This window comes from Pleurodeles waltl, chromosome 1_1 (genome assembly GCF_031143425.1).
Source record: "Pleurodeles waltl isolate 20211129_DDA chromosome 1_1, aPleWal1.hap1.20221129, whole genome shotgun sequence".
NCBI classification, from domain to species: Eukaryota; Metazoa; Chordata; class Amphibia; order Caudata; family Salamandridae; genus Pleurodeles; species Pleurodeles waltl.
Window position 1 is genome coordinate 893,299,794 of NC_090436.1, and position 144,179 is coordinate 893,443,972.

Consider the following 144,179-nt stretch of genomic DNA (forward strand, 5'->3'; position numbering starts at 1 on the left):
GCCATCCCCAGCTGAGCCTCTGCCGTCTTGTTGCTCCAGCGGCGAATGTCCTCCCATCTTTTACAGCAGTGGGTGCTCCGTCTGTGGTAGACCCCCAGGGTCCGGACGTCCTTGGCGATGGCACGCCAAATATCTTTCTTCTGGTGGGCGCTGACCTACATGAAATGTACAGGGGAAGAAGAGAAGTCATTACCAACTGCACCGTTAAAGTGAGTGGCCCCCATCCCTACCCTTGCCATGTGGCACATGCATTCACCGTCTTTCATGCACGCAGCACTCTGCTCCCTTCCTTCTTACATCCAGCCCTCTCCACACAGGCATAGCCCATACAACATGCTCCCTGTGTACTTACCTGTTTGTCTGGAGGACCGTAGAGTAGCGTGTACTGGGGGAGGACCCATCAACGAGCTTCTCCAACTCCTCTGATGTAAAGGCAGGGGCGCTTTCTCCAGACACACGAGCCATTGTCTCTTCCATACCAGGGTCACAGCAGCACTTGCAGTGTAGGTCCTCTCCTGTCGAAGATCAGGTATCGAGTGATTGAACAGATAGAAAATGGTGGTCACGTCCGCGGCGGTGCGTACTGTCACCGCCGGCGTACATCGTCATTAGCTCCTGGGACCCATAGGGTCCAATGTTAACCAATGCAGCATTGCGCCGCCGTCTTCGACCGCCTACCGCAACGGTGTACAACGCCAGCGCAGTTACCTCACATCCCATTGTCCCACTTCAGAGGTCAGGCAGCCGCCATTTCAGGGGCCCACATGGCTTCATTTTCAAATGCGTCACACATACCTAGGCCTAGACTCAACACATATACAGGCCACCTTTTGTGTATGATTGGTGTTCTGGGTAAACTGTGGGTACGTACCTCTGAGTTGTTTGACTTTGTGCTTGCTGTTGTCCTTCATAGGCACCGTCCACTGGGACATGTGAGGAGATGGCGGCATCCTCCGGTGTACCTACCGTTGGTGGACCTGTCGACAATGGAGGAGCGACATTTGATAATCACCTACAGGCTTGACCGTGCCACAATCCAGGAACTGTGTACCCAGTTGGAGCCAGACCTGATGTCAGCAATCCGCCATCCCACAGGAATCCCCCCTCAAGTGCAGGTGCTGTCAGTGCTCCATTTCCTTGCAAATGGCTCATTTCAAACAACTGTGGCCATGGCATCAGAGATGTCCCAGCCTATGTTTTCCAACGTATTGTCCAGAGTGTTGTCTGCCCTACTGAAACACATGCAGAGCTACATCGTTTTCCCTGAGGTGGAGGATTTGCCTACAGTGAAAGGTGATTTCTATGCCCAGGGACATATCGCCAACATCATAGGTGCCATTGATGGGACACATGTGGCTTTGGTCCCCCCCACAGGAGTGAACAGGTGTACAGAAACCGGAAGAGTTATCATTCTATGAATGTACAGATGGTATGTTTGGCAGACCAGTACATCTTCCATGTGAATGGCATGTTCCCTGGGTCAGTGCATGACGCCTACATCCTGCAGCATAGCAGCATCCCTTATGTGATGGGTCAACTCCAGAGGCACCGTGTGTGGCTATTAGGTGAGCACCTGGAAGCAAGTCAGTGGGAAAGGTTGTCTGGGTCTGGGGTTATGCCACCAGGTTAGTGTGTGTCTAACAGTTGCCAATCACCATTTGCAGGTGACTCTGGTTATCCCAACCTGTCATGGCTACTGACCCCAGTGAGGAATCCCAGGACCAGGGCAGAGGAACGCTACAATGAGGCCCATGGGCAAACTAGGAGGGTGATCGAGCGGACCTTCGGCCTCCTGAAGGCCAGGTTCAGGTGCCTCCATATGACAGGTGGATCCCTATTCTACTCACCAAAGAAGGTGTGCCAGATCATCGTGGCCTGCTGTATGCTTCACAACTTGGCTTTGCGACGCCAGGTGCCTTTTCTGCAGGAGGATTGTCCAGATGGAGGTGTTATTGCAGCTGTGGAGCCTGTGGACAGTGATGAGGAGGAAGCAGAGGAAGAAGACATGCACAACAGGGACTCAGTGATCCTGCAATATTTCCAGTGAGACACAGGTAAGAATACAAACCTGCCTACTACATGTACTTTAACACTACTACCTCTCTACTGTCTGTCGTTTTCACCCAGTGTATGGTCACTGAGTTGTCACTCTCCCTTACGGTTTCACAGATTTGGGTCCCACTATGTGACATCTGCTTAGATTCCTCATGGACTAGAGCTGTGTGACATAGGTATGTTGACATTACTATTTGAAAAAACATGTTGTCACTGTAATTGCTAATACACTATTTCGAAATCACAGACAGACTCCAGATTGTTTTGTGCTTTAGGTGTGTTTATTTAAATGCTCAAATTTGGAGGGGGTAGTTAAATGGTGAGGGGTGATGGTGGAGGAGTGTCCATGGCAGAGTCCAGTCTATTAGTCTAAAAGGTGCATTGCCCATATGGGCATAGGAAGTGGAGCTGGGGTAGTTTAATTATGGACAGGGTGACAAAGTGGGACAGTAGAATGACAATCAGGGTGGTCTCATTTCTTGGCGGGGGTCTTGGCATCGTGCTCTGTCTTGTTCCTGGATCTCAGGGACCGTTTGCGGGGTGGTTCTCCCTCTGCAGGGGGTGGGCTGCTGGTGTGGTGGTCCTGTGGCGGGGCGTCCTGTCCACTAGCGACGGCAGAGGTGGTGGGCAGTTCATCGTCCATGCTAGTGTCAGGGGCCCCTTGTAGTGCCACAATGTCCCTCCTGGTGTTAAGTACTTCCTTCAGCCCCCCTATGATGGTGCCCAGGGTGGAGCTGATGGTTCTGAGTTCCTCCCTGAAGCCCATATACTGCTCCTCCTGCATGCGCTGGGTCTCCTGAAACTTGGCCAGTACCATTGCCATCGTCTCCTGGGAGTGGTGGTAGGCTCCCATGATGGAGGAGAGGGCCTCGTGGAGAGTGGGTTCCCTGGGCCTGTCCGCCCCCTGTAGCACGGCAGCCCTCCCAGTTCCCCTGTGTTCCAGTGCCTCCGTCCCCTGGACCGTGTGCCCACTACCTCTGCACCCAGGTCCCTGTTGCTGTTGGGGTGGTGGGTTATCCTGGGTTCCCTGTAGTGGTGGACACACAGCTGATTGACGTGTCCTGGGGACGGAGGTATGGGCCCGCTGGGTGGGTGCTGTGTTGGTGTTTCCAGAGGGGGGAAGGTCTGTGGTGGCCTGTGCCTGTGTGAGGGGAACCGACTGTCCAGAGGTCCCCGATGGTCCGGGCTGGTCATCTAGATCCAATTGGACAGAGGTGCTGTCATCACTGTGGGCCTCTTCTGTTGGTGGTGTGGACATGTGTGGACCCTCCTGTCTGGTGACGTTGGGTAGGGGTCCTGCAGGGGTATAAAAGGATGTTTATTAAATCTGTTTGTGTAATGGTGTGCAATGGGTGGGTGACCGTGTACCCCAGTGCTAGCATTCCTGTGTGGGAGCCTGTGTGATGATGGTTTAGGGGGGTGTATGGGTATGAGCAGTGGGCATGCTTTGGTGATGTGTGTCCATGCTTTGTTGTTGCATGCAGGGCTTTGTGTTGGGATGAGTGGTTTGTGATGTTGGGACATTTGTGAGGAGTAGGGTTGCTGGGGGTGAGGGTGGGGGTATGTGATAGCAGCATGCAGGTAGGGTGGGGGATGTAATAGTAAAGCTTTGACTTACCAGAGTCCATTCCTCCACCTACTCCTGCGAGGCCCTCAGGATGCAGAATCGCCAAGACCTGCTCCTCCCATGTTGTTAGTTGTGGGTGAGGAGGTGGGGGTCCGCTGCCAGTCCGCTGAACCGCCTGGTGGGGTCTTGAGACAACGGAACGCACCTTCCCCCGTAGGTCGTTCCACCTCTTCCTGATGTCCTCACGATTTCTTGGGTGCTGTCCCACTGCGTTGACCCTGTCCACTATTCTTCGCCATAGCTCCATCTTCCTTGCAATGGAGGTGTGCTGCACCTGTGCTCCGAATAGCTGTGGCTCTACCCGTATGATTTCCTCCACCATGATCCTGAGCTCCTCCTCCGAGAACCTGGGGTGTCTTTGCTGTGCCATGGGGTGGTGTGGGTGATGTGTGGGGTGGAGTGTGTGGTGATAAGTGTGGTGATATGTAGTGGTGTGTTGTGTGAGGTGTGTGGAAGTTGTGTAGGTGATGGTGTTGTGTGCCTGTGGATGCTGTTGTTCTTGCTGGTGGTGTTTCTCTCTGGCCTTCTCTCGATAAATTTGTCATAGGGGATTGTGGGTGATGTGGGTGTGTGTTTTATATTGTATTGGGTGTGTGGGAGTGGTGTGTGTATGTGTATCAGGTGTGTGTATTTCGAATTGTCCAATGTGGCTATGTTTTGTAAAAGTGTGTGTATTTTGAGCGCGGCGGTGTGTACCGCCAATGGAATACCGCGGTTGAAAGACCGCCACGTGGATTCATGTGTCGTGATAGTGTGGGCGTATTTCTGTTGGCGTGACGGTGGAGGTTTTGTTTTCGCAAGTTTATCACTTACCTTTGGTGTGGCGGACTTGTGTATGTGTCTGAATTTTGGCGGATTCCGAGATGTGGGTCATAATTGCTGTGGCGGAATTCCGTGGCGGTGTGTTGGTGGTCTTCTGCACGACTGCTCTTACCGCCAATGTTGTAATGACCGCCCAAGTCTTGAAGTTGATGAAGAGTCCACGAAGAACAGGAGTTCCTGCTAACCTGGATGAAGGTGCAAAAGTGGATTCTCCTGTTGGAAGAAGAAGTCAGAATTGCACCAAAGAAGGCAGCTGCCGGTTCCTGCTTGGTGCAAGAGATGTGCCACGTCGACTTGTTGGATGCAGGCTGGTTTTCGTCGTTGGATTCAGCCAACAAGCCTTGGCTCATGCAAAAGTCGCTGTTGGTGGGAAAAGACGCTACGTGGGCCCAGGAGGCACCTGGGTGTCTCAACTTAGACTGGGGAAACAGAGGTGGCTTTCAGCACTTTAGAGAGCCCTCAGAAGACCAGGTGGCACCCACAGAAGTCCCCGAACATGGGGACAAAGGAGTTGCAAAATGCAGTCATTGCAGCACTACACAAAGAGATCCCATGCCACTGGGGAACAACTCAGGGAGCTGAGCATCATAGGAAAGAGTGCTGGGAACCTGGGCTACACAGTGCATGAATAATGTCTGAAAGAAATGCACAGAAGCCCAAGGAGATGCAGAAAATGCTGTGCACAGGCGTACCGCCTGGCACGGGAAGGCAAGCCCTTATCTCCAACAACTTTGGACAGCTGGACTTTTGGACAGTCAGGATCACTTCAGTCCACCTCCTGAGGTCCAGGGATCACGCTCGTCGACAGGAGAGGAGTCCCGGAGTACTGGTTGCTGTTGCAGAGAGGTGCCTGCTGATGCAGGGAAGTGACTCCGTCACTCCACGGGAGATTCCTTTGGTCCTTCTGGTGCAGGATGAAGGCAGGCAGTCCACAGAGCATGCACAACCTGAAAACTATTGCAGTTCCTGGCTGGAGCTGAAGTTGCAGGGTCACAGTAGTCTTCTTGGATACTTTGTTGCAGATACAGTGTGCCTGGAGCAGTCTGCGGTTGATCTGACGGTCAGAAGCTGAAGCAGAGGATGCAGAGGAGTCTTGGTGGAGTCTTGCAAACCGAATCTGAGGAAACACTCACAGGAGAGCTCCTAAATAGCCCTGAGAGGGGGATTGGCTACCTAACCAGGAATGCACCTTTCAGGAGGTGTCCCTGATGTCACCTGCTGGCACTGGCTACTCAGATGCTCCCAGAGGGTCCCAAACCTTGGAATCAAAGATGGCTAATGCCAGGGACACTCTGGAGAAGCTCTGGGCACCCCCCCTGGCGTGGTGATGCACAGGGGGGTGGTCACTCCCCTTTCCTTTGTCCAGTTTCGCACCAGAGCAAGGACTGGGGGTCCCTGAACTGGTGTAGGCTGGATTATGCAAAGAAGGCACCGTTTGTGCCCTTCTAAGCATTTCCAGCGGCTGTGGGAGGATACCCCTCCCATGCCTGTAACACCTATTTCCAATTGGAGAGGGTGTAACACCCCTCTCCTAAAGATAATGCATCGTTTGGCTTTCCTGGGATTGAGCTGCTCAATCCCCAGGAGGGTAGAAACCTGTCTGTGAGGTGGTAGCAGCTGGGGCTGCAGTGGAAACCTCAGAGAGCTGGTTTGCAGTACTGGGAGACATGGTGGAGCCCCCAGGGTGTATGGTGTTGGCCCCCCCAATACCAGAAATGGATTAGGGGTACATTTACTCAATCTTAGACACCTCACACAGCCATATTCGGGGTTACCATTGTGAAGCTACATATATGTATTGACATATATGTAGTGCATGCTTATAAAGGTGTCCCTGCACTCATGAGGTCTGGGAAATTGGTCCTGGACAACGTCACACACAGTAACTTTGCACCTAGCCTTCAGTAACTGAAGGTTAGACATATAGGTGACTTATAAGTTACCTGGTGCAGTGAAAATGGCTGTGAAATAGTGTTTACACTATTTCACTCAGGCTGCAGTGGCAGTCCTGAAGGAGTGTTTGTATGTGCTCCTTATGGGTGGCAAAATAAATGCTGCTGCCCATAAGGATCTCCTGGAACCCCAATGCCCTGGGTACCTAGGTACCATGCTATGGATTTATAAGGGGGGTCCGGTGTGCCAATCTGGATTGGAATATGGAGTCACTAGATTATAGTGATCAATTTGGAAACAGAGAGAGCATAAGCACTGGAGTTCTGGTTAGCAGAACTCCAGTGACACAGTCAAGCATACTGACAACACAGTAAAACACACTGACATATAGTCCACAAACTATGAGCACTGCGGTCCTGACTAGCAGGATCCCAGTGAAACAGTAAAAACACACTGGCAAACAGGCCAAAAATGGGGGTAACCATGCTATAAGAAAGCCACCTTCCTACCCTCCCCGGCCATGATCTAGCCTACTTCAGGGTGGGGCTGCTATCAGCGTGCTTGTCGCAGTTGCCTGCGCATTTGGGCTCCTGTACGTCTGGAAGTCAAGCTTCTGTTCTGTTGTGTTTCTGCTTCTCGCCACCTTGTGCAGTTTGGTCATTGTCTTGCTGCTTGCATGATTTTATTTTTACCTCCTTCCATTGTCTGACTGCCCTGCGTCCCACGGTCGCAAGGGTTTCTTTCATTGCCCCCCTCCAGGAACCATCCGGCTCAGGGGCCTGCCATTCGCAGATGCTTAACCCATACTCAGCACAGCGGAGGCCAAGCAGCCCGGCAGCTTGCGCCCAGGGGTCTGACCAGTGTGGAGGAGGTCAGGAGGCAGGTCTCGGATGCCGTTGGTGGGCCCCGTCACCCTCGTGCTGCGCCATTGCCCTCCTCCTCTACCCAGCGGATTTCCGCAGGAGCTCAGAACAATGTTCCGTGGGGTGCCATAGAGGGATACCATTCGTTCTCTTGGCTGCGGTCTCAGCGCCTAGCATTGAAGGTTCAGGGTTCTGGTTCTGGTCCGGGTATATATGTTGCTCATCCCTGGCCCAGCATTTGTCCATGGTCCTAGGTTTGTTTCTTTTTTCTATTGAAGGGGCTTCTGGTCCTCAATTTTTGCTCCCTCGGGCAGCTTGTAGGCCAGTCTCCTTTGTTTCTTTTCAGACTGGTCCTGGTGCTGTTCCATTGTTTGTCCCTTCCCGCCTTGTCCCGTTTTTGGGGCTATAGATCAGTGGCACGTTGTCTCTGGTGGTGCAGGCTGCCCCTGTTCAGGGGTTTGAATCCAGCCATCGGCCTTTATATTAACATTCCTGGAAGAGGAGGTTCTCTTGCTTTGACCCTATGTCTGCACCCGGTGTGGTGGCTCCCGTCGCACCACAATCGAGGCGGGCCTCGGGTCACCAATTAATATGTTCTCCTCTCCGTCCTTTGCCTCAACATTGGTTTTGAACCTGTGCTTTTGGCAGCCAGTTGGTTGTTTCGTCAGTTCACCTGAGGCATGGCCTTGATTATGGTGTTTCCCCCTTTTCCAGCAACAGGCTTGCCTACCAGCTTCCAGGGGCATGTGGGGTTTCCTGTAAGGCCCCGATCGCTGTTTTGGCCATGGGCGCTCCTGTGTATGCGTGTCTGCATGAAACTAGGTCTCACCCTTGTGAGTGTGTTGCTTTGGTGCCGGGGTCCTGCCCATTTCCGTAGGATCCCTGTGGGTGCTTCCTGTTTTGTAGAGGGGGTGTGAACCCATCTTGGCTCCCTTCTGCTTGTTCAGCGAGAAGGGCGCTTTATCTGCTTCCCCCTAGAGATCTGGCTCTTGGGGTGTGTGTGGGCCTTTTGTTGGTTTTGGAGGCCTCATGGCTGGTATTTCTTGTTCCCCTATACTCCTCCAGGAACCATTTCATTTCCTTCCTCTCTCCTTTTGTGGGCCTCTTTTTCTGTCTGTTGAGCTGGCGGCCTGGTGCTTACTATTTTTCGTATTCATTGGGGCTCTTTTTAGGGGTCATTTGCCCCGTTTTTTGCCTGTGGAGTTCCTCTGTGGTGTTCCTTCCTGTTCTGTGACTGTGTTGAGGCCTCAGCATGGCCGTCTCCCTCCTGCAACAGCTGTGGGCTCCCACCTGGGCCTGTACTCCTGCCTGGCGGACTCCGAGTGGAGGCTTCCCCCGGGAGGCATTTGGGTCAGTTTCAGGACAGGCTTGAAGCACCCTCTCCCATCCAAGCAGTCTCTATCTAGATGGCTTGGTGCAGACAGTTGGTTTTCTGGGGCTTTCAGTGTTTTTCCCTGCTGGTCCCCTTTGGCTGCTTGGGCTGGTGGTGGTAGGTCCTGGAGGTCTGCCATATGCGTCTTCCCCTTCTGAGTGTGTTTTTGGTACGTTCTACAGGGTTTGGGTGGCAGGACTGGTTTTCCATGCTACCTGCCTGGCGTGTGTTTGGGCTGCTAACCTTGTGGCTCATTTTAGCTCCTTCTTTCCTGGCCTCTTGTTGCTTTTTCTTTCTCCTCTGGCTCCTTGGCGACAGGGCCGCCTGTGGGACTGAGGTGGTTGGATCTACCTCAGTCTTTTTTGGGCTTGGTTGCCTGGTGGTTCACTGGTTGGCGTCTGCTCCCTGCTTTCCCTTTGGGGCTTCTCCTTTCTGGTGGATTCCCTCCAGTGTTCCTGCAATGCAGCAGATTTTAGGTCCTGCTGTCCCATGGCTGGTTGGTTGGCCATGTGGGTATTGGTTCTTCCTCTGCTCTGGCCTGGCGTTTGCCTCTGGTACCTCTGTTCTGAAGATCTTTTCCCTGTTGGGGTGTGGGGTTGTGTCTGTGGTCCCCCTTTGGTGTGAGGGTGTCTTCTGTCTGTGGGTGCTATTTTGTTGCTCCCTTCCATTGGTTTTCTGGATGCTGCTGGCCCATTTCCAGTTCTTGGTCTAGCCTCCTTGGGCCCTGGGTATTGTTGCAGGCAGGGTGCAGGCTTCGGATGGTGGTTCTGTGTGCTGTCAGTCCATCCCTGTTATTCGGGGTGGCCCCGCCTGTCTGTTTTGTTTTCTCCCAACTTTCTCTGTTGTTGTGGCCTCGGTGCTGCCCCGTTGTAGACCTTTTGTTCTGGGGCTGTTGCGCCTTCTCTTTTTGTCACTCTTCCTGGCTCGGTTGGGTTTTGTACTTTAGGGGTGCCCTTCTGCTGTCCTGCTTTGTTCCTCTGGGTCCATGCCTTTGCAAGATTTTTGTTGGAGGGGCTTGGCTTTTGTGCCCTGCCTAATGTTTGTATGTTCCTTATTCCTGGTTCTCGTGCTGAGGGCTGGCAGTCTGTGGGCAGGTCCTGGGGGGCTGCATTTGACCATTTGGTTGGCTGTTTCTTTTTCCTTTTTGACAGGGGCTCACATGCCTTGGGGTTTGCTCTGTGTGCTCTGTGTCTGTGCTGGGTCTTCCAGTGGGCCTTTTTTGTCTTGCTCTTTTAAGCCTCTCTGCTTGCATGGGCTTTTCTGCTGGTTTTTGGGGTGCCGGTTTCCAGGTTACTGGTTCTATTGTTTCGCCTGCCTCTTCTTGGGGTCTGGGTGGTTTGTTTTTTCTGGTTCCCTCCTGTGTGGTTGCATTGGTGGTGTACCTGCCATGTCTCGCAACTGGCCTCTCCTCCCTGCAGTTCACCCTTATCTCTGGTTGTGGGGTTCCCGTGTAGTTGGGTTTATTTCAGTCCGGAGCCTGATTTGGTGTTTCTCCCCTGTCCTCCTGTTTGCTTTGCTGGTTCACTTGGTGCGTTTGTCTCCTATCAGGGGTCTCTCTTCCCTGCCCTGCTTTTCCTTTCTTTTGTCTTTCTTCTTTTGTCCCAGCTACATCCTGCTGAGGTTTTCTCGGTTCCTTGGAGTGTCCCTGTTGTGGAGTTCTCCATTGTGGTTCCTTCCGGTTGGGGTCCTTTTGGATTGTTTTGTAGTCCTGGTGGGCTGTGTCCCTGAGTTTTTGGTGGGTTCATTCTTGGCTGTTTGGTCACTGATTGGACTTCTCTTTGTTGCTTGTCTTCACCTGCCCCTGTTGGGGGTTCTGCCAGGCGTTTCCTGGTCAATGTCCTCCTCAGTGGTTTCTGGGCTGTCTGTGATTGCCCCTTGAAGTGACGCTTTTCCTTGTTTTGAGGTGGCCTCCTTCCTGGGGCTATTTTTTTCTGAAGTCCGGATTCTTGTCTTAGGTATGCTCACTAGCAACTAATGGGACGAGGGCAGGAGGAACTTGGAGGTAATGCTCTATTACTTACCAGTAATCTTTATTACTCCTGGTCCTGTTGTCCTCGTCCTATTCATTACGACACTCCCTCCCGGATGTCTGGTCTTCTTCAGTGGGCTTGGTATTTCAGGAGGAATGATGGGTTAGTACACCTTATGTACTCCCAGTGGGAGGGGGGTGGGAGGATAGGGTTCCCAGAATTCCTTGTTCTTTTTCTTCTGTCGGTGAGATAGGGTTATCTCTATAGTAATGAATGGGATGATGACAACAGGACCAGGAGCACAGCTAGAAGGAGGAAAAAACAGAAGAGAAATAAAGATAATTCTCCTCATTATGCCTCTCCTGGGGAGGAGTATCTTTTTGGTGCAATCCCAGGTTTACCAGGTTTGGTTAATCTGGAAATGCGTCAGAAATCATGGGAGTTGCAGGGGAACACCCATGCAACACCCATGGAACGCCTCCCTTGCACAGATTAAGGCAATGCAGTGATTTGCACTGCCTTGCCTTACTCCATATTTTTGAAGACATTCAAAACCACACTTCTAAAATATGACATAGTGGTTTGCGCCACACATGTACTACATTGCGTGGTGCAAGCGTGGCACAAACCACTCATAAATATGCATCCCAGCTTTTAATTTAACAAAATTATTTTTACCCTTTTGCAGCTACTGCAGTATGTCTGTGATACTGCATATTAACTCCATTTTTTCCTTCCAAATGGTCTGTTGGGTTCCAAGTATGTCAAGTAGGGTTCAGTTTAAATATTCTCCCTGAGCAACCCCCTTATAATAATGTGCAGTTGTGCATGTTTTCTTTATGTCTACTAAATTCAGAATTTGAATGGCCAGTTTGCATTTAAAATTGACTTCTTGACCTCAATGTATTCTGGCTGACAGTCCATTGAGAACACAGTATTTTCCCAAACAATCTTGGCAATAGCTGGTGCCTTTTGAGCTTTTTAAAGACAAGCTTGATTATCTCTGATGAAATACTCACTGATAACGGAGTTGTTTTGTATCCTTCTCTACTTTTCTGGGAATGAAGGCATAATAAAACCATGTGTCCTATGCTTGCAACACATCCAGTAGGTGCAGTTGTACTGAGTATGGCCTCGCAAACAATGCAGCGTTCAAGAATCCTCTGTGTACTACTAAATTTCCTCCCAGGTAGTCAAATAAAAACAACTCATAAAGTGTGTACAAAACGTGCTATCTATATTCCACAAGTTACAGTAGTCCCTGTCATGTGTCCTGTTTGTTACTGATTGACACCTTTATAGAAGATTCCTTCTTTCACAACCAATACATACCTGTCTTTTAGCATGATGTGTTTATATGTATGTTTGATAATTAAGCATCTCACATTGAGCACACACATTATTCCTGTCTCAGATATCTGTACTCGACTAAAGCATTCCTTTCTCAATGTAAGTAATTCTTTTAACTCCAGATGTGCAATGTTTCAGTATATCTCGGGATGTTATCCAGCCAGAACTGGTTTGGGGCTCTGGTACTTCATAGAGCATGTTACACACAGCTGGTACTCCTGATACTTCATCCCATTTCTCTGTAGGTAAACACCTAGTTAGATTATAAGTATTGATATTATCTTTGCAATTGTGATAAGAATAATGGAGTGAAACATCTGTGCTCATCTGCATACATCCTAGCTTTCATCAATACATAGGTTACTAGGATTTTACCAAAAAAGACTCTTGCTCTTTGGATGTATTTATGAGCCTCTATGCCCACTGAAGTGCTAAAAATACAAGTTTAGGAGTAGGATAGTCTTTCTCCAAGAAGGGAAATCCTCTTCTGGCAAAAGAGACTTGTTTCTTTCTTTCAGTTCTCCTGGATACTGCACTGAGCCTATCATCTTGACTAGCATCAATGTGGGCAATTTATCACATATACAAATGCTGGTTAATTTGTAAGTTTCATGATAAGCATATTGATTACTTATTGGCATTGAGCAGTCCATCTGAAACCAAAAGGTTTACATGTGTTATGGTTGGTAAGGTGTTACTGGCACTTAGCTTTCTTTTGGTTATCAGATGTCCTTTTGCCAAATCACTCATTGGTGTGCATATCTTGGCAAATCATAGTACGCATATCTGCTACGATCCATAAAATCTAGGAAAATTTAGAATTAACTTAATATAGTGGGTCTTGGCCAAGTCCAAAGAGCTTCAGCATTCGATGGATCAACACCTATACTTTCAAATGATATATGTTTTCCAACAAAATTCAAACTACTTCAGGAAAATTGACATGTCCATGATACTTGAGTGCAGTGCATTAAGGAATCCAAGCAGACAGATTAAGGTGTCCTTAATTTGAGGGCTCATTGAGATCTCAAAATACTCACATCTAAAGTTTAGAAGAGAAATCTACGGACTACCTGTTAAACCCAACAAGATGACATCAACTCCTGTTGCTGTGTCATAGTCAGGTGCAAGTCTGCTGTTGAGTTTGTGGTAAGCAATGCAAAAGCTCATGATTGTTTGGTGTGAGGCACATAACAATAGGGGTAGCATATGCATACCTGGTCTCCCTGATGATTCCATAAATCAATAATTATGCCAGGTGTTTGTGTTCTTCTTCCACATTAGGAGTTGCTTATTGAGGTGATCATTCTTTGAATGGTGTATCTTTAGGCAATCTGATGAAGTTTTGACACCATGGGTATGTGCAATGTCTCACTCAGCAATAAAGAATACTTCAGCTCTCCGCGCAACTTTAGCTCAAAGTTTCTCCTGCTCTGACCACATTAAATCTACTTGAGCTATTCAGGATATGACACTGAATTCTGGTATCTTGCTTCACCCTGCCAAAAGAATATTGCTCTTTTGAGCACAAGAATGCTATTAAATTTTCATCTGGGGTAGAAATGTAGCTACACCAGTATTCATGCTGGTAGGGCTTCTCTTCTGGGTGCTCCCTTTACTAGCAGTCTAGATTGATGACTTTCAGGTATGTAAACTCTTCCAAACACCATTTGTGTATGATGAGCGCAGTGGTGTGCATGGAATATAGGTTACAACAGCAAACTCAAACACCACACATTACATTTACCATGCATGCACAACAACAGCTGCACTTACCATGCTATCTGCATTCCATCTGCTTCCTAAAATATGCATCTGTTCACCTTGAAGAAAGCAGCATACTCACAAAAGGAACCTCTAGGACTAACTTTATGTAACACCATCAGCAGTCCCAAAGGTCATTGTTTAAGGTATTTCTAATAATATTGTTACTAGATAAGGCTGCCTTGGATCCCACTTTCCATAATCTAGTTGTGTCTCTTTCGGGATACCTCCAATTCACCTGAATGCTATGTTATCTGGTGGAGCAGGGCCATATGACATAAAGGCCCATATTTATACTTTTTAGTGCCGCATTTGCGCTGCTTTTTGACGAAAATATAATTTTATTTTGTAAGTTTGTGCAGTTTTTGAGTAAAAAAATTACGCAAATGCGGTGCTAAAAAAGTATAAATATGGGCCAAAGTGCCCTAAGGAGCACTGGCATTGCCCCTTATGTAATATAGATAGTGACGGGACCCAAGTAGCACTAGTGCTATCCTTAAGGGGCATTCCCTCATTTGTATTGGGGCATGGCCTCACTCAAATGAGAGGAACACTTTGCCTCTGCACCCACTCCATATTAGGGATACTGTCACAGAGGTAAAAAGGACGCCAAGAGGGGCAGTGACTGTGTAACACAAAGAGGTGGCACAAAGTGAGTGCGCACTGAGAGCAACTCCTGCAGGAGGGGAAAAGGGTCTGTTAGCGCGGGCAGCTGCAGTGGCACCATGGACCAGTTGGCAGATCCTCTCTCCCCCTTTTAAGTCCAGACAGAGTGCCGCTTGTATTGTGAAAGCAGAGCTACTGCTATAAACAGCTTTCACTAATTCACTGCCCTCAGGGCCATGGTACAAACGGGTACACTGCACTCTACCTATAATACAGCACAGAGGTTTTTGTGATAGATGTTAATGTGCAACTTTTTTCTCTTTCCCAATGAGGTCAAAGTATTTTGGTTTTGGATCTTTTGTATGTAGCTATCACTCAACAATTTGCAACTTTCTTGCAGTACAGTGTCAAGTGTTACTACCCTTTACCATAATTGGGACAAAAACCCATGGCTTTAACTTCTTCCTGTCAATATCCAGCTATTATAACCCTCTTGATTCTTTAATTCTAATATGAATATTGTGACTACAAAAAAAGTATGAGACATAATAATATAAAGTAAGCATATCTTGTGGTGCCTTTGTTAATAACAGCAATGCTTAAAATATTGTTTACGATAATACTGTAGTTTGTAATATAACTAGTTTTACTGCTGTATTTTTAATGTTTAATGTTTTGTACATTTTCATTCAAGTAATTGTTTTGTTTTATGCAATTTTTTTATTTTTTTATTATTTTAGTTTTTAACTTGCAATTGCTTTTTTGGGTGGTGGTTTATTTTGCGGGCTCAATTGGGTAGTGTATATTTTATAAGTAAAACCAATAAAATGAAAAAATATGTTTGGAGTATACATCAGTATTAATGTTGACTACCTCCTGCGTGGTTTATAGGTGGATTTTGTGGATAGAGATTTGTATAATAATAAGAAGATATTTTTTGGAGGGGTCAAATATGTATATGTTATTTCTTGTTTTGTTTTCTGAAAAGTGAAGTAAATTTTTAAAAACAACTATTTGGGTGAGTAGTTTTGGTTGCATAAATTATTATTTTTGTATGAGTACATTACATTTTTATTGGTAACTGTTTAAATTAGAACGGATTTTGGGAGATAATGCTGAATGTTAATTAAAAAAAGAAAATCCTGAGTCAACCGTGAGGACCTGGTTAACCAGTGAGAAACGTTACTGTCAATTTTACAGAATATATACCAATAACTATGCCCTGATGAAGGTGGGGGGAACCAAGAGACCACTGAAACACTGCATAACAGTTTTTTGGCACATCTTTATTATTGATATAAAATAATATTTATGATTCTGCATGAAATATTAAGGAGTGAATTTTTAAAGAGGATGTGCAACTTTTGGTCATTATGAGTGCATTTTAAATAGCTTGAATTTTAAGGATTTATTAAATAAAATAGTGTATATATTTTGAGTTAGGAAAAGTGAAATCAATATGAGATAATAGTTACAATAAAAATGTAGTATATTTTTGTTGCATACAGGAAGGACATTATCAAACACTAGGAACAGAGTCTATATCAGTTTTTGTTCACTACAAAGGGGAAACATAGGTTGTTTTGCTGTGTTTAGTAACGCACTACCCACACTTGTGCTGAGCAGGGGTGTCGAATGGTTTTAGTTATTGCTCAATGCTCACATCCTTCATATTAACTCTGGAATGAGGAGGATATTAACATCTTGTCCTCTACATTCAAGAGATAACCTTTTGGCGCATGAACTAAAAGAGTTTTTTTGTATATAAAAAAAAGGATTTTAGAATGTGAAAAAAGAGCTTCCCTCGCACTGTGAAATCATTTTTTGTCACTGTGACATGTAGCATACAGGACACTTACATCACAATGACAAAAGTGAAAGCAGAAGGTCCCCCTGTGACCTCCGGCACCTGTTCTCCGCCAGCCTTTTCACGGCGGTGGTACTGCGATGATTGCAACCTGCACCTGCCATCAGCCCGTCGGGATCACTGATCCCGGCCTAGATGGTGGTACCCTGACGGTTGGACCACCAGGGTTGTAATCTGGTGGTCAGACCGTCACAGCAGCCCTGGTCCAGACCGCCACCGTGAGTCTGGCGGTCTAGTGACCGCAAGACTTAGAATTAGGCCCTTAGTGTCTTTGGGTAAACTTTAATTGATCTACACAAATAGCCCCTTGCTGAATTCAGAATGTTGTCTAGATTCCAGAAATGTATACCTTTCTGTGTTCACCCATTGGTTTCACATCTTTCACAACTGCAAACTGTATTAAGGTTAAAACTCCCAAAATAGGAAAAATGGACTACAACTGAGGGGAAAACAAAAAAGTGCAGTAAAAACTGTTTCTTTCTGTTTGCTGCTCAAAGCTGGGGAGATGGTGATCTTAGCAAAGTGAATCTTGTTGTTGCCATGTTTACATTAAAAAGCCTAAAAATTATACTTTCTTGCACAGCGCTTTTTTCAAAGAAATAAAACCAAATAATGATATATTATGGCTACTTTCTTTGAACCCACCAGGGGAATCAAAAACCCTGTATGTCTTTAGAATTTCCAATATGTAGGAACAAATGATGCAGATTTGGACGGGAAAACGTTTCTGGAAAGATTGCCATGAACAATTAAGCATACAGTGCCCCAAACATCAACAAGGGGTTATCAGTGTGTCAGAAATAGCTTCAACAGGTAAGATGTTAAAGATTCGAGGGATATAGATAAAACCTAATTTTTAAGGATTGTGTCCAATAAGTATTCTTGAGAAAACCTGAAGGAGGATTTTCCACTTTACTCTTGCTATATTAGAAAGCATGGCTTCCTCTTCTTCTCTGGCATTGAAGAAAACTATGCTTATGGATGCTGTAGATAGCAAAGCTGAGGCATTTTTAACCTATCATATGCTAATCCAAACTTTGCATTAAGAAATGCTGTCTATATCGTCTATGCATCACAAACATGGGACTGTCAGCCCAATGTTTCTCAGATATCACCTTTGAGTCTCTGAGGTCTTCACCAACAGAAGCGGTGGTGGCAGAGTCAGGGAAAAGGCTGCTATGGTAATGCTATCCTTGCTCCATCACCTTTTTTGTTTAGGGCATAAATTATTTCGTCCATGTCTTAATTTTATTGTACAGAAGTCAGCAGAGGAAAGAAAGATCCTTCTGTCTTTCAAGGCACCATCAAGAATAAGATTGATCGTCAGAGAAAAACATTTCAAGTAACCCAGGTAGAACATCATACCTTTCAAAACCGGACCTAAGGTTGGGGGCTTGCATTGTCAGATGAGAACCAGCCACAGTCAAAGCACAGCAAATCCTAAAGACATGACTATATGGTTGGTCAGTGGATAGAAAGATCAAGAATGTTTATCATCAGTGGAGGTATCTAATAAAAGATGATTTGGTGCTATCCACCATTCAAAATTGTTACTTTATAGAGTTCACAACTCCTCCTCCCAACTGCCTCTTCAGGGTAACCCCATTTCCCAAATCAGAGATCAAGAGAAAAGCCTTGCTGCAAGGTGCCAATCTCTTGCTTGAAAAAGAGGGATAGTCCCAGTGCCTCAGTTTCAGAGAAGACATTGGACAGAGCCTTTAATCTTTCTTGTGCCAAAGCCAGATGGGAATTTCAGACTGGTCTTGAACCTAGCAGCTTTGAATTAATTAGTCCCCTGCCCATCATTCAAGATTGTGACATTGCAATCTATAATTCCCCCATAGGGGCCCACATTTAGTACTTTCATGTCACACTGCACCAGCACAGTCAGCAATATCTCATATTTGCAATGGGGATCCCACGTTACCAGTTCAGGGTGCTGGCTTTTGGTCTAGCCTCCTCACCAGGAGTCTTCATACAGGTACTGGCCTTACTGGTGTCAGTTTTGCAGTAACAAGGGTGCAAATATTCCCTTCTCTTGATAACTGGCTAATATCTGATTCTTCTTTCCTTAAGGCCAAGTCAGCCTCAAAAAGGTGTGCAGCTGTCTGGATTCTCTAAGGTTTCCTATCAACGTTTAAAAGCCTAGTCTTCAGCTGATAAATCAAAAGGTGTTTATAAGGGTTCTCTTCGATAGGGAGAAGGCACTAGTGTTTATTCATGAACTATGGCAAAAGTACCATCGGTTTGCCCAGCATCTATAACCTCTCATTTTCCTGCTCTTCATTTGCTGGACTCTGGTGCCACAGGATTATGAGAACCTGATACCCTTGTAAGACAAAGTGAAACAGGAGTTACAGTGGTGTCTGAATCCACATAACTTATAGAAGGGAATATTCATTCAGTGTCCAACACCCTCCATAGTAAAAAACTTATGTGACACATTGAGGATGGGTACCTTGCTGGATGAGGTGGAGGTGTAGAACAGCTAATGTCAGAACAAGAAAAAGCAGTCCTCCAATAGGAGAGAGCTACAGCACTACAGTCATTTGATCAGCAACTGGGAAAATCGGTCCTGATCATAACCAACATGCAGGTTACCATAAGGTATGTGAACAGGAAAGGGGGAAGAAGGAACATGGCTCTGGCAAATATTGCTCACAGCAGTTTCCTCATGGGTTAGAAACAACTTTTCTTTCCCTGAAAGTAAATTATATCCCAGAATAAAGAATATTCATGCTGACAGACTAAGGGCCTGATTTAGAGGTCAGAGTAGGGTTTGTATTCCATCAGCATAATGGAGTAAAATACTCCATCGCCTTGATGAAGTACCTGTCCTCCATGTTTAGAAATGTCTACCAGCCATGAAGCCACCTCTAGTCATTGGTAGGAACCATCATTACAGCGGTTCCTGTCAGTGTGTTAAAATTGTGAAGTCTATACCATCAAACTGGCCAGCATTCATCACATTTTAACATTTTTGTTTTTTCCCAAAGTTGGAGTTTGTTTTTGAAAGATCAAAAAATAGGGACTTCCACTCCATGACATTTGTCTCCACTGGTGTGGGGGCATTTAAGCCTTTTCACTGTCCCTCACCACCAGGTTTTACCCAGCAGTAAAGGGCAGGTAAAACTGGCCATTCAACCACCAACTCTAAATCTGTGGTTCAGTCACCAAAAATACAACAACCCCTTAATTATCTCGGTGACAGAGCTGGAATAGACTCCTTTATCAAAATTCTGAAAGAATGCCTGCATGTAAATCAGGCAGGCAGACCAAGTGTTTGGTCAAAAGGGTACTCCATCACAGTTGTGACTGAGTACTCTCGCTGCCAAACTCTAAATCAGGCCCTAAATCATAACTTATCTTCCTCAGTGGCGTTTCACCGGAAGCTTTTCAGGATATAGTGTGCCTGATGAGGATTCCTTGGTTAAATCTATTTGCATCCTCAACCAGTAACTATCTTCCGAAATTCTGCTCAGCTGCTCAGAAACAGGCAGTCACCAAGCCTTGTCAGTGGATGCTCTAGCTATCCATTGGCCAGAGAGGATTCTATATCCTTTTTCTCCTATACTGCTCCTCGTATTAGTGCTTCCAAAGATTAGGGATGACAAGGTTAGGCTAATTCTAATAGTCCTCTTCTGGGTTCATCGTTGCTGGTTTTCATCAATGATGTTGCTGTAAGCTAAGCAAACATTTCAACTTCCAATTCACCCTTATCCTCTCCAGTTTCTGGAATTATCTCAGTAGTAAATATACATCTCAGGGCATGGAAGGTCAGAGGCTTGCTTTTCAACATCTAGGGTGCTCCAGGCAAGCTTCCAAGAAATCAACATCCTTGCAGCCTCATTATAGGCACTGGAATAACTTCGAAAAGTGACGCACTTTTAAAGGTTTTCATAGCCACATCCAGTGAACCACTTAAGGTCTTGGAGTTCTTGAGAAATGGATGTTTTAAACATTTAGCTCCATCTAGCACAATGGGCAGTAATTAATATGGGCTTCAAGGAACCATGGGGTAATATAGGTAATATTTCACTGATAATTTGCATAGCGTCAAGGTTGATTAAACATTTCAAACTAAGGAAAAGAGTTGTTTCACATCCATAACCAACATGACATTTGTTTACTGTCCTAGAAGATTACAAAAAGACGGTTTGAACCCCTAGAGTCAGCTGAATTTTCATGGCTTTTGGTGAAAGTGTAATTCATAAAAGCAATAACATTGGCCACAAGATTGGGGCAACTGGGAGATCTTGGGCTCTCTTATCCTTATCTTAGATTCTTCCCAGACAGGGTAGTATGAGGAACAGTCTCCAGATTTAAACCAAAGATTAGAAAGTAATTTCACTAAAATAATTTTGCCAGTGTGTGATGAATAGTCTACGCAGTCAATTTCAGTTGGTTTAGACAATTGGGGACATATTTACAAGCCCCTACTGCCTCCTTGTGCCGCCCTAGCATCACTGTGCCACTTTGTAACCCCTTGTGCCACATTATACCAGGCAGAATGTATGCAAAGGGGGGCATTCACCTCGTTAGGAGGCCAAGAAAAATGGCGCAGTGAAATTTACAAGATTTCACTGCACCATTTTCCCCGTCATTTTTAATGCCTGCCCAAGGCAGGCGTTAAAGTGACGCTCCCATTTTTTCCAATGGGCCTCCCCAGCATTGCTGGACTAGTGCCATACGTTTAGGTTATAGTCGACCAATGTGCCACAATGGCATCAAAAATGTTAATGCTATTGTTCTAACATGCACCATGGTGCTCTGTATTGTAAAACGGTATTAGCATGGTGATGTTAGAAGGAAGCAGGTGGGGTGCAAGAAAAGTGACGCCTCATAGCTGCTGCACCACTTTAGTGTAAATATGCCCCTTAAAGAGCTTTCTTAATGTATTTGGAAAAGACCGAGGGCCTCATTACAACATTGGCAGACGGCAACCGCATTGGCGGCCACACTCCCGCGGTGCCCATTTTGACATCCCCGCTGGGCCGGCGGGCGGAAACCCTGCGGGGATGTGGGCCGCAACATGGGAGCCGGCTCCAAATGGAGCCGGCGGTGTTGCGGCCGTGCGACGGGTGCAGTTGCACCTGTCGCGCTTTTCACTATCAGAGCAGACAGTGAAAAGCCTCATGGGGCCCTGACAGGGGGCCTGGCACTGCCCATGCCAGTGGCATGGGCAGTGCAGGGGCCCCCAGGGGCCCCGCAACTCCCCGTACAGCCAGCCTTTTCCTGGCAGTTCAAACAGCCAGGAAAAGGCTGGCGGTAGGGGGACTCGTAATCCCCTGGTGGATTACAACCGCCAGGGCCATTGTGGCGGGAAACCGCCGGCCCCGGCGGTGCGACAGCGGCACTTCCGCCGCGGTCGTAATGTCCCTGGAAGCACCGCCAGCCTGTTGGCGTTGCTTCCGTCATTTCAGCCCTGGCGGTCCCGTACCGCCAGGGTTGAAATGACCCCCAAAATAATTTTTAATTTTCTGTGTTATATGGGTTAGCTAATAATGTTAAAAAAGTTAGAACAGCTACCTTAAATAAGCAGGTTCACAAGGCTGTCTGGCAGGCTTATGTTTCAGCAAGTCAGTAATTTCCAATAAAGGTGCGAGCGTGTTTCAGTAGGGGAAAATCAATCATAGAGGTTGAAGCTTGTGGAGTAATTTTGCAAGAAATATGCAGGACACCCACATGGTCCACACCAAATACTTTTGTTTCACATATTAGATTAGATTTAACCAAAATGATTCTGATAATTTTAGTTCCGAAGTTTGCTGAATGCTGTACTGAAGTAATTGTCATAAAAAGGGTTTGTTTCAATAAAATATGGGATATATAGTTATTGATATTGTTGGTGCTGGTGTTAAAGTTTTGGTATTTTCTCACCACGTTAGCACTGGGATGAGCAGCATGGACGAAGGGGTAGTCATACTATTACTTTACCAGTAATCTTCTCTCCCCTGAGCCCTAGTGCTCCTCTTTGCAGAACTTATTTCCCCTTCCATCTCTGCCCACTTAGGCATCTCCATTACAAACTTTGCTCGTTACTTGCAGGATGCCCATGACAGAGAGGAGGGCTTTTTTAGTTTAATGGTAGTTACAACAGAAGAATGACTACTAAATTGAAGCACTTTGATTGCTTGTGGAGAGGGCTGTCTTGGGTGGGGGCATCTCACTAAAGCCCATATTTATGAAAAATGGTGCTCAACTGTGATAAAGCCATCCATGTGCCTACCTGCAATCTAACGCCCGCTCTGACCTAGACGTTGCCGTTATTTAAGTCCACCTCCCACCCATGTGTAATTTCTGCACCGGGAGTTAAATATGGTGCTGGGGGTGGTTAGCGTCATGTTTAGGACAGGAACACCTACCTTGCATCTCATTGACACAAGATGGGTTTGCGCATCCTAAACATGGCGCTAACTCCAATATTTTGATCCTAGACAGGTCTAGCCTTCAAAATATAAATATGGAGTTAGGTTAGCGCTGTTTTAACGCCAAAATAAATGGCGCTAAGGCGACACTAACCATCCAGAAATATGGGCCTAAGTTAGGACTGGGATGAGATGCACTACGACTCACAATTGTCATCGCAAAAGTGATGCCTTTATGAAAACAATACAGACACTTAATTATCAAGAGTAGTGAGTAAAAAAGCAGAGGAGCAGTGTGGGGTGTCCAAAGAGAATTATTTTTTAAGTTATGTCAAAGTTAGTAATCGATTCTATGATCTTCCCTGTGTATTGGTCCTCTTGTGTGTTCTCGGTGGATTCAACCCGATTATTCTCCCAAAATGTGTCTTATGCAAGACATAAGTGAAAACAAGAATCCTATTGCGAAACTCAACCTGACTCCAGTAGTGAGGTAGTGATAGTGCACTGTTCTTTCACTTCCCACCCTTGGACTGATTTAGCAGCAGCATGGATTCCGCACAGTCTTCACCAGTGCTATTTTTATTACTAGGAGGACATTTGTCCCCTACTAATTGACCCACGGTGTCGAAACACACATCAGTTGTCCATGGTGACACCATTAAATTGCAAGCACAACATAGAGAGTACATTTTATTTATCACAATTTGGCAGTCACTGGGACTCTTATACATCCTAGTTCCTTCATCCAATCACAACCTTGTGACTTCACTTTAAGGATGATTCCCTGTTATCTCGAGATTTCTAAAGAGTTTGAAATGCTATCAACACCAAAGCACACTTATCATCGCTGGCTTAAAAGAATTTGGCATTTTCATTGATTTGTCTATGTGTGCATTTATAAACACGTATTGAAAGGTGTTGCCTATAGATAAAATGTACACCTGTTCTGTGTCATTTTTCACCTTGGGATACAACTCACATTTGTTGATTTGTCTGCCTATTGCACCTTGTATGTGACATTTGTACAATTTCCATGCAGTCTATAAATAACTACACTACACAGTTGCTTTAATTGAAGGCACCTTAAGGCTAGAATGTAATAATAGTTTTGCTACATTAATTGTATGCTTAGAATATACTTCTTTTCTTAGCTATAAAGTTTGTATGAATGAAATCCAGGTTGACCATTGTTTTGAGTATAAACTGAATACCCAGGTTCTACTGGCATAAATGGTGTTCCTGTTGTACATAGATTGTGTGTCTTTTAAGCACATATATAGTATGTGTCTTTGTAAAGCACAGTATTACCCATAAGGGTATCCTGCTGCTGAGTAGGTGTGAGTGCCTAGCTCTGCCTATGGTAGGTTGGTTATTCAAAAAGCCAGGTCTTCAGCTTCTAGCGGAATTCAAGAAGAAAGGATGAATCTCTAGTGTAGAGTGGAAGGCCCTTCCAGGCTTTACAAGAAATGTAAGAGAGTGCCTGTCCTCCTAATCTAGGTCAGTGCACAGGTGGGATGTGTGTGAGTCAGAGTCCTGCGGCATTGTTTAATTTTATTTGGTACTGCTAAAATATGCCCACCATGTTTAGGCAATAGCATTGCTTTGTTTTTCTACTTTTATTCTTTTCATTTATCTGGCATACGTTGTTGAGTTTGTTTGTGAATTTTCTTGTAGTATTGTAAGATGGGCAATGCAATAAGGAGTCAGTTGTTGATGAATATAATTTGTATTTATTTATAGAATTTATAGAGCGCACATTGCCCAAAAAAGGGCATCCTGGTGCTGTAGATCAGGTCACCTAGGAAAGGCAGATCAGATAGTAGCAGTGAATAACTAGGTTTTTGAGTTGTTTCCTAAAGAGTAAAAATGAAGGTGTCAAGCAAAAATTATGGACAAAGAGTTCCAATGAACGTATGGATGAGTTGGTTGTATTATATTATGCACACTTTGATTGATCTTGGTAGAACGAAACTTTGATTCAGGCTTCATTAACAAAGCAGGCCTCTTGTGGGTCAAACATGCTTTTTTTAACCAAGGCGCATGCAAAATGGAAGCTCTTACGCTGACTAAACGTTCTCTGACCCATTATCACATGGTCAAATCTACAAGCAATATTGATTTTTATCTCACCTTAGAAATGTCATGTTATCATAGAAGACTTTTGACCTACTTTAGAATGAGTCTGTTCCCCCAGCTTATGTTAGGATGGCACAAGACTTCTGAGTTTCCTGTACGTACTTGTGATTTAGGGCCTGGTTTGGGATTCAGCGGACGGCTTACTCTGTCACAATGGTGATGGATACCCCGTTTGCCGAAATCTGAATCCCATTGTAGCCTAAGGGAATTAGATTTCGGGGGGCTGGGAATATCCATCACCATTGTGACAGAGTAACTTGTCTGCTGAGTTCCAAATCAGGCCCTGTGTCTCTATTCCGGACACTGCATATTATTATTATTTGTCCTAAATACACTGTGACATAATTTTATCTGTATGTTTTTGCTGCTGAAGAATTTGAGTCAAGTGCGGCCAGACTTATTATATTTCCGATTCTTATCCACATCAAATGAATGCTTTCATGTATCTTGGTTCTTATCTGGTGTTTTAAATTAAAGTCTTTGAGATGCTATATTTTATCTGTGGTTTAATATTAATATATTTGCTTCTAGGTATGTCATAGTGAATTGTATGCTCCTATGTACTTTTATGATTTGCATTTGCTTAAATTGAATAAAGTGATAATTGACTTGACTTACCTTGACAAAGCCTCCAGTAGTGATGTCTTTCTTTAACCTCTCTGGCTTACATTTTCTCTAGCTGAGCATTTCCTCTGCAGATGCAGCTGGTGTTTGCATATTAAGGCCCAAATGTACTAACGCATGGCACTTTTGTGAAACAAACAAGGCACAGAGTTTTGGACTGGGATTTACTAGGGTTCGCATTGGAAAGTATTCTAATGTAATGCAAAGTTGTACTATGCACTACTTGGCACTACTTTGCATCAAGGGGGTATTGCATGGGTGGTACATGGGCATCCCAATGCAACTACCCATGGGTTTAGACACGGTAATATGTCAGTGGCGAGCCTCGCAGTTGGGTTCTGCATTGAACTCCATTGAGATGTATGCGATGCATCATCGTCGAGCCGTGCAGCGATATCCTCGGAACGAAGCTGTTTCACTGTCTGATGTCGCAGTCAGGTCGCACGTCCTAATTGAATCAGCAATGCATCAGCATTGGATAGCACTGTGTCAGTCCCAAGCAGCGCAAGGGTTGGGATAGGCCGATTTTTGCAAAGAAACAACTGCAAAATCAATTTCTAAGGCCCAGGACTGGATTGGCACCTCAGGCTCACATATGGCAGAGTCCATCAGCAGGAGCAGAGCTGCAGGCAGTCTTTGATGTTCCTGAGACTGTAAGAACAGGGGACAAGCCAGCAAGCCCTTGGAGTCACTGGCCCTTTTACGCCCAGGCAAGAAGCAGCTGGCAGTAGGCCAACATAGCAATGCAGTTGAGCAGAGTGGCAGTCCCTCCTGGCAGCACAGAAGTACTTCTTCCTGGCAGAACTTCCTTCAGATCCAAAAGTGTACTGATTTGGTGGGGTCCAAAACCTATACCCAGTTGAGCCTTTGAAGTGGGGGGAGATTTCAAAGAGAGGCCTTTGAAGTGCACACGTTGTAGGAGGCTGGACTGGCTTGTAGTGAGCACCAAGGGGTACTTGCACCTTGCACCAGGCCCAGTTATCCCTTATTAGTGTATAGGGTGTCTAGCAGCTTAGGCTGATAGATAATGGTAGTTTAGCAGAGCAGCTTAGGCTGAACTAGGAGACGTGTGAAGCTACTACAGTACCACTTAGTGTCATATGCACAATATCATAAAAAAACACAATACACAGTTATACTAAAAATAAAAGTACTTTATTTTTATGACAATATGCCAAAGTATCTTAGAGTGTACCCTCAGTGAGAGGATAGGAAATATACACAAGATATATATACACAATAGCAAAAATATGCAGTATAGTCTTAGAAAACAGTGCAAACAATGTATAGTTACAATAGGATGCAATGGGGAAACATAGGGATAGGGGCAACACAAACCATATACTCCAAAAGTGGAATGCGAACCACGAATGGACCCCAAACCTATGTGACCTTGTAGAGGGTCGCTGGGACTATTAGAAAATAGTGAGAGTTAGAAAAATAACCCTCCCCAAGACCCTGAAAAGTGAGTGCAAAATGCACTAAAGTTCCCCTAAGGACAAAGAAGTCGTGTTAGAGGAATAATGCAGGAAAGACACAAACCAACAATGCAACAACGCTGGATTTCCAATCTGGGGTACCTGTGGAACAAGGGGACCAAGTCCAAAAGTCACAAGCAAGTCGGAGATGGGCAGATGCCCAGGAAATGCCAGCTGCGGGTGCAAAGAAGCTTCTACTGGACAGAAGAAGCTGCGGTTTCTGCAGGAACGCAAAGGGCTAGAGACTTCTCCTTTGGAAGACGGATCCCTCTCGCCTTGTAGAGTCGTGCAGAAGTGTTTTCCCGCCGAAAGAATGCCAACAAGCCTTGCTAGCTGCAAATCATCCCCAGGAGGGACCAGGAGGTCGCAAATTGGACCAGGAGGTAGATGGGACGTCGAGCAAGACAAGGAGCCCTCTTAGCAGCAGGTAGCACCCGGAGAAGTGCCAGAAACAGGCACTACGAGGATGCGTGAAACGGTGCTCACCCGAAGTCGCACAAAGAAGTCCCACGTCTCCGGAGAACAACTTAGGAGGTCGTGCAATGCAGGTTAGAGTGCTGTGGACCCAGGCTGGACTGTGCACAAAGGATTTCCGCCGGAAGTGCACGGAGGCCGGAGTAGCTGCAAAAGTCGCGGTTCCCAGCAATGCAGTCTAGCGAGGTGAGGCAAGGACTTACCTCCACCAAACTTGGACTGAAGAGTCACTGGACTGTGGGAGTCACTTGGACAGAGTTGCTGGATTCGAGGGACCTCGCTCGTCGTGCTGAGAGGAGACCCAAGGGACCGGTAATGCAGCTTTTTGGTGCCTGCGGTTGCAGGGGGAAGATTCCGTCGACCCACAGGAGATTTCTTCGGAGCTTCTAGTGCAGAGAGGAGGCAGACTACCCCCACAGCATGCACCACCAGGAAAACAGTCGAGAAGGCGGCAGGATCAGCGTTACAGAGTTGCAGTAGTCGTCTTTACTACTTTGTTGCAGTGTTGCAGGCTTCCAGCGCGGTCAGCAGTCGATTCCTTGGCAGAAGGTGAAGAGAGAGATGCAGAGGAACTCGGATGAGCTCTTGCATTCGTTATCTAAAGTTTCCCCAGAGACAGAGACCCTAAATAGCCAGAAAAGAGGGTTTGGCTACTTAGGAGAGAGGATAGGCTAGCAACACCTGAAGGAGCCTATCACAAGGAGTCTCTGACGTCACCTGGTGGCACTGGCCACTCAGAGCAGTCCAGTGTGCCAGCAGCACCTCTGTTTCCAAGATGGCAGAGGTCTGGAGCACACTGGAGGAGCTTTGGACACCTCCCAGGGGAGGTGCAGGTCAGGGGAGTGGTCACTCCCCTTTCCTTTGTCCAGATTCGCGCCAGAGCAGGGCTAAGGGGTCCCCTGAACCGGTGTAGACTGGCTTATGCAGAATTGGGCACATCTGTGCCCAAGAAAGCATTTCCAGAGGCTGGGGGAGGCTACTCCTCCCCTGCCTTCACACCATTTTCAAAGGGAGAGGGTGTCACACCCTCCCTCAGAGGAAGTTCTTTGTTCTGCCATCCTGGGCCAGGCCTGGCTGGACCCCAGGACGGCAGATGCCTGTCTGAGGGGTTGGCAGCAGCAGCAGCTGCAGTGAAACCCCAGGAAGGGCAGTTTGGCAGTACCAGGGTCTGTGCTACAGACCACTGGGATCATGGGATTGTGCCAACTATGCCAGGATGGCATAGAGGGGGCAATTCCATGATCATAGACATGTTACATGGCCATATTCGGAGTTACCATTGTGAAGCTACATATAGGTAGTGACCTATATGTAGTGCACGCGTGTAATGGTGTCCCCGCACTCACAAAGTCAGAGAAATTGGCCCTGAACAATGTGGGGGCACCTTGGCTAGTGACAGGGTGCCCTCACACTAAGTAACTTTGCACCTAACCTTTACCAGGTAAAGGTTAGACTTATAGGTGACTTATAAGTTACTTAAGTGCAGTGTAAAATGGCTGTGAAATAACGTGGACGTTATTTCACTCAGGCTGCAGTGGCAGGCCTGTGTAAGAATTGTCAGAGCTCCCTATGGGTGGCAAAAGAAATGCTGCAGCCCATAGGGATCTCCTGGAACCCCAATACCCTGGGTACCTCAGTACCATATACTAGGGAATTATAAGGGTGTTCCAGTAAGCCAATGTAAATTGGTAAAAATGGTCACTAGCCTGTTAGTGACAATTTGGAAAGAAATGAGAGAGCATAACCACTGAGGTTCTGATTAGCAGAGCCTCAGTGATACAGTTAGTCACTACACAGGTAACACATTCAGGCACACTTATGAGCACTAGGGCCCTGGGTTACCAGGATCCCAGTGACACATACAACTAAAACAACATATATACAGTGAAAAATGGGGGTAACATGCCAGGCAAGATGGTACTTTCCTACACACGTACCCTGACCTTCCTTCCCTGGCTCCAGGTACTCTATGTCTTGAGGCTATCCAGACCTTTTGTTCAGGTGTAAGTGTCAGCTCCTCCCCCCATCCAGCCCAGGAAGACTCATCAGCCTGGTGCTGGGCCACCAGGATGCAAATGTCACACCCCAGCTCCCTTTCTGTCTAGAGGGAATGCACAAAGCCAAGCTGTCACCCACCCCAGATGTTTATTCAGGGACAGGCAAAGGCCCACACTGGTTAACCCTTTCGCTTCCACGCCTTTTCCCCCTCAGGTGCCAAGCCTTCTTTTGGCTGTTTGGGGCAGTTCGCGCTTAGGCCCTCATAACTTTTTGTCCACATAAGCTGCCCTCGCCAAATTTGCTTCCTTTTTTTCCAACATCCTAGGGATTCTGCAGGTACCCAGACTTTGTGGGTTTCCCTGAAGCAGACCAAGAAATTAACCAAAATACAGTGAATATATAAATACATATATATTTTTAAATGGGAACAAAGGGCTGCAGAAGAAGGCTTGTGTTTTTTTTAAAAATGACATCAACAAAGGGTTTGCAGTGCTAAAATCACCATCTTCCCACCTTTCAAGAACAGGCAGACTTGAATCAGAAAACCACATTTTTCAACACAATTTTGGCATTTTACTGGGACACAACCATTTTACTATTTTTGTGCTTTCTGCCTCCTTCCAGTTAGTGACATAAATGGGTGTGAAACCAATGCTGGATCCTGAAAAGCTAAACATTTCTGAAAAGCAGACAAAATTATAAATTCAGCAAGGGGTCATTTGCGTAGATCCTAAAAGGGTTTCCTACAGAAAATAACAGCTGAAATGAAAAAATATTGAAATTGAAGTAAAAAAAGAGCTACTTTTCACCACGTTTTACTCTGTAACTTTTTCCTGCGATGTCAGATTTTTTAAAGCAATATAACGTTATGTCTGCTGGAGCCTTCTGGTTGTGGGGATATATAGGGCTTGTAGGTTCATCAAGAACCCTAGGTACCCAGAGCCAATAAATGAGCTGCACCTTGCAGTGGGTTTTCATTCTATACCGGGTATACAGCAATTCTTTTGCTGAAATATAAAGAGTGAAAAATAGGTATCAAGAAAACCTTTGTATTTCCAAAATGGACACAAGATTAGGTGTTGAGAAGCAGTGGTTATTTACACATCTCTGAATTCCAGGGTGCCCATGCTAGCATGTGAATTACAGGGCATTTCTCAAATAGAAATCTGTTTTACACACTGTCTTACATTTGAAAGGAAAAATATAGAGAAAGACAAGGGGCAATAACACTTGTTTTGCTATCCTGTGTTCTCCCAAGTCTCCCGATAAAAATGGTACCTCACTTGTGTGGATAGGCCTGGCGTCCGTGACAGGAAATGCTCCAAAACACAACCTGGAAACATTACATTTTCCCAAAGAAAACAGCGCTGTTTTTTTCAAAGTACCTAGCTGTGGATTTTGGCCTCTAGCTCTGCCGGCACATAGGGAAACATACCAAACATTCACAATTCTGAAAACTAGACACCTCGGGGAATCCAAGAAGAGGTGACTTGTGGGGCTCTCACCAGGTTCTGTTACCCAGAATCCTTTGCAAACCTCAAAATGTGGCCAAAAAAACACCTTTCCTCTCATTTCGGTGACAGAATGTTCTGGAATCTGAAAGGAGCCACAAATTTCCTTTCACCCAGCATTCCCCCAAGTCTCCCGATAAAAAAGGTACCTCACTTGTGTGGGTAGGCCTAGTGCCCGCAACAGGAAATGCCCCAAAACACTATGTGGACACTTCAAAATTATCAAATACAAAACTAACTGTTTTTGCAGGGGGCACCTACATTTTTGGTCCTGTGCTCAGCAGACATATAGGGAAAGCTACAAAACCCAAACATTTCTGAAAACTAGACACCGAAGGAGTCCAGGGAGGTGTGACTTGCATGGATCCCTAGTGTTTTCTTACCCAGAATCTTTTCCAAACCTCAAAATTTGGCTAAAAAAACACTTTTCCCTCACATTTCGGTGACAGAAAGTTCTGGAATCTGAGAGGAGCCACAAATTTCCTTCCACCCAGCATTGCCCCAAGTCTCCCGATAAAAATGATACCTCACTTGTTTGGGTGGCCAGATGCCTGCAACAGAAAAATGCCAATAACCTGTAGAGATTGAGGGGTTAGCACAGCGAGTTGATAAGCACCTATTTTTCTTTTATACATCTTTTAGGCCGACTCTGCTTTGAGGACCCACACAATTGAGGTATCATTTTACTTGGGAGACTGAGGGGAACACTGGGTGGTAGGAAATTTGTGCCGGAGCAGTGATCCCACGAAGAAAAGGTATGAAAATATGCTTTTTTATGCACATTTTGAGGTTTGTAGAGGAGTCTGGTAAGAAAATGTTGGGGCATCCAGGCAAGCCACAAATTTTATTAACAAGAGATTTCACAAAAATGAAATGCACTGTTAATAACTGAAAGGCCAAAAAACTGAACCAATGACTCACAGCTCCTGAGCTGTAAAGCCACGACAAGGCACCAACCGCTTTACAGTCCATTAACACCTTTCATACATGACATTCAAAAGACCATTCATGCCGCTAGCCACGGGCCCAGCACATTACAAAACTTGCATCGACAGACAGCGCCACTCAAGGGCCCATCCCTTACATACGCCCTCATGCCTGATACAGCAATCACACCAGCTGATGGGAGTGTGTGGACTGGCGTTAGCCTGGCAGTGTGTTGCAGCAGCCAACAGCAAGTCAATATTTACGCCGCCGGCCAAGCGCCACCCCATGCACACCGCCAGCGAAGCACCACCCCACTCACACCGCCAGCCAAGCACCTCCCCATTCACACTGCCAGCCAAGCGCCGCCATACGCACACCACCAGTCATGCGCCACCCCACGCACACCGCCAGCCAAGCACCACCCCACGCACACCGCCATCACTTTTTTTTTAAACAACAAAGAAACCACTAATTTTAAATAAGTACAAAACTACAAACACAAAATCTCGAACTGAATACATGACAGTAATGCCAACCGTGAAACTGAAAGTATGAAAATATAAAACAGCAGTTTACGCTCACGGTATTTCCCAATAATTCTTCTGTGTGTAGTAGCTCCTGAAACAGCCACCCACACACAGCCCAGGCTTTAAAGGACAATCAGGGCAGTACATCCTAGTCTCCTTTATGATACCTCTTCGAGCACAGACTCTACATCTCTTAGCAGGAAAGCTTTTTTTGGCCGTGGGAGGAATGTGCTCAGCAAAGTGACGATCTTTCAATCTAGCCACATCCTATACCACTGCTTCTCTAGGAACTCTTGCCTGTTCCCGCACAACAAGGCTCACTATGATAGACTCCTGAAATTTCACAAATCTCATCCTTGACTCCGGGGAACTATCCTTGAACACAACAAAACATTAAAAGTTGCCAAGTGGAACAGGTGAACTGCTAATTTCTTATACTAAACATAAGACTTACGAGCAGCAGTGTAAGGTTCCAACCTCTGATCTACTCTATCAACACCACCCATGTGCTTATTGTAGTCTAAAATGCACACAGGTTTGCGCACTTCAGCAACTTGACCCCAAACAGCCACACGTGAAGTACTCTCATCATGGATGGTAGTTAGCATGTACACATCCCTCCTGTCTACAAATTTCAGAGCTAGCAGTTCATCATTCCGCAAGGCACTGCACTGTCCCTTCTCAAGTTTTCTACAGATAAGCTCTCTTGGTTAGCCTTTCTGATTAGAGCGGATTGTGCCACAAGCAACAGTGTTCACTCTAAACAACTCCTTGAACAACTGAAATCCAGTGTAGAAGTTATCTACATATAAATGGTGACCTTTGTTGAACATTCGTCTACCAAGTTCCCACACAATTTTCTCTCTAACTCCAAAGGTGGGTGGACAACCAGGGGGGTCAATACTGGAATCCCTACCAGTGTAGACCCGGAAATTATAAACATATCCTGTACTACTTTCAGACAGCATAAACAATATAATTCCATACCCTGACCTCTTGCTAGAAATTTACTGCCTAAGAACCAAACAACTCTTGAACAGGACCAAAGACTCATCTACAGATATTTCTTTGCCTGGAACATAGATCTCTGAAAACCGATCTACCAAATGATCAAGGAGAGGTCTAATCTTAAAAAGACAGTCAGAATCAGGGTGATCTCATGGCAAGGCTAAAGCATTATCTACAAAATGCAATGTCCGAAGGAGAAGCTCAGACTGGTTATGACTCATGCTTGCAGGAAATATAGCAGTTGCCATCAAGGGACTAGGAGGCCAATTTGAAGACAGTGATGGCTTTCTTATCAGCCCCATCAAAAAAGTTAAACCCAAGAACTTTTTTAACTCAGATTTGTGGGAATCCACCGGCTAGCTCTAGAGTGTGGCCTAAGTCTGGCAGCGTTGTCCCTTAAATACTGCTCTACATACAAATTAGTCAGCTCAACAATCTCTTCCAAAAATATAGCGTCCATAAACAACTCAAAGAAGTTGACAGGCAAAAAGTTTTCCGTATTAACTCGACACCCTAGAAAACCAGTAAACGAAGGCAACTGTGGCTGTTCCATGTTTGGTGCAACCCACATGTCAGATCTTCCAATGGGAAGCTGCTCCACCATTGGCACATCAGTGTCCTCCTCTAAAACATGCCCTTCATCAGCACTGAGAGTGGCTTCATCATCAGATGATGCCTTTCTGACAGAAAATTCACTCCAGAATCTTGCACTTCCTCCTCTGCCTCAGATGCAGGGTCAGTCTCATAATCATGGTCAGAAGACGGCTCAAAAAGCACACCAACAACCTGCTGAGCGGTCATCCTACGGCTAGCCATGATCCTTCCTACAAAAAGTAACTGGACAAATGCACCACAAACAACCAGCACTGTGTAAGATAAGTAACAAAGTGTAGCTTTATCACTAAGAGTTTTAAACTCAAAAACTATACCGCTCACTTGCCTGAAAAAGCTTGACTCACCAGCAACTACTCTGCACAGCCACAGCAATCACCAATGATATCCCACAAAAAAAAGCAAATTAGACATAAGACAACACAATAATCATTGTGCATAAATCTAAGGACAATTTCACACACAATCCTGCATTCAACACACCACCTACAAACATGTCATTCATGCATGGAAACAATACTCCTTTGGAAAAAAAATAATTTACTTACCTAAAACATGCAACTACACAAACTGCAGGACAACCACTGCCAAACCCGCTACAAACCACAGCAAAGGAAGCAAAAGCTTTGAACTAGAACAAAAAGGAGAAATAAACTGTTATTATCATAGATGCAAATACTTTGACAGTTGACAAACACCCCACCACCAACTATTTTTAAATTTTTACTGGTGTCTAGGGTTCTCTGCTTGGGGGCAGATGGGCCTAAAAAACAAATAGGCCAATATGCCCCCAAGGGGGGCAGAAATGCCATAGAATATATTGCCCCCTTTGGGGGGTGACCCTTGCCCAAGGGGCCACCCCCCCCACTCAAAGCACATACATGATCCCTGGTGGTAAGTGGTTTCTGCCCCCCTTGAGGGCAGATGGGCCTAAACAATATATATATATGCCCAATAGTGCTTTTTGCCCCTTGGGGGTGACCCTTTCCCAAGGGGGCACCCCCCCCAACACAGAAAAAAACAAAAGAAAGAAAACAAAAAACAATCCTTGGCGCCTTTATGGTTTCTGACCCCGTGGGGGCAGAAGGGCCTAAAAAACATAGGTCACTCTGCCCCCAAGGGGGACAGAAATGGTATAGATTATATTGCCCCCTTTGGGGGGCGACCCTTGACCAAGGGACCACCCCCCACACAAATCATGCACACACACATGATCCCTGGTGCTAAGTGGGGCAGAACTGCCCAATAGTGCTTTTTGCCCCTTGGTGCGACCCTTGCCCAAGGGCCGCCCCCAACACAAAAAAATTATATTGCACCCTTTGATGATGTCAGCGCAGGATCGCGCGCTGATGTCATGGGGGGGCGGGGTGGAAGGGGAAACGATTCGCCTTCCAACCATGACCAGGAGGGGTGGCCCTCAGGGGGAGCGCTAGCGCTTCCCCTGAGGACCAGTACACGGACGTAATGGTTACGTCCATGGCATACAAGGGGTTAAAGAAAGAAAATGCCAACTTAATAAAAGTGCCATTTTCTGACTTACAACTTAAAATCTGACTTCACCATAAGTTGGGATTTGAAATTGTGAGTACAGGGACACCTCCAACTCCAAATTTGATATTTTCCAAATTTGAAGTTACACTTAAAGGTTGCTTCAAGGTAGCCCCAATGTTAACCTCTGGGAGAGATAGGCCTTGCAGTAGTGAAGAACAAATGTAATAGGTTGTCGCTACCAGGACATGTTAAATTTAAAAGTACATGTCCAACTTTTTAAATACACTGCACACTGCCCTTGGTGCTAACCAGGACCGGGGTGACCTATATATTGTGGGTACACTTGCCAGGTCAAAATGGCAGGTTAATGTTGCCCTACGAACCTGTTCCCAGTCCATGTATTGTGGGGGCATCGCATTGGCCAACTTATACTCCTACTGCACCATGACACACCTCCTCATCATTAATGGCTGGTGGTATAATGCTCAAAGTGATCCAGCATACGCAACAGAGAGGTGAGTGATGGGGAACTTGTCTCTCTAGACTTCCTCTACAGTGGAAGAGGGCTGAGCTCCCTTACCCCAGCGACACAGGTCATCATATCTTTATGGCAGAGCTCCCTCCAGCAGATGGGGTGGTGGGGAAAACTGACATGGTTGACTCCTCTGTGGCAGAGCATACATTTTCGACACATTGCTTCCTTGGGTGGGTTTCAACAAAGGGATGACATAGGGGTATCAACACTGGGCGATGTCATGCAGGGCACTATTCTGAAATCATTGCAAGAGCTACAAGCAGACTTTCAGCTCCATTGTAGCCAATTTTACAGGTGCTTACAGTTTCGTCATGCCATTTACCCCTATATTAGCAGCCTTAGGAAGCTCCCTGATTTCAGCCCATAGGAGGGTAAGCTCGTAATGGGCGGTTTTGGCACTCATAAGATCACACAGATCTATTGGTCTTTGGTCATGAATAGCTCCACTACATTGTCCACTCTCCAGGTGGAGTGGCACAGAGATATTGACAATGTCAACATAGACTACTGGACGAGGCCTTGGGTGTCCCCACGCGAGGCAGCTATTTCCTCTCGCCACTGCCTGATTCAATTCAAATACTTACACTGGGTTTACTATACCAGGCACCGGATATGAAGTATGGGTGTTGTAGGATCTCCCCTCTGTCTTTGGTGTGGGAGGACAGCACCTTCATGCATACAGTCTGGAGCTGTTTATCATTGAAGTGCTTTTGGAGGGGGGTGGTGTCCTGTCTCGCGGAGGTGCTTTCCTGGAAGATTCCCCTAGACCCAAAACTGATCCTTCTTCAGAGTACAGAAGGACTAGGCGGGAACCGATATAAAAGACATTTATTGTTCCTTGTACTCACATTGGCAAAGCAAGATATCACCAGGCTGTGGTAGGGGCATAGAAAAGGTGAATGGATTATGGTATGGGTCTCGAGGTTGAAGTGTTTCAAGTGAGGGGCTTCCCAAAGAAACATTGGAAGATATGGCAGAGTTGGGCTGACAATAGAGAGGTGATCCTAGTCCCGCTATGTACTGTAATGGCCTAATTAGACACTGAAATACGAATGTATGTTACTTCAACATGGGAGACTCAGGGGTGACCCTATAATGTATGTGCCTGGGGATCTTAAGGAGGGCGGGCTGGACTGGGGGGGGGGCTGGGGAAAGAATGTGCAATGTTTTATGTTTGTATCTCTGTTGTTTATGGTACTCACTCTGCATTTACTCATTTTTCATGTTTGTGGGCCAGTCAGGCATTATTATTTTGCCAAAATCCAATAACATTTGTTATAAAAAATAATGGCAGGTTAAAACTGCACATTCAAGCTTTGCAGTGGCATGTCTGAGACATGCTTAAAGGGCTACTGTAGTGGGTGACACAGTCAGTGCTGCTGGCCCACTGGCAGCATTGAATTGACAGGCCCTGAGCACATATTATGCACTTTACTAGGGATTTCCCCGTAAAGTAACTATGCCAGTTGTGGATAAGTCAATATCACCATGTTTTAGAGTACAGACCACCTGTACTTTAGCAATGGTTAGCTGTGGTAAAGTGCACAGAGTTCTAATCCAATATAAACACAGGAAATAGAGAAGGCAAAAAGTTTGGGGTGACCCTGCAGAAACAGCCATTTCCAACACAACCTCCCTCCAGCCTAAAGCCAGGGTAGACTAATCAATACCTTGTTGGACTTCCCTGCTTAGGGAGATAAAACATGGACAATGGCCCACTTCAGTGGGTCAATACCAGTTCTATGCCTTTCTGAACCCAACGGGATCTCTCTGTCTATACACTTTCGAGCCACTGAACTTACCCATGGGGAAACCTTATCCTCATCTGCGGACCTCATGTGTGCAGCACCTAACTTTAACTTGGCCACAGATGCACCCTAGTAGGCAGACAGTACCACCATGGCCAACAAAGTGATGTGACCCATTCCACCCCTAGGGTCTGCCTTCTGTCCCCAACTCACGGAAAACTCTGTCCACTAAGACAACAACCAACAGAGGTCACTGACAGCTGTCAGTGTCAACAACCAGGCCCCAGGTCATCTAGGAGTGTCAGATCGCTGTGCTTTCTCAGAGCTGGGGAACAGTAACCCCAGGTGCCTTGCACCCTTTTTCCACTCTACCTCCCACCAGTTCAGGGGTGGTATCCTGAAATTGGCCACCCAGCCTAGTGTCTGCACACCAAGGCTGCACAGGAGACCAGGGTAGGCTCTCCCTCACCTTGCACTCCCTTCGGGTCCTGTACCCTCTGCTTTGTAATAGTATCCCAAGAAAACAGAACTATTAGAGTACCTGTGAAGTCTGCCTCTCCAGTTCCCCTGATAACGGGAGCGGCTCATTCCCCATAAGCCAACATCACCATGTTTTACAATGTAGAGCACCAGCACTTTAGCACTGGTTAGCAGCGGTAAAGTGTTCAGAGTCCTAAGCCAACAAAAATCGAGTCAGGAAACAGAGGAGCTGGAAGGCAAAAAGTTTGGTGTGACCCTGCAGAAAGGGCCATTTCCAACACCCTGCCTGCCCTATCTTTGAAGATCCACATATCAATTGCACCCGAGAAATGGATTTTTCTGCTTTTAAAGTGTAACCGAGTTTGATTGATTGATATCTACTGCTTCTTAACATGTATGTCCTGGTTCATCCTCAGTACAGGGTTTCAATCTCTGGAGGAAAATCATTTTTCCATTGAAAGAAATGGGGCAAAGCTTTGCTATGCTGAAAAATACTGTGCTCCTCATAAATATTCCTTCACTTTCAGAGCTGGCACCTGCGCTGAACTTTCCACAGATGACAGAGTGTTCCCTTGCTCGAGCTGACAGGAGAACAATTTCATTCTTTATTGAGTTGTGACTCCGAAGCCTCAAATAAAAGCGCAGACCAACATGGACGCCTCAGCATTCTTAATGATTCATCGTAAACTGTCTTTCTTGTATGACATTTGCAAAATTACTAAATCTATTTTGGCTTTCCACTCTTCCATCCTAAATCCAACAAAAGAAAGAGAGCGGACATGCCTATTCCCCATGATAACAAAAAATCCTTTCCTGTTTTATTTATTTCAGTGTATGTTCCTATTTTGTTATTTCCCTGATTTCGTGGTGCATTTTAAATGCACAACGGGTAATCGGTGGTAATCTGCTGCTTTTGACATTTAATTGGATAATCATCTGGGAATTCAGAAAGCCGAAAGGTACACACCTCCTAAGAATTCACCGATTGCTGAGAGTGAATAAATGAAACGCCTGTACAAATGGAAAAAAAAGGAAAATGAGAGAAAATAAAGTGCACATTTAAAATTATTTTTCCAATCAATACTTGTAACAAATTGGATTGGTATGACAAAATAGCAGGAGTAAACAAAGACATATACCTAAATGCCCCCAAAAGTAAGTGACATCTGATACCACACACCAGCAAAAAACGCACATCCGGAAAAGCACCGTATTAAAGCTTGGGGTAAAATTACTGTTGATGGTCAGTGCATTGTCTCGGACTTTAATACAACGACTAGCAAGACTACCAAAAATTACAGTCCCTGTCAACAAAAATAAGATTAGCTTGAAACTGGTCGTAAATAGTGCTTAAACCATCAAAAGCTTCATGAACAGACACTTCCTCTTTAATTAACACTTTTTACTGGGCATCCCATAATCTGGGTGGACCCTGACTGCTTCCAATCCACTAATAGAAGATTGAAGATGAGCCCAAAGTTCACCAGGTTGTCCTGTCCACCCAGAAGTTAGCCACTTTTAGGTTGAGGACGCACATAGCACCCATACGCTGCGGTAGCTTGGCAACCTATTATATCTATAATAAATAAATAAATAGAAATCCTTAAAAGGGTCTTTTACCCCAACCATTACTCATTGTTCGTTAGCATCATTATCACTCTTCTTTGCTCCCTTCAAATTCAGCAAATCGTCCCAGGCATCAGTAGCTGCGTCGTTACTGTTTATTTCTGTGGCGTGTGGGCAAAGTACAAATTGATTGTTCTTTGTTAGTGTCTGTCTGCTGTTCTCACTGTGACTGAGGTGATATTTCTGTTTTTTAATTCCTTTTTATATAGCAGGACGGACCCAACGGTATAGGAACGCTGTGCATAAGCACCAGCTACATTCCCCTAGGTCACATTCATTTTTTGGGGGGGGGGAACAGGAGTTTTTCTCTGCTCGCTGAAGTTTAAAATGTGCTTTGAGGAACAGATTTCCGGGAACTTTGTACTTGACAGCAATTGTGCAAGGACAACTCCTTGTGTGCACATTTGTTTTCGCCTCTCCTCTCCACACCACTCCACTCTATGCCATTCCATTCTACGACACCCTTCTCCACTCCACGCCATTCTACTCTACGTCACTCCACTCTATGCCACTTAACTCCACTCTATGCCACTCTAGTCTATGCCACTCCACTCAATGACGCTCTACTCTACTCTTGGACATGGCACTCTATGCAACTCTTCACTCTCTCTATTCCACTCTACGCCACAACATTGTACTCTATTCTATGCCACTCCACTCCACTTTACTCCACTCTATGCCACTTCACTCTACAACACTGCATGCCACTCCACTATGCCACACCCTTCTACACCACTCCCTTCTAACACACTATAAGCCAATCCACACTATGCTACTCCACTCTACGACACTCTGTTGAACACTATTACACCCCACTCTATATCACTACATTCTTCGCTACTTTATTCCACTATATGCCGCTCCACTCTACAACACTACTCCACTTCAGGCCACTCCACTCTAGGACACTCCACGCCACTATACACCACTTTACTACACTCTACACCACTACACTCTATGCCCACTCTATCCCACTCTAAACCATTCCACTCTATGACTCTACCCAATTCTACTATTCAATACTCCTCTCTACTGTATGTCACTTTACTCCACTGCATATACCTCCACTCTATTCTACTCCACTCTAAAACACTATACTCTACTCTACAACACTCTGCTCTACTCTACTTCACTCTACATAACTCTACTACACTCTATGCCACTCCAATCTATGCCACTCTACTCTGCACCACAACACTCTATTTCACGCTATGCCACTCCACACCATTTTACTCCACTCTGCACCACTCCACATTATTCAACTCTATGGCACTCTTTGCCACCCAACTCTGTGCCACTCCACTCTATGCCAGTCCACAACGATGCCACTCCACTCTACAACACTTTACTGCACTCTATGCCACTCCACTCTATGACACACTACTCCAAAACAGGTTATTCCACTCTACTACACTTTAAGCCAGTCCACTCTACATCATTCCACTCTACAACTCTCTACCCCACTCCACTCTATGACAAAACTCTACAACACTGTGATCCACTCTATGACACTCTACTCCGCTCTATACCCTCTACAGTACTCAATTCTTTGACATACTTTGCACCTCTGTTCTACTCCACTCTATGCCACTCTACCCCACTCCACTCTATGGTAGTCCACCCTATAGCCCTCTACTCCACTCCATGACACTTTACTTCACTCTACAACACTCTAATCAGCTCTATGGCATTCTACTCCACTCTGTGGCTCTTCACTCTATGCAACATAGCCTACGCCTCTCAACTGTAAGCCACTGGACTTTACGCCTCTCTACTACCCCCTTTGAGGTGTGGCTGTCTGATCAGTGGATTCTGATCAATGGCTTGAAAGTGCAGTTGTGGTTGTAAACCATTGAATCATTCCTTCATGACTGCCAAATAGCAGGGGTTGCCTCTCTCCTGCCTTCTCCTATTTACAGTTTGTAGTGGGATGCAAAGCCAATTTTACAAGTTGCAGAGTCTTTCCTGACTTGTAAAAGGGGTTCTTAATATTTCAACATACTCTTTGGGTTCACAAACTCTGTCATTTTGTGAATCGCAGAACTTTGACCACAAAAGTGATTTATATTTCAGATCTTAATAGAGGTGGTCTAAGGTAAAGCCCGTTGGCCTAGTAATTGTGATAAAGCAGTAATGCAGTAGTTGTTTGAGATTTTTGACGAAATGTAGGGGAAGTTACAGTCATGCTTCACTTCATGTAGAATCTTCATTAGGAAACTTGGGGCTTGATTTTTACTTTTTTAGAGCCGCATTTGCGTCATTTTTTAATGCAAAAGCGGCGGAAACTTAGAAAATTTAATTATATTTTGTAAGTTTGTGCCGCTTTTGCATTAAAAAATTATGCAAATACGGCACTAAAAAAGTATAAATCAGGCCGTTGATTTATGTGGGGAAGAGATTGGAGTCCAAAATCAGCCACAAGTGACTCACTTCCTCAAAGTGAGAAGGTGGCGCCTCTACCTCTTGTTGCTAGATGCTTCAGGGGTAATGCTCGTTTTGATGCATGCTATAATCCTGCTTTATGAAGTATTTAACTTAAGGATTGATAACATCCAGTGAGCAATTAGCTTATAGGCATTGTCCGATGGTACACCAAAAATAAAAAAAATACTTACCTATACATACCCAGGAACGGGTCCCCCATGTTGTGGTGCCCCTCTGGTGTGGGTGGTGGTGTTGCTGAGACTTGGGGTGGGCATCTGTGGGCCCATCCAGGGTGTTTGGCCATAGAAATGAGTCCACAGGTACCCTAATGCGTGGTCTGACCCAGGTGTTAAATAATGGCACTAAGCAGACTTAGCACCATTATTTGGATTTGCCTCCTCCGTGCGCATTGTTTCTATGCCAGAGGATGGTTATGGCACTAGGGGGTTAGTGTCATGTTGTGGACGGCTACCTTGCATCTAATTAGCGCAAGGTAGTTTGCCACATCCACAACCTGATGCTAACTCCAATATTTTGATGCTAGAAGGGTCAGGCATCAAAATATGAATATGGAGTTAGGTCAGCGCCGTTTTAGCATCAAAATAAATGATGCTAAAATGGTGCAACCCAAATATAAATATGGCCCTTAATTTCTTCTTCGCTTGATAGCTGGAATGAGCAGGGATTGGTAGGTGTGCCCTGGCTGAGCCTTCTTACCTAAAACTTATGAATGCTTCCACCTTTAGCAGTAGGTTACTTCCAGTGAATCATCATTTGGTACTGGAGGTGCCATATCACATAAGGCAAGTTAAAACAGGTGCACCCTATTACATTGAATGCCCTGCACCCAGTGCAGCAGCAAACTCATACTGTCCCCACGGCAGCGCATTTGAGTGAAAAACGGAGCAGCTTTGAAGCAGTTGCTCAATGTTTCACTGTGCAGGCAGCAACCTGCATGTACTTTTAAGGGGTATTAGGGTCCCCTTGCAGGGAGGTGCAATGAATGACTGCACCCACCTGCAAAGGGATGTCTGGGGGTCCATAAGACCCCCTTTCCCCCCTCCAGAGGGCTGCCACCAGGGATGCACTGCACTCCTGACAGCTTCTTTGCCTCTGTGTCTGGGTATATAATACGACGCAGGCACAAAGGCAAATGGATTCCCTCATTTGCATGGAGCCACATCGGAGAACACCCTCTTGTGATAGCGCTGGTGCCAGTATTACAGGAAGGGCTGCACAGGGGTCTGTAATACAAAAGTGCCCCGGACCACACAAAGTGTAGGCACATACCCGTTTCCCCCGGGACACTCTGTATAATAGGGCACTAGAAGTGCTACTGTAAGACATACCTCTGCCACAGTTTTAGGCTGACTGGTGTCTTAAAGACCTGGAACAGTTTATATTTTACTACCTTAGATTGTGGTAAATGATTGCTTCTCTCAGGAACTTTGAAGACGTGCTGCATTTGACTGGAAGTGAAGCAGCCTTTGTTAACATTTCTAACCTGCAAATCAAAACACAATAACATTCACAAAACAATATAGCATCACAATTAAAACATATCAGGTCACAAAATGACAAAACAGTCAAAACGTGATTTCAACACAATTTAACATTGCAATATTACAACACAAACTAGAATAACACAAACAGACACCACATCTCCACCACAACAAAATGCAACAGAAGTAAGCACAAAAATATTTTGAAACAAAACCACATCCAGAAACTTGCTTTTATAATACAGTGATAACCTGTCTTTGCTCCAAGCAATGCTTTACTTACCACACAGGACATCGAATTGCACAAATCCTAAATGTTTTGTGATGTGGCCTCAGAAGGTGTATTATACAAATTACAGGCAATTTTGACCTTGTGCTGCAGCAATTTTAATTTTTCACCATCATTTATACCAACCACATTTGAGAAAGGTACTTGCGCAGGCGCAAACACAGTACTTTGATTTCATAGGTTGTTATGAAAGTGATTATTGCACCAAATGTTCAATACAAACAGAAGAGCAAAAGTGCACTTTAAGTGCAAAAATGTACCCTTCACCATTACACTGTTTAATGGCTCTTTTTTTCTTTCAGACGTTTCAGTGTCTTCAATGAACCGCATATAAGCAATTTGTCAGATACAGGTAGTGAATGCTAGAACTGCAGGCACCAGTGTTCTGGGGTACCCCCTCTATAATAAAACAAACAGTGGATGCACTGTCCCTACTCAGTGACTGAATAAAATATAATTTCAAAAATATCATGGTGCAACAATATTTGGCCAACAATATGGTCAAGCCAAAATATTGAGGGACAGAATAAAGAAGAAAAATATATAATTTGTTAAAAATTGTAAATAATATTATTTATTATAAATTTGTTGTATTAAATATTGTATTTCATTTGTTTACTGTATTATATTACAGATAAGGGTGTTATTACAATAATAGCTTTCTTTTCTGTAGTATATTTTGTGATTATTTTTAATGTGTAATTAAAATATTTAACATTTAATTGGTAATTTAACATTTAGTAGAGGGTTGCTAGATTTGTAGCAGAATAGGGTGGGAAAATATTTAAAATAAAAAGTATTATTTTAATTTAATTTGTATATTAATTATATGTGTAATTGATAAGTAAATATGTACATCACATAATGTATTCACTTTTAAAACTAGTTAAGTTTATTTTTTAATTTTAATATTTTAATGTGCAATTTAATTTTTGTATAGTATAATTACTCATTTATAATTTAGTAGTGGGTTCCCTGGTTTTGCTTCCATCCAAGTGGTAATACTAAATATAACCTCTCTAAAGTCTTACACTTTCCCTAATTTTGCTTACGTTGGAGTGGGAATAGTAAATCTAACAGTCACAACTGTTGTTCAGATTTGAGTGATGTTAGAAATGGGGTCTTTGGTTGTCAGTCAGGTTACCCCCTGTCCAAGCAAGGACCCTCACTCTAGTCAGGGTAAGTCACACACAATCCAAATTATCCTGTGCCCACCCTCTGGTAGCTTGGCACTGAGAAGTCAGGCTTACCTTAGAAGGTAATGTGTAAAGTATTTGTGCAATAAATCATGCAATAACACAGTAAAGCACCACCAAAATACACCACACAGTTTTTAAAAAATATATATAATATTTATCTGATAAGGTGCCGGTCAAAACTATTAAAATGCAATAAGTAAATGTTGAGATATCACTGTAAAATTGATATAAAGTGTCTTACGTCTTTGAAAACCAATAAATGTCTCTTAAAAACAATAAGTCCCTTATTTATACTTTTTGGTGCCAAACTGCACTAACTCAGTTTTGCACCAAAATGTTTTGCACCGGCTTGCACCATATTTTAGCATATTTATGGAATGGTGCAAGCCGGTGCAAATGGTAGGCTAGCGTAAAAAAAATGATGTTAGGCAGGTTAGAGTCATAATAAATGACTCTAACCAGATTAGTGTCACTTTTTGACGCTAAGGGGCATATTTATACTCTGTTTGCACCGAATTAGTGTCATTTTTTTTTTACTCTAATTCAGTGCAAAACTAACTCCATATTTATACTTTGGTGTTAGACCCATCTAGCGCCAAATTTATGGAGTTAAAGTCATTTTTTGGAAGTGGAAACCTACCTTGCCTTAATGAGCTGCAAGGTAGGCGTTCCCGTGCAAAAAATTACTCTATGGCCTTAACACCAGATTTATACTCCCGTGCAAAAATGGTGCATGGGAGGGAGGAGGGGTTAAAAAATGGTGCAAAGCTTGCTTTGCCCCGTTTTTTAACTCCTGGGTCAGGGCAGGCGTTAGGGGACCTGTGGGCCTATTTCCATGGAATAAGCCCACACATGGGGCCCTCCCCAAGCCCTAGGGACACCCCCACCCACACCAGAGGAACTGCGGAGGATGGGTGACCCCATCCCTGGTAAGTACAGATAAGTACAGGTTAGTATTGCATTTTATTTTTTGAAAGTGCCATAGCGGGCCCTGAAATGCGCCCCCATACATGGCACAGGGTGCAATGGCCATGCCCAGGGGACCCTTGTGGTGGGCATGACTCCTGCCTTTTCTAAGGCAGGAGTCCAGTGGCATGGTAGGTATAGCACCATAAAATGACGCTAATTTGGTTACAGTCATTTTTTTTTTACTCTAACCTGCCTAAAGTCATTTTTTGGTGCTAAACGCCCTTCTTCTATACCACCAGCCTCATCCGACTAAAGTCATTTTTTTTTTACTCTAGCCTACCCTTTGCACCGGCTTTCACCATTCCATAAATATGGTGCCCAGCTGGTGCACAGAAATGGTGCAAGCCGGTGCTAAAATCTTTGGTGCAAAACTGAGTTAGTGCAGTTTTGCACCAAAAAGTATAAATAAGGGCCAATATTTTGTAAATTTGTGCCACTTTTGCGTAAACAAATGACGTTAATGCGGCGCAAAAAAAGTATAAATTAGGGCCTTGGTGCTAGACACCAAAGTATAAATATGGAGTAAGTTTTTCACAGAATTAGAGTAAAAGAAAGTTACGCAAAATCGGTGCAAACAGAGTATAAATTTGCCCCAGAGTATAAATATGCCCCTAAATATAGCATTAAGGCCATTGAGTCATTTTTTCGCACGGGAACGCCTACCTTGCATCTCATTAAGGCAAGGTAAGTCTCCACTTCGAAAAAATGACTTTAACTCCCTAAATTTGACACTAGACCGGACTAGCACCAAAGTATAATTATGGAGTTAGTTTTGCACCGAATTAGAGTAAAAAAATGATGCTAATTGGGTGCAAACAGAGTATAAATATGTCCCTAAATGTCTCGTGCAAGCACAAAGTACCTGGTTTGCGTTCAAAATCTCCACAAGGGACCGCAGAGGAGGCGATTAGTGGAAAACGGGAGGTATGCCTCAGTTTCGCCCCTTCGCACACTGACTTGCATTGTTATTTTCCACGCAGGGGAAGACTTTGCGTCGATTGCCGGGGCATGCGGACTTGGTTCCTCTTCAGGTTGCGGGGTTTTCTGGCGCCCCGGGGACGATGCGTGGAATCCTGGGCTTGCGGAGCGAAGTCACAAGCACTGCGTCGATCCAGTGGACGTTGCATGGAAATTTCTCCCGCACGGCAGGCGCTGCGTCGATTCCTCTCTGGAAGTCGGGCGTCGTCGTTCCAGGTCGGCTGTGCTTCGATCCAGTGGGCTGTGCGTCAAATTTCCAGTCCCAACACTGGAGCTGCATCGATCTTCTCGTTGCGAAGTCGTGCTGCGTCGTTCCGGTTCGGAGTGAGGCGATTTTCTCACTCGATGCAGGCAGTGCATCGTTTTTAGAAGGCTTTTTTCACCGCACAAGGAGTCCAGTTGCAGGAGTGAAAGGTTTTTGATCCTAAGACTTCAGGGAACAGGAGGCAAGCTCTATCCAAGCCCTTGGAGAGCACTTATCAGCACAGCCAGAGAGCAGCAAGGCAGCAGTCCTTCTCAGAAAAGCAGTCCAGGTGAGTCCTTTGGGCAGCCAGGCAGTTCCTCTTGGCAGTTCTGGTTCATGGATTCTTCACCAGCAGGTTTCTTGTCCAGAAGTTTCTATGAAGTAGAGTGTCTATCCCAAGAAGTGTCTAAAGTCTGTGATCTTGGGTGCTCTTCTTATACCCATTTTGGCCATTGAAGTAGGCTTACTTCAAAGGGAAAGCCTCACTTGTTTGTGAAATCCTGCCTTCCCCAGGCAAGGCCTCAGACACACACCAGGGGGTTGCAGACTGTATTGTGTGAGGGTAGGCACAGCCCTTTCAGGTGTGAGTGACCAGTCCCCCCTCCCTCCTAGCACAGGTGGCTCATCAGGTTATGCAGCTTACACCCAAGCCCCCTTTGTGTCACTGTCTGGAGAGAGGTGCAAACAGCCCAACTGTCAAACTAACCCAGACAGGGAATCCACAAACAGGCAGAGTCACAAAAATGGTTTTAGCAAGAAAATGCCCACTTTCGAAAAGTGGCATTTTCAAACACACAATCTCAAAACCAACTTTACTAAAAGATGTATTGTTGAATTGTGAGTTCAGAGGTCCGAAACTCCACATGTCTATCCGCTCCCAAAGGGAATTTATGCTTTAATTAAGTTTAAAGGCAGCCTCCAGGTCAACCTATGTGAGAGATAGGCCTTGCAACAGTGAAAACCGAATTTGGCAGTATTTCACTGTCAGGACATATAAAATACATTAGTATATGTCCTACCTTAACCATACACTTCACCCTGCCCATGAGGCTACCTAGGGTTTACCTTAGGGGTGTCTTATATGTAGGAAAAGGGAAGGGTTAGACCTGGCAAGTGGGGACACTTGCCAAGTCGAATTTACAGTTTAAAACTGCACACACAGACACTGCAGTGGCAGGTCTAAGACATGATTACAGGGCTACTTATGTGGGTGGCACAAACAGTGCTGCAGGCCCACTAGTAGCATTTGATTTACCTGCCCTGGGCACCTCTAGTGCACTTTACTAGGGACTTACCAGAAAATCAAATATGCCAATCATGGATAAACTAATCAACAGTACAATTTACACAGAGAGCATATGCACTTTGGCACTGGTTAGCAGTGGTGAAGTGCTCAGAGTTCTAAAGCCAACAAAAAAGGTCAGGAAAAATAGAAGGAAGGAGGCAAAATGTTTGGGGATGACCATGCAAAAGGGGCCAGGTCCAACAGGTGGGGATAGTAAATCTAACCATTCCAAAGTGCTGCACTTTTGCTATTGTTTTTTATGTTATTTTTACTATTTTTAATTTTTCTTCAGTGTTCATATTATTTATAACAAATGCATTGTAATTGTTTTTACATTTTTATTTTTCTTATTTTATGTTTTAATGTTGTTTGATATGTTTTTGTTGATATATGTTTGTTAATTTATAAGTTTAAATTAATGTTAATATTTTAATGTGCTATTTAAAAACTACTAAACATTGATTTCTATATTTAAAAGTTTATATTTACGTATGTATATTTCTATACCTAATAGATATATATATACATACATATATATGAACTCATATATTTAGTTCGCATTATTAATTAAACCTTTTTATATTAATTTCATTGTTTAAATTACCTTTCATATATCGTTATATATGTTCATTTTTGCTTTCAAATTATTATTAATATTTTTATGTAATGTCTTTTAAATTGTTTAATTGCTGTTGCATTTATTTGGAGGATGTATTTATATATTTGATTTACATTACTGATTAAACTATTTTTTATTTTATTATTTTGTATTTTAATATTTTAAATAAATTGAATATAATGCTACAGACATATATATGTATATATATATATATATATATATATATATACATACAGTAAATAGTTATAGTTAGAACCATGTTTCCATTAAAAAAGCATTTTTTGAGTTTCCTATATCTTTGCGCCGTTTGATGAATCTTTTAAAAAAAGTGATCCTAAGAATCTTGTTGTACATGGTAGGTTTCAGGGTGATCCGTCAAGTGGGGGACGAGAAAAATGCTGGGTCAAAAAAAGGTTGTTTCCAGTTGTAATTCCCATAGGGATTTTGAACACGACTACAGCCCAAACTGCTGGACGGAATTACACAAATTTAGCAGAAAGCCAGCTTTTGGTCAAGAAAGAAGCCTTTTAGTTGTTGGGTGTAAATCCGTGAAGACATTTTTGAGATATTGAAAGAAAAAGAAATACAGATATCTGGAGATGCAAAGGCTTCACAAATACTCCAGATCTCGTGCTGATATCTGGTTGGCAGCCAACACTTCAACCAGGAAGTATTAGCAGCCATTTTGGGACGAGGCTTCAGCTGATTCACACAAAGAAATGGACAAAAAAAAGAAAAGGGGCCAGGGTAGGGATACCCTGACCCCCCAGCCTTGGTCTTGGGGTTCTAAAGGGACCCCACCAGGGAAAAATAAACACGTTTTAAAAAACATTTTGTAACAAATTTGCAGCATCTTTGCAGCAACAATTGAGAAAAAAAAAACAAACGCAGTATCCCACCCTTGTTTATATTAAAGCCCCTGGCTGGGCCAGATCCCAGGTGCATGTCAATATATTTTAAAAATAAAGGAGGGGGCCCACAGTCTGGTTTTTCTGGTTTTGTGCGAGTAAATTCAGAACCTTACTATACCATCCTTGTAACCATTGTTTTTTTAATTGACATATGTGTGTGTGTGTGTGAATTTTACAATATACATACCTTTATTTCTTGATATTCTGTACCACAATATTTTTAACTCAATATTTTGGTATTTTACATACAAAGGCCCGTATTTATACTTGTTTTGCGCCACATTTGCGTCATTTTTTGACGCAAAAGCGGCCAAACGTAAAAAATATAATTGCATTTTTTTTGCGCCACTTTTGCGTCAAAAAGTGACACAAATGTGGTGCTAAAAAGTATAAATATGGTCCCAAGTATTTAAATTCAATATTTTTGTCGTCAAGATTTTTGACACAATATTCTGGTGTCGCAATATTGTTGATCTCGATATTCTGTCATACAGCCTTCACTAACCAAGACAGTCTGCAGCCACATGATTCACATTCAGAGCTTTATTCACCCCAAAAAAAAGATTAAAAAAAGAAAGTAACAAAGATATTTTTCCCAAACAACACAAATGAGAGGCAAGAAAGACAAAAAGAGTAAGCAGGTCAAAGGGAGATGAGTGAGAGAAAACTAAACCAGCTGGAGATATTACTGCAAGACACAGAGACGCAAACGCACACAAAAAGTGTCAGTGCGTATGTACTTCAAGTGAAATGTCTGCAGGTCATTGGAGACACTGTTCTATTGCATTGTTGTATTTCAATTTTGCTTCTTACCCCTATGCGGGCGCAGAGTGCTTATTAACAAGGAAAGGGCACTATGCCATTCGGTGTGTGGTTGGACGTGTGCTGCCTTTGCTTCGAGCCTATGTAGGAAGTATTTCCATGTCATGTATGATGACCACAGAGGTGCAAGATAGTGACATGGTAAAACTGAAAGATATTATTATACATCTACCATGGCACTAACATACTCAACCTCTTACCAGTGACAGTGAACACCAGAAGTATAACAATGTCAAAATGAACTGTCCATCACACAAGAAGAAATTATCTTGGAGTTCAAGAATTGTCATTCCAGTGTCTGCGACAACAGGTAACTGAAGTGGCCCACGAAGGACATTGTGGTATCGTCTCTCGAGATCAACTCTGGTTTCCTTATCTCAATGAATGAGTAGAAAGAGAGTTGAAGGCTTGACATCTACGCAACTGCCTGTCATTGAAACCACTCAACACCCCTTAAATAAGTCAGAGTTGCCAAAGCATGCACATGAAAGAATTGCTGTTGACTTTTTTGGTCCACTTGACAATAGACATCACCTGATGGTGATTGTGGATGAATACTCTCACTTTCCATTAGTTGAAGCTCTCTCGCCTATCACCCAGGAAAGAGTGATTGAGAGATTAGATGGCATTTTTAAATAGGACAATGGCCCACTTTCAATAGTTGAGAATTCAGAGACTTTGAGACTTTCTCAATCTGCTTAGTGTGAAACATCACAAGAACACACCTCTCTAGCAACAGGCTAACGGCCTTCTAGAATGTTAGAAAAAAAATGCTTTGCAGTCTGATAGAAGAGATAGTGTATGAGCTAGACATGTTTTTGTATTTTGTGGTATGCTGGCATCACTAATTAAATCTACGGGTCATTTTATTATCTTTGCAGAATGATATATGGGCATTCAAAAAATCACATGGTCGACTTTCTATACAGCTAATAGTGCATCAGACTCCTTCGGTTCAGCATTGTTGAAGCACGCCATGTAACAAAATAGTGATGTTCACCAACAGAAGGGAGAAGCAACTACGTTTTCAGGATCTAGTTCTTAACTTGAGGGTAAGCCGTACAGTAAATACCTTTCTCTCTCTGGTGGGGCATGGGGTCCATCTCTCTGCTACACAAAAGGGCACCTTCTACTAACTGAAGGTGTCTCCTCCCACTTCCTCCAAGATGTATTTTTAAAGACGTCCAGGCATGAGTGTAATGCACATTGGGAAGTGTTAAATAGACAGTTTGAGTGTCTCACAGCATACAGCTTAAACAACCTGACATTTCACCCCTCCTTATTCCCCCTTGCTGGAGTGTCAGTAATGCCGTTAGTATAGAAACATCAAGGGTTAATAATACCTGCTACACAGGACAAGGATGGCCCGGTTTTAGGCTTATCGAGGGGTGCCTTTGCTGTCATTTTCTCTTCTCTGCTCTTGATTCAATGTCTTTCCTTCCTGTTCATGTGTTTATCACACACACAAGCATTTCAGTCTCACAGTGTTTTGATCAAAGTATGTATCCTTCCACTGCTGACTCCAGGCCTCTCTCTCTCTCTCTCTCTCTCTCTCTCTCTCTCTCTCTCTCTCTCTCTTTCTCTCTCTCCCTAAATTTCTCTCTATCTCTTTGCTCCCTCTCTGCTCCTGCTCCTCCCCACCCCACTCTTTTTAGTACCTCCTGTGCTGAGCGGCGGCCCCTGAACGAGAGCGGAGGAGTGTTGTCCCGCTAAAAACATGCCCCCAGAACTATAATATAAAATGGTAATAAAGTTTATCTATTTCCATTTTATTTTTCAGCACCCCATCCTGAACTGAATGTCAGGATGGGGCTGGGCAATTGCTGCTGAATGGCAGCAGGGAGCTCAGCGCTTTAGTTTAAAGTGTGCATGTCCCTATGGCCGGCCGTCTTTGGACTGCCAGCCTGACATGCTCACTTTAACTTCCCTAACCCAGTTGTCTTAAGACAGCTGGTTACAGAAATCCCAGGCCTCTAATGCTCTTTTGAGCACTGTAAGAGGCTGCTCCCTCCAATCCTGACGCTTCCCTCATGGTGTTTAACAGCATGAGAGCAGGGCCGGGATTGGTTACTGCAGTTTTTTGGGTCATGTGTTGGAGCGTCCAGGAGAGATGGACAACGAGAGGAGAGGAGAGGATTAGCAGACGTCGTCAGGTAGGTGCCATTTAAAAAAATATATTATTATTGTACCTTCCCCCATCCCCGTTCCCCCCCACTATAAATAAAAGCCAGCCGTCACGGCTGACCCTACGACCAATGTCCTCTTGCCACACAAACTGTCTTGCTAATTTTTCGCAGCCTGTCTTCAAATTTATTTTACCATTCAATAATGGCTGAGCGTGCATCCACAATATTCTTCCATGCATGATAATCATCTTTTAACAGCTTATGTTTTATTTTAACAAATGCCATTCAAAGATGGCACCACGAATGTTTAGGGGATTTGTTTAAATATAACATATTTTCATGCATTTTGCAATATTTTAACAAATCCCATTCTCAGATTGTAATGGCTAATCCGGGTGCATTCACAACAGCTAGCAAGGATAAAAACAAGCACTGGCAAAGGCAAAAGGTTTTATGACTGACATCTGTTAGCTTTCTCAGTGTCTGGTGGTACATGATCTCTGACCAGGTTTGGAGGTGATTGATATCATTCATCAGACTGGCACTATTTATCATCGATCAGATCGAAATTACAGCATGCAATAACAACAGCATCTTTAAAATATAACTCAGCGGAATTTCGGAATGATTAAGTTTAGTGGGAAAAGGCCTCGTTAATAAAGGATGTTTGTGCAAAAAGCACAAAAATCTGCAAGTTGTACCCCATTTTAGAGCGCTCAAGTTGTGATATATGCTATGTACCACACCCAATAAATCCAAAACTAAGTGTTACAGTTAAAATGTGCAATTCCTCCTCAGCATTTGTAATTGATGGCTAAGTACATTGACTGCTCACTGGCTCATGCAGCCAGAGTTGGGGCAATAAGGTGGACAGGGACTTCATCATAGGGCAGACGAAGACTGTAGCAATAGGCTGAGTAGCTATCTTTATCTGTAGAGAGGATGGCAGGCATTAAAGGAGTTGAGGAGGGAGCCAAAAATCCTGATTTATTTTTTTATACATCATAAAGCACAGAAACCAGTGAGTAAGGCTGATAGGGTTAGGGTAATGTATGGGGCTGTATTGTCTATTGGGTGCTCTGTCCATGTATGTGATGGGGAAGTCTCATTGGGTGAACTCAAAGCAGACCTGGACAGTATGCACTGTTATGGAAAAAAGTGTTGTTCTGAGCACAAGTGCTGTCTCACATGCTTGAGACAGTGCTGCAGTGACAGATAGTCCAATCAATTACAAATGTGAGTTCAAGTGTCACTGCGAAAAGCAGTCCAGCTGATTTTGAGCAGCAGACATGTATACACCTGTGGGCGTGTGCTGTGTGCAACTGTACCGACCTTTGCATGGGTAATGGGGAGCCCTTCAACCACTGGGCCCCTCCTATAACACCACTGAGCAAGTTCTAAAAAAAGAAGTGGGGGGACTAACCAAGTTAGGCAGCATGCAAGTGATATCATGGCGCATGACATCACAATGCGTGACACCACAGAGCATGGCACATGGCACTGCAGGAAGTGGCATCACAGCCACAGCCCGTGACCTCACAGGAAGTGATACCTCACACATCTGTTTAGCAGGTCTATCATAAGTGCATTTGAACGCATTACAGTATTCAACAAATGAGATTTTGCATTGGGGATGTGCCAGTGAAAATGGCACAACCCTGACACAAAATCTAGGCCTTAACTTATACTTTTTTTTTTTAACCTTGCCACAAAGAAATTGGCAAGAACGAGACGTGGCAGTAAATCTGTCCTGCTTAATTGGTTGCAAAGTCTGCATTTTCAAATATCTTATGGGGTTAGGACACCTACTGCAGAGATCTTGATGCGCCTGGTAAGTCACCTGTGATGTAATTTGCTCTGACACCCTGCATTTGGATGAGTAGCATTATAGTACTATAAAAGAAATAAAACAAATAGTGGCATTTAAATACTGTTTTGTAAATACTAGGACAGACCACCACATCTGACATTCCTACAGTGCATGTATGTCTTATTTACAGGGACTAAACAAAGTCAAAAGCGTGCCTCTCTAAACTACCTGAGAAGTGATAAGCTGTGTGCCTTTGTTTCCCCTTCATTGCATTTAACTCTGAGGCTCCCAATAGCTCACATCCAGAACACTCCAATAAAAAGAGGAACGATGGCCTCTTAACTTAGGCATTTGTTATGGGCCCAGCTAGAATCTGATAAGCCTCCTTTCCACCTGAACGTTGCTGTTCGTAACACAAGCAGACAGCATGCAGGGGGTGCTGAATGAGTCCGGTGTCTACAAATTACACTGAGACCAGGTTAGAATAGTTTTTGGGGCCCACCCTCTTGGCAGGGTAGAGATTGTCCATCCTCTGAAAAAAGTGGGTAGATGCTGTCTACATGTGTCTGTCCTCACCTCGAGCCCTGCATAAATACCATCTGTCTTCCCCTACATGAAACACAGTCAGTGCGCGGGCCAATAGTGAGTTTGCCACTCCATCCTCTTTTGTAATAGATCGCATTCCCAATGGCATTCCCTTCATACCCAATGTAAATGAGGGAAGAGACCCTTGAGATGTCATGAGCACAAAATTAGCATCAGCATTATCCTTATTGCAGAAGCAGCCACACAAGCAGGCCAGTGTATATTGGGGACTGAGTAGTGAGGGGGCAGAAAAATTGAGCTAGTAGGAAGATATGTATATTTTTAATGTGGGAGGCTGTTCAGCAGGATGTTATTCCTGTCTACCACCTAGACAGCCTCAGCACCCATTGTTTTTGATTGTCCATCAGCACAGTTCAGAGGGAAACATCATAAACAACCTGTTGTGTACAACACGGATGTTTACCACGCTTAATCATGCTTGCCAGAACAGCAAGTTCTGTGGTTTCTGTGCCTGAACCACGCATATGTGTGGTTCAGGCACCGAAAACGTCAGAGTGGATCGGAAGAGGACGCAGTGAGGAAATTGTGGATGGGGCATGGTTGGTGGTAGTTTTTTGGCTTGGGGGTGGATTAAGGGCTTTTTTTCTGGCTATTTTTTTTTATAGGGGTGGGGTGGGGACGGTTGGGTATTTTTTGGGTGGTTTGTTTTAGGGCTTAGGGTGGGGGGTCGGGTTATTGTTTTTTTAGGGTGAGGGAGTTTGGGTATTTTTTGGGGGCTTAGGGGGGGGCGGGGTAGTTTATTTTTTAGGGGTGGGGAAGGTTTATGGAAGGGCAGGAGGAGGGAGGAGAGAAGAAGAGGAGGGATTGGGAGATGATGCGGTAAGGTAAGTGGGCTTGAGGCAGGGTTGGTGGGTAGTTTTTAGCAGTGGGTTGGATTTAGGGCTAAGGGTGGGTGGGGGTCTGGGTAGTTTACTTACTAGGGGAGTGGTTTCAGGGCTCAGGGTGGGTGGGGGTGTCGGGGTAGTTTAGTTTTTAGGTGCGGGGTAGGGGGTTGGGATAGTTTTGTTTTAGGGCTCAGGGCAGTGAGGTTTGGGCTAGTTTAGTTTTTAGGGCTTAGGGTGTGTGTGGGGTCAGGGAGGTTTAGTTATTAGGGGTGGGGGAAGGTTTGAGGACTCAGGTTGGGTGGGGGGTGCCTGGGTAGTTTTATTATTAGGGGGGGTAGTTTTGGGGCTTGGGCGAGTGGGGGGATTTGATGACAGAACCACGCATGCTGTTTCCACATATGCCTTTACTTATGCCTTTTTATAAGCATGCTTTTACAACGAAATTGGTTGTAAAGGCATGTGTGGTAAAAGCATGAGTGGAAAAGACACAGTCGTGGTTTTGACCGCATTGTTAAGGCATGCATTTTTCCTGCATGCATGGTTCTGTCATACAACCCATTTCAGATGGGATACAGTGACTGGTGAAATATTCAACATACAATTGCACCTGAGAAAACATCAGCAAAATAATGTGTTACACTGCAGGACTAAAAGTGACATAGCCAATTCCACCCATAATGACTTGACCCATGTTTTACCACTTCATTCTCCATTACATCACAGGGACTCACATTTGGGCATGAAACTCTAGGTCCTCTGCATCAATTTAAACAGGTGAGTCAGTCAGCAGCACTAAAAAGACCCAGCAGAACATCTCATCAGTGGGGCCTGCGTCAACTTTTACTTAAACCCTTCTCGACTAGACTCATTGCCACCTACTACGTAATCCTTCTTCTACTGGCACAAATGATGATGCCTCGAGCTCCCTGTGCATGTTTATTTGAACTATGTAACAAAGAGGTAACATTGCACAAGGGAACATTCCTAGTTATTCTTGATTTTGTTGAGTTCACACGGTGAAACCTGAAATGCTAGTGCTTTATTCTTTAAATTCACTCTGGCTCTTAACACTTGGTATAGTAATGATAATTTGTTTGGCATAGTCCTTGATATTAAGGACTTTCCCTTTCATAAGTAATGTAAGTAATTTGTCTTACTGTGAATAGCGGGGCTTATATATAACCGAGTGCCTAAATCTGACCTTGATTATTTTTCATGGAAGGTCGCCTAGTTATGGCCATCACATCAGTCAGAAATGTTAGCGAAATAGGGCTTGGTGTCCCCGTTAACATCATGCAATATTTCATAAGTATAAAGTGTTATCTGCTTGATTAGTGAGTGTGTTGAAGGGAGATACTTCCTACAGGAAGACAGTGTGTCCCCACTTCATCAACATGGGTCTCTTTTTACACAGGATCCATGAGCCTTTTCAGTAGTTTATGGTTTTGACTATCCATCCCAAAGCCTCTTCCATACTTTTACTGTGTCAGTCCTGAGACAGCCAATGATCTTCTCAAAGACGTCATGGTAAACAAGCTGGTTTCTGTGGCATTCGGGGGTCAGGTGTTCTTCTCCAAGTCTCAGTGGCTCTCAGAGTTCAAACCTTCTACTCCAGGTTATTACATCTGCAATATCAAACAGGCTAATTATAGCCTACACAAGCAAAGCACCATCTTCCATCAAATCCAGACGTTTACCCGTGGAACTACTCCACATTATGTAAAAGTAACTACAACTGGCAGGTTCCTTCTGACCTTATAATTACATCAAACCCTGCCGGGCACTAAGCTCTTCTCGCAAAACTGTGGTCAGCTGGTTTCAGGCTGTGTTTGTCCTGGTGGTGAATTGCTGGGAAGGCTCCTGAGAAAGCTCCAGTTGTAGTTTCACCTTTACTAAGAAGAAACTGACACATTCGTAAAGGATGTTATCCTGCCATTGCTTCAGCTAACCCTGGATTGTGAAATGACAGTTCCAGAGAGCAAAATTTGCTTAACATTCCTCGAACCACGTCTTGATTAACACTGATTTAGAGGAGTTGGGAAGAAGTGCCTGGGTGGTCTACCACAGGAACATTAAGATCTTGCAGCCTGTGAGAAAACAAATGCTATTGGCCCTGCATCATCAGGGGAGGGAAATCGCCACTTAAAACAGCAGAGCTCCCATGGTAGGATGCAGAAAACCCCAAATCAGTGTCAGGAAGGCATGTACACAAAAAAAGTGAAAACACTGATACTAGGATTTGTTGGCACCTAGACCAGCATAGAGGCTGGAGCACAGTCGTACACACACACACACACACACACACACACACACACACACAAACATGCATTTTCTTGCGTGCTCAGACATACACATACTGGGTCTGGATATTCTACACATTAGGACTGAGAAAAACTTAAATAAGGGTACTCTGGAAGAGGAAGACTGTGGGAATAGTGCATCAGAGTACAACGAGAGCTTAAAATAAGAGAAACACAACCACTGCACACCAAAGACACTGACTTACTCCCATAAGCATCAGATGGAAAGTCATATTACCCAAACCCCTTTTTGAGGTCTTCCAAAAGCACAATTTACAGCTGCCTACAACACTCATTGCAATCTACGGGTTGAGAGCAGAGGCTTAACCTACACTTCCTTCACTGTTAGGGGCCATATCACACCCCTTCACCCAATGATTTTCTGGACTCAAGGGCTTCCAGAAGAACCGCTGGCCCCAGTGATTGGAGCGCGTTGCAATGTACAGGGAATGTATAATATAACATAGCAATGGGGCGAGCTCACATAGACAGTTCAGTTCACTGTACACATAGTCAATAATCTAATTATACATATATTGGTGTGATATGTTGACATTTACGATGTGAGTTAATTTAGGTTAACAATTCCCTTGTCTATCAGATTATACCTTGCCACTGTGCTCCTTGATGCTCTCCACTAACACCTCTCCGCCCACTGAAAAAGGAGTAGCCAAATTTACAAGTGTAAGCTACTAAAAGAACAGTAGTAAATCCAGCACTGCACATGGCCAGCCACTGGTACTGCAACACCCTCCTACAGAAAATAAGGAGTTAGTTGCTTAAAATAAAACCCCAGTAAAAATAATGATAAATATTATTAAAATATTTTAAATAGTGAAAAATATAAATAAATCTAATGTGATGTTAATAATGTAAAAAAGTACACATCTTTAGTTTAATTATAACATATTTTGATAATCTTTTTTTGTATTTGAGAAACAATGTAAAAATATTTTAATACAATATAATTAAATTACTTTTGTTAAATGCTATACATTACTATTCTGAATTATTAATGTATAATAAAAAATGTTTATTATGCATTAATGATTGCATTAATTTGAGTCCCTAACTCCATTATTTTCTATTATGGGGTTGCAATACCGGTGGATGGCCATGTGTGGAGTTAGACTTCCTCCAGCTCTGTATTGTTTTGAGTTCTTTTTGGAAGTAGTAACTATAGCCATGCTGTTTGTGGACACATATGGGCTTACTCTTTTTGTGGGTGGGTTGATGCCCCTCCCTGAACTCTTCCCTTCTTCCTAAACCGCTCCTTACTCCTCCATTAACTCTTCCCATTTACTCAAAAGTAATCCCCATTTTCCATCCACTCCCCTGTGTCCCTGACACATTTACTACTCAAATGCATTCCTACATGTGGGGAGAGTCCGAAGTCAGGTGGAGATCTGTTTACATAAACACATAGGATAAGAGTAGGAGTAACCTCTGCACCTAAATTTGTGCATAGCATTTTGTGGTACGTTTTGCATTACTACAAAACGTAGAGCAAAATGCAGTTTGTGAATAGACACCTATATATGTAGTTGCCCGGAATAGTGGGATCATTTTGCAGATTGCCTTGGTGCGGTGGCTCGTGGTGTAAGTACATCTCAATGTGAAACTCCCTGCAGTGATGTATTGGTGGATAGAATTTCTGATGTGCTCAAATATAGTATCATTTGTACACAGGGTATTGTAGGGTATCAAAAGGCTGGATGCAAATGTTTTCTCGCAATTGGGTCCCTAGTCTCTATGACAAAAGCCAACATTGCAATACAGTTTGCGACTCCGTAACACTAACTTCTCTCCCTCTTCTATCCTCCTTCTCCGTTACGCCTTTTTCTTCAGTCTTCTCATCTTCTCATCCTCATTTCCTCACTATCCTGTACTGCTGTCATGTACTCTCCTGCAATTCATTTCTGCCTTTTGCCCCACATCCTGCAGCCTTCTTCCCCCTCCTGATCTTGTCCCCTATCAGTCTTCTCCCTTTTGACCTCATTCTCTCTTCCTCTCCTACAAAATAAACCCCTCACCTTATGCAAACTTCACTTCCTTCCCACCTCTCAACCTCCTTCTCTCCATGACCAACCTGAGTCATTTAACTCCTGACAATAAGAGAAGTGGACCCTAGACCATAGACAGAGGTCAAAAGCAGGATGTTGATTCAGGGAATCTGAAACATCACGCTAAGTCAGTAGACACTATTTCGTCCTCCTTCTTGGAGGAGGACCACCTACTGGGAATCATCCCTGCCTTCAGTGGAGAAGTGAGTGCAGATTCCATTGAACACACTCATCCTTTGCAAAGAGGACTCCATGTTTGATGCACACCCCGGCAAAGTCTTTTGCTTTGCTAGAACAAACTCACAAAGCAGGAATATGAATTTGCAGAACAAACTAACAATAGTCCTATGTGCAAACAGCTTTCCCTCTGCTAATGGGGGCTTTTCTATGACTTCACGACCCAGACAGTGATGTCTTGCATGGCAGCCCCAGGTAGAGAAAACAAGTGATGGTTGCCCCACATTAAATAGGGTGGGGTGACTTCCACTATGACCTTGCAATGCTGTGGTGGAGAGACCTCTGAGTCAAGAGTTTCAACTGGTGGAGCTAGCTGAGGGAACACAGGTTTGGTGAAACGGTGCATGAGTCACTTTATGAAGTCTGCACTGTTCAACTAATCTCGAAATTACCCCTTGAACTCAGAAAAAATAGCCAACTCTGAGCCATTGGTATAATAGCAAGACATGGTCTATCTTTGGTTATCAACAGCTACGTACAAGCATATGAAATTAGCACACTAAGGCCCATATTTATACTTTTTTAGCACCGCATTTACGCCACTTTTTGACGCAAAAACGGCGCAAACTTGCAAAATACACTTATATTTTGAAAGTTTGCACCGCTTTTGCATAAAATAAATAACAGAAATGCAGCGCTAAAAAAAGTATAAATGTGGGCCTAAGGATTTTATGTTAAAAAAATGTCATCAATTGGCACATTTTGCAAAGACGTTGGATAAATCAAAAGGTTTTACATGTAGTTCTCAAGGGGCCTTGGTGAAGTATCCTAATACATCATACATCATGGCTACAACTGAGGTCACCTTATGGACATCATACATCATTGCTATTTTTAATGCTGCTAAATTAGCAGCGAAAAAACAAATGAGCAAGAATCAAAACCCAAAAAATCGTGCTGAAATACTTAGTAAATGAACTGATTATATTCGCAAATGCCTGGTCATTTTTATTCAGTTCGTATCATTTCCTAATATCAGATTTTCGCTGACAGTAATGTGGAACTTAGTAGAGCACTTTATGGTTGTTATTTTTACCTACAAATGACTGCAGGAGTAGGAGGGACATGAAGTAGTGTCTAGTCTGAACTGAAGCCAGCTTATGACTCCAGTAGAGCACATGCAGGTAGAACAGGAATTTCTTTAAAGTTTTAAGATGCTGATTTGTTAGTAACTGGAACATTATAGGATTTTTCTTCAGAAAAGATGGGAGATTGATTCAGGGTGAGATTGAGATGGCTATATTCTCCTTAATGCAGCCACCTTAGCTCTATACTGTGTCATGTTTTTAGCATTTTCTAAGCATGGTATTCTTGCGCGAATACAGCATCCTTCCATGTAGCAGAAACCCTGATAGCCAGTCATCATCACTCATCAGAGCAGAATCAAGGTGAGTAAAAACAATTTTTCGATATTGTGTTTGCGTGTAGTATGATTGTGAGTGTGATGACTGTTTACATATAAGTGTAATTCTTGGCATATGCAGTGTTTTTGTGGTATGATGGTATCCATTTGTAAGGAAATGCCTCCTTGGCATGGTTACCCCCTGACTTTTTGCCTTTGCTGATGCCAAGTTATGAATTGAAAGTGTGCTGAGGCCTGCTAACCAGGCCCCAGCACCAGTGTTCTTTCCCTAAAACTGTACCTTTGTCTCCACAATTGGCACACCCTGGCATTCAGGTAAGTCCCTTGTAACTGGTACCCCTGGTACCAAGGGCCCTGATGCCAGGGAAGGTCTCTAAGGGCTGCAGCATGTCTTATGCCACCCTAGGGACCCCTCTCTCAGCATAGACACACTGCTTGCCAGCTTGTGTGTGCTGGTGGGGAGAAAATGACTCAGTCGATATGGCACTCCCCTCAGGGTGCCATGCCAACCTCACACTGCCTATGGCATAGGTAAGTCACCACTCTAGCAGGCCTTACAGCCTAAGGCAGGGTGCACTATACCACAGGTGAGGGCATAGGTGCATGAGCACGATGCCCCTACAGTGTCTAAGCAAAACCTTAGACATTGTAAGTGCAGGGTAGCCATAAGAGTATATGGTCTGGGAGTCTGTCATACACAAACTCCACAGCACCATAATGGCTGCACTGAAAACTGTGAAGTTTGGTATCAAACTTCTCAGCACAATAAATGCACACTGATGCCAGTGTGCACTTTATTGTAAAAATACACCCAGAGGGCATCTTAGAGATGCCCCCTGAAAACATACCCAACTTCCAATGTAGGCTGACTAGTTTTGCCAGCCTGCCACACACCAGACATGTTGCTGGTCACATGGGCAGAGTGCCTTTGTCACTCTGTGGCCAGGAACAAAGCCTGTACTGGGTGGAGGTGCTTCTCACCTCCCCCTGCAGGAACTGTAACACCTGGCGGTGAGCCTCAAAGGCTCACCCCCTTTGTTACAGCGCCACAGGGCATCGCAGCTAGTGAAGATGCCCGCCCCTCCGGCCACTGACCCCACTTTTGGCGGCAAGGCTGGAGGAGATAATGAGAAAAACAAGGAGGAGTCACTGGCCAGTAAGGACAACCCCTAAGGTGTCCTGAGCTGAGGTGACTCTGACTTTTAGAAATCCTCCATCTTGCAGATGGAGGATTCCCCCAATAGGATTAGGGATGTGCCCCCCTCCCCACAGGGAGGAGGCACAAAGAGGATGTAGCCACCCTCAGGGCTAGTAGCCATTGGCTACTATCCTCCCAGACCTAAACACACCCCTAAATTGAGTATTTAGGGGCCCCCAGAACCAAGGAAGATAGATTCCTGCAGCCTGAAGACGAAGAAGGACTGCTGACCTGAAGCCCTACAGAGAAGACGGAGACACCAACTGCTTTGGCCCCAGCCCTACTGGCCTGTCTAACCACTTCGAGAAAAACTGCAACAGCGACGTGTCCCCCAGGGTCCAGCGACCTCCGAAGCCTCAGAGGACTACCCTACATCTAAAAGGACCAAGAAGCTCCCGAGGACAGGGCCCTGTTCCCGAGAACTGCAACTTTGCAACAAAGACGCAATTTTTAAAGACCACACGTTTCCCGCCGGAAGCGTGAGACTTTCCACTCTGCACCCGACGCCCCCGCCTCGACCTGCGGAAAACTAACTCTACAGGAAGGACTCCCCGGCGACTCCCCTGGCGTGAGTAGCCAGTGTTGACCCCCCTGAGGCCCCACAGCGACGCCTGCAGAGGGAATACAGAGGCTCCCCTGACCGCAACTGCCTGCTTCAAGGAACCCGACGCCTGGAAAACACACTGCACCCACAGCCCCCACGACCTGAAGGAACCGAACTCCAGTGCAGAAGCGACCCCCAGGCGGCCCTCTTCCTAGCCCAGGTGGCTACCCCGAGGAGCCACCCCTTGCCTGCCTGCATCGCTGAAGAGACCTCCGGGTCTCCCCATTGAATCCTATTGCAAACCTGACGCCTGTTAACATTCTGCACCCGGACGCCCCTGCACCGCTGAGGGTGTACTTTCTGTGCCTGCTTGTGTCCCCCCCTGGTGCCCTACAAAACCCCCCTGGTCTGCACCCACAGCCCCCACGACCTGAAGGAACCGAACTCCAGTGCAGGAGCGACCCCCAGGCGGCCCTTGTCCTAGCCCAGGTGGTGGCTACCCCGAGGAGCCCCCCCTTGGCTGCCTGCATCGCTGAAGAGACCCCCGGGTCTCCCCATTGAATCCTATTGCAAACCTGACGCCTGTTAACATTCTGCACCCGGACGCCCCTGCACCGCTGAGGGTGTACTTTCTGTGCCTGCTTGTGTCCCCCCCGGTGCCCTACAAAACCCCCCTGGTCTGCCCTCCGAAGTCGCGGGTACTTACCTGCTGGCAGACTGGAACCGGGGCACCCCTATTTCTATTGAAGCCTATGTGTTTGGGCACCACTTTGACCTCTGCATCTGACCGGCCCTGAGCTGCTGGTGTGGTAACTTTGGGGTTTCCTTGAACCCCCAACGGTGGGCTACCTTGGACCCAACTTTGAACCCTGTAAGTGCTTTACTTACCTGTGAACCTAACAAATACTTACCTCCCCCAGGAACTGTTGATTTTTGCAGTGTCCATTTTTAAAATAGCTTATTGACATTTTTGCCAAAACTGTACATGCTATTGTGATGATTCAAAGTTCCTAAGGTACCTGAGTGAAATACCTTTCATTTAAAGTATTGTTTGTAAATCTTGAACCTGTGGTTCTTTAAATAAACTAAGAAAATATATTTTTCTATATAAAAACCTATTGGCCTGGAATTGTCTTTGAGTGTTTGTTCCTCATTTATTGCCTGTGTGTGTACAACAAATGCTTAACACTACCCTCTGATAAGCCTACTGCTCGACCACACTACCACAAAATAGAGCATTAGAATTATCTCTTTTTGCCACTGTCTTACCTCTAAGGGGAACTCTTGGACTCTGTGCACACTATTTCTTACTTTGAAATAGTATATGCAGAGCCAACTTCCTACATTGGTGGATCAGCGGTGGGGTACAAGACTTTGCATTTGCTGGACTACTCAGCCAATACCTGATCACACGTCTAAATTCCAACAATTGTCATTAGAAACTGATTTTTTAAATTTGAGCTATTTTTCTAAATTTTCCTGCTAGGGCCTTGTGTTAGTCCCTCTTAGCATTTCTTTTAGAGTTTAAAAGTTTTGTAAAAGTTTGGATTAAGTTCTAGAGATAGTTTTAGATTCTTAAAAAATACTCCATCTTTTAGAGAAATAATGTCTGCTGTAGAAGAGATGGTGGTGGAGCTCAACCTCACCCCTTACCTGCATCTTAGGATGTCAGAGTTAAGGTCTCTCTGCAAAATCAAAAAGATAAAAACTGGTTCAAATCCTACCAAAGTACAGCTCCAGGAGCTTTTGGCAGAGTTTGCTAAAAACAACCCCTCTGATGATGTCCTCACAGAGGGGGAAACTAGTGATGTGGAGGAATTCCCACCTTCAGTTCTAGTTAGCGAGCCCAGGGTTTCTCTAACCCTGACTCCAGAAGTGATAGTCAGATATGTTGCTTCTCTCACAGGAGAGTCCAACAACTCTGGAAGCATTGAGAGCAGTCTCAATGAAGATGACCTCCTGCTAGCCAGGATGGCCAAAAGATTGGCTTTGGAGAGACAGCTCCTAGCCATAGAAAGGGAAAGACAAGAGATGGGCTTAGCTCCCATCAATGGTGGCAGCAATTTAAATAGGGTCAGAGATACTCCTGACATGCTAAAAATCCCCAAAGGGATTGTAACTAATATGAAGATGGTGATGACATCACCAAATGGTTCACAGCTTTTGAGAGGGCTTGTGCAACCAGAAAAGTAAACAAATCTCACTGGGGTGCTCTCCTTTGGGAAATGTTCACTGGAAAGTGTATGGATAGACTCCTCACACTCTCTGGAAAAGATGCAGAATCCTATGACCTCATGAAGGCTACCCTGATTGAGGGCTTTGGATTCTCAACTGAGGAGTACAGGGTTAGGTTCAGGGGGGCTCAAAAATCCTCGAGCCAGACCTGGGTTGATTTTGTTGACTTCTCAGTCAAAACACTGGATGGTTGGATTAATGGCAGTGGTGTAAATGATTATGATGGGCTGTATAATCTGTTTATGAAAGAACATCTTTTAAGTAATTGTTTCAATGATAAACTGCATCAGCATCTGGTAGACCTAGGTCCAATTTCTCCCCAAGAATTGGGAAAGAAGGTGGACCATTGGGTCAAGACTAGGGTGACCAAGACTTACACAGGGGGTGACCAAAATAAAGGGGTCACAAGGACTCCCCAGGGGAAGAGTGTTGAGACATCCAAGGGTAAAAGTAAAGAGCCTTCGACAGGGCCCCAAAAACCTACTCAGGAGGGAGGGTCCAAAGCCTCTTCACAATCCAATTTTGGGTACAACGGTAAAATCTTTGATCCCAAAAAGGCCTGGTGTCGTAGCTGTAATCAGCAGGGACACCAAACTGGAGACAAGGCCTGTCCCAAGAAAGGTTCCACTTCTACTACTACTCCATTTAGCACTGGAATAGCCAGTCTCCAGGTGGGATTTACAGTGTGCCCAGAGCAAATCAGGGTTCACACTGAAGCTACATTAGTTTCTGAGGGTGGGGTGGACTTAGCCACACTTGCTGCCTGGCCCCCTAATATGCAAAAATACAGGCAGCAACTCTTAATTAATGGGACTAGTGTAGAAGGCCTGAGGGATACAGGTGCCAGTGTCACAATGGTGACAGAAAAACTGGTTTCCTCAGGGCAATACCTGCCTGGACAAACTTATCCAGTCACCAATGCTGACAATCAGACTAAAGTACATCCCATGGCTATGGTAACTTTAGAGTGGGGATGGGTCACTGGCCTGAAACAGGTGGTAGTCTCCTCAAATATCCCTGTAGACTGTTTGCTTGGAAAAGACCTGGAGTCCTCAGCATTGGCTGAGGTAGAACTCAAAACCCATGCAGCCATGCTGGGTATCCCTGAACTGGTGTGTGTCAAGACAAGGGCACAGTGCAAGGCTCAGGGTGAAAACGTGGTGTTGGAGCCTGGAATAATGGCCCAACCCTCCAAGAGAAAAGGAAAGAAGACTGGGGAACCAGCTTAAACACAATAAATGAAAAAGAACCTCTCTTCCCAGGAAGAATTTCTGCCCTCTGAGGGAACTGAGCCCATGGAGTTGGAGCCTTATCAGGTTGAACTCTTAGGCCCAGGGGGACCCAAAAGGGAACAGTTGTTTAAGGGGCAAGAAACCTGTCTCTCTCTTGAAGGCCTGAGGCAGCAAGCTGCTCAAGAGACCAAAGGAAAAATCACTGGAACACATAGGGTCTATTGGGAAGATGGACCGCTCTACACTGAGGCAAGAGATCCCAAACCTGGTGCCACTAGGAGAGTGGTAGTGCCTCCGGAGTTTAGGAAGTTCATTCTGACCTTAGCCCATGATATTCCACTTGCTGGGCATTTGGGACCAACCAAGACTTGGGAGAGGTTAGTCAACCATTTCTATTGGCCCAACATGTCCCAGAAAGTAAAGTAGTTTTGTGTCTCCTGTGCCACCTGTCAAGCCAGTGGTAAGACAGGTGGTCATCCAAAGGCCCCCCTCATTCCACTTCCAGTGGTGGGGGTCCCCTTTGAAAGAGTGGGTGTGGACATAGTGGGTCCACTTGAACCTCCCACAGCATCAGAGAACCAGTACATCCTAGTGGTAGTGGATCATGCCACTAGGTACCCTGAAGCAATTACCCTTAGGTCCACTACTGCCCCTGCAGTAGCCAAAGCACTCATTGGTATCTTTACCATTGTGGGATTTCCTAAGGAGGTGGTGTCTGATAGGGGTACCAACTTCATGTCAGCATACCTGAAACACATGTGGAATGAGTGTGGGGTGACTTACAAATTTGCCACATCATACCATCCACAAACCAATGGTCTTGTAGAAAGATTTAACAAGACATTGAAGGACATGATCATGGGGCTCCCTGAAAAGCTCAAAAGGAGATGGGGTGTCCTCTTGCCATGTCTGCTTTTCACCTACAGAGAGGTGCCTCAAAAGGGAGTAGGGTTTTTCCCCCTTTGAACTTCTGTTTGGCCATCCTGTCAGGGGACCACTAGCTCTTGTAAAAGAAGGCTGGGAGAGACCTCTTCATGAGCCTAAACAAGATATAGTGGACTATGTACCAGGCCTACGTTCCAGGATGGCAGAGTACATGGAAAAGGCAAGTAAAAACCTTGAGGCCAGCCAACAACTCCAGAAGATGTGGTATGACCAAAAGGCTGCTATAGTTGAGTTTCAGCCAGGGCAGAAAGTCTGGGTTCTGGAGCCTGTGGCTCCCAGGGCACTTCAGGACAGATGGAGTGGCCCTTACCCAGTGCTAGAGAGAAAGAGTCAGGTCACCTACCTGGTAGACCTAGGCACTAGCAGGACCCCCAAAAGGGTGATCCATGTGAACCGCCTCAAACTCTTTCATGACAGGGCAGATGTGAACCTGTTGATGGTTACAGATGAGGACCAGGAAGCTGAGAGTGAACCTCTCACTGATCTCCTCCCCACTGACCCTAAAGATGGCTCAGTAGATGGAGTGATCTATTCAGACACCCTCTCTGGCCAACAGCAAGCTGACTGTAGGAAAGTCTTACAACTGTTTGCTGAGCTCTTTTCCCTAACCCCTGGTCCGACACACCTGTGTGCCCATGATGTGGACACAGGAGACAGCATGCCTGTCAAAAACAAACTTTTCAGACAGTCTGACCAAGTTAAGGAAAGCATCAAAGTGCAAGTCCACATGATGCTGGAATTGGGAGTCATTGAGCACTCTGACAGCCCCTGAGCTAGCCCAGTGGTCTTAGTCCCCAAACCTCACACCAAAGATGGTAAGAGAGAGATTAGGTTTTGTGTGGACTACAGGGGAATTCATTCTGTCACTAAGACAGATGCACATCCCATTCCAAGGGCAGGTGAGATAATTGACAAACTAGGTGCTGCCAGATACTTAAGTACCTTTGACTTGACAGCAGGGTAGTGGCAAATCAAAATGGCACCCGGAGCACAAGAAAAGACAGCATTCTCCACACCTGATGGGCATTATCAGTTTACTGTAATGCCCTTTGGCTTAAAGAATGCCCCTGCCACCTTCCAAAGGTTGGTGAATCAAGTCCTTCCTGGCTTGGAGTCCTTTAGTGCAGCTCATCTTGACGATATTGCTGTCTTTAGCTCCAGCTGGCAGGGTCACCTGGTCCACCTAAAGAAGGTTTTGCAGGCCCTGCAAGCAGCAGGCCTCTCTATCAAGCCATCCAAATGTCAGATAGGGCAGGGAACTGTGGTTTACTTGGGACACCTTGTAGGTGGAGGCCAAGTTCAGCCACTCCAACCCAAGATCCAGACTATTCTGGACTGGGTAGCTCCAAAAACCCAGACTCAAGTCAGGGCATTCCTTGGCTTGACTGGGTACTATAGGAGGCTTGTGAAGGGATATGGATCCATTGTGACAGCCCTCACAGAACTCACCTCCAAGAAAATGCCCAAGAAAGTAAACTGGACTGTAGAATGCCAACAGGCCTTTGACACCCTGAAACAAGCTATGTGCACAGCACCAGTTCTAAAAGCTCCAGATTACTCCAAGCAGTTCATTGTGCAGACTGATGCCTCTGAACATGGGATAGGGGCAGTTTTGCCCCAAACAAATGATGATGGCCTTGGCCAGCCTGTTGCTTTCTTTAGCAGAAGGTTACTCCCCAGGAAGCAGAATTGGAGTGCCATTGAGAGGGAGGCCCTTGCTGTGGTTTGGTCCCTGAAGAAGCTGAGACCATACCTCTTTGGTACTTACTTTGTACTTCAAACTGACCACAGACCTCTCAGATGGCTTATGCAAATGAAAGGTGAAAATCCAAAACTGTTGAGGTGGTCCATCTCCCTACAGGGAATGGCCTTTATAGTGGAACACAGACCTGTGACTGCCCATGCCAATGCAGAGGGCCTTTCCAGGTTCTTCTACTTAAAAATTGAAGACTATCTTGAGAAAGGTTAGTCTCGTCCTCTTTCGTTTGGGGGGGGGAGTTGTGTAAGGAAATGCCTCCTTGGCATGGTTACCCCCTGATTTTGCTGATGCCAAGTTATGATTTGAAAGTGTGCTGAGGCCTGCTAACCAGGCCCCAGCACCAGTGTTCTTTCCCTAAAACTGTACCTTTGTCTCCACAATTGGCACACCCTGGCATTCAGGTAAGTCCCTTGTAACTGGTACCCCTGGTACCAAGGGCCCTGATGCCAGGGAAGGTCTCTAAGGGCTGCAGCATGTCTTATGCCACCCTAGGGACCCCTCTCTCAGCATAGACACACTGCTTGCCAGCTTGTGTGTGCTGGTGGGGAGAAAATGACTCAGTCGATATGGCACTCCCCTCAGGGTGCCATGCCAACCTCACACTGCCTATGGCATAGGTAAGTCACCCCTCTAGCAGGCCTTACAGCCTAAGGCAGGGTGCACTATACCACAGGTGAGGGCATAGGTGCATGAGCACGATGCCCCTACAGTGTCTAAGCAAAACCTTAGACATTGTAAGTGCAGGGTAGCCATAAGATTATATGGTCTGGGAGTCTGTCATACACAAACTCCACAGCACCATAATGGCTGCACTGAAAACTGTGAAGTTTGGTATCAAACTTCTCAGCACAATAAATGCACACTGATACCAGTGTGCACTTTATTGTAAAAATACACCCAGAGGGCATCTTAGAGATGCCCCCTGAAAACATACCCGACTTCCAGTGTGGGCTGACTAGTTTTGACAGCCTGCCACACACCAGACATGTTGCTGGCCACATGGGGAGAGTGCCTTTTTCACTCTGTGGCCAGAAACAAAGCCTGTACTGGGTGGAGGTGCTTCTCACCTCCCCCTGCAGGAACTGTAGCACCTGGCGGTGAGCCTCAAAGGCTCACCCCCTTTGTTACAGCACCACAGGGCATCGTAGCTAGTGGAGATGCCCGCCCCTCCGGCCACTGCCCCCACTTTTGGCGGCAAGGCTGGAGGAGATAATGAGAAAAACAAGGAGGAGTCACTGGCCAGTCAGGACAACCCCTAAGGTGTCCTGAGCAGAGGTGACTCTGACTTTTAGAAATCCTCCATCTTTCAGATGGAGGATTCCCCCAATAGGATTAGGGACATGCCCCCCTGCCCACAGGGAGGAGGCACAAAGAGGGTGTAGCCACCCTCAGGGCTAGTAGCCATTGGCTACTATCCTCCCAGACCTAAACACACCCCTAAATTGAGTATTTAGGGGCCCCCAGAACCAAGGAAGATAGATTCCTGCAACCTGAAGATGAAGAAGGACTGCTGACCTGAAGCCCTACAGAGAAGACGGAGACACCAACTGCTTTGGCCCCAGCCCTACCGGCCTGTCTCCCAACTTTGAGAAAAACTGCAACAGCGACGCGTCCCCCAGAGTCCAGCGACCTCTTAAGCTTCAGAGGACTACCCTGCATCTAAAAGGACCAAGAAGCTCCCAAGGAAAGCGGCCCTGTTCCCAAGAACTGCTACTTTGCAACAAAGAAGCAACTTTTAAAGACCACACGTTTCCCGCCGGAAGCGTGAGACTTTCCACTCTGCACCCGACGCCCCCGCCTCGACCTGTGGAAAACTAACTCTACAGGGAGGACTACCCGGTGACTGCGAGCCCGTGAGTAGCCAGAGTTGACCCCCCTGAGCCCCCACAGCGACGCCTGCAGAGGGAATCCAGAGGCTCCCCCTGACCGCGGCTGCCTCCTTCAAGGAACCCGACGCCTGGAAAACACACTGCACCCACAGCCCCCAGGACCTGAAGGAACCGAACTCCAGTGCAGGAGCGACCCCCAGGCGGCCCTTGTCCTAGCCCAGGTGGTGGCTACCCCGAGGAGCCCCCCCTTGGCTGCCTGCATCGCTGAAGAGACCCCCGGGTCTCCCCATTGAATCCTATTGCAAACCTGACGCCTGTTAACATTCTGCACCCGGACGCCCCTGCACCGCTGAGGGTGTACTTTCTGTGCCTGCTTGTGTCCCCCCCGGTGCCCTACAAAACCCCCCTGGTCTGCCCTCCGAAGTCGCGGGTACTTACCTGCTGGCAGACTGGAACCGGGGCACCCCTATTTCTATTGAAGCCTATGTGTTTTGGGCACCACTTTGACCTCTGCATCTGACCGGCCCTGAGCTGCTGGTGTGGTAACTTTGGGGTTTCCTTGAACCCCCAACAGTGGGCTACCTTGGACCCAACTTTGAACCCTGTAAGTGCTTTACTTACCTGTGAACCTAACAAATACTTACCTCCCCCAGGAACTGTTGATTTTTGCACTGTGTCCATTTTTTAAATAGCTTATTGACATTTCCGCCAAAACTGTACATGCTATTGTGATGATTCTAAGTTCCTAAGATACCTGAGTGAAATACCTTTCATTTAAAGTATTGTTTGTACATCTTGAACCTGTGGTTCTTAAAATAAACTAAGAAAATATATTTTTTTATATAAAAACCTATTTGCCTAGAATTGTCTTTGAGTGTGTGTTCCTCATTTATTGCCTGTCTGTGTACAACAAATGCTTAACACTACCCTCTGATAAGCCTACTGCTCGACCACACTACCACAAAATAGAGCATTAGAATTATCTCTTTTTGCCACTATCTTACCTCTAAGGGGAACTCTTGGACTCTGTGCACACTATTTCATACTTTGAAATAGTATATACAGAGCCAACTTCCTACACCACTCCCTAGAACAAGCATTGGCAAAGCCAAAGGTCTCGACAATGGGTGACCTACTGCCTTTGGCAATAGGGTGGGGGTGGTGAACAGGAATGTAGAGGGTGTGGTGAATGGGAGGGAAGTGGGGGTGTCTGCTGCAGTGGTGCTGAGGGTGGGGGCAGAGCGGCAATGAGACCTCACCTGTATTTGGGCCCCAAACATAGTGGCAAAGCAGGAGCAACTGCTCTCAGGTCACCTGGGTCACTGAGAAGCCACTGAAAGAGTTGTAAAGTCCGTACATGAAGGAGGGCAGGTGTAGGTGGGGATGAGATGAAACAGGGGTGGGTGGGGGTGAAGAAGAGAGGATGGGTGGATGGGTGACAGGGAAATGGAGCTACAAGGGAAAGGGATATGGCACACAGCATAATAATAACAAGCATTTGCAGTGCAACTGGTCTCGCGTTTGCTCGTGTTAGAGCTGATAGCGTTGTAAACTCCTAACCGGAATATTCACTCGTCATGAAACCTATCGGCAAAAGTGCAATAACCGGAAAAAGTGCAATTAAGTGTGTAACAGGGTCGATATTATGTAAAGCGCTCAACTTCTGCCAAGCGAGATCGCGCTGGGAAAATAGAGAAAAAGTAGTCCACGAACCGGATGGAAAACAGCGAGCCTCGTATGTTTTTCTGTACTTGGTCGATCCGCTCGAGGAGGGCTATCCACCGGAAAAGGCATGACGTATGCGTGCCGTTCCCTAATGAAATCAAGGAGATTCTAATAGGCAAGCCAACAAGCCAATGAAAGACACTGACGTGACGTGGACGGGGCTCTGAGCCCTTTTTAATTCCTAAAGCGTCTCACTCAGCAAAACGCATGCGCAAGTGCATGCGATGCAGGCTCGACCCTAACAAAAACAAGCAGAGGGCAAGAAATGAGCAGAAAGGCAAAAACAGAGGGCACAAAACAAGCAGAAAGAAACAAACAGGGCAAGAATTGAGCAGAAAGGCACAGAGTAAGAGAAATTATCTGAAAGGCATACACGGGGGCAAAAAACTAGCAAAAAGGCACAAACAGGGCAAGAAACAAGTATAAAATGACCAGAAAGGCAGAAACAGAGGGCAAGAAAGGAAAAGAAAGGCAGAAACAGAGGGCTAGAAATGAGCATAAAACGGGCAGAAATGCGGAAACAGAGAGCAAGAAATTAGCAGAAAGGGAGAAACAGAGGGCAAGAAATGAGCAGAAAAGTGCAAACAGAAGGCAGGAAATGAACGGAAAGTCAGAGAGACAGAAACAGAGGGGAAGAAACAAACAGAAAGGGACAAACAAGGCAAGAAACAAGCAGAAAGGCAGAAATAGAGGGCAAGAAACAAGCACAGAACTAGCAAAAAGGCAGAAACAGAGGGCAAATAAAGAGCAGAAAATGAGCAGAAAGACAAAAACAGGGCAAGAAACTAGCACAAAGGCAGAAACAGAGGTCAAGAAACGAGCATAAAACAAGCAGAAAGGCAGAAACAGATGGCAAGAAACTAGCAGAAAAGCACAAACAGAGGGCAAGAAATGAGCAGAAAACTAGCAGAACTGGAAAAACAGAAGGCAAGAAATGAGCAGAAAGGCACAAACAAGGCAAGAAACTATCAGAAAGCGAGCAGAGAGGCAGAAACAGAGGGCAAGAAAGAAATTGAAAAGCACAAATGGCAAGAAACAAGCAAAAAGGCACAAACAGGGCAAGAAACCAGCAGAAAGGCACAAACAGAGGTCAGGAAACGAGCAGAAAGACAGAAACAGAGCAAGAAACAAGCAAAAAGGCACAAACAGGGGGCACAAAATGAGCAGAAACGCAGCAAATTCTGTTTGACTGCACTCATTATCAGCTTCATTTTTTAGTGGTCGGTGACTGCCGCCTGGAGAAAGAAGCCGTTCCTGGGCTGATTTGCATACCCATAATGCCATGGGCTCCAATGACTGGTTTGGTGTGCTGTCTTTTTTATGTGGTTGTTTGCTGCAGCAGTGAATAGCAATAGCATGTAAGTTTGGAGTGGAGACTACAGAGTGTGTGGGCAGCAGGACTTTGTTCAGAAGGTCCATCATTTCAGAATCAGGGATTTATCTGCTGCTGTGCCCTGGCTTTCCACCGTTGACATTCTATCTGCTGTGAATTGTAGCATTTTGGCTACAATTAACCCAGTATTTGGAGAAAGCAACTCTTTCTCACTTTTCCAGCTACTCAAGTGGCTGAAATTTCCACAGCTACTGGTAGCTGCTGGAACCGCTCAGTCAGTGGATGCAGCTCAGTCTTGTGTAAAGTCAACTATCTGAAATATACAGACAGTGGTGACCATAAAGTTTGCCTATCTGCTGGTCGACAACAAAGAACACCCTGTGCAGTAGGATGGATTGACAAGTTACCTTTTAAGCACTTTAACCATAACTTTTGTCTCAAGGATGGATCAACATTAATGCCTGAGGAGCACTTCTACCTTATTTTTAAAAATGCAATGTATTTTCAACACTGAATTCTACTGTGTGCCTGCCCTGAAAATGTCAAATAGAGTGTCAAGAGCCTTTTGAACTGTCTTTGAGTAAAAGCGAGTTTAGCTGCATTAGTGAGAAATGTTGATTTACTGCACTTCCAATATTGGCTTCACTTCTTAGCAGTATGCTACTGCTAATTTGGAGAAAGAAGTAATTCCTGGGCACATTTGCATATCCATAATGCCATGAGCTGCAATTGTTGCTTTGCACTGCTTTTTTTATTTTTTTTATTGTTGAGTTCCTCCAGCACTGATATGTTTATAAGTAGAAGTGGAATGTGCAGAGTACATGGACAGTGGCTTTTGTTGTGAATGTCACTCTCGGTGTCTCAGAAGACGGCCTTATACAATGTTCAGCGGTGTACTGCTTTAGTTCATATTCTGTCTGCAGCACATTATAGCCCCTGGAGTTACCACTGGAGTTGTTCAAGGACAACATCATGCTGACTCAAGGCCTCCACAACATCTGTGGCATCCAAAAGAACCACAGGCAATAAGGCAGCAGGTGCAGGCAGCTCAGCCTCCAGGTACAATAAACTCAGCAGCTGCTGGAAGCAGCTCACTCTCCAGGTAAAATAAAATTTAGCCACTGCCAGAGGAAGCTCAGTCTCAGGGTACAATACAATTCAGCAGCCTACTTTACTTCTTTACTTGTTGCTTTGAGAAAGTCACATGAAGTGATGAAACACTTGTTGGCTGTTATTGATTTATTTGACAAAGGAAGGATTGATTCATCTGATTGAAATTGTTGATATGTAGCAACTTTGCAAGAGGATCTTGGCATTCATCAATCAATAAAGACTGTATTAGACTGAGACCTTCGTGACTTTCTTCATTCCGGTTATACTACACCGGAGTAATGTGGAGTGCTGTGGTTTCATTATGGTTTATTAGATCGTATGTGCTCTGTGAGTACATGTTTATGCCCTGGGGCAGTAGGGCATACGTAACCATTCAGCACCACCTTTGATTGCACTGAACTGTACAAAACGCTAGCACTATTGTTTGACACTCATAGAATGTGCAGTTTAATATACCATTACTTCCCTCTTTTTCATTTTGTTTGCATTTTATCATTGTAACAACAAGTGCTACAAGTCATAAACAATTGAAAAAAGCCTGGGAAAAAAATTGTCAAAAAATAGCAGAAACCAGTGAATAACAAAACTAATCTGAGTCTTCTGAGAAATCAACAACAACCAAACCCAATACCCATCTTCTTAGAAGATCAATGGCTACCCCTAGTCCACTTCCAACAACTGATCAGAAAGCAGAGGATCTTCAATGTGTTATCTGTGGTTTAGCTAGAACAAGGGCCAAAGGGATTGATGAAAGAACAAAGTACAGAGTATGTGAGCCTCAAAGGACAACCATGTTTTCATCTGCAGCTAGTTTCTTCCACGATTAAGTTTTCAGCCAAGTAGCTGATCTAAGCAGCAAAATGAACGTATTTGCAGCTGATCTATATGCCTACCCGAACTGCATGCATGCATAAATTTGAAAATATGAATGTACAGTGAGCTCCTAGCAGCAATGTAACCACCAGCCTTCAGTTAGGTTTGCACTCTTTGAAAAAGCAAATTAAGTTTTAAAGCCACTCTTGAGTGCTGGCTACTGGTTCACACTCAGTGAGATCAGAAAAATAATGGTCAACATTGATGAAACTGTATTGATCCTCAATAACGAAATTAAGACCTTTCTGGTGAGAATGTACAATGAAAGGATTTGTTTTTGTCAGTCTAACAAAAAGAATGAGCCACTTATGGTGTTCTCAGCTGAATTGACTCCTGAAGTTCTTGCTGCCAAAACAACATGACAGGATGCAGTAAAATCAGCAAGAACCATTTTAAGATATTTCCCAAAAGATTTCGATTTTGGACTTAATGACAAATTTTGTGATGCCTCAGAGCTCTGCAAATAATGGGAGTCAACAAGAATGCCTGATGTTGTCTTAACATTTTTACATCATTGTTTAATTTCAGCAAAGCAAAACTGCAACAAACTAAAGTTATTGAGTTCTAAACAGAAGCCAGCAACATTGAGTATGGCTTTGAAGATATAATCGAAGAAGTGGAAGACAATCCCACGAACCGACAGGCTAAGGGTGTGAAAATACACTGTCTTTTCCAAAACATGTTTATGAATTACATCACGGCAAAAAGAAAACTCCACCACACATGATGACTGCACATGCAATCTATGCCAAGTGTAAAAGTAGAGAGCTAATCGCTTCAATTAATATGATTGGTATATCAACGAGTTGTAATGACATAGTATAGAGCAGGAACTTGTTAGCAGCTCATGCTGTAAAATCTTGTGATTCTGACATTACACCATTTCCAAGTCACTTTACCCACAAAGGATTTGCAATTGCTGCTCTTGATAATTTTGATTTTGAAGACAGGTCTTCTTAGTCTGGAACATCCAGCACACATGATACTGCCATGGTGCTTTTTCAAGACTGTACCAATAAAGTAGCTGCTGGAAAACAAGCTCTAGGCATATACAAGCAAAGTTGCAAACTTATAACCCAACTTCCTTCCTAACATGTGCAAAATCACTAAAAGTCGTCATCACCTCCCAGTCTACCAGAAAGTTTCAAAGGGGCTGAGGACATGGATCTTCTTCTACCTGATGCTGCGGTCCGCAAAGCTGAATTAACTGAATTTATCATATTGCTTATTTGGTGCGGACTGAACAATAAAGGAAAGCCAGTTCCTCCATGAGCTGGAATTCGTGCTCTGATCTCCCAGGCTACCATTACATTGAAGAAAGTTGGGTTTTTACCAGTAAAACCACCTCCAGTCACAAAATACACAACAGTGTACACAGTTCTAAAAAGATTTCCAAAATGAGTGTGATCAGCTTGAAGACCAGCCTACCCTGCCAATTTCTGCAATGAAGGTGCTTTCTCTATTATAGCTGACATTTCTATAAGCAATCCAGTACAATTTGGTGACCTTTAGTCATTAATGGGCATTTTTCACATGACAAAAGTTGCTTTGCAGCGTGCAGGAAATTATCTGAGTGGATGTGGCATAGACAATGCACTTATTGAGGGTGAAATCTTTGGAAGCAAAACTGTCCAGACAATATTAAGCTGAACTCATTTTTTTTGTTTGTTACAAGGTATGCTCATTACAAATTAAGCTATAGAAACATTGCATTGGAAAGCTTTCTCGAATAAGAATGACAAATTAGGCTTTGCATATCTTATCTCAGAGATTAACAAGGCACTTGGTATCCTTCATTCAAAAGACATAATGCAAAGCCAGGTAATGTTCAATGCACTCAGTTCAAAATCAGAAAACCTGAAAAACAAGTTTATACAGTTTGTCAAAGAATGTGAAGAAAAATCAGAGCTTTGTAAATACTGGGGGAATGTTTTACAAATGATGGCTCTAGTGGAAGACTTGGTACATGCTGATCGGGGAAGGTGATTGGGAGCTACATATGAAGACTGTGGAGTCACTGATTACTATGTTACACAAATTCCATTGCATAAACTACCTGAGATGTGGGTCCTGTTATTTGGAAAGAGTGAAGAAACTAGAGGTGGAAAAACCATACCTCTACAGAAAAGTCATCCAAATACATTTTGTGGTGAAAGACAGAGAGGGAAGATTCAATGCTGAGGCTCCAGATATGAAACTAGAACAGACGATCCAGTGATCACAGAAAGGCTCCCAGGGAATTGTTGGTCAGACATGTAAAAGTGAATATGTTGCTCAGTGGCAACTAGTTTACCATGAAGTCCTTTCTTTTTGCAATGTTTTCAGAGAGATGACAAATTCAAAATTAATAGACCAACATGTAACTGTTTTTCACCATGAACTTGTGGGAAAGAGAGGGAAACGTTTTAATAAACATGTGGACAGCCATCTTCATTTCATGCAGAAGCAAGGAAACCCCTTTGAAATGATCGAGCCTGTGTGAATTCACAACTTCGTGACCAAACAATATGTGGATAGCAACATAAAGACACATCTATTAAATGTCCTAGAATATGAATTGAAAGTATACACAGAACTAAAGCAGGAGAAATTTGTATTGAAAGAAAAAAAGATGTTTAACGTAATCACGAAAGCTAAACATCCATGTTTTAATTGCCATAGTAATAGTTTTGTCCAAAAAGACACTAAAAAAACAGGTTACCAAAAAACTACTTTCCCAAGCACATAGAGAGATGGATATAGCAAAAGAAAGGGGCAAATGTATCAAGGATATTCTGTCACATGGAGATACTGCAACCAAACCAGTGAAGTACAAACTGAAAAAAAAAATTCACCTGAAGAATTTCAATTCGAAAAGGTGTCCTCACTGAAAACTGCTGTTGTTGTGGACTGTATGTCACAATTGTGAATGGTCAAGATTTCATCCATGCAAAACTTTGCATGTCTACAGATATCAAAGACTGGTTTAGACTGGTCTACAGATATCAAAGTCAGTTTGCACCTTGCAAGAAATGCACATTGTCTTTGACAGTTATCTTGAACTATTTGTCCAAGAATGTCAGAGTATCAGACGAATGTCTGCAATTGGAAAAATTTACCTTGCCTGCATCAAAGATTTGACACCTGTATCTGTGCAACTTTGTAAATTCTGCTCATCAACATCGAACAAGATGAACTTGGAGATGTTAACTCACCAACGCATTGCTGATGCTAATTATTGCAAGTGGAATGATTGTCAATGAGGAGTTGGTGCCTGCAGAGATATTCAAAATGTACTGGTCATATTGTTCAAGAACTTAACAGCAAATTTGAGGAAGCTGACCCTCGTATTGTGCCACATGTTGAGTGGGCTGTTTGAAATGGTTCCAATCGAGTCATTGTAATGTCAAATGACACAGATGTTATTATTGTGCTACTTAGAATTGTTGCAATTTCCATACATTAAGGATTGTCAGAGCTATGGATATGTTATGAAACAGGCAAGAAAATGCACTTAAATCTGCTTCATATTCTGTACAAGAACCTTGACCCAGAGACGTCCAGTGTTCTTATCATGGCACATATTCTTATGGGTGATAACACTGTGAGCAAAACTGGAACAAAGCTTGGAGCTTTAACTGCTGTATCTGTGAAGTTTCTAAAAGGATTTGCTGAGACAGAAGAAGAATGTGACTTTAAAGATGAAAATAAATACCTTGTGTGTGTGTGTGGAAAATGAGTTCTGAATATCACACATTTGACAATCTTCAGTACAGTGAGTTCAAGAGATCAATCCTGCTAAGTGACCTTCAACCAAGATCATATTCTGTGTGTGGACCCATTAAAAGAGCATCCTACTTGATTAGAAGATGTGTAAATGTTTTGGATCATGCATATGTCAAGAAACGTCCATGTGAATTTGGTTGGAAAGATTTATATGGGATGCTAAACCCTACAAAATTTCTAAAGCCTCTACCCACAGAACTTACACATACACGTACTTGAAAAACCTGTGCCACAAAAAGATGTCCCTGTCAACATGCTCTTCTCAAATGTTCAAACCTCTGCAAATGTAATATGAGCAATTGCTAAAACAAATAAATAAAAGTGAACAATGAAAATGTGTCTAAAACAGGAGTGATAAACATTACTCCTTTTCATATTCAGATCATAAACTTTTTTGGTGTATACATAAAAGGATTAAACACGTTATTATTTGTTTAATTTCGTAATATGCTTTTCTTCCTCTATTATAACCACCACTTTGGAAATGGGAGAAAGGTTACTCTGAGGAGTTATTTACTGTCTCTATAAAACTACTTGACCCTCAAAACCTATGTTTTGACACCAAAATAAAGTATATAGGTCTCATGGTTCCTAAAATATTATATCATTACTGCAACACACCTGCCATTTTTCAAAATGTCATCCAGTAAAAATCAGCCGGGATCAGCAATGTCTACCCAAGCTAAATTACTTCTTTAGTGATCCAAAAACACAAATCAAAAATGAAAATGTTTGGACAACAATTGTTTTACAGAGGTTTATCAGGGGGTCGGGATTATCAGTACTTAGTCCATGAAAAACAAGCAAAAAAAACAACTTCTAGCAACTAGGAGTGACAATGAAGCCAACATATGGTATACAGTGGGCAGGCTCAGAAGCCACAGCACATGAGCGTCTCAGGTGAGACCTAAAAACAGAACTGCCTTCTTTATTAACGACGAGCCAGCTAACACACTAGCTAATTCCCTAGATGGCTCCAGATGCTGATCTGCCTTGTATTGCTTTCCCCTGCAGGATATACTTGCAAACTTTGAAATAGGTTATCATCCTATGAAAGGCCTACTTCAGTATGATGCCTCAGTGGCCCACAAGAACAGCTGACATGGCTGGTTGTGGGAAAAGGAGGAAAAGTGCATGATGCTATGCCACCCGTGGGCTTCAAAGCACTGAAGTGAGCCATCTTTAACCTGTATTGCCTATTTATCAAGATATGCCACAAACTGAAATATTTCATTGGAACTAAACTAACATATACATTCCCATATTTTATCAGTTTGAAAGAATGGAAAGGCTGCTCCTGCTTGCTCTGATACAATATATATCCGGACTTAAGAGCTTTAAGCTATCTTGCGCATTAAAAGACAGACAGAGAGGCCAAAGATAGAGGGCCCCTCCTAAAATGTACCTCACCCGAGGGAAATGACATGAGCTTTCCCAATGAGATGAGCTTAGAAACCCCCGTGACAGGCCTTGCTCTCGTTCTAAAAATGGGCTAAACGACTTGAACATTTATCACGATATATATGGAAGAGCAAAATTGTTTTCGTTGTAGACAAAAAAGGTCAGCCGATACGCATTGTGTGACCTTGCGCACGCAAGAAGAAATGAGGGTCTGGCAAATGAGCGAGACATCAGCGTATTTCTCAATAATACAAACCGCTCTTCTAAGCAGTAATTCAAATCCTAGAATGAGTTACCTGTTGTCTTTACAAAGACAGTTAGTAAAAACACAAATAAAGTTGTTCCCCAAAGAGGCTTAGCTAGCAACAATAAAAACATCTGCTCATAAGCCGCGGGTGAGGTCTCTGCAGGGGTTTGTTGACAAATGACAACACTTGCAGGTAATTCATCATTTCCATGGGAAAAGCAGATATTTATAGCAGGCAGACAAGTGATGAGCGAGGGGGCGGCGGCAGCGGGCAGGTCTGTCCCCAGCGCCCCATTCGCTCCCAGGTCTACAACCTAACATGAGTGCAGAGGGCGAGGCAGGCTCCCCTCGATCCATTAAGTGGGATCTAATTGCGGCTGCTCGGTCTGTTAGCAGATGTGGTTTCCAGATAACAACAGCCCAGAGACAGAGCTGCTTGATTAATGCCTCCAGCTGTCACATGCCCCATTATCTGCGCATTTGCATAACTTAATGGTTTAGGACAGGGGAGAGAGGATGCTTAATTTAATGTTTAGCAGGCCCTTGATAGCTGAATAATTTAGGAACTGTCAGGGGAGGTCAGTCCTACAATGATTCTGCGAGACAGCTATGATTTCTGCATATCGTTAAAATTCTTACTCAGGGTGATAATAAAAGGAGGGGAATGGCCGTGCCTGAGAGAAAAGGCTGCGCGGTATTTCTGCTAACTGTGTCCTCCCTTAGGGGTGAGAGTCTGCCTTGTGACTGGCGCACCGCGACTAAAAGAGGTTAAAACCCATATCACTGTAATAAGAGATGAGGCTGGGGTGCATTTTAAATCCTATTCTAACAGCCCTGGTGCAGCAGGACCTCCCAGTTTCATGACATAATAACGAACATTATTAGACTGTTTCTGTACGATGTCTGACGAAGCACTGGCGCATGCAGGGTTAACCTAAAAGCACACAAAGCACTCTCTGGCTGTAATTTACTAAAATGCTTCACTGCCCTGAAAATCAGCAGTGCTGTGTGGCACAAAGGGTAAAAATGTGCAGCGCCGAAATAAAATGACAGCTGTGTGCTGCTCATGTCCTGATTGGCGCTTGCACAAGAAAAGTAGGACCAGATTTACTAATGTTTTAAGCTGGGTTTCTATCACTTTTATGAAGCAATCCTGGCTCATAGTGTTAGGTTGTGATTTATTACTTTGAGTCAAAGGGGCATTCCATGCAATCAACCATGGTTTTTTATGTTAATCCCTGCTTACAAATATTTGTATACAGCAGTAACGGCTGCTGCCAGGAAGGGAGGGTGGAGTTTTGGCGTGGGTAGCAAGGGGTGGGGGGAACCAATAATAAAAAAATAAAAACGTACCTGTCGTCTTGATGCTCCACAGATCCCACCTCTCACGCCGCCTCGATGCTTCTTGTTTTCTTCCTCCCCTCCACACCCAATCCTGATGCTTTTCTCATGCTGGTACCAGCATGAGAGAAGTGCTAGGATTGGCCTGAGCAGGCAGAAATGCCACTCAGGGAGGGAGTGGGAGCCTTAGAGTTCTAAGTGCACATGCCAGTTTGTCCGGTCCCGGATGGACGGCCAAACTGACATGCACAGTTAGAAGCACACATCACACTCCTCCTCCCTGGGGACGTGGAGTGGCTGGCCCCACCCCGCCCTCACTAAGCAGAAGAATAATACTTTTATTATCACTTTATTTTTCTGCTTTCAGCATCAGTGGGATGCTCCTTCACCATAGCTGAGTGTCCACCCCTGGTATACAGGTTTTTGCACCAAAATCATACACCTCCTAGAGGCAGGCGTTTCGAGGAGAAGCGTTTTAATTTCTCCCCGTTTTTTCCAACTTTGCATAGCTGATGCATTGTACAGCACACATACAGAGTGGGAGAATCCTTAAAGCATAGTCATTGTACAAGAAGGAGTCCGATGGGACATCTGAAGAATAACTGCTGGTTTTCAACATGGGATCAATTTTAGACTTGAACACGTGTGGCAGTTGATATGTGACACTGCTGTGTACAGGATACGACCAGAAACAACCATGGTGCACTTCACACACCCTTGCATTTGAAAACAAGCGTTGCTCTGTGACTCAAAAATAAAAAAAAGCATTGCTCTTGGCTCATAACTTACAATATTATAATGTTTATGATGGAATACAGAGTTACATAGAATCACATAAGGCTGTATGCTGATAAAAGGTGCAATAGGTATAACACAGGTGTTCATCAGGGAATGTGGTAGTATGCCTCGTACTATTCAGTGCTGGGGTCATGACAGTTGCCCCTCCCAAAGGCTGTCTTACCAGCCGAGGTTCAGTGGGATTCAGTGTATAAAAACACCGGATCAGACGAGGGGCATAGACAAAGGAGGCCAGTTCCTATGAGTGTTTAGAACCTTTCTTGTCAATTAAAAAATACAGTGTCCCATCAATGCATTTTGCGTCTAGGATACATTGCACTTCATATTCTTGATGATCTTCTACTAATACTGGAGGAGGAGGTACATCACTATGGTGGTCATTACAACCCCGGCGGTCGGTGTTAAAGTGGCAGTAAAACCGCAAACAGGCCGGCGGCAAAAAAAATGTAATCACGACTGTGGTGGAAACCGCCAACAAAGACAGCCAGTTTAACACTCAGACCGCCACGGCGGTACAAACAAACAGCTTGGCGGTCACCGCCAACAGACAGGCGGAGGACAATGTACCGCCCACAGAATCACAACCTACCAATCCGCCACCTTTTCCGGGGTGGATTCACTGCGGACAAAAACATGGCGAAAACAGGACTTCAAAGGGGAAACGCTCACCTCTACACACCCCACGAGGAATCCGGATGCCATGGAACCCGAGTTCCAGATTCTGCCAGCCCTTATCTTCTTGCTCCTCTACCAGGAGCACGAACGCCGGCGGCGAAGATAACAGTGAGTACTGCACCTACGACACAGGGGAGGGGGGAGGGAAAAAACAGGGACACACACAGGCAATACGCAACACCCCCACCCCAGCCTCACCCACGACAACACACACACTAATACAGCATGATACATTACAGTTACACCCCCCAGCCCCCCCGGAAGAATGCAAAGACCAAAGAAAATGAGTGTAACCATTGTAATATATTAAAATCCAGTACGCAAAAATATATATATATATGCACTATAAACAAAATGTACACCAAGAATAGTAGTCCAGGTAGTGCTCCATTGAAGTCCGTGGAACTCTGGGCCCACGCGGTATGGGCGAGGCCCACACTCAATCCCCGAGCATGACGGAGAGAACACTGCAGGGGCATCAGATAGCAATAAAACAGGCACCTCAGGGGAAAGGGAAAGGGGGGGCACCTCAGCCGGTTGAGTGCACGACGCCAAATCCACGAGGGGGTCTCATGCCCACTGTGCGATCCTGGGGAGTGCAAAGCCACAGTCTCTCAAGTCTCTACAATGTGTGGTTTGCCCACTGTTCAATCTTGGGGAGTGCAAAGCCACAGTCTCTCAAGTCTCTACAGTGGGTGGTTTGCCCACTGTTCCATCCTGGGGAGTGCAAAGCCACAGTCTCTCAAGCGTCTACAGTGGGTGGTTTGCCCACTGTTCAATCCTGGGGAGTGCAAAGCCAGTCTCTCAAGTCTCTACAGTGGGTGGTTTGCCCACTGTTCCATCCTGGGGAGTGCAAAGCCACAGTCTCTCAAGTCTCTACAGTGGGTGGTTTGCCCACTGTTCAATCCTGGGGAGTGCAAAGCCACAGTCTCTCAAGTGGATGCCTTTCTCCACTGGTTCTGGAGGGGGCTTTGTGCCCAGAGTGCTTCATCCTGCCAAGGACAGAGGTAGTGGATGTGATACTCCACTGGTTCTGGAGGGGGCTTTGTGCCCAGAGTGCTTCATCCTGCCAAGGTCAGAGGTAGTGGATGTGAAACTCCACTGGTTCTGGATGGGGCTTTGTGCCCAGAGTGCTTCATCCTGCCAAGGACAGAGGTAGTGGATGTGATACTCCACTGGTTCTGGAGGGGGCTTTGTGCCCAGAGTGCTTCATCCTGTCAAGGACAGAGGTAGTGGATGTGATACTCCACTGGTTCTGGAGGGGGCATGCGCCCAGAGTGCTTCATCCTGCTTGTGACGGACTCAGTAGCGTCAGTGCCCTTGGCGCTCATGGGCCAGCGGTGCTTGTTGCGGCGGTGCCCTGTTCAGCGGTGCTTGTGGCGGCGGTGCCCTGTTCAGTGGTGCTTGTGGCGGCGGTGCCCTGTTCAGCGGTGCTTGTGGTGGCGGGGTCCTTTGCAGTGACTCAGCTGCTGGCGGTCCTGTCTGGCCCAGCGGGGCTGGTGCTGGCGGTCCTGTCTGGCCCAGCGAGGCTGGTGCTGGCGGTCCTTCATGGCCCAGCGGGGCTGGTGCTGGCGGTCCTGTCTGGCCCAGCGGGGCTGGTGCTGGCAGTGGCCTCCTGGGCAGCGGGGATGATGGCGGTCGCCTCCTGGGAAGCTGGGCTGGTGCTGGCGGTGGCCTCCTGGGCAGCAGGGCTGGTGGCAGTGGCCTCCTGGGCAGCGGGGATGATGGCGGTCTTCTCCGCTGTGCTGCTCTTCCCAGACTTGCTGACTTTCTTGTGGCCCTTCCCCACCTTGGAAGGTGTCGCAGCTGACTTCACACTCCCACCTGTACCCCTGGGAGCGGCTTTGGTGGCTGGAGTCTTCCCCCTCTCCCGCCGGGCACTGGCCAACTTTTGATGCTTCACAGGTGGGGGACTGTCCGTGCTGTGGCTCCGTGCCACACTGGCTGCCCTGGTGGCCGGTGCACTCCAGATTCCGGTGACTACAGGCACCACTGGTCCCGGAGATGTTGTGGCTGAGGTGCTAGGTTGGGACCTGGAGAGTCGGGCCCTAGGAGATGGACGGGATGGGGGAGGTGAGGGAAAGAGGTCAAGGTTGGACAGGAAAAGTTTCTTGGGAACACTGGGACGGGTAGCTGGAGGGGGTTTGGGAGTGGAGGAAGAGGTTGTGGTTGTAGGAGGTGTTCGTTTGGTGACTTTGGGTGAAGGTGCATGCGCTGGAGGCTGTCGTGAGGTGGATGGCTGTTGGGTGGGTGTGTGCCTGTGTTTGTGTATCTTGGGAGGTGGCGTCACAGACACACTGAGAGAGGACACAGGACGTGTGAATGGCAGTGGGGGTGGTGACTGCACGTGATCGGGATGTGGTGGTGGGTGTGCTGGTGATGGAAGTAGTGGCTGTAGATGTAGTGCATGCAGGTGTGAGTGTAGACGAGACTGGGAGGGAGGAGGGAGACGAGGAGGAGGGGGACACAGTGGAGGCAGTGGATGTTGGTGTGTCTGCATGTGTGTGATGCTTGCGTGAGTGCCTGTGGGATGTGGGGTGCTTATGTTTGCCAGAGCTTCCCTTGTGTGTTGACGTGTGTGCATGCTGATCTGAAGGTGTGCTTGGGATAGGCTGAGGTACAGGGGATTGGGTCTGGGTGGAGGAAGTTGGAGGGGGGAGGCTAGAGACAGGGACAATGGCTGTCATCAGTGCTGAGACCAGAGTCTGAAAAGCTCGCTGAAGGGACGCCTGACCAGAATGAATGCCCTCCAGGAATGCATTTGTTTGTTGCAACTGCCTTTCTACACCCTGGATGGCATTCAAAATGGTAGACTGCCCAACAGTGAGGGACCTGAGGAGGTCAATGGCCTCCTCACTGAGGGCAGCAGGGCTGATTGGGGCAGGGCCTGGGGTGCCTGGGGCGAAGGTGATGCCCACCCTCCTGGGTGAGCGGGCACTGGGCAAAGGCTGAGGGGCTGCTGGGAGGGCGGTGCAAGTAGGGGGGGTGTGGCTGTACCTGTAGATGCGGGGGCACAGATGTTGCCGCCATCACAAGGGAGCTCCCATCAGAGGACGAGTCCATGTCACTGGTGTCAGCTCCTGTCCCCGCCATGGAGCTCCCCTCGCCCTCCGTCCCACTGGTGAACTCCGAGTCCGTAGTGTTGCCCTCCAGCGCCATGTGGGATGCAGCTCACTCCTACTCCGGTGCCACTGCTCCTCCGCCTGATGATGCTAATGCACACAAGAACAGGGAGACCACAAAAAGGGGGGGGGACAGAAGAAAGACATGTTGAGTGCATGCATCACCGCTACAGTTGGCGGACACGACAGACACAGAAGCCCCCTGCACTACGCTGCGCACTTGGGCTCCACTGTTCAATGCCTGGGACATGGCCTACAAGGCTATGGCCGACATCTGCACACATGGATGACACAGGGGCCTGACTAGGTGTACTTGGCACTGTACACTTGTGGGGTGGGGTGCCACAGGGTCTGCCAGAACAAGGGGACCTAACTAGCACACTTGCCCTGGCCTAGGGCAACCTACAGCCCACCTCCCCCACCCAGACACCTCCACTGCGCAAATTCAGCAGAATGAGAGTGTACTCACCCCCATGTGGCTGCTGTGATGCCCTCAAGCGCCCATCCAACTCCGGGTACGCCACCGCCAGGATCCTGAACATCTGGGGAGTCATGGTGCGGTGGGCACCCCTCCCACGTTGGGAGGCCATCCCCAGCTGGGCCTCCGCCGTCTTCTTTCTCCAGCGGCGAATGTCCTCCCATCTCTTACGGCCCTGGGTGCTCCGTCTGTGGTAGACCCCCAGGATCCGGACGTCCTTGGCGATGGCACGCCAAATATATTTTTTCTGGTGGGCGCTGACCTACATGAATTGTACAGGGGGAAAAGAAAAGTTATTACCAAATGGACCGTCACAGTAATTGGCCCCCATCCCTACCCTTGCCATGATGCACATGCATTCACCGTCGTTTCATGCACGCCTCAATCCCCCCCCCATCTTTCATCCACCCCACTCCACACAGGCATAGCCCATACAGCATGCTCCCAGTGTACTTACCTGTTTGTCTGGAGGACTGTAGAGTAGCTTGTATTGGGGGAGGACCCCATCCACGAGTTTCTCCAACTCCTCCGATGTGAAGGCAGGGGACGTTTCCCCAGACGCACGAGCCATTGTCTCTTCCAGACCGAGGTCACAGCAGCACTTGCAGTGTAGGTCCACTCCTGTCGAAGATCAGGTATCGAGTGATTGCACAGATAGAAAATGGCGGTCACATCCGCGGCGGTGTGTACCGTCACCGCCGGCGTACATCGTCATTGGCTCCTGGGACCCATAGGGTCCAATGTTAACCAATGCAGAATTGCGCTGCGGTCTTCGACCGCCTACAGTGACGGTGTACAACGCCAGCGCAGTTACCTCACATCCCATTGTTCCACTTTACAGGTCAGGCAGCCGCCATTTCAGGGGCCCACATGGCTTAATTTTTCACTGCGTCACACATACCTAGGCCTTGCCTCAACACTCATACAGGCCAAATTTCGGATTATGATTCGTGTTCTGTGTAAGCTGTGGGTACGTACCTCTGAGTTAGTTGACTCTGTGCTCGCTGTTGTCCTTCATAGGCACCGTCCGCTGGGACATGTGAGGAGATCGGCATCCTCCAGTGTACAGACCGCTGGTGGACCTGTCGGCAATGGAGGAAAGACATGTGATCATCACCTACAGGCTTGATCGTGCCACAATCCTGGAACTGTGTGCCTAGCTGGAGCCAGACCTGATGTCCGCTATCTGCCATCCCACAGGAATCCCCCCTCATGCGCAGGTGCTGTCAGTACTCCATTTCCTAGCAAGTGGGTCTTTTCAAACTACAGTGGCCATAGCATCAGGGATGTCCCAGCCTATGTTTTCCAATGTTTTGTCCAGAGTGTTGTCTGCCCTGCTGAAACACATGCGGAGCTACATCGTTTTCCCTCAGATGGAGGATTTGCCTACAGTGAAAGGTGACTTCTATGCCCTGGGACATATCCCCAACATCATAGGTGCCATTGATGGGACACATGTGGCTTTGGTACCCCCCGTAGGAGTGAACAGGTGTACAGAAACCGGAAGAGTTATAATTCCATGAATGTGCAGATGGTGTGTTTGGCAGACCAGTACATCTCCCATGTGAATGCCAAATTCCCTGGCTCAGTGCTTGACGCTTACATCCTGTGGAATAGCAGCATCCCTTATGTGATGGGTCAACTCCAGAGGCACCATATGTGGCTATTAGGTGAGCACCTGGAAGCAAGTCAGTGGGAATGATTGTCTGGGTCTGGGGATATCCCTACAGATTAGTGTGTGTCTAACAGTTGTCCCTCGCCATTTGCAGGTGACTCTGGTTACCGCAACCTGTCATGGCTAATGGCTACTGACCCCAGTGAGCAATCCCAGGACAAGGGCAGAGGAACGCTATAATGAGGCTCCTGGCCGAACTCAGCGGATATTAGAGTGGACCTCCGGCCTCCTGAAGGCCAGGTTCAGGTGCCTCATATGACAGGTGGATCCCTATTCTACTCACCAAAGTAGGTGTGCCAGATCATCGTGGCCTGCTGTATGCTTCACAACTTAGCTTTGCGACGACAGGTGCCTTTTCTGCAGGAGGATGGTCCAGATGGCGGTGTTGTTGCAGCTGTGGACAGTGAAGACGAGGAAGCAGAAGAAGAGGACATTGACAACAGGAACTCGGTGATCCTGCAATATTTCCAGTGAGACACAGGTAAGAAGATAAACCTGCCTACTACATGTACTTTAACACTCCTACCTCTCTACTGTCTGTCGTTTTCACCCAGTGTATGGTCACTGAGTTGTCACTTTTCCTCACGATTTCACAGATGTGGGTCCCACAGTGTGACATCTGCTTTGTTTCCTCATGCACTAAAGCTGTGTGGCATAGGTATGTTGACATTACATTTGAAAGAGCTTTTTGTCACTGTAATTGCTAATACACTATTTCAAAATCACATACTGACTCCAGATTGTTTTGTGCTTCAAGGGTGTTTATTTAAGTGCTCAATATTGGAGGGGGTTGTAAAATGGTGAGGGGTGATGGTGGAGGAATGTCCATGGCAGAGTCCAGTCTATTAGTCTCACAGGTGCATTGCCCAAATGGGCATAGGAAGTGGAGCTGGGGCAGTTTGAGGATGGACAGGATGACAAAGTGGGACAGAAGGATGACATTCAGGGTGGTCTCATTTCTTGGCGGGGGTCTTGGCACCGTTCTCTGTCTTTGTCCTGGATCTCAGGGACCGTTTGCGGGGTGGTTCTCCCTCTGCAGGGGGTGGGGTGCTGGTGTGGTGGCCCTGTGGCGGTGCCTCCTGTCCACTAGCGCCGGCGGAGGTGGTGGGCAGTCCATCGTCCAGGCTAGTGTCAGGGGCCCCTTGTTGTGCCACAGTGTCCCTCCTGGTGTTGAGTACTTCCTTCAGCACCCCTATGATGGTGCCCAGGGTGGAATTGATGGATCTGAGTTCCTCCCTGAAGCCCAAATACTATTCCTCCTGGAGGCGCTGGGTCTCCTGAAACTTGGCCAGTACCGTTGCCATCGTCTCCTGGGAGTGGTGGTAGGCTCCCATGATGGAGGAGAGGGCCTCGTGGAGAGTGGGTTCCCTTGGCCTGTCGTCCCCCTGTCGCACAGCAGCCTTCCCAGTTCCTCTGTGTTCCTGGGCCTCCGTCCCCTCGACCGTATGTCTGCTACCACTGCCCCCAGGTCCCTGTTGTTGTGGGGGTGGTGGGTTAGCCTTGGTTCCCTGTAGTGGTGGACACACTGCTGAGTGACGTGTCCTGGGGACAGAGGTATGGGCCCGCTGGGTGGGTGCTGTGCTGGTGTTTCCAGAGGGGGGAAGCTCTGTAGTGGCCTGTGACTGTGTCAGGGGAACCGACTGTCCCAAGGTCCCCGATGGGCCGGGCTGGTCATCTAGATCCAGTTGGACAGAGCTGCTGTCATCACTGTGGGCCTCTTCTGTTGGTGGTGTGGACATGTGTGGACCCTCCTGTCCGGTGATGTTGGGTAGGGGTCCTGCAGGGATATAAAAGGATGTTTATTACATCTGTGTGTGCCAGGGTGTGCAATAGGTGGATGACCGTGTACCCCAGTGCTTGCATTCCTGTGTGGGACCTTGTGCGATGGTGGTTTAGGGGGGTGTATGGGTATGTGCAGTGGCCATGCTTTGGTGATGGGTGTCCATGCTTTGTTGATGCATGCAGGGCTTGGTGTTAGGATGTGTGGTTTGTGATGTTGGGACATTTGTGAGGAGTTGGAGTGATGGGGGTGAGGGTGAGGGTGAGGGTGGGGGTATGTGATGGCATGCAGGTAGGGTGGGAGATGTAATAATTAGGATTTGACTTACCAGAGTCCATTCCTCCATCTACTCTTGCGAGGCCCTCATGATGCAGAATCGCCAAGACCTGCTCCTCCCATGTTGTTAGTTGTGGGGGAGGAGGTGGGGGTCCGCCGCCAGTCCGCTGAACCGCAAGATGGTGTCTTGAGACCACGGAACACACCTTCCCCCGTAGGTCTTTCCACCTCTTCCTGATGACATCCCTATTTCTTGGGTGCTGTCCCACTGCGTTAACCCTGTCCACTATTCTGCGCCATAGCTCCATCTTCCTAGCTATGGAGGTGTGCTGCACCTGTGATCCGAATAGCTGTGGCTCTACCCGGACGATTTCCTCCACCATGACCCTGAGCTCCTCCTCAGAGAACCTAGGGTGTCTTTGCCGTGCCATGGGGTGGTGTGGGTGATGTGTGGGGTGGTGTGTGTAGTGATAAGTGGGGTGGTATTTAGTGGTGTGTTGTGTCAGGTGCATGGAAGTTATGTGAGTGATAGTATTGTGTGCCTGTGGATGCTTGGTAGTTGTTTGTAGTGTCTCTCTCTGGCCTTCTCTCGGTAATTGTGGTCGTAGGGGTTTGTGGGTGATGTGGGTGTGTGTTTTATATTGTAATGGGTGTGTGGGAGTGGTGTGTGTATGTGTATCAGGTGTGTGTAATTTGAATTGTCCAATGTGGCTGTGTTTTGTAAACGTGTGTGTGTTTTGAGCGCGGCGGTGTGTACTGCCAATGGAATACCGTGGTTGAAAGACCGCCGCGTGGATTCGTGTGTCGGGATAGTGTGGGCATATTTCTGTTGGCGTGACGGTGGAGGTTTTGTTTTTGCCAGTTTATCACTGACCTTTGGTGTGGCGGACTTGTGTGGGTGTCTGAATTTTGGCAGATTCCGAGCTGTGGGTCATAATAGCTGTGGCGGATTTCCGCGGCCGCGGCGGTGTGTTGGCGGTCTTCTGCACGGCGGTAAGCGGCATTTACTGCCAATGTTGTAATGACCGCCTATGTGTGTGTGGGTGATATGGTTTGATGAGTGGGACGTGGAATACTGGGTATATGATATACTCAACAGCTAAGTATAAGCGTACAGTGACAGGGATCATGTTATCTCTAATAGGGAAAAGGCCTATGAATCTTGGTTGTAATTTCTTTGGGCCATCAAGCTTGATGCTCTGAGTGGATAACCACACCATGTCTCCCTTCTTATCAATAGGTTTGGGAGTCCTATGGTTATCAGCTTGTGTTTTCATGGTTAACTTGGCTTGTGCTAAACACTTTCTGGTTTGTTCTTATTTGTCTTCTAATGTCTGTGTTCGTTCTGAGACTGGGGGCATTAGATCAGGCGTGTCAGGTAATATTGCTGGGAGTGTTTGTGGGTGCTAACCAGTGAGAATATAAAAAGGGGAACATCCCAAGGCATTGTGGACACTGTTATTGTATGTGAATTCTCCTAATGGGAAGCCTGGTCCCACTGATTGGTAAGGGTGGATGTTAAACACCTAAGGTTCTCTTCTAAGGATTGGTTGACCCGTTCTGTCTGACCATCTGTTTGGGGATGATATGCGGAGGAAAGGGCAAGCTCATTTCCTAATGTGGTACATAAGCTTTTACATAACTTTGACGTGAATTGTACTCGACAGGTCTGATACAATCTTAGTCTGAAGCCCATGCAATTTGACAATCTGTTGTAAGAATATATTACTTAATTCCACAGCTGTGGGTTGTTTTCTGAGGGGAATGAAATTGCCCATTTTAAAAAGCACACCAATCATGACCAGAATTGTGATATATTTATTGGATTCTGGTAGATCTGTGACAAAATCCAAACTGATCATATTCCAAGGTATTGGTGGGATAGGCAGTGGTTGTAAAAGACCCGAGGGTGCTAGGTGCTGAGTTTTGCTACGAGCACACACAGGACAAGAATTAATGTACGTCTGAACATCTTTTGGGATGTTTTCCCACCAAAAATTCCTTAAACAACTCACTAGGGTTTTCTGGATGCCAGAATGACCTGCTGATGTCAAGTTGTGGTGCCATTCTGTAACCTGTTGTCTTAGGTTACCCTGTGGTATAAACATCTTAGTGTCATGAAAAAGATAGCCTTCTGTTATGCTATGCTTTGGGTTTAATACTCAATCTTGAGTCTTGACTGTCAGTAGTGTCTTTTTAACATCAGTCAGGAAGGTGCCAGCCACCGTTACTGCTACAATCTTCTCAGAAGGTATGATGCTAGGAAGTGTAGAAGAGTTCCCCTTGTCTGATACCTGCCCTAACCTAGACAAAATTTTCAATTGTAGTTGTTTTAATCCTGAGTGATAAGTAATAAGGAAGTCAGCATCACTGGAAAAGTGTAGGCAATGCCTTTGACAGGGGGTCACAGCTTTTACTGAAGTGAAGAACTGTAACTTTTAATGATCTGTGAAAATTGTGATGGTATGTTTTGCCCCCAGAAAATGGTGAGGCCATTCTGTGAAGACTGCTTTTATGGCCAATAACCACCTCTCTGCTACCATAAAATTGTGTTCAGTAGGGAGTACTTTTTGTGAATAATACGCTAAGGGGTGCAGGTGACCAGTCCTTGGATCCTTCTGAGATAATACCCACCCAACAGCTATTTGTGAGGCATCCGCTTCCACAAAATGTGTCTGATCAGGGCCTGGATGTGACAGAATAGGTGCTACTGTGAACTTGTGCTTTAAGGTTTTTTCACTATATAACACAGTGAGTGCACTGTTCCAACATGTGAGGGTTATATTTTACCTCTCACACTGGCACACGCTCATTCAGAAGCAGTAGCCCTCGTGCATCATTATCGGGCTCTGGTCCACATCAGACTGGCACTGCAATGTCTAACGGGGTCCTACAAAGGACCAACAAGCCAAAACAAAGTTTTTGTGTATTTCAGCACCAACAACAGTCTTGGGTTGCTAAGAAGCAACTGGAGAGAATGAAGTAAAATAAAATTGGCTCGGGTACCTCCTCAATGTGAGCAATTGTTTAATGAAAAAGAGGGCCCGGTCAAGATTAAAAACACAAAAGGAATGTGAGGGAAAAATGATGGTTCTAGACTTTCTATAATCATAGGAAAAAGTATAGTAACTTCTGCTTCTAGAATCAAGTCAACATGTTTCGCGCCTTCAAATTGTCAAAAAAAGATCTAATGGCGCTTCATCAGGACTAAGAATTAATCTAACTCCAGGGTATCACATTAATGTATACAATATGGTCAAATTCTACCTTAGTAAGGAGCAAAAATGTGTTTTACTCACTACGGTTCTGTGCATATTAGTACAAGGACTATGGGTGACCATAGTACAGGAAGGGACTACATCCGCAGGGGCATGTGACCACCATCAGTCTTGATATTCGAGCGTTATCAATTTCGAAACGCTTACATCCTGGAACCGCCAGCATTCTCGAACTGCCGTTTCTTCACTACCCAGCCTTTACCAATCCACCCATGGTTTGCTCCCATCTTTCATATCTTAAAACCTTCAGGAGACAAATACTCTTTGCTCTTCATATTTGTCAGATTTTTTTGACAGCGTGGCAGGGGCATCATGTTGTGCTGGGAAGGTGCTTTCGTACATATCAACATTTGCAAACACTCAATGGGGAAATTGTAAATTAGAAAGAGGGATATGTTTATTGTCAATTGACTTCGACGAAAATGAGTGATATTTTAGATTTTTTTTTATAAAATAAGTAAGGAAATATGAACTTCAGAAATAATAAGTAGGTCCCTTCTTTTGGCTTCTTCTGTGCATTCCCTGCCCAGAGAAGATATATTTCCTAGCCAAATGTCTATATATTATGTGTTATCACTTTTAGAACATCAAGCAACAATGTACAGACCTTCATTTGTAAGGCAAGGACCTACTGTTGGGCCAGCCATATTGGTGTTAACTTACAAAGCTAACAAGAGTGAAAGGTAACGACATTAATTTAGAGCAGTAATAACAAAGCTCTCTCTGGGTAATAGGCTAAAAATTAGGTTTGCCTGTGTCCAGAAAAGGAAGACCTTAGGTTTACACTTGAAGGAGAAAATGGCAGAGACAAGTCGAAAGTTAAGAGGGAGAGAGTTTCGCAGGGAGGCACCTAGAATCCTAATTCGGCTACTTCCTAGGGAGATTTTGGGTGACCAAACATACATTTCTTGTGGGGGCATTAGTGTGTGGTGGAGGCATACCTCCAAAATTGTGATCATGATTAAATGACAGTTTTGCCCTCCTCTGATCTTCAAACGCTTGTCGTGCAGCACCAGAGTGCCACCTAAACACCACTACGCCTGATTATTCTAGTACAGCAACTGCTATGGTCATAAGGGCTTGCATCCAGAAGAATTTATGGGCCTTTGGGACTTTTTCCTTCTGTTGCTCTTTGGCAGTAGATTCCTTACGACATCCTGCAATGCTGGTAAAGAAAATGTTGTCTCAGGAAGTGGCCACCATTATTTAAAAAGAGGTAAAAACGAACCCCCTTACCCAACTCACCACAGGTAAACTATGGCATTACCCAAGTCCCCAGGTAGGTAGGATTCCTAGCTTTCCCCTTTTCCTGTGATTCTGTGAGTGCATCGTGGCCTGGGGACCACGGAGAGTCCCATGCACAGGCTCAGAATTGTGTCTGACTAGTTATGTCTGGACTAAATGCCCAAGTTCTCACAAGTGGCCCATGGGGCTGTCTGGGGGAGCAGCATATCAGCCTGAAGAAAAACCAGCGCCATGGTCGTAGCGTGGTGATTGGGCAGCCACTGTGCAGTTAGCACCCAACATTGAAAAAAACTAAATCCAATGGGGAGGAAACTTGTGCAGGTCGAAATGCCTTCACCCAGCTGTAAATCAGGGCCTAAACAGTCATTTACAATCGGCATGTAGCCCACCTGCTGGCCAGATAGGGGAATATGATGGATTTGCCCACCACATGGCAGCCTTCCGCCATAATTTCTTTTTGCCAAGCCTCTGGCCACCCGCTAATGTAAAAAGTGTTTTGATTAACATGGAAGGATCATTTTCACTGTAATCTTAATGCCAGGTTGGCTGCTAAATCACGGAGACCTTCCTGGTGTTTCTTTCTGTTTCACAGAAACAATTTTCCATAGTTGAGTTTTCCGTCAGTGAACCAAAAAATAAATAAATGTCCCTGACACAATATACCCAATGGACTCCTTGTGCTTGGGCATATTGTTGTCTATTTGATCCCGATTATGGTGGCCCAAGCAAGGCAATCAACGGGGGAAAATCTACCCTACTTAGAAAGGACCTTCAGACAAACACTCCTACACGCCTACCATTTCATATACTGTGGCAAATGGGCCACGCATCAAAAATTTCAGACAGCAGAGGCAGCTTAGGTTCTGCTCTCCGAAACCTGCAGGTCGCCTACCTCTGAATGAGTTGTAGGCTGGGGCGGACGATTTCCTGCTCCTCCGAACCCTAAATAACCCAGTTACTGACTTTAGTGTGCAACATTTGGTATGCTTTTCAGATTTCACACAGTGTGAATTTTTCAGACACATTCGCTAGGTAAGACTTGTATTTTTACTTGCAGTTACTACACTTGGTATGTCATCAATCGCCGGTGGGGAAAAAAAAACATATTTTACATGAAAGTGGATAATTTAGCACCTGGCAGGGATTAGTCAGCCTATTTCAATGAGTTTTATGTTTTAATACAACATATTTCATGCATCAGATGTGCATCTCCTTTGTCCTGGCCATACCATCTGGCCTCTTCTAAAGAGAAAGTTGGAATCACAATAACAGGAATCATCAGATTTACAACTAGGTTTGGGGCCAGCGTCCTTCAATATACTTCATGTGTAATCCAACCGAAGAGGAATCAGTCATACTGTGCGGAGCTGAACTGTGAGCAACCCAGTATATCCTCAAGCACTAGGAGCATCCCAACCCCGGTGCTATGGAAAAGGCTTCACCTTGTACCTCAGGCCTTTCTGTTTGTCTCTCTGTGTCCACGAAGGCTGGTCAAGCCATGAGAGAACTTGAACGTGAGAGAACGTGAACAAAATGCAAGTAAGAGTGAGCTCTGCTGTACAGCTAAACGTAGCTTGCCGGCTTCAGAGCATCTGTTGGAAGCCTAATGGTATGAACACATGCAGTCTCTGAGTTTAGCCGCCAAGAACATTTGATTTAAAGAAAGGTCAGAACCTAAGACGTCCAAACGATTCATTTATGTCAAGAAGAAATGATTTAACAAACGTGTTCGTAAAAAAAATAAACTGGATCTGGCGAGCATGACGAAGTCCAGAGAAGCTTTGCACAGAAAGGATTATATGCTTCAGTGCTCTCTGTAGCAAAACATTTTAAGAACATGGCAAAGTGTGGTTTTAGACAGCTACTCTGGTGGAGATGCGGCGTCTTTTTGTTTTGGATAGACCAGATCTCCTGCCACTCAATAACTAGGCAAAAAAGGATCTAGCAATGCAAACACCTGCACTGGTCACAGAGATGTGATGACTGTGAATACTAGTGGGCCGTAATTTGCAACCCTCCTCATTATTATTAATGAAGTATGCCAAATTGTAACTCACTAGGTATCTGTAATTTATTAACTAACGTATTAGGTTGATTTTCAAAATACCGCACTGGTCGCAAAAATACTAATCACAAACTTTGACCAGTATTTTGCAACCAATACTACGTACATCTGGCCCTTAATCACTTGCATAGGGCAATATTGGTATTTTTTCTGCCTTATCTTGTCAATGCAATTCAAGACTGTTTGCAGATTTTTTTGCAAGATCGCTGACATAAAGGTTGAAAAGAAGTGGACCTAGGAGACAATCCTGCATGGCCCCTTTAAATGTTTGTAATTTTCTCATCAATTGCCTCTGGCCCCATATCTCATTGAAGCTGAAGTGCTCAGATAAATATTTTGAGGTAGAGATCGACTGGGTGGTGGTTGAGTCCAGGTGATTTTAGTTCAAGTTCAGCACACTGCTTATGTCTATTAGTTAGCTGGAAAACTGACTACTAATCCACATACCTTGGTGTGAGATGGGTCAAGACAAACACTTGGTCAATGATTGGAAGGCCCGGACGAAAGCCCCCTGACAGGGAGATAGTAGCTACTCAGCATTGATCCAGTTTTGAACATTCCACAGGATTATTTTGGCAAAAAAGGTTTGCTTCAACATCTGTTTGGCTGAAGAATCAATAGGACCTGATATCTCCAGGTTTCCTTTTGTTGTAAACTGACTAATTAAAGAATCAAATTAGGAGCATTCGCATAGTGGGCGAACATGGTCTGAAGAAAGTCTTTGAGGTGTTTGAATAGTATATTTGGTAGGAGGTTAGGAATTGGAGTCTTATCATTAACCAGATGTCAATGGCTTTGCAATGTTTTGCGATGTGATCTAGCCTACAACTGTGCCTTTTCTTTTCTCTTCCGTTGTTCTCATGCTGTTACTCTCATGCTGTTACCTTGCATTCCTGGGAACTCTTGTTAGCCATACCCATGTTGTCATCCAAATTATATCATTCACAATTCTGGCCTTTACTGAGAAGTGCACCTACCTCTTAAAATACATTCTGTTGTAGATCTGAGAAATTCTAAAGAGTTCTTCTGAATCTTTTTTAAACGTAAAAGCAACTCAGGTATTTGGTCTCACCTTTGTCACTTGGGTTGATTCACTGCAAGGCTGCTGCTGCACATCTGCCTAAAACTTATTGATCCACATAAAAATGCATGTCCACCTTCTCTGCATACAGGTCCAGATTCAACGGAGTTTGCATGCAGAGATAAGCGCCAGACCAGTAGCGCAAAAGCTGCCCTCCCTTTCCTTGGCTGGAGCTATTTAAGTACATTGAAGTGGCAGCGGACCCCCTGTTTCTGTATTCATGAGCTCCCACAGGATATGAACCAGCTCATGTCAGCAGGTCCTCCCTTCAACAAGGTGTGTCAAGAAATGCATTTCCCTGTCGCCCTTCGGATTCATACTGCTGTTATATTTATACTCCAAATGTAGGAATATAGGTTATATCCTGTACATCAACCCACATGCATGGGAAGCAGTGGCGGCTGCCCCAAATCTCAAGTGGGGTGGTGGATGGAGGACGGGGATTAGGGAAACAGTAATAAAAAAATGTACCTGTCCTGCCACCAATGCTGCCAGCCGCCTCGCTCCTCTTCTCTCCTATTCCTGATGGTGTCCCAGCAGTCCCTGGGACACCAGCACAGGCTCACCACGCAAACTTGGTGCTGTTCTCATGCTATACCTAGCATGAGAGCAGTGCCAGAATTGATCTGAGCAGCTTGGTCTTCCGCTCAGGCAGTGCATTTGAGTCTGTGCTAGTTCTCCAACCTGGCTGTGCAACACAACTAGGTTGGAGAAACCTGAGTGTGCATGTCTGTTTGGCCAGCCTAAGATGGTCGGCCAAACTGACATGCGCACTTTTAAGTGCACATCAGTGACTCCACTCCTCCTACCACCTCCCATGGTCCAACCCCGCCCCTCCCTGCACACACTGGCTCAGCCAGCAGCTAAAATATAAAACAGTTATAAAATATTGTTTTATTTTTCATCTGCTGGCTCTGATCCAGAAAGGACGATGCTCCTCCGCCATTGCAGAGGAGCTGCCACTGATGTGATTAGTGATGTATTCACTTGCAGTACTGCTAAGTTAATACATGCTTTATTTGCCGCTAGGAATTCCAGCAGGCTGATACTGGTATGTTCACTTTGAAGTATGGAAAATAGTAGGGGTGGTACAATGCACGCAAATAGTTGTGTATACAATGATGCAAAGTAGAAATATGAAATCTTATGGGCCACAGGAGGCACATCACACGCTTATTTGTCGTTGTCATGAAATGTGTTACCACAGGGTGGTTGTTAATAAAGTGGAAAGTCTTATAGCCACACAGTCTGTGCTTTGATATCCGGTGCACAGCTCTATAGACATATGGACAAGTAGTCATTGCTCGTAGTGCCTTTCAAACCACTCTAACCATTTGATCATTCAGTGTTGGCAAACTCACTCTTGCAACCCAATTGCAACTTTTAACTTCCTATTGGTGACTGGCTCAATTCTTGGAAGTCCTTTTACAACAAAAACGTTATCAGTAACCACCATGATTCAATGAAAAATTGTGCTTTTTGGGACACCAGAAATGTACATTTTGAGAAAATTCCGACATTTGAACAGTGCTTTAAATGGGCTGGTATTGCCCAGTACTGAGTACCTGCACTTCTTTACTTTGAAAGGCACAGTACCTGCACTTCGCAGCTCTGCGGAAATCCGTTTAATGGGAGAGTACTGGTACTGGTACTTCTGAGGAGCAAACTGATACTCTAAATAGGGAGGACTGGTAGGATAGACCTATCTGACTACGGAGTTTCTACACTCATATGCTTACTATTAAAATGCAGTTTTGTGAATACTGAAAATGCTTCAATTTACCCAAGCATGTTGTAAGTTTACGTTTGTGATTCAGGCTCTGTGGTTTTTTTTCCTCTCTTGCACTCAGTAAATATCTGATTTGGAAAAATAAGTGCATATCCCCAAAAATATGTGCAGATCCCAAAAATATGTGCAAACATTCATTACTAAATTGATATATTCACAAATAAAAGTACTTGAATATAGTGTGATTTTATTAGATGTGCTTACTGAGGTTCTCTGTATGATTAGGGTCAGTGGTCCTGAGTGGGCCACCCTAAAAAGGTGATGTACATCCATAAATATGCAGGGATATGTGTATTCTTAAATCTCTTGCAAATATTTTCCTACTCTGAAAATGGTTAGAGATGTATTCCCGTCAAGTGTAAGAGTAAATGCAATTTCAGGTTGGGAAATGGATGAGTACCCCCCAAAAAATATTGGAATTTATGTAAAGGGATTTTCTCAAGGAGAAACATAATTTCCCAACGGAAAGACGTTTACAGTTCACCTAAACTACCCTTTTACTCATCCATAAATATACATTTGCAACATTTCCAAATGAGTACACTTTTGAATATGTGTTCTCTGCATTCTAAGAAAGACACACACTTTTTCCACATGATGAACTATCCCTCCTGGAGCAAATGTCCACCTTTCTACTTGAATCGGTCACAGAAATCCCACCATGCTGGTGATAATCTAATTTTCACCTAGGAGTGCAAACACTTTTGAAAATTACGGTCCCTCTGTTTGAGGCGTAGCATACAACGGTGACTGTGTGTTTGAATCACAGCCCTCATCATACTGATGTCGAAAAAGATCCGATGAACTATGCTCCATTTGTCCTGACATAAATTTCATTGTAATATTCCCTTGCTAAGATCCTGACTTTTAGATCCATTACAGAATACATTTTTGTAGCCACTTCATATTGTTAATTTTCATGTATTACAGTTTCTGAATCTGACCTAGGATTTGCTTAAACTGAAGACTGATATGTGGTCGGACACAGTTTACCAGGGAGAGCAAATGACATGATCTGTCTCCTTCCCCATTGACACTGCAGTCTGCTGCTGTAGAAGAGTATGAGTTAGTCTTGTGGGAAGGTGAAGAATGAGAAGGTGTATCATGCGAACAGGGGGCCTCATTTACAAGAGGCGTGCGCTGCCGGAGCAACACTTTTTATGAGGCTCCGGTGGCACAGGCCTCTTAATCATGTCTATGAAGCGACGCAAACCACGGTGTGTGGTGTTGCATGGCTTCATAGATATGGATTAAGGCAAGGCAGCACAAAGAACTGCCTTGCCTCACTCTACGTCAGGCAATCATTCCATGGGTGTTGCAGTGGGTTTTCCCATGCAACACCCATGGGTTTTGACACATTTTTAGATTTACAAGGATCAGTAAACCTGCAAATAGGCACCTCCATGGGGAGGCGTAACAAGGAGAAATAACTTATTTTCTCCCCGTTTTTCCTCTTTCTATGTTCACTGCATTGTGCAGCACACATAGAAAGAGAAAAACACCTCCATTTATTTTTTTTGTGCAGGAAGGTCACCCTTCCTGCACAAAAACAATTGTGCCAGCAACGCGGAAACTCTTGCACAATGGTGCAGGGTGCCTGCGTTAGCACTAGACACCAATCGGTGCACAGGCAGAAGAGACAGGATGTGCCATATGTCATGAATACACAACTTTCCTTTTGACACAGGGCAGCACAGTAAGAAGCCTTGTGGCACAGCCCTGAACCAAAAAATTGTAAATGAGGCCCAGGATGTCAGTCTGGTGCCAAAGTGAAAGTATTTTGTGTCAACAGTTTGTGTGCAATATTTGGGCTTCCCACAACAGGTATTCCTGGGACACACACTGTATCTCCACTTAAAAAAAACAGAAAGTTGTGTGTTTCTTGACTTTCTTCATCCCTCTCTGGTTAATATGCTGTTCTGATGTATCTCCTTTTACTAATATGTAGATATTCATAATGCAACAACTTAAGCTACAACAATATGAAAGCTGGGAGTAGGACCCTTTTGCAGAGCAGACTGCATTGGTCGAGGTAATCTGTATCCTCAAAGAGAAGTGCTGGTAAAAGAAGTCCGAATATGAAGTTTGCATTGCAATTGCTGATCTTAGAAGGCATATACAACCACAAACTGCATAGTAGGTCCTTCTGTCAAAGAAGGTCCTTCTGTCTGTCATTTGTGTTGCATTTTTCATGAAAGCCTGTGTGTGAAATATTTCCTTTGTGAGCAAATGAGACAACCATCACATATTATGCTAGCATGATAGCACATTTAAGCAAATAACATTGAAGAGCAGTTACTCAGTGGCACTTTGTCTTTAGGATGAGTAAGGCACCTAAACAGCAAGCAAATAGTAAATACAAATGCCACAAATAAGCATTTAAGATGTATCATCATACTAAATACATCAAAGAATACAAAGTTGCAGTTGAATTATATACTATACCTCATGCCACATTTCCAGTCTAACATAAAGATTACGTGAAGCCCAACATCCAAACATGAGTACACGTAGGACAATGCAACCTGCAACCATCCACGAAATGCCATGGCCTTGATGGACAGCCTAACCGAGTAACAGCAAACCATGAAAAACACATGAAAGTCGATATCTGGAGGCCACTACCTCTATGTACTTCTTATTGCACTTCAGTTAAAGAATTGTTGACTTGAGGCCTTCCAGACAGCTAAAGCAGTAAGTAGCGAAATATAAAAAGGGAGGGCAACAGGCAGGAAAGCAGTCATAAAGCAAAACATGAAAAGACAATACAGGAAATATGGAAGTACAGGGATGTTTCTGGATTAGAAATGCCAGCCTTCTCACCCATCCTCCAAATATCTATATATTTTTGTGGTGTTCTTTAAAATTACCTCAAATGTTGGAAGTAGCTAGACCAAGCACTGACATTTTGCCTTGCTTTCCTGTTTTGCTTACTTGGACTTAAAAAATAGAATATATTGCAGTTTGATTTGGTTCAGAATGTTGACTTGTATGACTTAATAATGACAACCGCACTGGTACTTGAATTTCAATTCACAGCAAGTCTCTAAAAGGAATCAATGTGAAATATTTGAATTACTTAAGAGAAATTAGCAAGATAAATAGGTATGGGGTCTCAGCCTAGGAAGGGGCATCTGGATTCAGGAATGGACAGGAGTAATCTGAATCTGACAATTGCAGCAGAGCATATTTAAACATACAATTTCTAAAGCAAAGCACATTTGCTAATGGCTGCCAGCATGGACTCGGAACAGGTGCACCACTGGCATGCCAGAGGCACTCCGTAGGCAAGCCCATCTGCGCCCATCCGTGCTTGTACTGTGCCCAGTGCCAGGAACCCTGATCCTTCACCCTCCCACTGCTACCATGTTGCGACCCTCCGGGCCCTCAACCCCAGCAGCTGCTCCACATGCTGCTGTCTCGCCGCACCACACAACAGCAAGCGTGCGTTCCTATGCTTCCTGCAAGTATTCATTTACATACCCACACCCAACACTCACCGCACCAACAGCACCCAACACCCCACTCTCTCACACTTACACAGTCCTACAACATTCCACACTCACATGCATGCTCCTTAATACCAGCTCTCCCATCAAACTTGCCACAGAGATCTCGTACCTACTGCATAACAATTCACATGACCGATTTTTCATCACTGAAGCCTTGCAGAACCCTGCTTCAGCACCTGATATTAACACAGTCATCCCCCCAGCTACAAGATTATCAGGCAAGACAGACATCACAAGTTTGGAGGTGGAATCACCATTATCCCAAAGAACACCATCCGCTGCACCACATCTATGGACATGTCATCCTCCAACATGGAAAACCGGGCATGTCACAGCCATCTTTACCCTAAATGGCACTGTAATCTACAGACCACCGGGCCAGGCACCTACTTCACTGGCAGTACCACAAACTTTGTTGCACGATTCACTCTTGATACCAGCAAATACATCTTACTTGGAGACCTTAACTTCCATCTGGAAAGCCATGCTGACCCCCAACTCAAAAATACTAATTGAAAAACTTAGTAGCTTGGGCCTCCCCAAACCAGTAAATGGGTCTACCCACATTGCCAGACACCTCCTGGACACTGTTTTCACCAACTTCAGCAACATTCGAGTTGACATGCCCACAGCAGTCACCTGGACTGACTATGCCATTGTAAAGATCAGTATCTCTGTACCAGTCTAGCACACACGCACCACTGCCAGACCAGCCTGCTGAAACTGGAAGAGCATAAATGACAATTACTGGGTCACCGCTCTCCACACCCACCAACCTGAACACAGCAAAAGCCTTCCCAAAACCATCAAGTATTTAAACAATTGGACCACCTCTTGCACTGACTCCCTGCCCCCCTCAAGCACAGCAATACAACATCAATCAGACTGATGAAATGCCCTGCAAACAACAGGAGTGCAAATGAAGAATAATCCAGGACAATCAAGCCAGGGCATATTCAGTTCCCCTCTAAGACATTATCATCAAATAACTTGGACCACCAGACACCCGGCTCTGGCAAACTGTATTGATACCAGCTCCACCACTCCTACTCAAGAGGACTGAAACCCATTAGTACCATTCTCACACACATTCTGAATGCCTCCTCTTCTTCTGCAAACTTCTCAGATGCTTAGAAAGATGCAACTGTTGTCCCATTGCTGGGGAAACCGTCCATGGACCCTTCAACACTCACCAACTACAGACCAATCTCTCCCTGCTACCATTCCCAGCCAAGGTCTTAGAGAAAATCAATAGGCACCTCAATTAATTCTTCAACAACCACCAACTACTAAGTCTGCACAGAAACTGCCCTCATTGACGCCACAGATGACTGAGGTCCGGTTGCCATATTTACGCCCAGAAAGTACCCTTGGGGAATGCAGTGGTTACAAGCTAATGGGCTACCAGGTCCCCTCTTGCCTGATGACGACTTCCTGCATTATGTGGAGCTTGGTAGCCGATCAAAGAAATGTGGCTACTTGAGGGCTACACACCCACGGGAAAATCTGTTTGTCAACTGTTTTCTCCTCTCAGTCCCAGTCGCCAACTCGTCTACCAGAACAAAACAGCATCCCCTCTTGTGTGTGTCCACTATTTGCCATTCAAAGGTAACTTTCACTTTGGAGTAGTGGAGGGGACATGGGACCGTGGAAGGACCCTCAAGTGGCCCGCCACTTGAGGCCCTTCCCCACCTCCAAAGATAACCTCCTTTCAGCCAAGTCGATTTCTTTTTCAATCACGCCCATAGCCCGGGTTTGGAAGTAGTCAATTGTAGATCCCTTTTGAGGTATTGGGGATGCTACCTTTCTCTCCTGCAGTTTGCGCCTTCCCCTATTGTGGCCCTGGGCTCTAAAAGCCCTAATACACCTCTATAAAAATTAGAATGGTGAGGGCGGGCCCACCTTTTAGCTTATACCTTACATCAAAACATACATGATAAAATAAGGCGGGAGCCAAAACCAAGAGGTCAGGCCCATCCCAGCCTCCTTCGGGCTCCGACGGGCGTGGACGGGCCCACCCTTGGCCCTGGCGCACCCCACGTGCTTCCCACGTAGGGATGTGCCCCCTTCCGCTTTTTAGCGCTCATTGGAAATGGCAGGTGATGTCGAAAAAGGCTGCCTCCTGGGGCCACAAAGCAGTCTTGGGTGTGTAGTCCCTTGTAGCAGAGTTTAGCGCTTCTGGTGCAGCGGTGTGCCCCTCACACTTTATAGTGCTCATTGGAAATGGCAAGTGGGAGCAGATGATGTTGAAAATGGATGTCTCCTGGGGTCACAAAGCAGTCTAGGGTATGTAGTCCCTTGTAGCAGAGTTTAGCGCTTCCTGCGCAGTGGTGTGCCCCCTCAAGCTTTATAGCGCTCGTTGGAAATGGCAAGTGGGAGCAGATGATGTTGAAAATGTCCACCTCCTGGGGCCATAAAGCAGTCTGGGATATGTAGTCCCTTATATCAGAGTTTAGCGCGTAGGGACACCTTAACTTACAAGCCCTGGGTACATCTTGTACAATATGCCAGGTGCTTATCAGTGAGTTAAGTTATGCCAATTGGTATAAGCCGATCAAACATTGCACTTTAAGGATCAGAGCACTGTCACTGAGGTCTAGTTAGCAGGCCTCAGCTCACTCTCAGAATTGAAAAATCAGCGGCATCAGTCTAAAAATTTGGGGGTGATCATGTAATCAGAGGAATTTTTTTACAGCATTCTTCTCACACCATAATGAATATGGTGCTCAGAAACCAAATGGAAGCCATCTCTTTACCTGGTATCTGAAGTTCTAACAAATGTGGTAGTTTGTGATTGGCCAAGGAAAAGCCTCAAATGTAACAGTGCAAATTATAAAGCCTTCTGTTGTCACTTTCTGCGCTCTTAGCAAAAGTGATTTGCCCTTGAACATACTGTCATTTCACCAAGTCAATTTTAGAATCACTGGTACATTACTGCAATCGCTTAATTATGTCTCACTGCTAAGTAAACCTATCTAACACACCTGTGATCTCAACCAATGTATTTTATGCGTTTTGTAGCTTTGTGTGACTATTCTTTCAGGTAGATTTTACATGGCTATTATAAATAGACAACATAGTATTTGAGTAAAACAAGAAAACATTGCTCAACAGGGTCAGTGCTTTTGATGTACAGCACCGAGAATCAGTACTAGTTCTTCCAGATCTGAAGGACCCTTCCTCTTCCGTGCACACTCGACAGGATTCCACAAGCAAACAGAGGACTTCAACGTCACATGCATTCAAAAGATGGCACCACATGACCGAGATGTGCAGGACGTTACCTGGGTAGTACTGGCTTAGACAAGAAACAGAACAAGCATTTGCAATGCAATGGGTCTCGCAATTGCTTGAGTTAGAGCTATTGGCTTTGTAAGTTCATAACTGGACTTTTCTTGCCACATAATTTAGTCAACCATGCCTCATAATTTGTTCTTTACCTGCACATAATTCCAGTGGCTCTACATATAACTAAAGCACTTCAATTTACCTTCTTCCACTCAGCCAAAAATAAAAACGTTGCCATTTAGCATCCTAATTTAAATCTGCCATGATAATTTCAATAGAATACCACTTTCACCATCCCACCATCAGAGTTGCTGGCTGGCACACTGCCCAATACAAGACAGCCACGGAGGAGTAACTAGAGAAATAGACTAGAAGGGTCACCCAAACATATCAATAGTGTTCAGTCATCGTGTAATAAGGATGTTTAATTGGCCTGAATCATAGTCATAATTGCAATAAGGTGAGATTAGTAAAACATATACAATTATCATATAAACCCAATAAAAACCTTTGTCAGAAATAAACGTTTGGCATTAGACTGTAATGCTCAGAACAGCCCCTAGAGGACACCACAATGAAAATAGCATTTGTAAGAAACATGGCCATGTTACCATATAGTTAGCTCCTAGAGTACATAACCACATGAAAAGCAAATTATTGAAAGTACTGCACTGTTACCAAATATTTAGCCACTAGAGGGTGTAGTGTGTTACACATTTTCAGTAGCAGCAAGCCTACTGTAATGATATTACAAGCAAGACCCTCAAAATAGAAACTACTCTCAGCTGTAAAACACAAATTCCAGTCATGAGAGATAGTAAAAATACACTAAACGGAGGTAGGGGTTATTATTTTTGGGGTCCCAGTAACCTAGTTTGGGGACCCAGAGATGATCTAGACCGAAAGTGCAGGTTGTAGTGAACGTTCTGAAGTTGGTCCCATTGTCCTAGGACGACCACATTCTGAGTTATGAGCAAAAGTGTTTTGTTAAAGAATGCCCTGCAAAGCATGATGGGACAACTGAGTGCAGCAAATATTGTAGTATGTTGACTGTAATGCTCAGAATAGCCCTAGAGGAAACCACAATAAAAATATCATTTGTAAAAAACATAGTCATACAACCATATAATTAGCCCCTAGAGGGCATAACCACATGAAAATAGAATGGCACAAAGTAATGTAGTGCAATCATATATTTACCCCCTAGACGGCATGGTGCCTTAAACATTTTCAGGCCGAGCACACCTACTGCAATACTAATGCCCATAGAACACAACCCACTCCAAGCTATAAAACAAAAGTTCCAGCCATAAGAAAGCTTAAAAGGGGACTGAATGGTTGAAGGGGTTATTATTTCGGAGTCCCCACTAACCTAGTGTGGGGGCCCAGAGATGATCTAAACAGAAAGAGTGTGTGTCATGCTAAACATTTTGGTGGTGGCCCCATTGTCCTAAGACCACCACAGTCTGAGATATGGGAAAAAGAATGCTTGCAAAGCATTATGAGGCAAGTTTTCCCAAGTGCAGTGCATATTGTGGTATCACCTCTCCAGCTGTGCCAGGAGAGCTGCATTGCAGATTTTTGTGTTTTTTAGTAAAGCATTTATCAATTAAAAGTATTTTTGGGAAAGCTATGGAGCGTGAAGGGGAGAGCCAAAGGAAATTACTCTGATTAGGTAACAGTGTGAACAATGTGACCAGCAATCCAATACCGCCAGTGGAGTTTGCGCTGTTGGCGCTGGGAGTGCTGTGAGGGTGAGGGCTGCCATGGAGCACGAAGGGGAGAGACAAAAGAAAAAAATAGTTCACCCATACTGAAGTATATAGGCAATCGCGCAATTATCCATGTAACAGAGTCAGTCTGCAAGATGGTAACAAAGCCGCTTCAAGGCGGGATACACATAAAGCAATTACCAATGACATAAAAGGATTTTTGTAAGGCAAGCCCACAAACAAGTGAAAGTGATGGGCGTGGTTAAAAGCCCATAATACTTGCAACAGGTTAAAGTGCTTGCGTGCTCGAGCTAAAAATAGGTGCACAGCTGAGTAGAGAAGCAAAACAAGAGAAAAGGAGATTTGTGCGCAGACGGGGAAGGTGAAGTCATAAATGTGCAGGAGTGTAGGCGTAGGGTGGGTTATTAATATTCAAAATAAAGGTGGACTTTAGAAATAGGACTAAAGGCCTATTTAGGGAAGTAAAGTTAAAAGGATGTTCATGATCTTTATTGGGGAAAAGAATATGAGATGATTTTTGAGTTCTCGAGCTGGACGGTTCCGCAATGTGTGTCAAAGGGGCCCAGTTAATTTTAAAAAGTTTGGGACAGATATACGAGATTGTGATACAGCAAAGCAAATTGCTGCGCTGTGCCACAGAGAAAGGTCAGGAATGCACTGTATTTAAAAGAATAAGGTACATTCCTACCTTTTTCCTCCCCTGCACTGGTGCCGTTTTGGCAACATAGCACCAATGCAGGCACCCTTGTACTGCGTTGCAAGGGTGCTTGCGTTCTAAGGAGGATTGTTTTGTGCAGAATGTGGCACTTTCCTGCATAAAAACAATCCCCTGAGGCATTTTCCTCTTTCTGTGTGTGCTAAAGAATGCTGGGGCAGAGTAACCATCACAGTGATTTGTACTACTTTGCATTACCTCAGATTTATGAAGCCACTCAGGACAACACAAGTTGTCTTTCCATGGCTTCACAAATTCTATTTTTGAGATGCATTGAGCCTGGACCACGTTGCGTGGTGGAAGTGCAGCGCAACTGTTCTCATAAATACTGTCCCTAGTGTTTTCTTAAAGCCTGTGATCCTATTACTGGTTCTTTCAATGGCCCCAAGTGTAAACCTTGCCTTTGAATTTACCAGTGCACAGGCTGGGTTTATGCTAATAGCATTCAAGCGCACACCAGTGATATTTAAGGGGTCTTGGGCATATTGTTTATTAGCGGAACACCTTGAGGTCTAGTTACTGGATTTCTAAAATTAGCAGTCTTTTGCAGAGCTGCTGCAAAATATGTGTGGTATTTTAAGGAGATTAAGGTTTCTAGATGGGTGGTAAAGCACAAGGTGACCCTCTTTGAGCATTAGCCAACCAGAATGTGAATAGAGATGAAATTTTCCATGTGTTTAAAACTGTAATTTTATGAAGCTACAATGATGTTTGTTCTAGGTTTAAATAACTCGTCCTTAAGTAAACCTAAGATCCCATTGGAACTGAACAGGATTGTTAACTAGTGCGAAGAGGGTTTAGATAAACATGTGGGCCCAGATTTACTAAAGCTTTACGTTGTCGCAAAGTGAGGCAAAGCAGTACATTGGTATTTACTCTCCAATACATTTTGAGGTTGGAACGGTGCACTCCATCTAGATTTGTACTGCTTTGCTTCAAGGGGGCATCACTGGGGTGTCACTTGGGCAAATAAACAGCCATAGGTTTTGATGCAAAGCCCATTCTACTAAGATAGCCAGACCAGGCGTTGCATCAACAAATAATGCCTGCTTGAAGCAGGCACTAATAAGGAGCAATATTTTCATTTTTTTTAAAAAACCATGCATTGCTGAAGTGCACATCACACATCCAGTTAATGAGATCCTTCTATGTTTTTAGACATAGAACTTTTTACTGGAAGGGTATGCTTCCAGTTTTTACCCCTTGCTAGGCAGTGCACACTCAGCGCTGTGAGGATCTGTGTGACACAAGGCAGTCTTTTAATGTACTAGGGCCGAGGATGACAGCAGTGGATGGCCAATTTTAGTAGATTAACTCCATGCAGTCCCCACCCCTGTACAAATAAAGCACAACAAGTTTGGTGTTACGCTGTGTGAAAATTAGTAAATCGGTCCGTAGAATTTTATCTAACTGCATAGTATGGCCTATATTTTGATTCACATCTCTCATACTGTTTAAACTATCTAACCATTTGTAGGAAGTTGGCTCTGTATGTACTATTTAAAAGTAAGAAATAGCTTGCACAGAGTCCAAGGGTTCCCCTTAGAGGTACGATAGTGGCAAAAAGAGATAATTCTAAGGCTCTATTTTGTGGTAGTGTGGTCGAGCAGTAGGCTTATCAGAGGGTAGTGTTAAGCATTTGTTGTACACACACAGGCAATAAATGAGGAACACACACTCAGAGACAATTCCAGGCCAATAGGTTTTTGTTTAGAAAAATATATTTTCTTAGTTTATTTTAAGAACCACAGGTTCAAGATTTACAAACAATACTTTAAATGAAAGGTATTTCACTTAGGAACTTTAGGAACTTTGAATTAGCAAAATAGCATATACAGTTTTCACACAAATGGCAAATAGCTATTTAAAACTAGACACACTGCAATTTTCAACAGTTCCTGGGGGAGGTAAGTGTTTGTTAGATGTACAGGTAAGTAAACCACCTACAGGGTTCAAAGTTGGGTCCAAGGTAGCCCACAGTTGGGGGTTCAGGGCAACCCCAAAGTTACCACACCAGCAGCTCAGGGCCGGTCAGGTGCAGAGGTCGAAGTGGTGCCCAAAACGCATAGGCTTCAATGGAGAAGGGGGTGCCCCAGTTCCAGTCTGCCAGCAGGTAAGTACCCGCGTCTTCGGAGGGCAGACCAGGGGGGTTTTGTAGGGCACCGGGGGGGACACAAGTCAGCACAAAAAGTACACCCTCAGCGGCACGGGGCGGCCGAGTACAGTGTGCAAACAGGCGTCGGGTTCGCAATAGGTTTCAATGGGAGACCAAGGGGTCTCTTCAGCGATGCAGGCAGGCAAGGGGGGGCTCCTCGGGGTAGCCACCACCTGGGCAAGGGAGAGGGCCACCTGGGGGTCGCTCCTGCACTGGAGGTCGGATCCTTCAGGTCCTGGGGGCTACGGGTGCAGTGACTTTACCAGGCGTCGGGTCTTTGAGGCAGGCAGTCGCGGTCAGGGGGAGCCTCGGGATTCCCTCTGCAGGCGTCGCTGTGGGGGCTCAGGGGGGTCAACTCTGGCTACTCACGGTCTCGTAGTCGCCGGAGAGTCCTCCCTGTGGTGTTTGTTCTCCACAAGTCGAGCCGGGGTCATCGGGTGCAGAGTGCAAAGTCTCACGCTTCCGGCGGGAAACGTGTATTGTTTCAAAGTTGCTTCTTTGTTGCAAAGTTGCAGTCTTTGTGGAACAGAGCCGCTCTCCTCTGGAGTTCTTGGTCCTTCTAGATGCAGGGTAGTCCTCTGAGGCTTCAGAGGTCGCTGGACCCTGTGAAACGCGTCGCTGGAGCAGTGTCTGTTGAAGTGGGGAGACAGGCCGGTAGAGCTGGGGCCAAAGCAGTTGGTGTCTCCGTCTTCTCTGCAGGTTTTCAGCTCAGCAGTCCTTCTTCTTCTTAGGTTGCAGGAATCTATCTTGCTGTGTTCTGGGAGCCCCTAAATACTCGATTTAGGGGTGTGTTTAGGTCTGGGGGGTTAGTAGCCAATGGCTACTAGCCCTGAGGGTGGCTACACCCTCTTTGTGCCTCCTCCCTGAGGGGAGGGGGGCACATTCCTATCCCTATTGGGGGAATCCTCCATCTGCAAGATGGAGGATTTCTAAAAGTCAGAGTCACCTCAGCTCAGGACACCTTAGGGGCTGTCCTGACTGGTCAGTGACTCCTCCTTGTTTTTCTCATTATCTCCTCCGGCCTTGCCGCCAAAAGTGGGGCCGTGGCCGGAGGGGGCGGGCAACTCCCCTAGCTGGAGTGCCCTGGGGCATTGTAACACGAAGCCTGAGCCTTTGAGGCTCACTGCTAGGTGTTACAGTTCCTGCAGGGGGGAGCTGTGTAGCACCTCCACCCAGAGCAGGCTTTTGTTTCTGTCCTCAGAGAGCACAGTGGCCCTCACCACATGGGGTCAGAAACTCGTCTCTCAGCAGCAGGCTGGCACAGACCAGTCAGTCCTGCACTGAACAATTGGGTAAAATACAGGGGGCATCTCTAAGATGCCCTCTGTGTGCATTTTTTAATAAATCCAACACTGGCATCAGTGTGGGTTTATTATTCTGAGAAGTTTGATACCAAACTTCCCAGTATTCAGTGTAGCCATTATGGAGCTGTGGAGTTCGTTTTTGACAGACTCCCAGACCATATACTCTTATGGCTACCCTACACTTACAATGTCTAAGGTTTTGCTTAGACACTGTAGGGGCATAGTGCTCATGCACCTATGCCCTCACCTGTCGTATAGTGCACCTTGCCTTAGGGCTGTAAGGCCTGTTAGAGGGGTGACTTACCTATGCCATAGGCAGTGTGAGGTTGGCATGGCACCCTGAGGGGAGTGCCATGTCGACTTAGTCATTTTCTCCCCACCAGCACACACAAGCTGGCAAGCAGTGTGTCTGTGCTGAGTGAGGGGTCCCTAGGGTGGCATAAGACATGCTGCAGCCCTTAGAGACCTTCCCTGGCATCAGGGCCCTTGGTACCAGGGGTGCCAGTTACAAGGGCCTTACCTGGGTGCCAGGGTTGTGCCAATTGTGGAGACAATGGTACATTTTAGGTGAAAGAACACTGGTGCTGGGACCTGGTTAGCAGGGTCCCAGCACACTTCTCAGTCAAGTCAGCATCAGTATCAGGCAAAAAGTGGGGGGTAATTGCAACAGGGAGTCATTTCCTTTCACCATTGCACCACATTTGGGTGGGAATAGTGAATACTTTTCACCCATAAATCAGCATTTCTCATAATTAAAATACCCCTGTAAAATTCTGGATCTTTAGAATGATATCTAGGAATTAGTCAATGAATACGGCTTTAATGCTAAATGGCCAATGTACTGTGGTTACCAGAGAGGAGGGCCTGATTCACAAAGGCATTTACTGCTGAAAATGGATGGATTTGCACCTCTTAGGTAGTCACAAAAGGATACTTAGCAGGTGCTGCAGCGCCACAAAATCCTAGCTATTACTTCAAACAGAATAGTGGATTCTGCGCAAGAGGTCAATGGATCGACGCAACAAAGGATTGAGGGGATGTCAATAATAAGTAATGTAATCATCAACAATGAACAATATATTCAAAGATCTGAACCTCAAACAATAACCACACCGGTTTATTAAGAAAAATTACAAATTTTTTTCCCTAGATTAACAATGCTAATGTTACAAACATAACTCTCAAACACAAATGATAAGCATATAGAATCAATAGTGGCTGATTAGAACGTCCTATTTATCTGAGCATAATCAAAACAATCAAACAAATATTCTCAAGTATCATAACACTGATTAATAACACTAGAATTGGCAACAAAGGTAAAGTATACATTAGTACAAACAGTCAAAGAGTGTCAATATGAATCTTGAGCATATGAAGGTCTATTCCCTCAATAACCACAAAATAGCATCCATATGATGGACTTCATGTAAAAGCATTTAGAAACACAAATTTAGAAAAACACACTAGCTCGAGTTATTATAAAAAAAACATTACTATTATTATTATTATGCAGCAATTAAAGTATAAGTTGCAGCTGGTACCTGCAAAGCAAAAGAGGCACATATATCAAAGCGATTTCATACATTATCCATAGAACAACAACATGCAGTCTACTTCAGCAAAGGGACACCATTAGGTAAGTCTTCCGAGAATAGGGCCTAGCGACAGCTAAATCCATACCGCTAATATGACTCGAATCACCATCAAGAACTTCGAACGAAGATCAACTAACTCTAGAAAATCCTACCCAGGTTGTTATACTAATCTTCAAAAAGTTTATGATTGGTCAGTACTTGGGGTGGTTTACGATTCAACCAATAGTCATTCTAATTAATAACCTAAAACACAATGTCAGCAATAACCAGGACACATTCATAACAGTAACTTTTCCTCTTCCGTTTCATCTGTGACTTCATTGTTCCATCTCATCCAAACTTCTCTTCTCATGAAGAAACTTCTCGTCTTGAAACATTTACTTCCATACACGAGGAAGAAACCACGAATTAGTGACAATTTCAAACAATAGAACATTTAACTCATGTAATGGCTTAATAAATCTGACCTTCTAAAACATAGTGCAGCAACCCACTAGGGGTAGCCATGTACACATTTATTAAGCACACTTTTTTATGTAAGTATTGAGCAACGGAAAATAACTACGACTTCGGTTAGAATTTTGCTTAGCCAGCGAACAAATTAATTATGGCAACCATTTACAAAAGTCACCTGTTTTTGCATGTTAATTCACTAAATAATTAATACATTGGAAATCATTAATAAAATATATTAGAAAATTCACAATCCCTCCTCTGATGACTATTTATGTCATCACACCAATCCATAATAAATGTATTTATTAACATTTAAAAATTCAAAATCTGGTCTCATTTACTTTTGTATTATTTTTCTTTTTCCCTTTTTCTCATAGAATTTAGTCATTTGTACATCAAATCTTCTCCGATTCTTTTCAAGTCTTCTTCTTTTCAAACATTTGATTAACTTGTATATACCCCAGATTCAAAATAAGCAAGTCACAATTATCGACATCCATTTTAGTATTTTCAATATAATTCTTTTTTCCACATTGCCAAACGAATTTCCCACAGTTGCAATTCCCTTGCCAGCTTTCTCCCAAACTGTTGTTTTGGTTAGTTCTTTTAAATCTTCTTTGTTATTTGTTACGTCCTTAATCAACTCTCTAACTTCTCCTGCATTGTCAGGAATACACGTACAACAATGACTTAAACCAAGTAATTTACAAACTCCTCCCTCTTTTGCCAAAACAATGGCTAATGCAAGGCGGTTCTGAAGTGCCATAGCTCTTGTAGCAGCCAACTCAGTAGCTAGAAGAATGATAGCTCCAGAATAACTCGTCAACAGGTTATCCACTATTGTAGACAACTTCTGTATCTTAACAGAATTCAGAGCTACTCCTACTGAAGGAATTATAGCTCCAAAAATGTCTCACACAATGCTAGAAATTGATTCTCGCCTGTGCCTCGTTTGAATTTTCGTAGTCTCAGGAAATTTACTCAAGTCTTCCAGCTGATACATTTTTGGAAAGACTATTCCCAAATAACATGTGCCATACCATCCTCTAGGAAGACGGTATTATGCATTTCTTCCACAAATATAGTAAATACCAGGCACTGGTGGATCCTGTCCATTCATCATAAAATCCCATTTACTCCGAAACATAAATACATGTCTACACTCACTTGTTCCCACAAACACTCTATCATTGTTACTCCATGGCCTATATATATACAAAGTTTTCCCACATGCTCAGTATCCAATGTTAGCTTTCCTTGTTTAGTAATGTCAGTATAAGCATAATCAATCCCAGTTTTTCAACTATTCATTCCCTTATCTATCCTTGCCTTTATTTCTCTTCTTCTATCTTCTGTATTATCTAAGAATTTCTTCTCTACAGGTGTTAGTTAACATGTTAGGTTATTACTGTGTGCAAATGCAGTACCAAAGGTTAAAGTAGGCTCACAGAAATCTCTCATAATAACTATGTTCTTATCTTTGGCTGTTCTATTCAAATAACCAATGACAGGTACAAATAAAAATACCATGTCATAATTCGAATAGAAATACTGAATATATTCTTGGTTATAAAACTGCGTTAGTAAAAGACTGCAGCTTATAGCATAAGTCACTGGCAAACTATGGTAAGTAGTTCTTCTTCCACTGAAGTCGGAATCTATGTACAGACATAACAATCTTTTGCGTGTATCACCTCAACATGCTCACGCAATAAGCAATAGAAAGCATTAGAGGAAAACTCTTTCTCTTCATGTAAGTATTTGACATCTATTCTAAACTTATCTTTTGTTAGTGATGTAATAGTTGTATACAAAGATTTATCAATCCTTGCAGTATGGTTGGCTCCATTCGTCTCATAAACAATCACTCCTACAAATAACAATAAACACATTAACACACTTGCTACTGCGAAACCAATACCTACATTTTTACAACGGTTAATTCTACTATTTTGGTTACTAAAGTTTCTCCTGGTCTCCAAAAAATCAGGAAAGAAGTAAAACAAAAAACAATAAAAATGTTTTTCAAGAAGTTAAAAAATAAAGTAAACAAAATCCCTCCTAAAATGTTTTTTTTTTTAATAGTTCATTCACTCAGGACAGTATTTTGTCAAATCCGATATAGCAGCTTGTCAAATCCGTATATCAATTCGTCTATTTCAATTATTAATGTCTCTTTCAAGCACGACTTCCAAATAAGTCTCAAATTTTTCTCAGATATTTTCTCATGATCTTCATGTGCCAGAATAAAAATATTCAGTGTCTCTATCAAAACAATAACTCAAAAAATCTTCTTGCCTTTAATTTGTAGTTACATATGTCCATTCTGGACCAGAGTATCGGCTGCTTGCAACTCTTTTTCTTTTCGGTCTTTTACTACTTTTGCCTTCTTCTCCACTACTGTTTTCTCCTTCATTCAACTCTTTTTCCTCCTGAATCTGTGGTACTACATTTATTCTGCCACCTTTTGAACTTTTCTCTGGCCAATTGTCTCCTTTCAACATCTTCTTCATTAACAACTTTCTCAAGATTGAGTTTGTACTTGAACTTGAACCTTTTTCTTCTGACGTTCCCACAACAGGGTCAGGAAGAGTATAATACACTTGGGCGGGACTACCCTCAATTCCTTTCCCAGTGGGGTCAGTCCTTTATTCGGTTTGGTATGTCAAACCACCTGCTACTGAGGACACCCTCCTCTGAGCGGATCTTTGCTCAGCCGACTGTTTCTGATCACTCTCTTCTGAGGACACCCTCCTCTGATAAGAATTTCTCTCGACTGATATTTCTCTTTCTTCTTGGACCGACTCCTCTTCTACTCTGTCTGCAGATTTTTCAGTCTCTTCTGAGCTTGTTCTTTCTCATCTGTCATAGAGGTAGGTACATCTCGAACAGTCTCAGGATCCAGCTCCTCACTTTCTTGCTCTTTACCTGTAATGTTGTCAGCTGTTGGTAACCTCAACAGCTCCTCTTCTTGTTCTGTTAGGTTATTCACTTTTCTCGTGTGGCTGGCGTGCACCCAGTTCAGTAAACCTGCACACTTCACAGTCGTTCTCACGAGAATTACTTGGTAAGGTCCATTCCACCGTGGCTCCAGACACGACTTTCTTACATGCTTCTGTATAATAATTTAATGACCAGCTCTCAAGTTGTGGCCTTGACCTTGTATTTGTTGCACTGTCGTTGCTTCCACCTAATGAGAAAAAGATCAAACCACATCAGCCAGGCTTTTGCAATAATCAAACACCATGTCATCTTTAATATTCACAAGTGCACTTGCAGGTACTGCTGGTAATCTCATTGCTCTCCCCATTAAAATTTCATGAGGGGACAACCCAGTCTTCTTGTCAGGAGTACTTCTCATTGACAATAGACCTAATGGTAAAGTAGCTGGCCACTTTAAATTTGTTGACGCACACACTTTTGCCAATCGAGACTTTAAAGTTTTATTTATCTGCTCTACAAGTCCTGAAGCTTCTGGGCGGTAACTACAATGTAATTTCTGCTGAATGTTTAATGCTGATAAAAGTAATATTATCACTTCATTATTGAAGTGGCTCCCTCTATCAAATGTTTAATACTGATAAAAGTAATTTTATCACTTCGTTATTGAAGTGGCTCCCTCTATCGAAAAACCAAAACGTGGAATTAACTCTCTTAAAAGTAACATAGCTACTGTAAGGCTATATTTTCTCCTTGTTGGATATGCCTCAATCCAGTGACTAAAAGTGCACAGTCCCCAACACGTATTTCAAACCAGCACACGCAGGCATCTCAATAAAATCCATTTGCATTCTGTTGAATGGGCCTCCTGCCATGCCTAGTGTCCCATGTTGACAACTGTTCCTTTGCGTACATTCATCTGTTGGCAGACAATGCATCTATGACAAACCAGTTCAGCAACTTGCCTACATTTTGAATTATACCAGAACTGTTTGACGCACCTGATCATCGCATCTCTCCCTATGTGTGCTTGACCATGATAATATCTGGCCATTTGTGTCAATAGACTGTTTGTCAAAACCACTTTCCTCTCTGTTGTCACCCAAATGTCAACTTCTCTTTGAATGCAATTATGTTTCACCCAGTCTCTACACACTTCTTCTGAAACATTGTTCTGTATGGCTTTCAGCTCTTCTAAGGTATTTGATCGTGTCAATATAATTATTATTGAATGAGGTGCCAATAGTGTCAGAGGATAACCCATTACAATATTTTAACTTTGAGTTATACTCTGCTCAACTGCTGTAACTACTCGTAAACATCCTGGTAAGGCTGATGCAGCGGGATCCAAAGTAGCTGAAAAATATTCTACTAGTCGATTGACACCACCATGTGTCTGTTTCAGGACAGACAAAGAAAATCCATCATGCTCATAACAAAATAACATGAAAGGTTTTGTGTAATCAGGCATACCTAGAGCTGGGGCTTGACACAAACTTTCTCTCAACTCAGTAAATGCTCTCATGCATTCTTCATCCATCATCATGGGATCTGAAACGTCCTTATGCATTAGCCTTTGCAAAGATTTAGAAACGGCTGAAAAATTTTGAATCCACTGACGACAATATCCTACCATTCCCAGAAACATTCTCAACTCTTTCTGTGAGCTTAGTATTTTCATTCTCATAATTGTCGTTACTCTTTCCCTCGAGATTCTCCTAGATCCCTTTTCAATCAAATGACCCAAATATTTTAACTCCCACTGACAATACTGCAATTTTTTAGGGGATACCTTATGACCATTGTCTCCTAAAAAGTTCATCAATGCAATTATATCCTCTTTGCAGCCTTCTTTTGTCTTTGATGCAATTCATAAATAATCAATGTATTGCACCAATGTTGATTGGTAAGGCATTACCAATGACTCCAGGTTCTTTTTCAAAATCTGATTGAAAATCGATGGTGACTCTGAAAACCCTTGAGGAATTCTACACCAGCAATAGATTCTGGTCAGGAATTTGAAACAAAAGAGATATCTACTGTCCTCATGTAGAGGCACAGAAAAGAATGCTTGACACAAATCAATCAATGTGAACCATTCAGCATCACACGGAATCTGAAACATTATCACAGATGGATTTGGCACAACTGGACATTTCACCACAATATCATTTATTTTTTACAAATCCTGGACAAGACGAATTTTCCCACATGGCTTTTTCAAACCCATTATTGGTGAATTACACTGGCTACTCATCACTTTCTTCAAAAATCCCTGTTCCAAAAATTGTTCTATTAAAGGCCTTATCCCTTCAGTTCCCTCATTTGTCTTGGATATTGTGTGATTTTGTGAAAACACCACATTCTCTTTCACTGCCATTCTGACTCCTTCAACTCCTTTAATCAAACCAATGTCTTTTCCGGACAAATCCCAGACCTTTGTCTTGACCCTTTCCTCTAAGTCAACTGGTAGATCTTTTATTTCAGAAACTGGAAAGAAATCAATTAAGTCAAGTGAATTGCTGTCTTCATTTGTCTGTTCGATTTAATTAGTTTGATCATCAAAATTAATCAGAGGAAACTCTCTGGATACTAATTCCTTTTCAACAGAAATAGTTGTTTCCTCTCCATCACTGTTTGTCTCAATCTCAAACCCTTTAGTTGAACATGAAATTGAACAATTTATCTCACATAGCAAGTCTATTCACAGTAATGACACTGGACTAGAATCACAAATGACAAAACTGTGAAAATCTTTAAAATTGCCAACCTTCACAAGAACTGGTTCTGTAAGAGTGTTAGTCAGATGTTTGTTCGCAACTCCTACTATCTGAACTGTTCTCTCTGAAATCGGTATGTCCTGACCATCTACAGTTCTTACTGTCTAAAGTGTTGCTCCTGTGTCAACCAGAAAATTAACTTTATGGCCATGTACTTCACCCTTCACATAAGGATACCTCTGATCCACCTGTAATGATGCTGCCATCACATACTCCTCCTCGTCTGAACTATCTAATGGCCATTCATCTTTTATTTCATCCTCTCTGTGTAAAGGAAACTGGTCAACTGTTTCTTCACTTTTGTTCTTTTTCTGACTCATGACCACTTGCGAAAGCATTAACTGTTGTTGATCCATAGGACTCTGTATCATTTGAACCTGTCTCGGCATGTGCATTTCCTGTACAGGCACCATCTGCACCTGGCTGCATTTGTTGTATTTGTGCATTTGTACTTCTTGTATCTGTGGTTGTGCATTCTGTATCTGGTGCATTGGTTGTAAAGGCTGAACCCTGGAAATTCTGATTTTGACCCCCCATTCTAGGTCCTCTCATGCTCTGATGTGAATTGACACTGTTTATCTGCTGTACAACACCTCCTTGATTCAACATCGGACTGTCTTTTCCAGTGTCCAATTGCCCTGCAATTATGAAAAGGTAACACTTGTTGCTCATCTTGCATCACCACTGAGCTCAAATCCACATTTCTATTGACCACCGGAAGCATCACTCCACCTCGACCTCTGCCTTGACTCTGGAACATACCATTCCCTTGTGGCTGTTGCTGAAAATTTCCCTGCAATCCTGTCTGTGCAGCCTTAATCTGCATCACCATTGCTTTCTCTTTCAACCTTTTCTGCTTCAACTCAATCTCATCACTGTAGTATTTTGCATACGGTAACACTTCATCAATCGGTTTAGCTTGCCAGCAGATTAAGTGATTCTTAATTGTTTGATTAATTTTTGGTTTTAATCCTTCAACAAACTTAAACACCAAATTATTCATGCTCTCTTTCTCAATTGTTTCCATACCACTGAATTGTTTAAATGCCTTCAGCAACTTTTCATAGTACGCATGAGCCGATTCCTTCCCTTCCTGTGCTGTCCTATCTATGCGTTGCCAATCAACGTTTTTCAGTGAAACTCTTGTTTTCAGAAACTCAATAACCTTATAGTATTATTTAATTACTTCTGGAGATGGTGCAACTGTTTCCAAATCCCTTTGAGGCTCACTGGTTGGCCCGTCCTCACTCCTTTTGTATTCGATCCACAAATCTGCCGGAGCAACAATATTGAAAAGTGTATTCAGGTCTTCCCACAGACATTTTGCAAGCTGTCTTCTGGCACCACTCTACTGGCTTTTCTCTCAACCTTGGGTAATCATTCGTAAGACTTAAGATATCACCTCTATTCCAAGGTACATGTATAAAATTTCCTCCTGGCGTTTCTCTCATCGGCAACATTTTCACCGAATCTCCAGCCTGAGTCATGTCATCCTTCTTCTGCCTTTCACTTTTCTTGACCCATATGCCTTCCCATTTGACTAATGCTCTCCAAACCTGCACTCTCTCAAGTAATTCTCTAAGATGTGTTTTGATCCCTGCAGACCTCATGTGTATAAAATCTTCCTTGTCCATGTTGAATCTGTAACTTCTTATCAGGCTTTTCAATTTCGATAAATCAATATCATACTCATCTCACTCTGTTTATCGTGTCTTCTTCCCTTTCTTTCTTCTCTAGGGTCTTTGAATTACTTAAATCTTCCAACCACTTTGTTATATCTTGTACAGGTGAACCTTTCAAAGAAACCTCATCAGACTGTGCACCCAAATCTCGTTCTTGTGCTGTGCTTCCACATTGCTGTGGAGACATTAATCTCTCCCCCTGATTATTGTAAGATGCGATCCCAGAATTTACGACAGGAGACAAATCTATTAAAGAATTAGTCTGATTCAGTGTTTGTCCTATCTAGCAGTGTTTTTTTTCCAAAACCCCATTCTGAACTTGAATCAAATAATTCACTCCAGTATTGTTTACACATGCTTATAGTGGGGTCAGCAGACCCATCGTAATAGGTACAGAAATTGCATCTGGACCAACTGAAGATCCAATCTTCAGTATTTGCCCTGCTCCCATGTTCTGCATTTGTGGAATCCGTATCTGAACAGGCTCCCTTTGAATCATACCCAGTCCTTGTTGACCTGGAGACAACACTAAATTAGTAGTCGTCCTTATGACCTGAGCCTCTGGATGTATTTCAGAAATGTTTATTTCCAACTGCTGTCTGTTGTTCAGTGAATCATTAAAACTACTCTGCATCTTAACTCGTTCATTGTTCAGGGTATTCTGTGATATCTCTGATGTATATGGTGCAGTAGGAGTTGTACTACTAATCCCACTCCCACTCAATCCACTCTTGCTTGTCCTCTGATCTCTCTGACTTGTGTTTGGTGGAGGATAAGTCTCTAAAATCTCAGAAACTATTTCGTCTTCACCCAACTCATTGTCATCATTAAACATGACTCATTTTAAGGGGGTCATTACAACATTGGCGGTAAAAGCCTCTTACTGCCGTGCAGAAGACCACCAACACACCGCTGCGGCCGTGGATTTCCGCCACAGCTATTATGACCCACATTTCGGAATCCGCCTAAATTCAGACACCCACACAAGTCCGCCACACCAAAGGTCAGTGATAAACTGGCGAAAACAAAACCTCCACTGTCACGCCAACAGGAATACGCCCACACTATCACAACACACAAATCCACGCAGCGGTCTTTCAACCGCGGTATTCCATTGGCGGTACACACCGCTGCGCTCAAAATACACACACACATACAAAACTACCACATTGGACAATTCGAAATACACACACCTGATCCACATACACGCACCACTCCCACACACCCATTACAATATAAAACACACACCCACATCACCCACAAACCCCCACAACAAAAAATTTCAAAAGAAGGCCAGAGAGAGACAGCACCAGCACGAACAACAGCATCCACAAGCACACAACACCATCACCCACAGAACTTCCACGCACCTCACACAACACACCACTACATATCAGCTCACTTATCACCACACACTCCACCCCACACATCACCTACACCACCCCATGGCACGGCAAAGACACCCCAGGTTCTCGGAGGAGGAGCTCAGGGTCATGGTGGAGGAAATCATCCGGGTAGAGCCACAGCTATTCGGAGCACAGGTGCAACACCTCAATTGCAAGGAAGATGGAGCTATGGCGAAGAATAGTGGACTGGGGGTTCAGCGGACTGGCGGCGGACCCCCAACTCCTCCCCCACAACTAACAACATGGGAGGAGCAGGTCTTGGCGATTCTGCATCCTGAGGGCCTCGCAGGAGTAGGTGGAGGAATGGACTCTGGTAAGACAAATCTTAATTATTACATCCCCCACCCTACCTGCATGCTATAACATACCCCCACCCTCACCCCCAGCACCCCAACTCCTCACATATGTCCCAACATCACAAACCACCCATCCCAACACCAAGCCCTGCATGCAACAACAAAGCATGGACACCCATCACCAAAGCATGTCCACTGCACATACCCATACAACCCCCTAAACCATCATCACACAAGGTCCCACACAGGAATGCAAGCACTGGGGTACACTGTCACCCACCCATTGCACACCATGACACACACAGATGTAATAACCATCCATTTATACCCCTGCAGGACCCCTACCCAACGTCACCGGACAGGAGGGTCCACACATGTCCACACCACCAACAGAAGAAGCCCACAGTGATGACAGCAGCTCTGTCCAACTGGATCTAGATGACCAGCCCGGCCCATCGGGGACCTCGGGACAGTCGGTTCCCCTCACCCAGTCACAGGCCACCACAGACCTTCCCCCCTCTGGAAACACCAGCACAGGACCCACCCAGCGGGCCCATACCTCCGTCCCCAGGACACGTCAATCAGCAGTGTGTCCAGCACTACAGGGAACCCAGGATAACCCACCACCCCAACAACAACAGGGACCTGGGGGCAGTGGTAGTGGGCACACGGTCCAGGGGACGGAGGCCCAGGAACACAGGGGAACTGGGAGGGCTGCTGTGCGACAGGGGGCGGACAGGCCAAGGGAACCCACTCTCCACGAGGCCCTCTCCTCCATCATGGGAGCCTACCACCACTCCCAGGAGACGATGGCAACGGTGCTGGCCAAGTTTCAGGAGACCCAGCGCCTGCAGGAGGAACAGTATATGGGATTCAGGGAGGAACTCAGAACCATCAGCTCCGCCCTGGGCACCATCGTAGGGGTGCTGAAGGAAGTACTCAACACCAGGAGGGACACTGTGGCACTACAAAGGGCCCCTGACACTAGCATGGACGATGAACTGCCCACCACCTCCGCCGGGCGCTAGTGGACAGGACGCCCCACCACAGGACCACCACACCAGCACCCCACCCCCTGCAGAGGGAGAACCACCCTGCAAACGGTCCCTGAGATCCATGCCCATTTGGGCAATGCACCTGTGAGACTAATAGACTGGACTCTGCCATGGACATTCCTCCGCCATCACCCCTCACCATTTCACTACCCCCTCCAATATTGAGCACTTAAATAAACACAATTAAAGCACAAAACAATGTGGAGTCTGTCTGTGATTTCGAAATATTGTATTAGCAATTACAGTGACAAAATGCTCTTTCAATTGTAAAGTCAACATACCTATGTCACACAGCTCTTGTCCATGAGGAATCCAAGCAGATGTCACATAGTGGGACCCACATCTGTGAAATCGTAAGGGAAAGTGACAACTCAGTGACCATACACTGGGTGAAAATGACAGACAATAGAGAGGTAGTAGTGTTAAATTACATGTAGTAGGCAGGTCTGTACTCTTACCTGTGTCTCACTGGAAATATTGCTGGATCTCTGAGTCCCTGCTGTTCATGTCTTCTTCCTCTGCTTTCCTCGTCTTCACTGTCCCCAGGCTCCACAGCTGCAACAACACAGCCATCTGGACCATCCTCCTGCAGAAAAGGCACCTGTCGTCGCAATGCCAAGTTATGAAGCATACAGCAGGCCACGATGATCTGGCACACCTTCTTTGGTGAGTAGAATAGGGATCCACCTGTCATATGGAGGCACCGGAACCTGGCCTTCAGGAGGCCGAAGCTCCGCTCGATCACCCTCCTAGTTCGCCCATGGGCATCATTGTAGCGTTCCTCTGCCCTTGTCCTGGGATTCCTCACTGGGTTCAGAAGCCATGACAGGTTGGGGTAACCAGAGTCACCTGCAAATGGTGAGGGACAACTGTTAGACACGCACTAACCTGGAGGGATATCCCCAGACCCAGACAACCATTCCCACTGACTTGCCTCCAGGTGCTCACCTAATAGCCACACACGGTGCCTCTGGAGTTGACCCATCACATAACGGATACTGCTATTCCGCAGGATGTAGGCGTCATGCACTGAGCCAGGGAACTTGGCATTCACATGGGAGATGTACTGGTCTGCCAAACATAGCATCTGTGCATTCATGGAATGATAACTCTTCCGGTTTCTGTACACCTGTTCACTCCTGTGGGGGGGGGGGGACCACAGCCACATGGGTCCCATCAATGGCACCTATGATGTTGGGGATATGTCCCAGGGCATAGAAATCACCTTTCACTGTAAGCAAATCCTCCACCTGAGGGAAAACGATGTAGCTCTGCATGTGTTTCAGAAGGGCAGACAACACTCTGGACAATATGTTGGAAAACATAGGCTGGGACATCCCTGATGCTATGGCCACTGTTGTTTGAAAAGACCCACTTGCAAGGAAATGGAGCACTGACAGCACTTGCACTTGAGGGGGGATTCCTGTGGGATGGCGGATTGCTGACATCAGGTCTGGCTCCAACTGGGTACACAGTTCCTGGATTGTGGCACGGTTAAGCCTGTATGTGATAATCACATGTCGCTCCTCCATTGTCGACAGGTCCACCAACGGTCGGTACACCAGAGGATGGCGCTATCTCCTCACATGTCCCAGCGGGCGGTGCCTATGAAGGACAACAGCGAGAACAGACTCAAACAACTCAGAGGTACGTACCCACAGTTTACCCAGAACACCAATCATACACAAAAGGTGGCCTGTATGTGTGTTGAGTCTAGGCCTAGGTATGTGTGATGCAGTTGGAAATGAAGCCATGTGGGCCTCTGAAATGGCAGCTGCCTGACCTCTAAAGTGGGACAATGGGATGTGAGGTAACTGCGCTGGCGTTGTACACCGGCACGGTAGGCGGTCGAAGACCGCGGCGCAATGCTGCATTGGTTAACATTGGACCCTATGGGACCCAGGAGCCAATGACGATGTACGCCGGCGGTGACGGTACGCACTGCCGCGGACGTGACCGCCATTTTCTATCTGTTCAATCACTCGATACCTGATCTTCGACAGGAGAGGACCTACACTGCAAGTGCTGCTGTGACCTCAGTCTGGAAGAGACAATGGCTCGAGTGTCTGGGGAAAGGGCCCCTGCCTTCACATCGGAGAAGTTGGAGAAACTCATGGATGGGGCCCTCCCCCAGTACATGCTACTCTAAGGCCCTCCAGACAAACAGGTAAGTACACAGGGAGCATGTTGAATGGGCTATGCCTGTATGGAGAGGGCTGGATGTAAGAAGGAAGGAGGGAGAGTGCTGCGTGCATGAAAGACGGTGAATGCATGTGTCACATGGCAAGGGTAGAGATGGGGGCAGTTGGTAATAACTTCTCTTTTTCCCCTGTACATTTCATGTAGGTCAGCGCCCACCAAATAAAAGATATTTGGCGTGCCATCGCCCAGGACGTCCGGACCCTGGGGGTCTACCACAGACAGAGCACCCACTGCCGGAAAAGATGGGAGGACATTCGCCGCTGGAGCAAGAAGACGGTGGAGGCTCAGCTGGGGATGGCCTCCCAACGTGGGAGGGGTGCCCATCGCACCATGACCCCCCTGATGTCCAGGATGCTGGCGGTGGCCTACCCGGAGTTGGATGGGCACTTGAGGGCATCACAGCAGCCACAAGGGGGTAAGTACACTCGCATTCTGCTGACTTGGGTGGGGGAGGTGGGCTGTGGGTTTCCCTAGGCCAGGGCGAGTTCTGTAGGCAAGGGCCCTCCGTAAGGCAGGCCATGTGGCACCCCACCCCACCTCTGTAGAGTGCCAAGTACACCTAGTCATGCCCCTGTGTTATCTATGTGTGCAGATGTCGTCCATAGCCTTGTAGGCCATTTCCCAGGAATTGAACAGTGCAGCCCAAGAGCGCGGCATAGTGCAGGGGGCTTCTGTGTCTGTCGTGTCCGCCAACTGTAGCGGTAATGCATGCACTCAACATGTCTTTCTTCTGTCTCCCCCCCCCCCTTTTTTTGGTCTCCCTGTTCTTGTGTGCATTAGCATCATCAGGCGGAGGAGCAGTGGCACCGGAGCACAAGGGAGCTGCATCCCACATGGCCCTGGAGGGCGACACTACGGAGTCTGAATTCACCAGTGGGACGGAGGGCGAGGGGAGCTCCACGGCGGGGACAGGAGCTGACACCAGCGACATGGACTCGTCCTCTGATGGGAGCTCCCTTGTGGTGGGGGCAACATCTGTGCCACCCGCATCTACAGGTACAGCCGCAACCAACCCTACCAGCACCGCCCTCCCAGCAGCCCCTCAGCCTTTGCCCCTTGCCCGCTCACCCAGGAGGGTGGGCATCACCTTCGCCCCAGGCACCTCAGGCCCTGCCCCAGCCACCCCTGCTGCCCTCAGTGAGGAGGCCATTGACCTCCTCAGGTCCCTCACTGTTGGGCAGTCTACCATTTTGAATGCCATCCAGGGTGTAGAGAGGCAGCTGCAACAAACCAATGCATTCCTGGAGGGCATTCATTCTGGTCAGGCGGCCCTTCAGCGAGCTTCTCAGACTCTGGCCTCAGCACTGATGGTAGCCATTGTCCCCGTCTCTAGCCTCCCCCCTCCGACTTCCTCCACCCCGACCCAATCCCCTGTACCTCAGCCTAGCCCAAGCACACCTACAGACCAACATGCAAACACGTCAACACCCAAGGGAAGCTCAGGCAAACATAAGCACCACACATCCCACAGGCATTCACGCAAGCATCACACACATGGAGACACACCAACATCCACTGCCTCCACTGTGTCCCCCTCCTCCTCGTCTCCCTCCTCCCTCCCAGTCTTGTCTACACTCACACCTGCATGTACTACCTCTACAGCCACTATGTCCCTCTCCAGCACACCCACCACCACAAACGCTCACGTGCAGTCACCACCCCCACTACCATTCACACGTCCCCTGTGTACTCTCCCAGTGTGTAAGTGACGCCCCCTCCCATGATACACAAACGCAGGCACACACCCACCCAACAGCCATCCACCTCACGACAGCCTCCAGCACATGCACCTTCACCCAAAGTCACCAAACGTACACCTCCTACAACCACCACCTCTTCCTCCACTCCCAAACCCCCTCCAGCTACCCGTCCCAGTGTGTCCCAAAAACTTCTCCTGTCCAACCTTGACCTCTTTCCCACACCTCCCCCACCCCGTCCATCTCATAGGTCCCGAACTAGCACCTCAGCCACAACATCTCCGGGACCAGTGGTGCCTGTAGTCACAGGAATCTGGAGTGCACCGGCCACTAGGGCAGCCAGTGTGGCACGGAGCCACCGCACAGACAGTCCCCCACCTGTGAAGCATCAGAAGTTGGCCAGTGCCCGGCGGGAGAGGGGGAAGACTCCAGGCACCAAAGCCACTCCCAGGAGTACAGGTGGGAGTGTGGTGTCAGCTGTGACACCTTCCAAGGTGGGGAAGGGCCACAAGAAACCCAGCAAGTCTGGGAGGAGCAGCACGGCGGAGAAGACCGTCATCATCCCCGATGCCCAGGAGGCCACCGCCAGCACCAGCCCAGCTGCCCAGGAGGCCACCCCAGCCCACCTTGCCAGGAGGCCACCACCAGCACCATCCCACCTGGCCAGGAGGCCACTGCCAGCAAAAGCCCAGCTGGGACATGAAGGATCGCCAGCAAAAGCCCCACTGGGCCATGAAGGACCGCCAAGAAAAGCCCCGCTGGCCCATGAAGGACCACCAGCAAAAGCCCCGCTGGGTCATGAAGGACTGCCAGCAGCTGAGACCCTGCAATGGAGACCTCCATCTCAAGCACCGCTGAACAGGGCACCACCGCCTCAAGCACGGCTGAACAGGGCACCGCCATCTCAAGCACCGCTGCACAGGGCACCGCCATCTCAAGCACCGCTGCACAGGGCACTGCCATCTCAAGCACCGCTGAACAGGGCACCGCCGCCTCAAGCACCGCTGGCCCATGAATCGAAGGGCACTGACGCAACTGAGTCCGTCACGGGGTGAATGATGCACTCTGGGCACCATGCCCCCTCCAGAACCAGTGGAGAAAGGCATCCACTTCCTTTGTCCTTAGCAGGATGAAGCACTCTGGGCACCATGGAGAAAGGCATCCACTCCCTCTGTCCTTAGCAGGACAAAGCACTCTGGGCACAAAGTCCCCTCCAGAACCAGTGGAGAAAGGCATCCACTCCCTCTGTCCTTAGCAGGATGAAGCCCTCTGGGCACCATGCCCCCTCCAGAACCAGTGGAGAAAGGCATCCACTCCCTCTGTCCTTAGCAGGATGAAGCACTCTGGGCACAAAGCCCTCTCCAGAACCAGTGGAGAAAAGCTTCCACTCCCTCTGTCCTTAGCAGGATGAAGCACTCTGGGCACAAAGCCCCGTCCAGAACCAGTGGAGAAAGGCATCCACTCCCTCTGTCCTTAGCAGGATGAAGCACTCTGGGCACAAAGCCCCCTCCAGAACCAGTGGGGACTGTTATCCACTTGAGAGACTGTGGCTTTGCACTCCCCAGGATTGAACAGTGGGCAAACCACCCACTGTAGAGACTTGAGAGACTGTGGCTTTGCACTCCTCAGGATTGAACAGTGGGCAAACCACCCACTGTAGAGACTTGAGAGACTGTGGCTTTGCACTACCCAGGATTGAACAGTGGGCAAACCACCCACTGTAGAGACTTGAGAGACTGTGGCTTTGCACTCCTCAGGATTGAACAGTGGGCAAACCACCCACTGTAGAGACTTGAGAGACTGTGGCTTTGCACTCCCCAGGATTGAACAATGGGCAAACCACCCACTGTAGAGACTTAAGAGACTGTGGCTTTGCACTCCCCAGGATTGAACAGTGGGCATGTGGCCCCCTCGTGGATTTGGCGTCGTGCACTCAAGCGGCTGAGGTGCCCCCCCTTTCCCTCCCCCTCAGGTGCCTGTTTAGTTGCTGTCTGATGCCCCTGCGGTGTTCTCTCCATCATGGTCGGGGATCTTGTGTGGGCCTCGCCCATACCGTGTGATCCTAGTGTTCCACTGACTTTCTTAGAGCACTACCTGGACTACTATGCCTGGTATATATTATGTACATGGTGTATATATATATTTCTGCCTACTTGCTTTTAATATATTCCAATGGTTACACTCATTTTCTATTGTCTTTGCATTCTTCCAGGGGCTTGGGGGGTGTAACTGTGATGTATTGATATGCATTAATGTGTGTGTTGTAGTGGGTGAGGGTGGGGGTGGGGGTGTTGCGTGTGTGTGTCCCTGTTTTTTCCCTCCCCCCTCCCCTGTGTCGTAGGTGCAGTACTCACCGTGGTCTTCGCCGCCGGCGTTCGTGCTCCTGGTAGAGGAGCAGGAAGACTATTGTAGGGAGAATTTGGAGTTACGGGTCCATGGCATCCTCGTTCCTCGTGGAGTGTGTAGAGATGAGCGTTTTCCCTTCGGGATTCCTGTTTCCGCCGTGTTTTTATCCGCGGTGAATCCGCCCCGGAAAAGGTGGCGGATTGGCCTGTCATAATAGTGTGGGCGGTACATTGTCTCACCCTGTCTGTTGGCGGTGACCGCCAAGCTGTTTGTTTGTACCGCCGTGGCGGCGGAGTGTTAAAGTGGCTGTCTTTGTTGGCGGTTTCCGCCACAGTCGTGATTGCACATTTTTTGCCGCCGGCCTGTTGGCGGTCTTACCGCCGCTTTAACACCGACCGCCAGGGTTGTAATGACCACCTAAGTCTTTTAATTTCAGTTCTTTTGTTACCGAACTCTTTTTCTGTTTCTTTCTATCTTTTGATTCATCCTCTTCATCTTTGGTCCTTGCAGGAAATAATCTAATTCCCTGTAGAGTTGCTACTCTCCACCTTTTCTGCTCTTCATCCCATCTAGCTTTTGCTAGCGTCTTTTCTACTCTCCTCATTCTTTTCTCAAATTTTAATGCCTGTTGTTGTCTAGCTACCAGCTCCCAAATCACTAAGGCCTCGTACTGTGCTGACCTCGGAGGAGGTTTTAAACTGTACATGTTCTGCCTTAAATTCTCAAAAATTCTCAAACTAAATATTACATTTTCTGGAAAAGCTAAGCAACCGTCTTTCCTTGTAATCTTAACCCAATGCTTCAACCAAAAACACGCTCCCACACCTTTCTCCTCAAATACAATATATGCTGGAGTATTTTCTGGCGGACAAATATCTCCTTCGAGTGCCAGAATATATTCATCACCTCTCAACGCACTTCTGAAAGCCTTGAAAATTTTCATTTTCAACTGATTCTTTTTTCAAAACCGATGTCCACAACAAAAATTATTATTTACGAACTAAGTTAAGCTAAGCAAAACAAATGATGAAATCTTTATAAAAAAACAAATCAGGAAAAACTACTACGATTCCACAATTCTCTTCGACACTCTCACGTTCCAATCGCGTTACTTTGTTAACGGACTGATTGACAAATCCATACGCGACCATTCTCACTAACCAACCAATCTCAGCCCGACACTACTTACGTAACACTAACACACACACCCCTTCTCAGCGCGATTGCTGAGAAACTGACAAAGTCTCTCGGTCTGGTTTCTTTACAACTCACACATCAAATCAACGCAATATTAATTTGTCAGCAGAACTAAAAACCCCCCCAAAAAATAAGAAGAAAACAAATTTGCCCATTTACTACAGGTAAGGTAATACAATCGCCTCAGGAACCTTCCAAAGTAACCTTCGGCTTCGGCTTACTCTTTTTTACAGTTCCCCTCATTCTGAAGCAAAATTCAGCCTGCAAATTTAACTTCTCAACTGATCATTGGACTGTTGTCCTAGTGCACTTAGGGGCATATTTATACTCTGTTTGCGCCGAATGTGCGTCAAAATTTTTGACGCACAATCGGTGCAAACCCTGCCCCATATTTATACTTTGACGTCCGACCCCGCGGGCGTCAAAATTCCACCATGTGTGTAATTTTTTGGAAGGGGGAACCAGCCTTGCGTTAATTATATGCAAGGCAGGTGTTCCCTTCCAAAAAATGACTTTAAGGCCTGTGCCCCATATTTATACTCTGACGTCATTTTGACGCACAGGAGGGGGTGGGCCTTAAAAAACGGCGCACAGCCTGATGGGCGCCGTTTTTTAACGCCTGTGTCAGGGCAGGCATTAAGGGACCTGTGGGCTCGGAAGGAGCCCAGAGGTGCCCTCCCCTGCCCCCAGGGACAGCCCCTGCCACCCTTGCCCACCCCAGGAGGACACCCCAGGATGGAGGGACTCATCCCAGGGAAGTTGAGGTAAGTTGGGGTAAGTATTTTTTTCGTTTTTTTAAGTGTCATAGGGGGGCCAGATTTGGGCCCCCCTACATGCCACTATGCCCAATGGCCATGCCCAGGGGACACAAGTCCCCTGGGCATGGCCATTGGGCAAGGGGGCATGACTCCTGTCTTTGCTAAGACAGGAGTCATGTCAATGGAGGTTGGGCGTCAAAAAAAATGGCGCAAATCCGGTTTGAGGCCTGAATTTTGCCTCAGACCTGACCTGACCCATTTTTGGACGCACAACCCCCATTTTCCCATACGCCGGCGCTGCCCGGTGTGAGTCATTTTTTTTTACGCACACCAGTCCGCAGCGCCGGCTAACGTCATTCCATAAATAAGGCGCCCGCATGGCGCGTTGGAATGACGTTAGCCGGCGGTAAAATGTTTGACGCACAACTGAGTTGGCGCACTTGTGCGTCAAAAAGTAAAAATATGGGCCTTAGTACTCATCAAATCTCAGTATAATTTCAATCACACCAATTATCTCACAACCTCGATTTACCAATCATGCCGGATTGGTCTACTAAATGGACAAATACAACACATACCGTGGGCCATATTTATACTTTTTGATACAAAACTGCACCAATTTATACTTTGACGCACAGTGGCGCAAACCATGGGTTAGAGTAATTTTTTTTACTCTAACCATTGCGCCACGTCGTAAAGCAAAATGACGTTAACGTGGAGAAAATTACTCTAATACGGTTTACGATGTCACAAACCGGATACGCACCATTTTTTCCCGCAATAGCGGCAAAAAGCCGCGCAAATGCAGCAAACAGTGATAACGAGCCCCAAAATGGATCCCAGAAGCCAGGAGAGACCCCAGGGAGATCCCATTCGACCAGGAACCAGCCAGGAGGACCCAGACAAGACCCAGGGGAGGGAGAAGAAGAAAAGGAAGTGTTGTTTCAGTGCAGAGGAGCAGGAAATACTGGTCAGAGAGGTGACGGAACACCAGCATCAACTTTTTGTCACCTCAAAATTGCCAATAGGGAGGAGAGAGGCAATTTGGCAACAAATTGTCGACAAGATCAACAGTGTGGCAGAGGTCCGGAGAACAGTCACGGAGTGCAAGAAACTCTGGTATGACTGCAAGCGCAGGATCAAGTAAAAAATGGCAAGGAACAGAAAGGCAGCACTGCAGACTGGAGGTGGGAGTCCAGCACCGCTGGAGGCCCTGGACCAGATGGAGGAGATAGTGGCAGTCGTCATCCCAGAGGAGATCGTCACAGGAATTCAAGGACAGGACAATGCAGACTACCAGGAAACAACACAGATGCAGGGTAAGTTGCATGGGAGCCAAAAATGCATAAATGTTACCTGCAAGCAGGGGGAGGTATATACCTACTACACAATGCATGTCAGCCATGGAAATCAGGCAGTGGAAAGTGCAAAGGGGCACGGAACGGGTGCATGGGCTGTGCAGGGGAAACCAGGGGCACAGCATAACACCACACCAACAACATTTGCATGGGGGTACTCAGCCATGCCAAGGCTGTTGGAAAGTCAAAGCCAGTCCAGGAGGGTACGGTAGAGTGTAAAACTGGCCTGCTGTCACAGGACAGCTGGTATTGTCACAACATGAACCAGGGCTCAATTTCCAGTCTCAGGCCATATCCGCAAGTGGCATTTACCATTGACAACTGTTGCCACTACCACCTGTGCTGTGTGTGCTGGTCAAGTAGCAAATGGCAGTTAGGTGCCCATGGATCAAACACACCCAAAATAGAGGGTTCAGGATGACAACATTATCAATCCCCTTTAATTCCTACAAAAGTGTAAATCCTGTCAAATGCTCATGTCTATAGGTGCAATAAACATCATGTATTGTTACTTACATGCTGAAGTACACAGCAGTAATGTCATACACATGTTGCCCATTCCAGGGTCCACCCCGTGCCTGTGTTACAATAGCTGCAATGCCACCTTGCAGCATCTCAACTGTCATACTGCTAAGACAACAGCATTGAGGGGTAGGACATATGTGTGTAGCTAGTGAAACACACCTGCACAGTCATAAGAGGAAATGGAGCACTGCCAGGCCCATCAGTGCAATGCAATGTGGTATACATTCACAAACATTAACATGGCACACTACCAATGCTGACACCTGTATCGTGCCATGCCAATGCTATACACAGTATGTGCTGTTCTCAGCAACATATAGGTGTATGTGAAATATCAGAGACTGAGTCAGTCCCATATTGTTAAGTGTGGTGCAAGTGGCATCAGAACACCCACGGCCAATGCAAGGCCTCACCATGCTAATGGAAGTAGAGGGAGGGTTGAGTAGGACAAGAAGGTGGCAACACACAATTTGGACAGAACCTACACCTAGTAGATGTGACGCAGACAATTCCTCAAACTGCCCACACTGCATGTGACATGCAGGTGGGGCATAGGTCTGTGAGAATGCTAATATTAATGACAGGAACAATGAACAGGAACCAAGATTACAATGTCTCACTAAAACAGAGGTCTCCAAACTTTTTAATGCCGCGCCCCCCCAGTTGAAAAATAAAAATCATTGGGCCCCCCTCAGAATTTTTCACAATTATTTTTTAAACATGGCAATGTTTAAATATGCCTAAACCTATTTAAACATTGCAGTTAAGTACTGTTACCTTTTTTAAACTGCAATAACATGCTTCTGCTTAAAAAAAGCCTGTTATCTGTATAATATTTATTTTGGCCAGAGTCTGGGGCCCCCCTGGGATCACTCGAGGCCCCCCTAGGGGGGCCCGCCCCCCAGTTTGAAGACCTCTGCACTAAAAGGACATCAGGGACATCACATTACAACTGCCACAACACAGATACACTAACTGTACAATATCTCATTGCAGAGGATGATGGCTCTCCTATGGATATGCCTGTCCTGGACTTCCCTGATGAAATGGATGACAAGCTGGCAACCATTAGCCAGCCAACCCTCCAAGGTGTCCTTGGAACCGTCCCAACCCCACCTTCAGTCGCAAGGAGGTGCACAGATGTAGCAGCCATCACAGAGGAGCCACCCACCACCCCAATAGTACGATCTACCAGCTCTAACCCAGCTGAGAACTCTGATGACACTGGTACCACCTTTGAGAGGACAGTAGTGGGAGAACAGCGGGAGCTGGCCAAGGAGGTGCGGGTGGGGATGCAAAATATGGCAGCCAGCCTTGAGGGGATGCGCATGTCCATGATGTCATCTACAGAACAGTCGGCAGCCATGCAAGTGCAACAATCCCTAATGCAAGGACTACAACAGTGTGTGAGGGATTTCACCACAGCAGTTAGGGAGTTACCACAACACCTGGCATCCCAAACATTTCACTACGTGCACGACTGCAATCATGACCCCCTCAGGGCCGACCTGGCTGCCTACCACAGCGATGTGGCTGCTATACTCAAGAATCAGCAACTCCTCCTTGCTGCAGTAATGCCCTTAATAGCCCCACAGTTGGCAGCTACCGCGAATTCTGAGTCCACGTCTTCGAACACTGAAGTGGGTTTTGCCTCTTCAAACCCACCACCACCAAGGGCAGAGGAGACGACACACACATCAGAAGATGAATACGTGCAACAGATCACCTTCACCTGTAGGAGTACCCAGTAGCACCAGTCCATGTGACATGGGCACTGATTTCCTACTTCCTATGCTTGTTAACATGCCAGTCTTGCTACAGTTGGTAACATGCACTGTTCTCCAGCACACTGTTTACCTTACCTCTATGCACTGCAATTGTTTCTCACTACCTCATTGGCAATTCATGTTCCTCTGCACTGAATGACACTTCACCACAGCATGTCCAATGACATGTCTCACACCATTGCACTTTTGTTGGGTCACAATAGAAGGCGTCACACTAATGGACTTACAATTCTGGACTAGGTAAATTTTGCACTACAGCACTTTAAAATAAATAGCACTTACACAACCAGTTTGTCTCTGTGTAATGTGACACATCAACTGTGTAGGAGATTTGTGATGCATGTAACATGTCAATGGCCACAGAATGTCAATACAACAGGGTAGAAAGAATGTGGGCTGATAATAATGCACAGGGGTCTGGATTTTATCATCATCTGTGCAACTGAATATGTCAGGTCCCAAGTATGTACAAGATGAAACTCAATGTGGCCCACATTCCCTTCAAGACAATCATTATGTATGTGACATCTGACTCTAAACTTTAGTCACACACACACACACCATACAGCAGGAATGGATGTGTACGAGTGTGTGGACAATTTAAAAATACTGAACTTCATAAGATTATGACATCATTCAGCTTCTCAGGGTTCACATGAACATCAGGCTGCAGGCAGACGTCCCACAGTGCCCAAGATTCCAACACAGGACTCAAACGATGACAGATTTAAAATCACACCAACCCTTACAACACATTGGGAGCCATAGTTACCTTGAGTGGGAGGTGCAATGGATATAAGATGCATAGAGAAGTAGCTTTGTTGTAGCTGCCAATGTGACAGCTCATTTGGAAGTGGGAATAACCATGTCAAGAATGGGATTTGGATGCAGGATAGAACCCAAATGCATATACAAATATGACACTGTACACTCATGAAAAGGCCCTGATCCCCAAGCATATGACACATATGGTAAAGGAGTACATAACACTTTATTATATCAGTATGAAAGGAAACTTAAACTATGGGAAACACCTAAACTAACCTAACCTTCCTATCTATACATTACCCACAACTGGCCGTAACTACCCGAAGCTCAACTTAACACATGTAACTAAACACCCTAACCATCAACCCCCCACCCCCCTTATATGACAGGACACGTGTAGGACAACATATACTAACCTAAACAGATACTAACTTATCCTAAACAAATACATCTTTTTTTGTATTTTTAAATTTTTAAATTATTTTTTTATTTTATTTTTTTACACATAAACTCCAACATCATCACCCACCCACAAACAAACATGTAATAATATACCATCCTTCACCCCAACCCACTTATCATAACTAAACTAACAGCCTACTCTAACCTAACACTAAGCCCCTTAAGCCCACTAAAGAAAAGAATGAGGAAAGAGGAGGGAGGGGACGGAATTATGGGTGAGGAACAACAAGTCACAAATTGGCCCTCCTCATGATCTTCTTAATCCCCCGCAGTCGCCTGCTACTGCGGGCCATCTCCTGCTGCAGCCTGTCCATCTGGCGCAACATACGTTGCATGTCACGTTGTAGTGTCCTGAATTCAGTCATGTCCAATACTGCAGCTGGGGTCGTCTGGGTAGCACTTGTGCTGGTGCCGTGGCTGGAGGGGGAGGTGCAGAAGGTGCTGCTTGTGGGCCTTGGGCTGACAAGGTCAAGGGACCAGCTGGAGTGGCTGTCATCCCTGGGGCCACTGTGGTCTGAGCTGTGGTGGTGGTGGCAGTTGTGGGCAATGCTGGCCCCCCTTGGCTAAATGCCCTCCATACTCCTGTGGCTCTCCCGTGAGGATATCTCCTTGCCATATTGCAGAACCCAGCCTCCACATCAAGTATGTGGCGGTACCGCACTGCCCGCCTCTGAAATTCCCGCATCTCATGGGCATTCATGTTGGCAGCTGTAAAAATAGAGTCAGACAAACATTAGTGACATCATTGTGTGATACATGTACAGATGATATTCTAAAACTTCCTCAAAAATAGCACATGCAGCCCAAATCACAGTACAGATGATAGAATGTCCTAGAGGAATGACATGCCAACGCAGCCTACCCATCAACTATCTAACAGCACAGCAATGCACAACAAGGTGTGTACTTAATTAAATGATCTGTGCATATTTGTACTGCTATTAGTCACGTCACAAATGCTGCAAGTACTCAACATGTGCCAGGCCGACTAATCACTATCTTCTGGATCAAATTCAAGGCACACAAGACCTGTGAGGACAGTATGCAGTTGGTAATCATGAGGGGGCATTGTAGATTGGAACACATGAATGCTTGAATTACATGTCTGTCATCTACATTGTGATCATCACACCTAGCTACACATATTTTCTACCCCTAACCCTGTGCCTCATGGGGGGACAGACATGCAACACATACTTTCAAATATCAAGGACAACCACGAAGCTTTGGACAGCTGTCCATGGGTTTAGTCAGTCCACCACAGGTACGGAGGCCTGCCAACTAGGATTGAGTCAACCATTGGACAATCACATCTACATTCATTTTTCTACTTGTGGAGAATTGTCAACATCATTAGATCTCACTGACACATTTCCTAAATCAAGCACATTGATGCAAGCACCCATCTGGCCTTGACCTGCATGCACGCGTATGACATTTCACTCAAGTGCCACGTATATAGAGTACAACATGTGGAGCTAGATGCTGCGGGACAGTCACCCATACAGTCCTGCATGTTCATTACTTAACAGGGATGCCAAGTCTGTGTGTAAAACTGATGCATCACTGTTCTGTGTGAATTAGGGTATGACTTGCTGACTAAATTATGACACTTGCCACCTCCAAATCAATTTTTGCCATACATGTAGCAACAAATCACCTTGTCCGCCTGCCCATGCCTTTTGTGCAGGACTCAACTCCCAATATATGATTCTCCGCCGCTGAATGTCTAGCTCTTCCATGGAACAATATGTCAACCTCCAGTCAAGTCACACATCAGATCATGTGCCAGCACATCATATCTTGCAATGAGTCCAACACTTCAGAGTCAATCACACAACAGCTGCAAACACAACACAGGACAAACATATTAACACTTACTGGATATGTCTGGATCCGCAAATCGAGCCACTTCAATTGTGTAGGGGGCTGGTCCACCTGTAAAACATGGAAGGGTGATATGTGCTCACTGTACAAAAGTTGGAACAACAAATCACCATGTGTGACATTTCATATGATCGAGCTGCACATCAGGCATGTAGACACCCCAACAGACATACCACTACAAACATGCATTGACACTGTCACTCCAGTGAGTGATAGACACACACATATGCACACATGCACTGTCCCTAACAATCATGTGGTGCCAAACATGATTACTCAATTTTGTGCTTAATTCATTCCAGAGGGTACTCCATTTCATCATTTGTATTTGGGAGACACATGCAATGCCACATTCCTGGTGCACTGCAATACCAGTGACTCAGGTATTGTGGCTTGTGCATCAAGGGACAATGAGTAAATGTGTGATGCTCATGTGGGTTGATTTGCGTTCAGGAATTATTGTGCTTCCAGTGGTCCATTATAGGTGTGCCAGTTTTGTATGTAGATTACATATGCCACATTTGCAGTGTACCCAGAGCCGTATATGCCCCCTATGACAACATGATGGCAGGGATCCTGTGTGTTACTTGATGACAATGTTACGCTAAACATGGATTGGCCACTTTTCTGATTCAAAACAACAAAAAGCTGACAGTGTCTTATTTGATCAACCTTGACAGAATGCATGGGCACAGTGTAGTCATTGCACATGAAATGTGTTACTATGGGCCCTGTGTACTATATCAGGTATTGTAAATCACACTTTGCGAGAATCAGTAACTTCGAATTGACGATTTGGGTGATCAGTGGTAGTACAACTGAACTGACACTGTCCGCTAATGAAAACATGGATTAGCAAATGTCTTACTTCTGCAATCATGATGGGGTAGGTCTCTATTTGAAAGCACCTTGGGAATGGCGACACTCACAGGAATGCTGGCATGGTGATCTTAGCATACCACCATGTCTGTGACAGCCTTCATACTGAGAAGTTAACATTTGTAGTAATGCTGCACTATATCAGCAGGGGGTACCAAAAGTAAAATCACAACATATTTTATCACTAAAATGGTATAATGGTAGCAGTCAGTGGTCCCTTGCACAACATCATGCTAAAAAATAGTTTGTGACCATGCATTCACAAAGGGCAGGGATCCCATGATGACCCATAGTTTGGCTATAAAGTGACACAGATGGTAACTGCACTAGCTCAGTACCACCAATCACGCCTAAGCCAAAAATGTTGTTGGGCCCTGCGACTCAATGATAGGATTTCAACGCCTACTCCGAAAAGCCACAAGATGAACCTGTTTTGTGCTTCTGCAATCTGGTAGCATCCTTGCACATTTGGGTTTGGCCATGTGAAAGATTATCTGTCCAGACGTAAACACACAGAAACAATGAACTGAGGGCCAGATGTGTCATTTTTTTGTGTTGCATTTGCTTCATTTGTGTATGCTACAGCTATGGAAATTAGCAAAATAAATTTGATTGTAGCAAGTGTACTATACTTTTGCGTCCAAAAATAACACAAATGCAGCACAAACAAAGTAGAAATATCGGTCTAAGATAATAGCGGAGGTTAGGAAGAGCTTTGTACGTATGGCCATGAATACTTTTCAGACATGGTTAAAAAAAAATGGGGACTACATTGGTTCCTTGTATTACCATGTGAAATACATCCCAATCTTGGTACACTCACAGGATCTGATTCATAATTTTGTTTGCCGCATTACCATCATCTATTGACACAAAAGCGCCACTAATTTACAAGATAAATTTGTCTTTTGTAAGTTTGCGCAGCTTTTGCATCAACAAATGACAGTAATGCGTTGCAAAAATTGTATAAATCAGGGCTACAGTTTATTCAACTTGCTTCCACATGTCCACAAACATGTCACTCTAGAGCATTGTACTGTACACATTAGTCAATTTTGTACTCACCAACAGGGCCACTAATCACCACACCCAGGTGGTCCAGCAGGCCCTGCTCTCTTCTTGCCTTCTTGCCTCTTTGTGATACCCCTGGATCACACTGCCCCCAGCCTCCAACATCAGGGGGAGGAAGTGGCACAATAGTCACACAAATGCCCCTAGCTCCTCCTCACCCATTCGTCCCAGACGTGGCCTTCCCAACATTTCAACAAAATTAGGAGAGAAAAGGGTA